This window comes from Haliotis cracherodii, unplaced genomic scaffold (assembly GCF_022045235.1).
Source record: "Haliotis cracherodii isolate W230 unplaced genomic scaffold, xgHalCrac1.p SCAF_13, whole genome shotgun sequence".
In the NCBI taxonomy this organism is placed as follows: Eukaryota; Metazoa; Mollusca; class Gastropoda; order Lepetellida; family Haliotidae; genus Haliotis; species Haliotis cracherodii.
The window spans coordinates 27128759-27272937 of NW_027266268.1; the positions used below are offsets into that span (position 1 = coordinate 27128759).

The window sequence follows — 144179 nt, forward strand, 5'->3', positions numbered from 1 at the left end:
AGATATTGGCTATTGAACTATCCCAATCAGCACCCCTTCTGAGTGATCAATGTACACAAGACTTATTTATTCGCGTATAATATGCACTTGTGTGTTTTACGCACCCTTAATTTTGGGCATTTAATTCTGGAAAAATATATCTGTCGTACATAAACATTTCAGGCTGTCAGCATAAACCACGACATTTATCTTTCAACTCTGTTTTTTCCACCAAAATAACATTCTAAAAAGAGCCCCCTATTTCTAATTTTGAGAGCCCCCTGGGCGCTTATTACCTTTGAATACGATATGTCACGTCTGAGATCCAGTCATCAGAAAGACAAGACCTGGATTGGACAAAATATCAGTTGTCATCACTCAATCTGGACCCAGTCTCCATGGTTTGATTTTTTTGTTTGTTGTTTAACGCCACACTCAGCAATATTCCAGCTATATGTAAATGATCAAGTCTAGACCAGGCAATCCAGTGATTGACATCATGAGCATCGATCAACGCAATTGGGACATGATGTGGCATGCATCAACCAAGTCAGCGAGCCTGACCACCCGATCTCGCCTCTTACGACAAACATAGTCGCCTTTTAGGACACACATGGGTAGCTGAAGATCTATTCTACCCCGTATCTTCATGGTCCCATGGTTTGAACCCACTCATCAGAATGGGAAAATCTTCCACCATACTTCCCCCTCCCCCAAAAGTTATATAGATCTATGTATGCATTGTGCGCAATGCTTTTACTTTTCTTTCTGTGGGGGATACGGACGGAAGTCTTACCATTATTATTTTAACCCTTGTGTCCTAAACTGTATTTTCATTTGAGGAACACAAACGCATGTGACAGAATCGTTGGTGTCTTGGCCCCGTAACGATTCATCGATTCATGTAAAATAATACACATTTCATTTACGATAATGCACATTCACTGAAGAGGTCGTACGCACTTTTCTTCTTTGTAGTTGTATTTCTAAAACAAAAGCGGCGACAAAACAGAGCAGCGAGTGGGATCTTTATCTGCAGAGAAAGCACAAGAACGTCACAAAACCCACTGACAAGATCGAAAAAAACAACACGACAGACATGAGCAAAAAACAGTCAGTTTTTTTCAATTAAATTATGTAATGGACATTTTTTATTAGCATTGTTACTGACGACCTTGCTCAAAACATTTTTGATGTCGAATTGTTTACTTGAATAGTTCGCTTAGAACCAGTACAGGAAGGCAGTAGCCGGAAAATTCTGGATCTTACGGACATACTTCATTACAGCGCTTCTAGTTATAAATCTATATGAATGGAGCTCTACTGTCTGTCTCACAGTCCCTGAACCATATGAATTTTCCTTTCGCCCAGTCATTTCTGAAATGCAATATCGTTAATATAGCAAGTCTAGGTTTTCTCAGGTTCAGAGTGACAAAACACTCTCTACAAGACTGCATGACAACTTTTCAATTGCCGTCTTTCCCATCATATCGAACAATATTCCAGCAGCTTCAGCCTTTGGAGTTTACATTTCACAAATTTTGAGATAAAATCGAGCATGCTCTTTCAATCGATATTTCAAAAAGCGTCATACGACTCTTGCTCAGAAATTGTTTTATCAAGGTTACAACATTCAAGGCCTCAGTAAAGCTTTCAAAAAGAATTTTGGTAGACATTTGGAGGACATTTCCAAATTTGACGCATCAGTGACAAAAATGATGTCCGATGCAAATTCCTATTTTGACTTGTACCATATGTTCCCGTGTTTATTTATTCATGTGAACAATTGACTTGCCTTTGCACGTGTTTGTGACGGGTGCCAACGGTGGGACAGGATGCGAACACCTGGTATTGATCATTAGTATTTGATAATGATTCATAAACACATGCTCGTGATAAAGTCGGAATCGTACAATAGACTCTGCTGTATGCAGAGATTTATATTGTGTGTTTGTTTGTTGTTTAACGCCGCACCCAGCAATATTCCAGCTATATGAGGGCGGTTCGTAAATAACTGACTCTGGACCAGACAACCCAGTGATTGACATCATAAGCATCGATCTACGCAATTCATCAACCAATCACGTTAGTTGCCTCTTGCGACAAGCAAAATCGCCTCTTACGACAAGCATCAGTTTCTGAAGACTAATTCTAACCCGAATCCTCACGGGTCGTATGTTAAGTTTTGTTTGATTATTGTTTTTTCCGCACTCAGCAATATGACGGCGGTCTCTAAATAATCATGTCTGGACCAGACAGTCCAGTGATTGACATCATGAGCATCAATCTACCCAACATGCATCAACATCAGCGTTCCTGGCCACCCGATCCTGTTAGTCGCCTCTGACGGCAAGCATGGGTTGCTGAAGACCAATTCTAACCCGCGTACTTATTTACAATATATAAGATAATTAATAATTAATAATTAATGTTCATCATATCTATCTGACCTTCTTCCCTACAGTAAATGAATGTATTTTGTGGAAATACTACTTTCTTAGAGTGAACGTCTTTGAGGTTTCAATCCTCTTTCGTTGTCCTGGCTTTCGGGCTGTCTGTGGTGTCTTGGAAATGTTGAGGCGACCATCTGACGAAACAGTATTGCTTTGTTGACATCTAGGGCCAGGCAGGAACTTTCGAAAATGTCTGTCTTTCTCCTGTTGGCTTGTTGATGTCCAGCAGGCATTAGACACTTTAAAGCCTGCCATCCACGGTGTCAGTTGATAGTTGCCTTGGCTAGAGAGGGCACGTCGCATGTCAGCATACTGGATTTGTACAATTGTGTGAAGTTTGTCTATTAAATCCGGAATTTTTAAAGATTTCGAGCTGGTACATAATTTGATGATTTTGTTCATGTTCTCACAGGCATTGTAAGTCCAGTGTAACAGAACTGCTTTTGGTCTTTCTCCTGAAGGCAGGAACATGTCAGTTTTTATAGTTTTAATGACTTTAGAAAGGTAAAAATAGGAATCGGGAAAGTTGTTGAAACAAGGTCTTCTAGTTCCATTTGATTCAGTTCGAACTGATAGGAGTCCTTGTTATTCACCAGTCCGGAGGGTCCAAAAACATTCTGATGAATGAGTCGTATCTGCTAACCTGAAGCGGCAACCTGACGTCGATTGTGTCTTTATATATCTTTATATATTTTGCTCTGTGTGCCGTTCACATAAACTGTGTGTGGAAGTGGGGAAACAGTTTCGGATGGCCTGAATCAAGCCCCTTTCTTCATCAGATTCAATTACCAGTTGGTTTCCTTGTGTTCAACCCCCCCCCCCCCCCCCCCCCACCACCACCACAAGATTTGAATCTAGAAGTGCCTGGGTATATGAAAAGAATCTGTGATATGTTAGGTATGACACATCCCAGTGAAGGTAAAGGGACCTAGCTTTATTGGATGGGCCTCTGTACCTTTTCTGTTTAAGTTTCGGGTGTTGAAACACTTATAAAGTCACAAAACATGCCCCTAAATTGAACGTCAACTGTTTTTTTCTGAGGCACTTGTACAGAACTGTTTTAATTCCTGAATTTGATCCTGTGTGTATAAAATTACTGAAGGCGGTTTTCCTTTACACTGAATAATGAACTCGTTGTTGTGAATCGTGTTAATGAGTGAGTGAGTTGGGTTTAACGCTGCTTTAACATTATTCCAGTTATATCGCGGCATGTCATGGGAGGAAAGCCCGAAGTGATGCAGATCTCAGACGTTAACCACTTCGGTGAGACCTACGAGTACGGGTATGGTTTCTGACAAACCCAGAAACATAATCGGGACGAACCGGGATTCGAACCCACAATCATAGGCTTCGGGAGTGCCCAGGGGACGCAACTCTGCACAGCGAATCGCGGCGCCTCAAACGACTGGGCCACCCGTGCCCCCGAATCGCGTTAATGATGCTGATGAGGTCGTCTGCGGTGTTCTGTCGCTTGGTACCCTTGTCTTTTCTCACTGACTGTTTTATATTTTGTACTTGTTTCAGATCTCTTGCAGCTAATTTTTCTCCCCGCTGCAGGTGCTTATTGTACACATCTCGTGCTGGTTGTGTCTTCACCTCTTCTCTTATCTGCACGATGACAGTGTCGGGCGTCCTCACAAATTCGGCGGTTGACTTTTTTGAATTTCCGTGAATGGCACAGGACTGTCAAAATCGAAATAAAACGATAGGAGCGAACCTGTAATGTTAAATCTCAGCAGCATATGAGTATACAGCTTGGATTCTATGCTTCCCAGGGAGTTCAGAGAGACGACAATGAGCGTATACAGATCGTTTGATCGGGGGGAAACAGAAGCGCCTCTGAGCAGTTACTGACTGGAAGATAAGCTACATGTGTCAATATTTAGATTTAAGAGAGGTTTATGTAATTATTTTCTAGCTATATGTTATTTTTCATAATTATTACAAGCTTGGTTGATTGGTTTGTTGTTTTACGACGCACTCAGCAATATTCCAGCTATATGACGGAGGTCTGTAAAAAATCGAGTCTGGACCAGACAATCCAGTGATTGATATGAGCATCGATCCACGCAATTGGGATGGATGACATGTTTCAACCAAGTTAGCGAGCCTGACCACCCGATCCCGTTATATAGTGGCCTCTTACGACAAGCAGCCGGGCCTCTAATAGACGGCGGGTCGATCAATATATCATACGGATATCTACGAACACAAAATATTTCCATTTCGTGACGATTCGGGACATTCCTGATTCTAGGTTTGTCAGCATGTCCGTACTCGTGGATTTCACTTACCGTTAATGTTAATGTATAAGACCTGCATCACTCCGGGCTTGCCTCCCTAATCAACTGAAATACTGCTCAAAGTGGCGTAAAGCCCAACTCACTCTATTTGTGAGGCCCCAAACACGTTTAGCTTCATTGTTTATGGACGAAAGCATTTCTTGGCCATGTAAAGAAGTACATCCAAGCTGGACGGAAGACGAAGTGCTGTGCAAGCGCTCGTCATTTTCACCGAAAAGTCTAGGATGAGTTGATTTCTGTGAAATTCACGATTCCTAGCACAAATTTATTTCAGACAGCTTCACTTTGGAGACTGTTTGGAAGTATTCGTTCATCGATACGATGAGATTGCAGGCAAGTTGAATATCATTTCGTTTTGCATTTGCACTGATAAGACTTGTTTACTAACTCAAATACTTTGTAACTAACGCTTGGCCTTTTGCTCGTTTTATCGTCTGGCGAAAAAAATGTTATCAGAAATGATTGTCATCATGGTCAGACATGTCTTCCAGTTGCGTTGTTTGATGGAATTGTCATGCTCGAGAAGAATAAGCGTTAGATCCACAAAATGGTTGCTAAAAATACTGAAGGGGTCAGATCCGACTCGTCCGCTGCTCATTAGTTAGGCTTAGTTAGTGGTTATTAGCTGGTTATTAGGGCTGGGACGGGTAACTCGGGTACTTGGGTCGGGTGGGTCCAGAGTAGGACTCGGGTACCCAAAGGACTACCCGGACTCGTGATTAGTCACGTGATATATTGTTTAATGACAAAAATTATCTAAAACTCTATGGTTACACTACAAGTCACTAATGTTCCCATTTCTTTCTGACAATGCACCCATTCCTTCCGACTTTTATATGTTTGAATAAAGATAAAACTCCATGCAGTAAACTTCAGTGTATGCATGACCAGATCGTTTTACACATGGATCTAAATTCATTTTGCCAGGGCTACTGTCAAACTTTTCCAAATTGGACAGTTTGTATCTATCTCTAAATATCTACAACGCGTACCCGGGTAGAGTCGTCAGGTAATAGGGTGAAGGGTACCTGGGTAGTAAATTTGGACTCGTCCCAACCCTACTGGTTATGTTAAGTGACTACATTTTAGGAGGAAACAACTTCCATATTTCACTAGTCTGGCACTAATGGACTAGGCCTAGACCAGTAGATGTGCCTACCGCTGCTAATGGCTTGAATATATAGGATGAGAGAGTAGTGGTGGGCACTTGGATGAACATGTTGTAGTAATGGCTGTTGCAGTTACTGTGACTCATTCTACCAGCAAAATATTTGTTGTCTACAGTGTAGCCTAAGACAAGCGTTTTGATTATAAAGAATGGGAATATTGTAACCTGTTCAGTATTGATGACTATGGCCCGTGAAGATCTGGGTTAGAATTGGTCTCAGCAACCCATGCTTGTCGAAAGATGCGACTAACCATGCTAACAGGATCAGTGGTCAGGCTTGCAGAGTTGGTTGATGCATATCCTTGTGTCACAAATGCATAGGTCGATGCTCATGATGTCAATCACTGGATGGCTTGGTCCAGACTTGATTATTTACAGACCTCCGTCTTAGAGATGGAACAATGAACAAAATGCTGACCGGCAATGATTAAAACGACAATAGCCACCTCTGATTGAAACAACTGGTTTGACATAATGACAGCCGCATCACCACAGAATCTATTACTTTAGGATAAATTCTACTTTAACGGTTATTGTATAGTAGACACTTTGAAATCATGATATGTACATTTAAGGTTACTTATTGCACAGTTGCAGTATGTGTAAATACATTTTGGGCAGAAATCACGATAGAAATTGACAAGGAGAGTGTATTTCAAGCTGCAGGGACAACAGAGTAGGTTGAAGTATTTTGGCTTTTGCTGGTCTTGCTTTATCTACTTTAAGGTGTCCACTTCATGTTGGCTTACAAAGTAGCTGTGTTACACACTTTCTGTGCCTGCCATGTATGCAAGTAAATTATTGTGCAACAAATCTTATATTTGAGAGAACTCTTTCTTAGTGAAATACAGATTCTTGTACTTCCCAATCTGGGATTCGATCAGACACTGCCAGAGTAAGGCACCTATCGCCAGCACACATAGTCAGCAATCTAACCCACTTTGCCGCCAAGGCTTCCACACAAATGAAAGCCCGACAACTGGTAGTTAGACCACAGGCTCTGTAAATTGCCACAGCTTCCATTGCCGAAAGCTTTAAACACAATGCCATTTAGGAAGTGGTAAAATATAATAAATGTTATATTTGTGATAGCCAAAGACCTGGATTCGATTCCCGACATGGGTACAATGTGTGAAGCCCATTTCTGGTGTCCCCCGCCGGATGTTGCTGGAATATTGCTAAAAGTGGCGTAAAACCATACTCACTCACTCACTATATTTGAGATAACACTTTCCAAATGGCATTGTGTGTGTGTTTATATTGTTGTAAACAAATAATATTTGAACATATAAAGTGCCATTCTTTGTGTAAGGGCTGTTATCTGTGCTTCAACCCATTCTGAACAGTGGACTAAACCTAATGCTGCTTTACTCCATATCTTTGGTGGAATGGGGACAATCATACTTTGTAGGGATAGGTTACCTGTAGTTTAACCACTTTAAATATAACATTTAAAACCTCACACACTGCGTTCGATTGCAAATTCAACTGAAATTGAAACCACAGTGTGTTTACTTACGAAAATAATTGATGATAAGGACAAGATCAACTTCCACACTCAGAAGATTGTGACAGACAATAAAATATAATAGAAAGTTTCCTATGTATGGAATCAAAATGCTGTATTCTATATGTGGATGTCATATGCATGTCAAGCTGATCAGTTGACAGGCTGATTGAGTTCGAAATACAAAACAGGTCTTTAAATTTAGTTAGTTTGGGAGTCATACTTTGCGCAGATGTCTCTCTATTGTTTTGTGAAGTTTGGAAGATTTCATTCTATTAGCATCAGTGGGGTGTAACAAACACTGTGCATCATTTGTATTACCTTATCTGTCTTAAGTGAAGCATGGGGGGGGCACGGGTGGCCCAGTCGTCTAAGGCGCCGCGATTCGCTGTGCAGAGTTGCGTCCCTTGGGCATGCCAGAAACCTATGATTGTGGGTTCGACTCCCGGTTCGCCCCAGTTATGTTTCTAGGTTTGTCAGCACCATACCCGTGCTCGTGGGTTTCACCGAAGGGGTAAACGTCTGTGACCTGCATCACTTCGGGCTTTCCTCCCACATTAAGCTGACACGCCGCGATATGACTGGAATACTGTTAAAAGCGGCGTTAAACCCAACTCACTCACTAAGTGAAGCATGACAGTCTCGGCCATTTTGACCCAGATATTTTATGTAGTGTTTGCAGACATCAGTGGTTTACAATGTACACTGTAGTATCCACTTGTCTAACTCGCCCATATCATTTTCTAATTTTAAGACAATTTTGAAGTGCATGTTGTCAATTCAGAAAACACATCCACATGATGTAGGCCAGTTAAAATATTTCATTAACATGTTGCTGAACTAATTGGTAATCATGAGTCATTTTAACTTATTAAATATACTGAACAACAAAAGTTCCTGTGACATTGAATAAGATTGAATGCAAAGTTATGTTTTTTGCCAAATCCGAAACAATTTCGGTTGTAACAGATAAAAGACTCCTGTAAGTGTTCAAATGGTTTAATTTGCCATACTGACTTAAAAAAATGTGTGATTTCATAAAAAAACATGAACATGCCAAAATGTCAATTTACAAATCAATAGCATGTGTGTCCACCTCTGGTTGCGATGCAACAACACATCTTCGTCTCATGGAATGGACCAGGCGTTGCACAAAGTCCTGTAGGATATCTGCTGGAGCATGTTTCTAAGTTCCTGGAGTGTCAGTGGCACATGTGGTTGACGTTCAAGGCGCCAATCCATCTCATCCCACATGTGCTTGATTGGTGAGAGATCAGGGGAGCGAGCCGGCCAGGGGATGACATTCACGTTGTTTTGTTGAAGAGAATCCTGAACAAGTCGAGCAATATGAGGCTAGGCGTTGGCATGTTGAAAGGTAATGCCTGGGCATTGACGATGCAAAAACGGTAGAACAACAGGGCCAATGATCTCGTTGTGGTAGCGCTGTCCATTGAGATTTTCCTCTACCACTATCAAACAGGTCCTTTGTCTTGCTGTAATCCCATCCCATACCATAACGCTGCCACCCCCGAACGATCTTCTTCCATGACGCAGTGATTGATGTAACGTTCACCTCGACATCGGTACACTCGAATCTGTCCATCGCTGCATGGCTGTCCAGCGTAGACGCTGTCTGCACCACTGTAGACGCGCTTGACAGTGGTTTCCTGTCCAAATGGGACGTCTGGCGGGTCTTCTGGCGACAATCCCTGCACATCTGAGGTGACGATGTACAGTTTGTGAAGATATTAGTCGAAGGCCAGGGATGCTTCTTGCAGTCACTGTTGCCGGCTGGAATCGATTTCGTAGGTGTATTGTTCGAATCCAGTTATCTTGTCGATTATTGGTTACGCATGGCCTGCCACTCCGAGGATGGTCTCTGACTGCATTCGTCTGTTGTCAACCAAATGGTGTTTCTGTGGACGCTAAATTGTCTTGAAACATCACGGTGACTCGATCCTGCTTCAAGCAATGGCTCGCAGACGCTCATTTTCGGTCAGGCCTGGCATTTCTTAATGTTGAATAATTGCATAATTTTGTTGTTTTTCTGAGTGGTTGTTGTCAGCACGATGCTAAACATGAATAATAAGGAATCTATAAAACAGTTGATGTTTGGATGTCAATGCTGCCTAGTTTGCCTTGTGGGTAGGACTCTTTGACCCCAGCAGTGATTACTCACCGGATGCCCATTGTTATGACATTGTTATATACTTGTTACAACTACTGCTCAATAAACAGTGTTTGTGTATATATTCAAGTTGGTATTTCCGCGATTCAGAGTGTGATAAATGCAAAGCTTCATTAATGCGAACAAAGACCACTTGCATTTTTCGCATTTAATTCATCAGCATGATACAATTGAATTTATAGTTTCAGTTATTGCTACAATGGAACCTCATTACAATTGAATGTACTGTGGCATGAACATCGTTATATAAACTCGATCAGGTATCAACTTTACTATAATCATGATATTAAAATATGTTTCTTTTAATTCAAAAAGGCCTCATTAAGTTCATTAAGTTAATGAGTGATATATCGTCTATTAAACTCAGAACCTTCTCAATTGTTAGTTTGTCCAACATTATCAAAATGAACATGTTTTGTTCTTAATTTTGAACACTGCCAATATTATGAATTCATCAGTAATTGTGTGTTTACATGAAAAGGTCTTCAGCAACCCATTCTTGCCATAAAGGGTGACTATGTTTGTCGTAAGAGGCTGACTTGGTTGATGCTTGTCATTGTATCCCAATAGCGTGGATCGATGCTCATGATGTCAATCCCTGGATTGTCTGGTCCAGACATGATTATTTACAGACCGCCATCAAATAGCTGGAATATTGCTGAGTGAGGTGTTATACAACAAACATCAAGGAAATGTGATATAGCTGTCATTATTCAGTTTCTATTGTCGGCATATGCTACAATGGGCCATTCAAAAAGGGCATCTCACATGTTCTGAGAAGTTAAAATATTTAAAAAAATATCCATTTATTGGGCATGTTGGGTACTATTTTCTTTTATATAAAATACCTAGTTTGGCACACCCCTTAAATCATACATCACTGAATATAGGTGAGCTTCTCTACTTGTGATACTCTGGTTAACATTAGCATGATTATGGTTCACGTGACAAAGATCTCTTGACAATACTTTTTTTCTGAAAGTCAAACACCACATTCACAAATATTTTTAATCCCTGTACTACGTTACAGGTTATTGGTCAGTTTTGACCTCAACATTCAACACCAACAATAACAACAACAACAACAATGCCAGTACAAGGACCACCATGGACAGAGTTCCTGTCCTGCCATGTCTGCTTCAGCATGTTCGATGAGCGGCTTCACCGCCCCATCAGTATGGGCTGTGGTCACACTGTCTGCAAGACCTGCCTCATCAAACTTCAGCATGGCAAGTGTCCCTTTGACCAGAGTGCCATCACTCGCAATGTGGATGAGTTTCCAGTGAACTATGCGCTACTGCAGCTAGTGGGTGCAGCTATCCCGGAGGAAGTGCGTGATACGGAAGAGAGTCTGATCAACTCGGAAGACCTCCAGTACTATGAATCTGCCCAGAAATGTATTGAAGATCTGGCTGTGTATCTGAAATCAGGTAAGGTTGCTGAATATTGTTGAAATATGTATGATTACCAATAACTGAGAATAGGTATAATAACTGGTCATAACACACCCCAGATAATATATAATATTAGCACACATGTTACAATGCAGAGGTGCTCAAAATATCTTTCCAAATTTATGATTCTTGTTTTGTCAGCACAATACCCATGCTTGTAGGTTTCACAAATGGCAAATTGTCTTTAGCATTGTACATGTTGTATCAGATTAGGCTGATGCAACGTAAAGTCTGCTCATAATGATAGTGAAATATGCTATTGTTAACGTCAAGGTTAAGTAATTGAAGTTTGAAATGAGTGTTATTATAAAGCTGTGTTCTTCCTTTGTTGTTCAAAAAGAAACTTATCAGAACAGGTTGCACTGATTTCCTTTGTTCCTTGTATGTAAATGAAGTACTTAATTTCCAGCAGACTCGGCTGACCTCAAGTGTGATGGCGCCCTGGATGATGAAGATAATGGGAAAGGAGGGCACCTTCTCAGCAGCAGTACTCTGAGTCGACCGATGCAGCGCAAACTGGTGTCCTTGGTCAACTGTCAGCTGATCGAGGAGGAGGGGCGATCCCGTGCTATGCGGGCGGCACGGTCACTAGGGGAGCGCACAGTCACAGAGCTGATCCTGCAGCACCAGAACCCACACCAGCTCTCCGCCAACCTGTGGGCGGCCGTGCGGGCTCGAGGATGTCAGTTCCTCGGACCAGGTAAGTTAAAACATATATTTTAGTGAAAAACAAGGAATTACTTCACCCAGAAGGTCAGTTAGTTATACAGTAAACTACGTTGATAACGAACACTCTTATGAAGAACTGACCAATATAACAAACTTATTTTTTAGTCCCGGCCATTTGTTGTATACAGTCAGGTCTCATTAATCCGACACTCGTTAATCCGACACTAATGATGGGAACCGATTAAATCACCTTAATCCGACAGTCTGGCACTCTGACTCCGAATCAATGAATTTGCAATGAATATCCAAAATCACTCATTAATCAGTCTCGTTAATCCGACAGTGGTCATCTGCCCCGAGTACACAGCCACATGTTTTGATGCGAGATGAGTCGTCGAGTAGCTGCATATTTCAACGACTGCAGAGATAAACTTGCTTAACAATAAACAGTTACTGCTTTAAATAAACAAAACAGGATTAATCACATGTCTTGTAGATTACCTCAATCTCTTAAAATCGGATACAAGTTCTCGCTACCGCTGAGGACATCCCATTACAGGTCACTTCAGAACGACCTTTCACGAACTTTGACCAACCAATGAAATTACTAACAGGAAGTCAACATTAGCCACTAGGAAATCAGCTTTCTTAAGCATTGCGGCACTAGTTTCAAATTGGCGACTTCCATTCCAGACTATGCTTTAAAACGTATTTTGAATCAGTCATATATTGTGTTAAACTTAAGAGGTTGCATGATTAGAAAATATATATATATATATATATAATGCCTTTTTCCTCTCTTTTTATGACAACGTGTTTGAATTGTTATCTATCGTGTAGTTGTCCGATTTTCGATCACGAATGTTGATACTACCTAATTTCGTTTATCCGACATACTCGTTTATCTGACATAATCATATGCAACCAACAGTGTCGGATTAACGGGACTTGACTGTATATGATGTATATACAGCAATAACAAACTACGGTTACTGTATTACCAACTAAAATTAGTGGCCCTTTTGAGTTTGTTATAACCGTAGTTTACTGTACACAGATAATAGGTTGTCCAAGTATACAGGATGTTTGCTAAGTACTATCAGTGTGTTTTGACATGAAGGGTTTGTGTTGTGTTAAGGTCTATGCCTATCACTGATTGATGTAATGATGTCAGTGTAGTTATTCTGGCGTAGCAAGATATGTATCTTATACTGACCAGTGTATTAGGATACATACCATATCTTGGCCTAGTGGTTAAAGCGTTCGCTCTTCACGCCGAAGACCCGGGTTCGATTCCCAACATGGGTACAATGTGTGAAGCCTATTTCTGGTGTCCCCCACCGTGATATTGCTGGAAGGTTGCTAAAAGCGGTGTAAAACCATACTCACTCACTCACTCTGTATCATTACTCCTAATTACTATGGCATACGAAGTTACCCATTTCTTAGCATTAATACCCTCAAATTTAAATACTGGTCCACCGTTGAAACACTTTGGCTTAAAAACAACCTATATTCATGCATACTGCCCTCGTCACGATATGGCTAAAATATTGCCGATGTGACGTTAAATATTAACTCACTCACTCTACATACTGCTTTACAATATGATTATTCTTTTATTACATACACGTGGAATCATTAGATGTTGTTATGCTATGTCATGTATATGTCTGATATATATTGGTTAAAAGGTTCCATGTTTTTTTCTTCAGCTCGTTTTGAAGTAAATGTTGTAGTAATAATTAATGGTCTCTTAATGGGAACTTGATGAGTGATCTTTGTATATAAGGACTTTACCTCCATCGACATAATAAGTTCTAACAGAGAAATTGGGTGTGGGGTAATTATTAATCATACCTCACTTAATCTTTCTGAACCCTAAGTTAATGGGCATGCTTTTGTCAATCGGTTTATTTGACACAAGACCCCAGACTTACCTGTTGTCTGAGTCTCTGCGTGATGTTGTCAGCTATGCAAGAGGAGGTGCTGAAGCTGATCCTGCTGGTGTTGGAGGATGCGTCATCGCTGTCAAGGAAGGTGCTGGTGCTGTTTGTGGTGCAACAGTTAGAAGACAGTTATCCTCAAGCCTCCAAGACTGCTATCGGACATGTTGTACAACTTCTCTACAGAGCTTCCTGTTTTAAGGTAATAATGGTTTCTTGTTTTTGTTTGCACGACTTGGCAAAGTAAAACATCTGCAACCTGTGTTCCCTTTATTTTGTCTCTATTATTTATTTGTACCATCTTTAGGTTACAAAGAGAGAAGAAGAGTCATCGCTGATGCAGCTGAAGGAGGAGTTCCGTACCTATGAGGCACTACGACGGGAACATGACTCACAGATTGTCCAGATTGCTATGGAGGCAGGACTTAGGATTTCCCCGGAACAGTGGTCATCTCTGTTATATGGAGACACAGGCCACAAATCCCACATGCAGTCCATAATTGACAAGGTTAGTCATTCATTCATTCATCTTCCCATCCATCATTCTCGTCCATCCATCCATCATTCTTATCCATCCATCCATTGTTCTCGTCCATCCTTCCTTCATTCTTGTCCATCCATCATTCTCTTTTCATCAATCCTTCCATCATGTCCTGCTTGCCACGCTGAAGACCAGGGTTTTATCCCCACATGGGTACAATGTGTGAAACCCATTTGTGGTGTCCCCTGCCGGGATATTGCTGGAATATTAATGAAAGTGGCGTAAAACCATACTCACTCACTCACTTTATTTGGGATAGCACTTTCTACTTACTCACTCACTCATTTACTCACTCTCTCTTATCAACCCAACTATCCATCCATCATTCTCATCCACTTATCTGGGGGATACGGGTGGCCCAGTCGTCTGAGGTGCCGAAACCTATGATTGTGGGTTCGAATCCTGGTTCGCCCTGATTATGTTTCTAGGTTTGTCATCACCATACCAGTGATTGTGGGTTTCACCGAAGTGGTAAACTTCTAAGACCTGCATCACTTCGGGCATTCCTCACACATTAAGCTGACACGCCGTGATATAACTGGAATGCTGTTGAAAGCGGTGTTAAACCCAACTCGCTCACTCACTCAACTTATCTGTCATTATCGTCTACTCATGTGTAATTATCATCTACCCATGCTTCAATCCATCATTCTCATCTACCCATCCTTCATTCTTATCCACCCATGCATCATTTTTATCCATCGTCATTCTTCCATCTATATATCCATCATCCTTATCCACCATTCCAAATTTTCCAGTTCACGTTATTGTTATGACTAATTTTATGGCTTTGTAGAGGTGACTTGTCTTTCACTGATAATAATGAGGATAGAAGATTCTTTAATGAATAGTTTTACACTATTTCATTGAAAAAAGTCAATGAAACAATAATCCCAACTTTGAAAATAGTCATGATTTGTTCCCTGCCACCATCTTGTATCGACACATTTCAAAATTACATCAAATACAATGGTACTGTATGGGCATTTATAATTGGGTAGTGAGAAATTTTGTAATTTGTCCAAAACATTCAGTGGAATTGACATTTACTTTGAAGATGCTGAAACAGCAGCCAACTTTTATTAGATCAAGATAGTGTTTGTTCTGTATTCTGATTGGATTCTGATTTTTTCTGTGTCCAGCTCCAGACTCCCCAGTCTTTCTCGCAGAGTATCAGTGAACTGGCCATTGCCCTCCAGAGAACCGGTGACCCGTGTAACCTGCAGCGTCTCCGACCTCACCTGGAGTTCCTGGCTAATATTGATCCCAACCCAGGTAATTACTCTCTCTGTACCTGTAAACCCTAACCAAAGCATGTTTCTGCTCTCAGTACCTGTAGTCCCCCATCCAGGTAGGATGTTACGCCCAGTAGCTAAAGTATGTTTTTGTGTGTGATGTACAGAGGCTCCGCCCCCGTCATGGGAGAACCTGGAAGCCGTGTTGAAGGCCCTCCGCACTGTGGTGCAGGCGCTCATCGATTTCTTCACCAACTTCAGCCAGAAGAAGAACGAGCTGCTTCCTCTACAAAATGCTCGCTACAAGACAAGCATGTGCCGTGACCAGACACACAATGGCATGTGTCCACGAGGAAACTCATGCACCTTTGCGCACTCACAGGAGGAACTTGAGAAGTAAGACTTTCCTGGCCCCATCTCACAATGCACCTCGTGCTACTACCTGTCTTTCTTTATTTGTAGATTTGGCAGTAAGCTCCTTTTTCAAATTTGAGTGCCAAATACTGTCTTAAATCATTACGCTTGCTGCAAAGACAAAGTACCCCAATATTCAATCAACTATTATAATATTTAATCATGGCATCTGTCTCAACCCTAACATTCCACTCTTAGTGCAGTGGAAGGCAGGACAAGTAATATTCACAGAGCTCCAGATAAGCTTTTGGTGTTGTGGGTATTTTACCCATGCATTTTAAAATCATTGGGTATCAGTAGTTCTATCTGGGTATTCAAATTTCTGTTAACCACTAGTTTTTACACATGTGGGTATTTAAGTTAAATATTTAAAAACACTTCATCTAGTCCCTGCAAACTGGTGTCGTGTGGGTACGAGAGCTTTATAGGACTCAAAAATACCATGATACTTCCACAAGAAAGTGTGATGGCAAATGAATGGAAGTAACTGTCATCGTGGAGTTTGGCAAGGTTGACGGAATGTCCGTTTATAATTTCAAAATAAGTTGCTGATTTACTAATTGAATACGCAGGGTTACTTCACAATAATTGATGATACCCACAAGTTTTTTTTTTGTAGTTTATCTGTAATGTTTGTTGTGTATGTGATACGCTTGGATTTTATTTTACTGCGTATTTCTGCATTTCTGATGTGTATTTGACGCAGATACGCAGCTTATCTGGAGCTCTGTATTCATCAGTAGGGTAACATTGCTAGTTCGTCAGTCATCAGTGAGAGCTACAAATGATATGATATATGCGAGCTGGAGCATGTTTTATTCGCTGCATAAGTCTCTTATTTCGCTGATAATATTTTCCAACTTGCAGATACCGAGCCCGCAGTAAGAAGCTTGGTGTGAAGGGGACAGGGGTGATGCCCACATTTGCTGCCCTCAGTCCAAAGGAGAAGGCAGAGCTGGACCAGGTGACCAAAGTCACAAACGAGAAACTAGCTTCCTATTCAAAACTTGCGGGAAATGTCAGCATAGGGAAGATCCATAGTGAGAACACGCCTCCCAAGTGAGTCAACGATATCAATATGATTTCCTTTCATTTTAATGCTGTTGCATTTTAAATGTTCTTGAAGCTGCTTCTTCCTGTGGTTATGGAGCACCCTTTTATGTGGAAGGTCATAAGTGAAATTTTCCCTACATGGTTTTCTGTCTAAAATAGAGAAATTTCTCACCTGGTTGAAAAATATAGGAAAAGCTAAAGTATATTCATATTGTGCTGAGGTTTGGTAGAAACATTTCAAACTTTTCCTGTGCATGTTGACATTTAGAGGTCCTCCTGAAAATTCCCTCTTTGGATGAACATGAAGTAAACACAAAGCAAAGCTGCTACTGTGAACTGTTTGAGGCAAGGGATTTTGCTTATTTTGACTTGTCTCAACAGCACTTAAATTTCAGATGCCTCTGCATCATTGATCCACACTAGTATTTAGTGAATATATTATTCCTATTGTCAAATATCTTTTTCTCTTAAGATATTAAATCCCAGACTTCATCCCATTGAAGAGTAAGGTATGAATATCATCTATTTCAGACTCATGTTATCAACAAGTGTGGCCTCCTTGACACAGACTCTCAACACTATGTCAGTGTCCCCCAGACAGCACCCACCTTCGGATCGCTCACCTGCCCCTCTCGGACCTAACAGTGGGATCCCCCGGGGCAACCCCACCCCCAGTGTGGCTACACCGGCCCACTATCGGAAACCCAGTCTAGGAACGGGGCCTGCTGTCAAGGAAACATTTTACCACACACGTATGCCGCAGGGGGCTACTCGAATGTCACCGTATGAAATGCCATCAGCTGAAGGTATGTGGTTTTGTCATTCAGTGGAAGTCATTTATGTAAAGTTCTTTATGATTCAGCCTTGGGTCCTTGGAATGTTCACACATTAAACATACTTTGATCCTTGAATAGGACATGCAATTCTGTTTATGGTACCACTCCAATTGCTGATATGAATGAGCAAAATTAAAGCAGGCGTGTGTGTTTTTTTAGAAGAGTCATTTTAGGCAAGTGTGTTTTTTTAGTGGTTAACAGTTTAATAACAACTATGCTATTTCACAATTCTTGACAGGTCCGATGATAAATCCTCCATATCACGTTGCTCACCGTGGCCACCAGAGAATGAGAGTGCCTCAAGGACAGTATCCCACAATGCACTACTCCCAGCAGGATCCTACAGGCAACCCATACGTCATGTGTGACCATCAGCCTCCCACACCACCACAGCACTACTGCAGCCCGCATGACAACACCTACGGATCACCGGTGCCGTCAATGACGCCCCCGAGCTATTCATCCTTTGACTACCCAGTGTGCTACCAAGGGGTGCCAACGTCACCATACCAGTCACCATCGACAGGAGCTCCATACCAGGTAAGGAGTCACAGTTTCCTATGATTGGTTTGTTCATGGTAAGTATAGGCGTTGATATTGCAATATTTACGGTTTTCTATTCCAACTCGGTTTTTGGATGCTTGAACGCTCTGCAGGACAGTGTTCAAAAACTGAGTGGAATGTTGTGAAACATCTAGCATTATAGCTTTCAACGTGAACTGCTGCTGTTTCCAATTTCACCCTGGATTATGATAATGTACACAGTGGGCTGTATCCCACAGGTCAAAGAAACTTGAGAACCTTTTCCCATGGTTTGGAAGAAACAAAAGCATATTAATGTGAAGTGAATTGGATTCCTGTGGAATTATTTTATTTCTAAACTTGATATCTTAAAGATTTACAAAGGAATATGACCTTATAATCCTGTCTGTGAGCTGTGGGATGACAGCCTATGCTTCATGTAAAGGTGTAATTTTTATCTTCAGCTTACCAATGTTATCTACTTGTTCATTTGTGTATAGTTATCATCATCACCTGCATTCTGTTGGTTCCTTCATTTGATTTTCATATGATACACAACACTGTAGATTCCTAGAAATCCTTGAATAGATCAACATGATAAGGAGTGCATACTAGTTTCTTTCGATTTAGTAAGCTTTGCTTATAAAAGTCCACAAATTAATACTGAGATCTACTGAAAATATCTTGTTAACACACAGGATCGGGTTAGTAGACTCAAAAGTTTTGGCACAGACTGTGTCAGTGTCCTCATTGTTAATAGTTTTGTCAAATCCTGTTTTATTGCTCAGAAAGTTGTGTCATATACAGGATGAAATTAATTTGGTGATGTGACAGCAAATTGTATTAGCTGTCTCCTGTTCAAGGATTTATTTTACAGGAAACCTCATACCAAATTTCTACATACAAGCCCAAAACTTCCTAACATGATTATGTTCAACAGGAACTAGTTCTGATTGAAAATGATATTGACATTCATAGTTGAATTTCTAGTATGTTGAAATATGATTGACTCATACATCTTCATAATTTATTCATTATCATCTCTTGGACTCCAAAACATGGCTTTAGTATTAAAGAATGTCTATCAATGGGTTTTAGTGCCCATGCTGTATCTGTCAGTGGACACTTATGTTGGCTTATTATTGAACAGGTGTTTCTCTACCTATCTTGTATTTGAATGATGATGTTGTCTCAGGACAATTGAATCTTAGCAGGTCTTGATGAATACTTATGTAGTGTGTTCAGAGTTGATGAGTGTCTTCACAGAGATGCTGACATTAATACCTTGACTTGCAGTTGTCAAAGAATGACAGGAAATTTGTCTAATAGTTTGGATCATTGTTTAAAACATGGCAGGATTATTCAGTTTCTGGTATTCAAACATCATGCAACATGTTCCGACTAGTATGTCCTTGATCCATGGCAGAAATTTGTTTCTGTATTGTTGATTGTGGTGGAAATAAACCATCAGGTGCCTTAGTAATTTGACCTGACTCTTGTCCTCATGGAGCCCTGAATTCAGTTGTAAGATCTAAAACAATCATTTAATCAATAGGTGTCTGCAACTTTCTAGGCAGGATTAGAAATGGATTTGAAGTGGGTGTATTTAGTGTCTCTGGCAGAATGAAGTGTTGATGCTCAAACCAAGCTATTTTGAGACTGGACTAGAATGTGGTACCTGTACAAACATGTATATTGCAGCCCTTGAAGGATTCAAACTGATTGATTGTGTTGAGTCAGGCTTCTTAATTTTTAGGCTGAGTTTTGGTATATGTAAGTTTCTTACCACAGTTGACACACATTTATGAAAACTCTCACTTGCTAAATATAATTTTAATGGTAGTGTTTTCAGAAACCAAAATGTGAATGTATATCCTGACTTGCTATAAGACAGTCTTTGTCAATTTCTTTCCATTTGGCAGTAACATTTATCTTTGAGACAACTGAAGGCGTACTGATGGTCAAAATGGCTGCTGATTATGGATGAATAGTACTTGGCATTGCAACCACCAGGAGAGATGTGTGTCTTTGTACCCCTAGAATGAAATCTTTGCCCCCACTGTTATCCACTCTCTGGTTACTGTGATGTAGCCTAACTTGAAAACAGTGTTCAACCCAAGTCCCTCAATAAACTTACACTGTATGAAGTGAACAGTGTGTAACAGTAGTGGATCAGATTCATCCTTCAAGGGCTGTTGGTGTAAGGACAGACAGGCATAGAGTTGGTCAGGAATCATAAATTGATGTTGGAACTGTAGCGAAGGATGTTCATTTTGTTGGATGATGTTCTCTGTGTAGGGCCATGGCTCACCATGTGTCATTTCTTTCAGAATTACGACAGTTACTTTGTCCAGCGTGGGCCAACTGCGGTTCACGGCTTAAATGTTGTATATTACCCCCCACAATCCCACTATCCGACTCAAGGGTCAAGGGTCATGACCCACATGCCCCCCGACCCTGCCTCCTATCCACTACAAAACTTGCATGTTCAGTATAGCCAGGAGGGTGTCAACGGTGACAAGTACAGCGACTTAGACGAATCAGGGGATGCCACGCTCTAACAGATATCAGCGTCGCCATGTCCAGTTATTTCATAAGTGCATTTTTATGCTGGAAAAGACAGATGCTTAAGTAATGATTATCTCATTGAAACTCATTTCCATTGTGGAATATTTTACCTGATGGAAGGTGGTACAGCATATTAGTGCTGTATGACATACAACAACTGGCTTTAGTTATTAGAACAAGTCAATTCCTTTAAGATTTGTCATGAATTTGCGATAACTTCACAGACATTTGCCCCCCAAGCGACAGAAATATGACCATGTGATAGATATTCTTTGATGCATTGAGATATTGTTTAGGATGTTTGTGATGCTTAACCTAGGGAGCAAACAATAACTTCTTGTCTAGCCTGTTTCTTTGTACATTACATGTATGTTTATATGTTTATATGCTTGTTTAGTTTCTTAAAACCATAGGTTGATCATGTATCAACAAATTCTCAACTCCATTCACTCAACAGTATTCAACATACTTGGTCGTATCAAATATTTTCCTAGTTCAATGAGAGCTCTCTTGAAAAATGAATACTTGTGAAAATGATTTGTGAAAGTTAAAGAAATACTTTATTTGTGATAAATATATTTCACCTGCAAAGTGTGGCAGTGATAAAAAAGAAAACATATTGGTATGAATAAGCATAAATGCATGTTTCATAGTTTTTTTTTGAGGTATGAACATGATGAAGTTTTGCATCAAAACACTATTTCTAGTTCATATTGAGACTTCCTGATCACTTTTGAGGGATTTGATAACGGAGACACTCTTTTCTATTGTCTCACATAGAGTGAGTTTCAGACATGTACTGTGTTTGAAACTCGAGTAATATTTCATCAGTTTTCTGGTGGAGACACTATATGTTGTTTCATGAAACACTACGTTCCCATACTGGGACACAAAAGAGCAAGTAATTCAGTAAGGGAGTTGGGCAACTAACAGACTGGAGGCATGTTCTTCCCTTGGAAGGCAATGGTTCTTCTATTTGAAGAAAATTTAGAAGTTGATAATTTTATACACATAGACATTAGGTTTCAAGTTTGTTTTCTTGATTGTCCAGATTATTGCTTATATAACTTTCCATAATATTCAGAAGATAATTTTCCATCAGCAGTATAGGTTGTACATAGCATGTGATTTTTTAAATTAAATCATAAATGAATAAACATTGAACTTGTACAGAGAATTTTTTAATGAAAACTATTTTATTCCCAAAAAATTATCACAATATTAGATATATCTACTTGCATGCTTTTGATTCATTTTGTAATAAAATGTGTAAAGGATCAAATAAATGTGGCTATTTTTTTGTGCAGTCGTTTTGCCCTGTTTTGATAATACACAGCCTTGAAAGGTCGTTCACACCATTCCATTTTTCCAATCTGCCCCGCATAAGGACCACAACAAGAATCTTGACTTCATGAGGCAAGATACGAAGCAGTTGAACTCTAAATGTCGACATGTCTACGTAGCACAGTTATAGTCAGCAGAAAACATGTTAAGCTGATCATTTGGGAGTGTGAACAGTTTGTCAGATGCCTTGCGACAAGCACTCTAACCTACTTTGACAAAGCATTTCTACTAGCTTACTACTACAGAATATAACCTTCAAAGTCGACTAGACCGCAAAGCCTACTGGCCTGAAGAATTATATCATGAAAGGACATCTTTCATCTTATAGTGCACACTCGTGTATAATCCACACCCCCTCTAGGTGATTCAGTATTTTGGAACCAACATTTGAGTATTATTTATACACGAAAAAAAGGCATCACATCCCTTCTGCCAATTCAGGTAAACGAACAGGTGTTAAAGCACTTGGAATGCAAATTTGAAATATAACATCACTAGACATTATGATTTCAATTTAAATTGTATTTCTTGTTCTGCTAGGCATTGCTTTACATACAGGGATTAAGATTACTATGTGTATTGTCTCGTGAACTATAAGCCGGAATCCGCAATAGGCTGTACACATGTTTTCTCCCAATCTACTAGTGATTCCATCATCCTACTAGACCTACTACATGCATGTACACAGGGATTGGACCTTATTGAAAACCTGCTTCTCAGATAATACCACTCTATCAGAGTACATTACACACAGTATATCATGCTTAACAATTTCCAATAGTAGACAGATGACAAACAACACAGGTGTTTATGTCATGATGCAGATGTGAAATATGGCATGTGTAAACGAACCTTTACAGCTAAATGAAAAACAGGAAAACAATTGTTATTATCAAGGAAAGGAAAGAAAATGCAATAAGCAGATTGACGACCAAGGATCGTATGTTATTGTATTTAGACATCAAGAGGATCAGAATAGGGAATGTATGAATGTGAGGCATGCTGTCTCCATGCCCTTTTCAAACCTCATAGTGTTCCAGTATCCTGACAAATCGTGAGTATTGGTAGTAATGCCTGTCTGGAATGACCTTCCTGATGCGTACAACCCAATGTGCGAAAACATAAACCATAGTTACTATCTGTGGTTAGTTTTGCTAGTTGTCATTAGCAAGCAGGTAGCGTCTCAGGTTGGTGGTCATGGGCGGGTTTTGCTAACTCAAATGTCTAGGAGTATGTGGTCAATCAGCTAGTCTCAAACGTTGAGATGAGAAGTACATGCATCTTTACATCATCCAACAACTGTTGATCTGGCAAATATTGTTGATTGTGAGGTATTATGAGCAGCCGAAATGAGAACGTTTTATAGCAGGATAGGATGTATGACAGTGTCACTAACAGACTGCTCCCTGTTGCCTTCGTGTTCAGGTCCCCATTTAGGATAAATTGTTCGCTCCTGTATTACATGATGATGCCCCAACCCAAAACTTGGAATTGAAAAAAAGGATAAAAGGTCTTTTGATTTTTTTAAGCCTAAATAAATCATATCCTACATTTTCCTGCTCTCTTCCTTTTCTCAAATGGTGAATGAGTATTTGTGTGCTCGTGTGTGTGCCTGTGTGCAAGACTTCATGTGTGAACATGTAAGATTACATATTTTTATGAATGTCGATGTACCTGGAAAGTTAGGAATGATTTATTTGAGCCTAAATCTATTTTAGCTTTGTTCATTTTTGAGAAAAAGATTTGTGATTTGTTTCACAACAATATTTACTGCTCATTCTAATTGCAACATTTCCTAAAGAATTCCATGTTTTTTGTTGGGAAGAAAAAGATCTCTTCATTATTGGCTTTCTGAGTGAAAATATGATGTCCATCAAAGTTAGCACAGAGAACATTGCTGATAAGGGAAGTTTGTTCACATTCAGAATGAATTTAAAAATTTGATCAAAGTCTAATCAACAATTTTGAAACTTTATTAAAAAACTTTTTAAGTGTATGTATTTTATGAGTGTTGAAGTAATGGGAGGTAATGAAAAATGTAATTAAGATGTCCTCTACAATCCATGAATCCACAGCCAAGTTAAATTGTACAACTACAAATTGTAGTCTGTCCATGACCCTACAATTCTGAAGTAAAGGATCTTGAAACATCTTCTATGCTGCAATGTTTCTCAGAGCAAAATGGCAGTCTCTGGTTGCCTGAACACAGGGGTAGCAGTGGCCGATGAGCGGTCGTATCTAGAACTCTTTCAGTGTCAAGGATGATTGGTCAGCGAATTATTATCCAGCGAATGCGGCCGGGTGACAGCAAGTGAAATGACCATCCTGTCAGGTCAATGGTTAATGCCTGAACGTGAGGTATTTTCTTCAAGCAGTTTCTATCCTATCACAGTAAATATTCAACATGATGATGCATGCCTAAAACATCCTAAATGAGTGTACTCAAGTACATTGATGTAGTTTAGTGGGTATCAGTACACCGTAGTCCTGGAAAGTGGAATCATCAAGCGACGGGTTTCCACTCTATGCTTGATGCGTCCTGCTTCCCTGACAACTAATTAAACCTTTTGATTGTTTGGCTTTGCTTTTATTTGAAATTGCCATTAAATTCTGCTCTTCCCTTGTGCCTCTTGAGTGACTTTTTAAAAGGATTTCATTAACATATATTCTTGCTTTTTAGCAAGCTTTTTATAATTTTATTTGTTAATATGTGTATGATAAATCATATGTCCAAAATCAATGTTTAGTAAATGTGAATATAGTACCATCTTTTTGATGGATGAAGGAAGATGGCTTGGAATGTTGGCGCTATTTGCGAAAAAATGTTAAAATGTGATAAAAGTGATAACTTTCAAGAAGAAAAATGAAACATATCTAAGCCCTCCCCATTTGGCAACACTCTTTACTCCACGAAAATGTATTCACTCCCATAGAAAACAGCCTGTAGTCGGTTGCTCATGGTGTTTTTGGGAAGCAGAGTTGTCAGGCTTGGCGTCTCTGAAAGTTCTGTATCATATACCTGGGTTGTTCTGTTCATTGCATCAACACATATGTTGTTGAGTGAACTTCAAAACGTTATTGTGAGTCCCAAAAACACCATGTTGTGGCAACTATAGTCTGTTTTGGTTCTAAGTCCCACCCTTTCAAGCTGCCTGGAGTTAGGGATATATCACAAGGCAAGATCTTGTTTCAGCTCCCAAAACTTGAGGAAGGTTTTTTCAGAACTCTGTGTGCTTTCTTCTTCTACCAGGGTATGCAGTCACTGACTGATCTCCACAGACGCAGGAACAACATCATTGCACAGCTACATCCGAATAAACCATGTGCTCCTGCCAAAGTGCAATCATCGGGTAATCAACAGACCTCAGCCAGCCCAGTTTTGAAGAAGCAGAAATTCATTGAGGACCTGCCTAGAATCTCATCGTCGGATCTGGTCAAGTCTGTGGCGGACACCTACGTCGCGGCCAGAACTATGTTCTCATTGGCCAACTCAGGTTAGGATAAAACAGGAATGATTTGTTGTGAGAACCTGACTGGTTCATCAAGTTGCATGCAACCCTGACATCTTCATCACATCTTCATCACAACTTCACCTCAACTTCACCTCATCTTCCAGAAACCCAGATTTAAAAAAAATAACCACATTACCCAACTACAAACCCTTAGGGTCCAACCATTTGGGTGGGTGTTTGAGATCTTGTATGGAGACTAGATATTTTTGGATCTACAGCTGAAAAACAAGATATTGTATTAATTAAAACTATGAGCTTTCATAAAAAAAGCCTCATGCAGCCATGAATTTATCGTGTCAGAAATGTTTTTCTATTTTTCAACAGTTTGAAGCATGAGTATTTTTTTTATGCATTTTCGGGGACAAGTTATTTAGCTTTTTTAAGACTTATCCTATCTCACAGTGTGCATTTCCCTTCCTTTCTCATTTCCTATGTAGAAACGATCCTTGAACATGTTTCCAGCTTAAAATAACGCACCCCAACACATCCCAGCCATCTCCATGGCTACCATTACCCACAATAAGCTGTGCTCTAGCTAGCTTCCCGCCTAATTGATCACATGATGTTCCCAGCTTACTCAATCTCTTTCAAATTGCCTTTGAGTGGGAAGGTTTGTTTTTCACTTTGAAGAGAATATATTGTGTTTTGGTTTTTTTAATCTGTGAATTCAGTCCTTGCATCATCATGGAAGTCACAGAAACGCAATTTTTGTGATAATTGCAAGACAATGCATGATCCTCATCTGAGATGTTGTGATTGTCGGGGATGTTGCTCTGACAACAAGAAATGTAATAAATGATCAAGATCTCTCAGGCTGAATCAAGACATTTGAGCAAATGCAGTAGATGGGACAATGACAGATCTGAATCCTCTTCCGTTTACCTTCTGGTGTGAAGAAAGCCACGAAGTTACACTGAAAGCAGTCTGTTCCCAGTCTCCCAAGTCGGCAACTGTCAGCAAACCAACCACCTATCCAGCGCTCTCCTTACTAGACAACGAAACATTAGATTTAAGAAATACTAAGGAATTAGAGACCTCATCACAAAGATCACAAGAGTGCCAACGTTCATCTGTAGAATCATCCAACAGCGAAGACAGGCGCAGTCACGAGCAAGCAGATCGTACTAGAGATCACAGTTCACCTTGATGATCGGCCAGTTTGGAGGATCAGAGTGTATGCCTTTACAGAAGTTCATTGGATAACTCAGTCGTATGGTCCTTCCCAAGTGGACTTTCAAGCCTTGGTTCACGCTATGCCTGCAGTGCTTGATGAGCAACAGTCGAAAAAGGATAAAACGCTCCCACCACAGAACACATCTCCATCACTTACAACCGAACCTCAGAGCATTGAACCCACTTTAACTCTACATTCACGTAAACTGGAAGAGAACTTAGGTCAACTTCCACTGGGACCGGAGACGAGAGATTCTTCCATCTCCCACTCAGACATTTTACGATGTGGTCGATCAAGCAGACACTTATGTGGATTGCAGACATGCTGGCATTTCAGCAGGGACATTCGGATGAGAGCCATGGAACTTGTTTCTTAACATCCAGTCGCAATTTGGATACGCTCACCCTACCGCCTAAGTCCGCCATCTTTAATTTCTTGAAGGACTTGAATACGTCCTTCTCACTATTTAGAAGAATTAACAACTGAATCCAATCTCCTAAGTTTAACCTTCAAGTTTGCGATACTCATTGACTCAAAAGCCACAGCTCCAGATATTCACACCCTCAATCTGAAGACATCATCTCTTACGTCCATCATAGACAATCGAGAGCTTTGATTGTAGCTCACGCTTGTACATTAGAAGAGCCCTCATGCATAAACATTTTCTAGCAATGATGGGCTCGATCTCTTATCAGCTGGGTTACATGACTTCGCTTCCCAGATGAGGTTTTCTACAGGCCTGTCTGTGAAGACCATTTCAAGTTTCAGCTGTACCAGCAGTCTTGGTCGTCTCTCTACCTATTTCTTGACAGTATCCAGTAGTGGTGGGACGATACACCGATGCACCAGTAGATTGCGATTTTTTACTTCTCTCAATCACAGTCAGACACTGTCAACTGTCAATCATCAGTGAACCATTTGGACATCCTGTCTATGAAAAAGATGGCTTATGCACCACAGATAAGAGCACATGCAAGTATCGTGATACATATCGGATCGTGAGTAAGGTATGATGATCGTATCAGATCGTACAGTTGGTGTATCGTCCCAGCCCTAGTATCCAGCACGTAGTATATCAAATTAAGAAACATACTGCAGACATGAGTTGAACTCCTGACACTACAGAGGCAACAGCTGGCAGATGTGCAGCCACTCAGAGATCACCTTACATTCCTTGCCAGCCTCCGTGGTCTAGTGGTAGAGCCTATGCCCAGAGAGTGGAAGGTCGAGGGTTCGATCCCAAGCTGTGTCATACCAAAAGACGTTAAAAGATGGTACTTGTTGTTACCCTGTTTGGCGCTCGGCATTTAGGGGATAAAACAAGTACTGGTCGGCTCGGAGTCAGTATACTGTGTCTGTTTCTATGTTGTTTAACACCGCACTCAGCAGTATTCCAGCAGTAAATAGGGCAGTAAATAATCAATTATGGACCAGACAATCCAGTGATTGACATCATAAGCATCGCAATTGGGAAACAATGACATGCATCAACCACTTCAGCGAGCCTGACCACCAGATCACCTTAGTCGCCTTTTACCACAAGCATAGTCGCCTGTTGCGGCAAGCATGGGTTGCTAAAGACCTATTCTATCCCGGATCTTCATCGGTAGTATATTGTGTCTGAGTGGGGTATTCATGTTAAACTGCGGCATGGTATCTCAGTAAGCTAGCACTAAAAATCGTCATCAGTCCGGACTAGTGCATGCACGCAGGCAGGCAGGCAGGCAGGCAGGCAGGCAGGCAGGCACGCACGCACGCATGCATGCAAGTTTCCATTTAAGTGCAATAATCTTGGACGTGATGTTGATCCTAATTTCACCTCACCTCACCTCACCTTACATTTAACAGTAAATTGTGTATTTATAAATACTTATCCTATCTCGCACAATAAATACCAACCCATCCCAACCATCCCAGCAGTACAGTTACAAAAGCCTCTATGATTCGAACAAGAATGAGTAAGCTGGGGATGTCATGTGATCAATTAGGTGGGAAGCTAGCTTGAGCACAGCCTGATATGTGTTGGGGTACATTGTATTTCTAAGCTAGAAACGTGTTCAAGGATTGTTTCCAGATAGGGATTGAGAAAGAATACATATTTATATATGTACAATTTTTTGTAAAATTTACAATTTTGATAATATCCCAGATTGAAATTGGTCAGTACACATCCCGTTTTAACGAAAGAAACAATGACAATACAAAGAGTGGGGTTTATTGTAAAATTTAAAATTCTGATAAAATTCCAGATTGAAATTGGTCAATACACATCTGGTTTTAACATCAACAAAATGACAATACCGAAAGTGGGGTATAATATTGTGATGACCATGTTTGTTTCAGGTTTGCTGACTGAACCCCAGTACAGTTTAAGCAGCAACTATGTGCCCTGGTCGAGCGAGGACAGCTATGATGGTAGTGAGAAGTCTGTGACAAAGGCAGACTCGAAGACTGACTGGTATACTAATGAGACAGTAAGTACCAAAACTGCTGAAGAAGCATTATTTACTCGCTCATTAGACTAAGAAACGGCTTGAAGAGGATTTCATACCCATGCATGTTCTAAGCTGACAATAATATGATAAGGCTGTTTAACATGATTGATTGTGTATCAGAACTTTGTTGTGTAGATTGATGCTCATATCATTCTTTGCTCTGATACAAATTCTGTGACTTACATGTATTAACTGCAGTCTTTTATTTGATTTTGTTTAATACGAGTTCTGTTTGATATTGGACAACTTGGGTTTTTTTTATCACAAGGGCCCACTTGCACAAATCAAACGTTGTGTACGACTACCGTAAGCCTATGTTAAAGTATGGGTGATATGATCATCGTAGTGCTAAGATTGCTTTGTGCAAGTGGACCCATTAGTGCAGATTTGTGCACTGTATATTCCAAGAACCTTACGTCATGTGTTTTGTGACCAGCAGGTCTCGGACTTGGAGGTAGATGGGGATGGTGAGGATGCTACAAAATCCCTGTTCAGCTGGTTTGAAGAGGAAACGGCCAAGAGAGTCACAATGGTGGATGAAGTATGGTAGGTCACTGAATTCTGTCCGGAATATTCTCATACATTGATTGATGGGTTTTTGACAAATGTTGTTTGTTCGTGTAATGCTGCATTCAGCAATATTCCAGCAATATGACAGCGGTCTGTAAATAATCGAGTCTGGACCAGACAGTCCAGTGATTGATATGATGAGCATCAATCTACACAATTGGGATACAATGACGTGCATACCCCAAGTCAGTGAGCCTGTCTACCTGATCCTGTTAGTCGCCTCTCACAACAAGCATAGGTTGCTTAAAAACTATTTAAGACCAGATTTTCATGGGGTATTGACCACTGAAGGATCTTAACATATTGCTTTGTTGAAAGGGACCAGGGCCCTGTTCCACAAAGCGATCTTAGCGCTAAGACGATTGGTACTCACATTCTATAATATAGGCTTACAACAATCATAGCACTACGATTGTTTTGTGGAAAGGGTTCCTGGGCATCATTACATAGATACTTCCATCCACCACTACCATTGTGACCAGCCAATCCTCATATTCCATCTCGTATGAACACATTGGAGCTTAATCTGTAGTCACTATGCTATATCTTTGAGAAAGTGATTTTGAATATGATTGATAGTATTACATCTTTTAGGTCTTGAGAATCAAAGGATGTGTTTATCAAAGACAGCTTGACATTATTCCTTTGATGAAACCTAACAGGTGTATATGTCAGTGATTTACAATGACATTTTAGAATCCAGCATTCTGATTGGTCAGTCAGCAGTATTAAATATATATATACTTATATATTAGTCTATCATTTTGTAGATTGCTGCATCACCAAGGAAAGAAATTTTACTTTTGTCATTACTGGTTTTCTATTTAGAGGTTTCTTGTGTAGATTTACAAAACCAGAGATAATTCTGGGGTGGGGCCTTGTGCTTTTAGCCCCTATATTTGAAAAAAGGCCCACATTTTCAAATACATTTTTAACATTGTGCTGTATGGGCGTACCTCTGGAACATTTAAAATTGTCAGAAAAAAGGGTCCATGTGAGAAGATTCCTAGTGTGAACCCTGCAAAACAATACATTTTATTCGAAACTGAATATGTTGGCTTGTTGTGGATGTTTCAGTGAGGTTTCAAGGAGTCAGCTTCAGTTGGGGGACTACAGCTCCATTGAAGAGCAGACCTTCATTCCGTTCGATCCACCACTGGTATCAAGGTTTGGACCAATCTCACGATTGTCACGCGCAAAGTTCAAGAACACAGATCCAGTTCAGGTCACAGCTGATGAGGTGAGAATGACATGATAACAATTCAGCTACTCGGAAACAGTTATTACTAAATCTATTAAAAAGCACCTTTATGAAATTGTATTTGCAACAGATGCATGTATGCTCCTTGGTTTCACTTCAATACACATCTGTCACTTGGGGTTGCCTCTAAAATTAGTATTTTTGGGGAATGCACATTAGGTGGTGATAGCTTGTACCTGATCCATTTTACTACGAATAAGCAAATTTTAATAACAAATTTTGAGCTATTATCAATGATAGAAGTATTATAGAAAGTGTCAGTTGTTTGAGCCCCATTGTTGATTTTTGACTATGATATCACAGACTATCAAGAGGATGACCCCTGTGACTGCGGTGACAGCTATGGAGTGCCCCCTGCCAGTCGCTGCCCCAGTCCCCAGCAGGTTCAGCCTGTGGAAACAGCCGTCAGAGGGGACCAGGACATTGGAACATCCCAGCAGTGTCCTGGGCCATCAGATGATGCCAGCACATCGCACCAAGAGATGTCTACAGCAGGAAGTGACACGCCTAGAGAACCGTGCCCACGATGCTAATTCCAAGAAGGAAAGTCTGACATATGAGCTACAGGCCATAGATATTAAAATATCAATGGTAAGTGTAGTCATTGAATTTTAAGGGCCTTTGCGGTGGGTATACGAGGGGCGTTCAATGCGTTTTGCAACTTCAATATAAGACCAAGTCGCAGAATATCTTTTGCACTTATATTTTTTAATATAATCTTCATTCACCTCAATACACTTATTCCATTTGTCCTTCAAGATTTTAATACCACTTTTATAGAAATACGCAGATTGGCCCTCTAACCAAGCCTCTGTGGCAGCCTTTATGTCCTCGTCATCCTGGAAGTGTCTTCCTCGTAGGGCAGATTTCATTTGCCGGAACAGGAAATAGTCACTGGGTGCTAAGTCTGGGCTGTACAGTTAAATCACCCACCCTACCATGATGGGGGCACTAGGATTGCTCATGCAACTCACAGCCATGTATGTGTTGGAGACGTACAAAACAGTTTTTTAGTACATTGGCCAAGGAACTAAGATTGCGCTGTACAAGTAAGAACTTGTGAACTTGTTTACAGTCATATGTGAGGAATTTGAATGATATCAATTGACCGATATCGTCTCATATTGTGTAACCTTAATTCAGCTCTGATTTTCTCCGCACTTTCCCATGAAATTTGAAAAATAAGATATTTTCATTTGTTAAGAGGACAAATTTTACATGGGACAGATGTCTTTCGGACAGGTGCCTAATATATTCTTTCACGTTTGTAAAGATACTCGTTAATGTAGATTTCATCTGTAGTTGGAGAGGATATTGATGAAAGACACGCAAGCTCTACACTGACTCGCATTTATGCTGAGAATCTAAGAACGATCTAATGAGGATTGGATGACCTTTCTGGCTCAACGTGTGTCATCAAGCCTCTGTGGCTGGACCATTGCTAACCCTGTCAAGCACAGGTTTGCCTGGCCCAGATTGTTTACAAGCTGTGGTGAAAATGTTCACACCATTCAGATATCATGACCAGCAAGCAAGCCACCTGATCCAACTTAGTCACATCTTGCAATCAGGATGCCATAGCTGGAATATTGCTGACTGCAGCGTTTAACAAGTCAGTCAGTCATTGACTGTAATGGGTTTGTTTTGGTTTGTTTCTTGTTTCCTAATCCTTTCTTCCTCTTTCAGCAAACTGGGCAGAAGCCAGACCCACATGGAAGTGGAACAGATGCCTCCCAACTTAGCCAACTGATGCTACCCATCTTTCAGTCCACCCCTAGAGATCAAATTGCTGGCTCCCCAAGTGTACGGGCCTCAGACCCCACCCTCACAGCCAGTGAGCAGAAGGTTGTTAGTCCATTGAAAAGGACATTATAGCTATTTGTATACAGTAGCAGTTCTAATATTTACATTCCGTCCTCTTTTTGTGTGATATGATGGACAGTATCTGCTCGATATCATGTACTGTCCAAGCTTGCCTCAAAATCTGTTCATTGATGGCTTTTTATGAAAGGTCCATGTCATCTAAAGACTGGTATCATGTCATGAAAATATGTTTTCGCTCCCTGAAAGATCTGTCCTGTTTGAGAATAGTAGTCGCCTTTGTTGCATTTCTGACTCTGAAATTTGAAATGTGTTTGAGCATGTTAATATACTTGTCTGGGCCAAGTCCTAGGTAATGTATATAATTGTCACTATATCTTGTGAGTACTGTCACTCTATGAAGAAAATGTTTTGTTTTCAGAAACTGCATGAGTTGACTGCTACATTTTGTAGCGTCAATCAGAAATGTTCTGAGCAGCAGGAGAGAATCCTGTCCCAACTGTTAAAGCTGCAGGACCTTGGCAGCCAGGGAACTTGCTTCCACTAGTGCAGGTCAACGCTCCACTAGGGTAGGTCAACTCTCCACTAGGGTAGGTCAAAACTCCACTAGGATAGGTCAAAACTCCACCAGGATAGGTCAAAACTCCATGAAAATGGGTCAGTGCTGAACTAGGGTAGGTCAACTCCCCACTAGGGTAGGTCGACTCCCCAATAGGATAGGTCAAAACTCCATCGGAATGGGTCAGTGCTCCACTAGGGTAGGTCAACTCTCCACTAGGGTAGGTCAAAACTCCATTAGGATAGGTCAAAACTCCACTAGGATAGGTCAAAACTCCATTAAAATGGGTCAGTGCTGAACTAGGGTAGGTCAACTCTCCACTAGGATATGTCAAAATTCCATTAAAATGGGTCAGTGCTGAACTAGGGTAGGTCAACTCTCCACTAGGGTAGGACAACTCTCCACTAGGATAGGTCAAAACTCCATTAAAATGGGTCAGTGCTCCACTAGTGCAGGTCAACTCTCCACTAGGGTAGGACAACACTCCACTAGGGTAGGTCAACACTCCACTAGAATAGGTCAAAATTCCGTTACATTAAAATGGGTCAGTGCTCTACTAGGGTAGGTTGACTCTCCACTTGAATAGGTCAAAACTCCATTAGAATGGGTCAGTGCTCCACTAGGGTAGGTCAACTCTCCACAAGGGTAGGTCAACTCTCCACTGGGGTAGGTCAACTCTCCACTAGGGTAGGTCAACTCTCCACTTGGGTAGGTCAACTCTCCACTAGGGTAGGTCAACTCTCCACTAGGGTAGGTCAACTCTCCACTGGGGTAGGTCAACTCTCCACTAGGGTAGGTCAACTCTCCACTAGGGTAGGTCAGCACACCACAAGAGTATGTTTATATGGCTGCTTAAAAGATTTTCATGGGATGAATCCAGTTCATACTGTTTCATTCCATGTCAGTGTAGTCCTGACCATTGCTTATTCTATGAGCCACTGGTTAATTACAGGTCACCTGGTAATATTGCTGACTGCTGCTTTATCTCCTTTCATTCACTTGCTCACTCATATTGGTATGCCTTTATGATATTTAAGACAGTAGTGTAGTCAGAAGTCAAGTTGACTGAATACCAGGCAAGCTTAACTCAAGATATGTCTGCTTTTCGTTTCAGACATGAAAGCCGTGAACTTATATGTGATATATTCAGGCTTGGGAGGTTGTGACAACCCAGCAGAAGAGCTTGCCAGACAAGTGGAAGACGGAAGACTTGGACCCCATTTGTCCTTGTCAGCCCCGGAAGGGTGGGGGGGGGGGGGAGTCCATTTCACTGTCTGTGCACAGACATTATTGTGATGGCATTATTTACTATACACTACAAGGAGTGTGAAATCCTGTCATATTTGTTTGACTTTGGTCAAATTACCCCTCTATGTGTCACATTGATAATGTGTGTTCCTGCTAGGGCGTGATTAGGAAGGGTGTTTATGACTCTTATTGCCAACTACATTCATTATTCTCCTTGATCATTGGCTGCTCGGTGGAACTTATTTTATTATTGTGTTGGGCATACATTATGGCATGTGTTAACAACTGTTCTAGCCAGTTGGTGACTGACTTGACAGTTTGTACATTGTGATCACTCTGTAGGGTGTATCGTTAGTTGTTGGGGTATTACACTCATATTAACAATCTTTTCAAAATATGAATTTGATAATTAGGTCTATTTTGACATTTTGCTGTGAACTATTTATCTATAGTTCTAGAGCATGTACTTTTTCATGACAAGTAATTACTATGTAATTATGAAGTATTTTATGAATACTTTTGTGTAAAAGATATATGAAATATGTATTCTCATATATTCATGAAACTCATGTATGTTACGAAATGGCTTTCCTTCTAATGACACCTTTACGTTAGAATTAAGCTTTGCCATTACCTTATAAAGGTTTTATGAGACAATATTTTTCATTGTTTATAACTTTGTGGTACTTTACCCAAAACCCTTCTATTGCTCTGCTCAAGGATTGAACATATTGCTACTGAAGTGTGTTAAGAAAAGATTACTGACCAGGTATATGAAAACTTGTAAGACAAGCAGATTTCTACTAACATTGTAATATATATTATGTATACGAACAAAAATTTGTTCATTTTTTTAAGGGAATATCAGCATGATCAGGAAATAAAAAATATAGTGTATAAAATTTTTTACCATAGTAACAGATATTAGAATTCACTGGCCATTCGAAACTTCCATTTTAATCAAGTAAAACTGACACCAGAGGTCATTATACAGAATTATAGAGATTTTATACATTAACCATAATGTGGTTCAAGTCAAGAGAAAACACTAAAACCTGTTGATTTCGAAAGTAGAAATCAACAGATTTGTGTGATTTCTCCTTTACATGATCCACACAGAGAGATGTGAGTAATAGGCATGGTCTTGTTTCAGAAAGCAATTGTAGCATTGTGATGGTTGTAAGTCTCATTGTTTAACATATACCCCATTCACATGCCCCTCTATACATACGTGTGTATATTTTCACCTGTGTGTTAATGTCATGTGAACGTGTTGACTCACGTATGTATATTTACACCAGGAGCAAATTTGCTCCATGTCTGGAGCAGGTGCAAATGTAACTTTACACAAGTGCAAATTTGCGCTGGATGTATATGTTGTAATGGGAAGGTTTACGCCAATGCCAGAGGATGATCTAATTAATATATCTGTTGATTTGCCAACACCAAACAAATCAGCCGCACTTATGTATTTTGAAGTTGACGGTGTTCAGTTTTCTTTGGGTTTCAAGGAGTGTAAAAATTTATGTAAAGATTAAATCAAACACATGTTGCTTCATGCAAAGATGTCTGTGACGTAACTCTCTTCTCATTTGACTTTTTGGGAAAACAACCTTTTCATGTTGAACGTCATGAAAAGACTGATGACTATGTACTTCATTTACACACATTAATTAATTTTCATGTGAACGCATAGTAAATTTACATATACACGTGTGTATAGTTACACATGTGCAAAATTACTTATGTGAGTAAATGTTCTGCATGTGAACGGGGTAATAGACTATCATCACTCTGTGATCGCTTCATGAAATAATGGGCCCTGGTATGTAGTTATTGATATCCTGTAGACACAATCACATGTCCAGTAGGCCATCTCCTTTTTATGAATAGGAAAATCTGGATGTTCCTTGGATGACTTGATTTGTAGTTCTGCAAGACAGGAAGTAAGTTTATAGTAAGGTAATAAGGCATGGGTCACCGATGCAGATCAGTCAAGCGGATCTGCCAAACCCTCAGAGTCTGGACGATCATTTGTAAGTCGTGGCTAACGACTTTCACTTGGTTGATATACAATGAGGATTTGCAGATTTTATTGTTTTCAGTAGCTAGTCGTATATTGAATCTTGTTTGACCACCATTTTGCTTTCTGTGACGATCGATACCATTTTTTTTATGGTCAATAATTAAGTAAAAAAGTATTCAAATAACTATTGCTATCAACGATATTTTAGTATTTGTGATTATATTATCTGTCTTGTTTTTAAAAATTCTTTAGTTTAAAAAAACACTTTTCCCGTGAGGTCACGTGATAACCAAATATGGGATAATAGTCTCGATCATAAAGTTACAACGCGTACACTTGAGCAGACTCATGAATATAACTCATGAATATTAATTGGACCATTCACTACGTTAACAGATCGTTATTATAACAGAAACAAACGTATGTTTTCCATGTATATCTAAAATGATATTATTTGTTATTAATTGTCCGGTGAATTAACAATTTAAATTGAAACAATTCATAATTCATCATATTATGAATACGTAACAACTTGTAATGTGTGTGAAAAGTCGTCCTAAAATACACTATTTGAAGGGGGCGTGGCCTAAATGCAAATGTCCAATTGGGATTTTAAATTTTCCGGACCCCTGCATGGGTGGCATCTTACAAGTGACTTCAGAAAGTACCGGTAGATAACTGGAAGTTATCTAAGTATGTGTAAAGGATACATTCAACCCTTAAAAATGTGCTTCATGCTTTCATTTTGTACACTGGTCAAAAGTACATTGTACTGTGTGTATTGTCTTATGGTTGCTAAGTTATTCTGATTAGTACTGAGATTCTTTAGATCATGTACTTCTTATCTGTAATGATTGGTGTAACTGATCTTGGTTTGACACTATACTTACTGTATTCAATGTAATAAACGCCCAGCGCTCCCAAAATTAGAAATAGGGGGCTCTTATTAGAATATTATTTTGGTGAAAAAAGCAGAGTTGAAAGATAAATTTTGTGGTTTAGGCTGACAGCCTGAAATGTTTATGTACGACAGATATATTTTTCCAGAATTTGATTGCCCATAATTAAGGGTGCATATAACACACGAGTGTGTATTATACGCGAATAAATAAGTCTTGTGTACATTGATCAATCGGAAGGGGTGCTAATTAGGATTGTTCACTAGCAAATATCGATGTGGGTGCTTATTACGTCGAATACGGTAACTAGAATGTCTGTACAATTAGATATTTTTTATCAATGTTTTGATTGTTATTTCATTTTTCTTTTTACTCCTCATGAAATGTTAATAATAAATTTTCATATTTGAGTTATATGATTGTAAGCATAATAGTGGTTACTTTGGATGTTAATTGAAAATCTGTTGTTTTTGTTTCAATTTGAAGTCAAGTTTTCGGGAGGTATTTACCCTATATGTTTATTCCTTCATATCAAGATGAAACAGGTGAATAAAGGTTGGTTGTGCTACTTGTCAACAAGGAACTCTACCTTCCTTTGCATTTGAGTTGATCAACTTGATCAAGGGGTAAGGAAGTTGTACTTTTCTTTTTGTGTTTTAATTGGTTACGTTATACTTTAATTTCTTGATTTATGATGACGAAAAATATCCATTATTGCCTTTGTATCAGACTTTATCAAAGTCAAGCTGTTTTAAACTTGACAGCTTGGATTGTATTTCATTTGTCAAAGGGTGTTAATATATTATATTTGTTTTATGTAATACTTAGAAGGCGGTCAAGATGTATCATAAGTGAAAAGAAATGGCTCAACAAAGACATTCCCTATTAATGAGTATTGAGGGGAAACGTGGCACCCTCTGAGAAGAAAATGTCTGAAAGTCTTGTCTGAAGTTAACTTTTGGAATGAAAACTACAATATCTTTTGACAAGAGAAGATACAGGGTTTGACAACTGAAGAAAGTGGTTTTAGCAGTTGACTATTGTACATGTTAAAGAATCATGCGCAAAGATTGCTCTGTGGAATGGGGCCCAGGTACACACAGGGCCACAGAAAACATCACTGGTTCCACAGAAAATTGGTCAAAAATTTACATTTGGTATTTTCTACTAGCCAGTCATGTTTTTTTTACTACTGGCCTAGAATGTTTACAGTCGTTTGTGGAACCATGTGAGTGATGTCTTGACAGTCTTTAAGATTTGCTTTGCTTGAATTGGGTTATGCATTTAGCCTTGAAATTGTGATGGAATTCTTATCATATAAGATATATGCCATGCTTGTCTCAAGCATCTTGTACACTAAGTGTATTTCTTTTTAAGGTGTCCATAGTTTGTAATGAGTGTTTTATCTTGCCCATAATCAACTGACATGGCACAGCTATTGCAGATTAGTCAATTTATGATTATTATCAGAGTACACATTATCCATAAATTGATATGGGTCGTACATCATTGCTCCCTGTGTGAACATATCTTTTTCCAAAGACATTTTCAGTGAAATTATGTGGTTTGTATTAGAAAAACTGTTAAGAGTTTTCTAGTTCTGAACATGTTATTTCTCAATTTCAGATAAAAGTATCAATCTTTCATATGTTCACACGAGCGATCCCAAAGCCAATATTTGGCTATTGTTTTTGTCTGATTTTTGCTAATAGAGGTTTGAATTGTATTTCTTTATAAGGAGGAATGAATTTTGGATTTTTTGTGAGGTATCTATGAAGGAACATTGATACTTATGAAGTGGAGTATTTGAAAGTGTCAGTATGACAAGGCGAGGGTTAAAATTCCTTTTGAAATTGGTGAATTCATTGTTCAATAGCGTGTTTTTTGTCAGTCTTGATATTTGATTATAACGGGATGTGCAAGGATACCATCGGACACCATTACAGGGCATCAGTAACATCAGCTTACGTCACTTCCTGCCGATATGGTTATATCAATATCTATGGCTTATCGAATGACTTGATCATGTTGAAATGTTGAGGTAACATGTCCTCAGGTCTTGCAGGCTCTTCAGGGACGTTTGCACAGTTGAAAATCAATTTTGCTGTTATATTGTGCAGGAGAAATGTTTCATAAGGAGTGATTGTAATCAGATATGATGGAGAATTGCTCTAAATATTTGCAGTTTACTTTCCACAATAAAACTGATACAACCAAATATTTGACTTGTGTGTCTGTAGTTTCCCTTCTGGAAGTTTGCCGTGAATATATATCTAGGGTAGAATAGGTCTTCTGCAACCCATGCTTGTCGTAAGATCATAACGGGATCGGGTGGTCAGGCTCGCTGACTTGGTTGATGCATGTAATCGATCCCAATTGCGTGGATCGATGTTCATGATGTAAATCACTGGATTGTCTGGAATATTGCTGAATGCAGCGTAAAACAACAAACCAAACCATAAACCTTCTGGAAGTGGATCTTGGAGTTTCGTCATGTAGCATATCAGTATCCATCTGGGCCCCATTACGAGATTGAAGTAAGAGTTGACTAACAGGAGCATTGGATTGTCACCATGTGTGACATGGGTGATTGTGTATCATCGTACTGTGACGTGTATTGTTGCTTTAACATGCTGTCAAATCTTTAGTTTAAAAAAAACAACTTTTCCCGTGAGGTCACGTGATAACCAAATATGGGATAATAGTCTCGATCCAAATGTTACAACGCGTACACTTGAGCAGACTCATGAATATTAATTAGACCGTTCACAACGTTGACAGATCGTTATTATAACAGAAACAAACGTATGTTTTCCATATATATCTAAAATGATATTATTTGTTATTAATTGTCCGGTGAATTAAACAATTTAAATTGAAACAATTCATAATTCATCATATTATGAATACGTAACAACTTGTAATTTGTGTGTAAAAAGTCGTACTAAAACACGCTGTTTGAAGGGGGCGTGGCATAAATGTAAATGTCCGATTGGGATTTTAAATTTTCCGGACCCCTGCTGTCAACCCATGCCCAGCCCATCACTATAAAGCTGAGTGATGCAGAACATTCACAGACACAACATCATCATCATCATCATCAATATTTCAGGAGCCTGTAATCAGATATAGCTCAGATTGACAACCCATGTCATCAAGATACATCGAACAGATTAGAGCTGTACTGTTGCATTTATTAAATTAATTAAAAATTAGAAACATGAATATTCCAATGGCAGGTAGTCTTGTACAAAGACTGATAAGCTTGAACCAGATACTAAGCAGCTCCTGTGGGAATCCTTTTAGGTTTTGGCTGAAATCGAAACCCCTTTTTATATTTAAAACCTCTTGGCACTTGGAATATCTCAGGGATATATCATCTGAAAGTTCAAATATTGGTTTCAGAGAGACTAGCTCAACCTCTTAACCTTGCCTCCATGCAAATTTGCAAGCATCAATTCCCACCTTCAGTTTTCAATATTATCCAAATAACTAAAGACACTTCCTGCTTGAACCAAAAGACCAGTGAAGCAAAGGCCCCGAGCACCAACTACCTTGAATATAGTATTCAAACTCAAACTAAGATTTGAATGTTTAATTTACACACATATACATATATACAGCAAGGCAACATGGGATATGTACAAGAATAGTATGGTATGTACATAATGATTTTTCATAGTACTTTGTACACCTAAAACATGTGTTTCTTAACAATCAGGGATTGTGTAGTAGGTTTGAAGAGGCTTTTGCCACTAGTCGGAAGACAGAGTCTACTACAATTCTGTTGGGTCTAGTGAGTTCAGCTAATAGTCCATAAATAACAAATAAATCTGCTAAAAATTATGTTCAGAGCCTTGTTGGGGCTAGTAGACTCACAATGTTTTTGCATAGACTGGAGATGTGTTCTACTAAAACTGAGTAGGGTTTGAGGAAGTAATTTGATCTGGAATAAAAATCTTCAGACTTTATCATTCTGCTTTCAATATTCAATATGGATAAAAAATATATATTGTTGAACGTAAATGTGCACATATCTCTGAACCATGCTAAACCTCTCCCATTTTAAAGACCCCCGTGTCAGTTTCTCTATTATATGTTCACGCAATGACTTTGGTTGTGTCCCCCTCTCCTTTATGAAAATCCTGAATCTGACTCTGCTCACTGAATACATGTCTCCATCTGCTTGCTCAACTCATTGGTGCTTTTTAGACCTGAGCCTAACACTTCCATGCAAACAAATACATTTCTTCATCTGCTTTCTCAACTCATTGTTGCTTATAGACGTCTGACACTACCAGTGGCAAAATATCATCAAGAAATCCATCACATCTGATTCCACATAACTGTTGTTTTAGTGAGTGAGTGAGTTGGGTTTAACGCCGCTTTGAACAGTATTCCAGTCATATCGCGGCATGTCAGCTTAATGTGGGAGGAAAGCCTGAAGTGATGCAGGTCTCAGACCTTTACCACTTAGGTGAAACCCACGAGCACGGGTATGGTGCTGACAAAACTAGAAAAACCGGGATTCAACCCACAATCATAGGCTTCTGGCGTGCCCTAAGGACGCAACTCTGCACAGCGAATCACGGCACCTTAGACGACTGGGCCAACCGTGCCCCCAACTGTTGTTTTAATTCCTCAACACTTGGCATTAGGGTTGAGAAAGTCAAAGATTATCTTGCAAGTCTTTTAATACACTCTGTTCAAGTCATCCTTGGCTTTTCCTGCTTTCTTTGGCATCTTCTTATTGGCACCTGACTCCAGGTCCTTGGCACGGTAGTAATGTGGCGCCACTTCCAGAAGCCAGCCATTCTCTATCTCAATCACCTGTAACACCAAGTCAGGATACTGAGATCAAGACAAACATGTTCATCAATAACAACAGAATCTATAGAAGTCGGGATTAGATAAAACATGTTTCAAACCTGCCTCTCTTGAATTCTTCTCTGTTAATAATTCTTAACCGTTAATTAAAAAAATTGGTCTAATTCTACTACCTGTTTGTGTTCTTCTACCACTTATGACCGATTTCAAGGTGAACACAAGATCACATTCTCACTCACGTCCCATGAACTCTACGAGGTAAACACAAGATCACATTCTCACTCACTTATGTCTCATGAACTCTTTCAAGGTGAACACGAGATCACATTCTCACTTACATACGTCTCAGGAACTCTTTCAAGGTGAACACAATATCACATTCTCACTCACTTACGTCTCAGGAACTATTTCAAGGTGAACACATGATCACATTCTCACTCTCTTGTCTCAGGAGCTCTTTCAAGGTGAACACAAGATCACATTCTCACTTACATACGTCTAAGGAACTCTTTCAAGGTGAACGCAAGATCACATTCTCACTCACATTTCAGGAGCTCTTTCAAGGTGAACACAAGATCACATTCTCACTCACTTGTCTCAAGAACTCACTCATTCAGGAACACAAGATCACATTCTCACTCACTTACGTCTCAGGAACTCATTCATTCAGGAACACAAGATCACATTCTCACTCACATCTCATGAACTCTTCTAAGGTGAACACAAGATCACATTCTCACTTACATACGTCTCAGGAGCTCTTTCAAGGTGAACACATGATCACATTCTCACTAACATACGTCACAGGAACTCTTTCAAGGTGAACACAAGATCACATTCTCACTTACATACGTCTCAGGAACTCTTTCAAAGTGAACACAAGATCACATTCTCTCTCACTTGTCTCAGGAACTCCCTCATTCAGGAACACAAGATCACATTCTCACTTACATCTCAGGAACTCTTTCAAAGTGAACACAAGATCACATTCTCACTCACTTGTCTCAGTAACTCACTCATTCAGGAACACAAGATCACATTCTCACTTACGTCTCAGGAACTCTTTCAAGGTGAACACAAGATCACATTCTCACTCACTTGTCTCATGAACTCTTTCGAGGTGAACACCAGTTCGTGGTAGATGAGCCATCGTGGCAGCTCCTCAAACAGTGAGCTGTTTGGGTGGATCATGACTGTCTGATGGTGCTTGACTGTCTTGTACTGTCCGCCCTTGTCCATCCTGGATGTGTGGTAGAAGTAGCCTGCTGTCACGGCCTATAGGAACACAATAACACAACCACTTCAGAAACACAATAACACAAACACTTCAGAAACACAATAACAAAATCACTTCAGAAACACAATAACAAAATCACTTCAGAGATGAACTGACACAATAGTCTACACAAACATGATGTGGTGGTGGAAATAGCCTGCTGTCACAGCCTATAGGAACACAATAACACAACCACTTCAGAGGTGAGGTGAAATGGGGTTTAACGTTGCACTTACATAGCAATCTATGTGTATGTGCGTGTGCGTGTGTGTACAGTGCTACATTTCCCGTACAAATGTGTTACACAACATTATTACCATTTGATTGTAGACAGTCCTGATATTAAGACAGTCTGCCAGGGATACTCACATCTGTCTCGTTTGTAGCATTGTGAAACATTGTAACCATCTGATTGTAGAAACTCCTGGTATAAAGACGGTATGCCATGGACACGTACCTTTCTAATATTGACAGTCTCTCCAGGGTTGGAAACAATCTCTATTTCCACTCTGTCCAGGAGTCCCTCAAGTTGATCACGGACATCGCGAGCTCGCTTCATGGACCGGTGCTGTATGAAGTTCTCATAACACCACTGTGTGGAGTAGTCGGTGTCCTCCCATTGGGTGTATACATTCAGCAGGGTCAGATGGTCTCCTCCAGGGACAAAGAAATTCACACGAGCCGTATCAGCATGGACAATCTTATCTTTGGGACGGTAGAATACAGCATTGTTCACAGACAACATGGCAGCTATTGTGATCACTTCCTTTGAGCACTTGTATCTGCGGGTAAAAAACGTCATTGTTCTAGTGACAGAAAATGATTGTCTTTCAGGCAAAGAATTAATAAGGTGAGGTGAGGTGAAATGGGGTTTAACTTTCGTGTACAGGATTATTGTACTTATATAGCGACGTGTATGTGTTTGTGTGTGTGCATGCGTGTGTGCGTGTGTCTCTCTGCTTGTACGAGTCCAGACTGATGCCGATTTTATAGTGATAGACCAGTGTTTGTTTTATCCCCTAAATGCCGAGTTACCAGGGTAACAACAAGTACATCTTTAAATGTCTTTTGGTATGACACGGCCAGGGATCACACCCCGGACCTTCCGCTCTCCAGACGCTCTACCACTAGACCACGAAGGCAGTCCAAAGACTTAATAAGGATACATAATGTTGACTGTGTTTCAATGTCCCATTCATCGTGGGGTCCTCGATATTCCAATGCCTGAGTACATGTTATTTGAGGGTATTTAGCCTTATGAAGAAACGTGGGTTTAATATCAAGGTTATCTTTTTCTTAAATCCAAAGCAAAAACAAGGCGGTCCCATGCAATAAAAGGGCATACAAGTAACAATGAACATATATCACAGGGGTGTATAAATATGGTCATCGCTTTTTCATGCATTATCTTACGTGTGCAATAATCGTAAATGTTGTACACATATGACACAGAAAAGGTTTAGATTTATCCTGTTTCATACGCTCATAAATTTCGGTAATAGGTAAATGGAAGATTACCATATTAACAAAATTAGCATTTATTTCTATGGTTATGTTGTCTGCGTTATATTGTCAGCATTGGGTCGTTAGTGTGCAGCAACCACGTCATTGACGTAATATAACATGAATACCCCACTCAGGCACAGTATACTGACTCCGAGCCGACCAGTCCTAGTTTTAGCCCCTTAATGCCGAGCGCCAGACAGGGTAACAACAAGAACCATCTTTTAACGTCTTTTGGTATGACGCGGCCGGGGATCGAACCCCAGACCTTCCGCTCTCCGGGCGGACGCGCTACCACAAGACTACGGAGGCGGTCTAAAGACATAATGTTTCAATGTGTTTCATCGTGGGGTCCTCGATATTCCAATGCCTGAGTGCATGTTATTTGAGGGTATTTAGCCTTATGAAGAAACATGGGTTTAATATCAAGGTTATCTTTTTCTTAAATCCAAAGCAAAAACAAAAGAAGGTATATATGTCCAAAACGCTGATTTTTTAATAATAATTTATTTAATTTTCATCGACTATTAATTAACGGTGATAAAATGAAATATAAACATTCGAACATTACAAGTTTATGTTGTTGATAGTTATTTATGCCACACTCAGCAATATTCCAGTTACATGACAGCAGTCTGTAAACAATGAAGGCAATCCAGTGATTGACATCATGAACATCGATCCATGCAATTCGGATACAATGAAACAGTCAACCAACTCACAGAACCTGACAATCTAATCCATTTAGTCGCCTCTTATCATTACCTATCTAAGGATAGGTCGCTGGGGACATATATTCTTTTCCCAGAATGGGTCACAAGGATCATGATAATGCTGATAATAAAATCCATCTTACTTTTCGGAAGCAAGGATCATCTTGGACATCATGGGATCGACGGGAAACTCGGCCATGCGTCTCCCTAGCTTAGTGAGCTCCCCCATGTGGTTCAGTGCCCCGAGAGCATACAGTTGCTCCAGGGCTAGCACCAGTGTCTCGTGGGGCGGCGCGTCCATGAAATCAAAGTTGATGAGGTCGTTGATACCCAGACTCTTCAACAACAGCACGACGTTGCCAAGGTTGGTGCGCTGGATCTCGGGGATGGTGTTGTCCTCCAGTTCGTTCTTGTACGCCCACGCCGTGTACAACCGGAAACACTTCCCTGCAGCAACACGCCCTGCCCGACCCGCCCGCTGATTGGCCGACGCCTGGAAGAGGTGAGAATAAATCATACACTCTTGTCATCATTCTACTGTCCTGACTGGTTGAAGAGGTAAGAAACGAGGACAAAAGTGAGCGTGGCTCAATAATACTCCTGACCCGCCTAGTGTGTCAGTAGTTTCAAATTAAATAGCTAGGATAGGGTTAGGGTTTGAAAAATTCATTAAAAAATGGAAAATTCATAAAAACAATTTTGTTTTGGACTGCATCCCTCCATATGACACAGATTATATGTACTAAGTTTGAGATGAATCCACTGAATAGTTTAAGAGAAATCGTGTGGACAAAGTTTTCGGACGGACAGACAGAGTGAGTGAATGTTCTTTTATGCCAATTTTTAAGCAATATTCCTGCAGTATCGTGGATGGAACCTCACAAATTTGCTCCACACATTGTATGCATGTGGGAAATCAAACCCGGGCCTTGGTCATAGAAAGTGAACACCTTTACCAATAGGCTAGATGGAAACAAGGCCAATATCAGTGACTGATGCCTGTATAAGAAAGATGAAATAGAGTACATATGTATTAATCCAAGTATTGCTGACACTACACACTGAAGGCATGATTGTCACTGTGTCCGTGGGGGGCAGTGACATAGGCTAGTGGTTAAAGAGTTCACCCTAAATGGGTACAATGTGTGAAGCCTATTTCTGGTGTCCCCCGCCGTGATATTGCTGGCATATTTCTAAAAGCAGCATAAAAAACATACTCACTCACTCACTCACTATGTGTGTGTGTTGCTGCTTTCACTATTCTGGACTGATGCAGGTTTTATGGTGCTAGCCATGCCACAGTTAAACACGGAAACCCCACTCAGACACAGCATACAGACTACGAGCCGACCAGTCTTTGTGTTATGCCCTTTTTAATACTAAGCACCAGGCAATAAGTACAATCTTTTAACATCTTTTGGTATGATCATGATGAGGCAGCTGGGGATCTAACCACTGACATTCCGTTCTCAAGCAGATGCTCTTTCTACTTTCTGGAAGTGGTAGATGGTAATATAAATAAATCATAAAAAACAAATGTATTGCAAAAAACTGGTGAATTATAGTGTGTCTATCCCTATTATTAGCTGAACATACCCTCGATATAGGACTGACAACCAGTGACTCCATGCCTGTGCGGGCGTTGTAGCTCTTCATTTTACAGAAACCAGGATCAATCACATAGATGATGCCATCTATTGTCAGGGACGTCTCTGCGATATTTGTTGCCAGAATAACCTTGAAAAAGTCAGAAGAACATCGTATGAGGAACATTATGAGGTACTATGTTTGAAGAAGAAATTTAAGATTTAACTACCAAAACAGTCATCTGAGATTTATAGACGTACTATGAAAATTGTTACCTTAAGTAGTAAATTATCTGTTCCAATTACTAGGCATCATGTTAATAAATCCAGACACTGATCAATTCTACAACTCCTTACTTCATGCAACCTGGTTATGTGGGGTCAAATATCTTGACATGCACCATGGAGGGTGCTGACTGACTGACCGTTATTATATTTTACAAACAAGTGATGACAGCCGTGACCCTGAATACTTGTACCCTATCTTAATTATTTCTCTTTTTGTCAATTTCTATTTCATTTCAACTATCATGTAATTAGTACAGTAAGAATGTAACGGGGAAGTGATTTTCCGTTCATCTGTAATCTCAAACCAATCTGATAAAAAAAACAAAAAGGTAATTTCACATGGGAAATATGGTCAGTCATAAACCTTTTTCAAAATTCACTATGATGGCATTCTCAAAGACATAAACTTAAGTATAAACGTTACTACATTTGGGATTAGAGGGAAAATTGCAAGATTTTTGTAATGACGGCCCACACTGATGGCAACAAGGAGACAACTCCCGCAAGCACTACCACCTACCTTCCTACCCCCTTGTGGCATGGGTTCAAATATCTTGGCCTGCATCATGGAGCGTATAAACTACAGCAGGGAGACAACTCTGGAGAGCACTGCCACCTACCTTCCTGCCCCCTGGTGGCGTAGGTTCAAATATCTTGGCCTGCATCATGGAGGGTATAAACTACAGCAGGGAGACAACTCTGGCAAGCACTACAACCTACCTTCCTGCCCCCTGGTGGCGTAGGTTCAAATATCTTAGCCTGCATCGTGGAAGGTATATACTACAGCAGGGAGACAACTCTGGCAAATTCTGCCACCTACCTTCCTGCCCCCTGGTGGTGTTGGTTCAAATATCTTAGCCTGCATCTCAGAAGGTAGATTGGAGTAGATTGGAAGAATCACCAACTCCTTGATCTTTGACCCCAACTTCCTTGTTCTTTCCTGAAGTTATAAGTTGCAGACCATGAAAGGGGGGAATCCTGCTTGTGTGTTGATACCATGTGACCTAAACTATTTTTTTCTTTTGTCAAAATTCATGTTTAACATTAAATTATTGATGATCTCTTCGAAGGCCTCACTTGAGAATCTACCCTACTCTATCCAAACTTTTCATCATAAGTCATTGCTACCTAACAACAGAAGCAAAATATTTCATCCTATCCTGCATGTTACACTTGAAAATGGATGCAACAATAAAGTGACTTCCAGCTTCTATGGACAAAAAAAAGTATTTCTGATACTTAACACCATGGCACACATGCCTACTGATACTTAACAACATGGTACACGTGCCTACTGATACTGAACAACATGGTACACATGCCTACTGATACTTAACACCATGGCACACATGCCTACTGATACTTAACATGGTACACGTGCCTACTGATACTGAACAACATGTTACACATGCCCACTGATACTTAACAACATGGTACACGTGCCTACTGATACTGAACAACATGGTACATGTGCCTACTGATACTGAACAACATGGTACACGTGCCTACTTATACTGAACAACATGGTACACGTGCCTACTGATAGTGAACAACATGGTACATGTGCCTACTGATACTGAACAACATGTTACACATGCCTACTGATACTGAACAACATGGTACACGTGCCTACTGATACTGAATAACATGTTACACATGCCTACTGATACTGAACAACATGGTACACGTGCCTACTGATACTGAACAACATGGTACACATGCCTACTGACAGTGAACAACATGGTACATGTGCCTACTGATACTGAACAACATGGTACACATGCCTACTGATACTGAACAACATGGTACACGTGCCTACTGATACTGAACAACATGTTACACATGCCTACTGATACTTAAGAAGAATGTAATCATCCCCACGTACTGTCAACATTTCCTGCGCTGTCTCGATCTCCTCCTGACCCGTGAGGAAGACGAGGATGTCTCCGGGAGCCTGGGTGACATGTATCTGCAGCACCGACACCACCACCGCGTCCAGGTAGTCCGCCTCCGGGGCCTGCAGCAGATCAGGGGAGATGACTCATACAACCAGTGACAAATAGATTTGTTGTTTTACGCCAGTCAGCAATATTGTACCTGTATCATGGCAGCCTGAGTGAGTGAGTGAGTGAGTGAGTGAGTGAGTGAGTGAGTGAGTGAGTGAGTGAGTGAGTTGTACACCACTTTTAGCATATTCCAGCCAGTCCCACCAGAAATGGGATTCACACATTGTACCCACGTGGGGAATAGAGCCGGGGGCTTTGGTGTCATGAGCTTATGACAGCAAAATGTTGTGAGTAAAAGGACCACTTTGTGCCAGTAGGTTCTGTTGGCACTGACTGCTACTGGCATACATGTAAGGGAGGACACTGAACACTAAACAGAAGCTGATGCTTCCTGTAACAAGGCAGAGTCTCTTACGCACAACAGATGATGCCTCGACACTGTTTTTCCTATAAGATGTTGTCAGAACCATACAGCAACATCTAAAAACACTATCAAGTCAGTGACATGGCAAGTACTGTAAATCTGGAACGTTTTGCAAGCAGGAATGTACTGCAAAAACTGCGAGTGACACAGACTCGCAATAGTTTCACAGAGTCACAGTTAATTTTGCAGACCAACAACAAACAAAAGATGTATGGAGGCATATTTCTTGAATTCACTTCTACATGCTGTCACACCAGCCAGAACATGTTTAAACACATCCCGTGTTTCCATAATTACATACTGTCACTTATTGTCCAGAGCATCAGATAAGCTTTTGGTGTTGTTGGTATTTTACCCATGCATTTTAAAATCATTGGGTATCAGTAATTCTATCTGGGTATTCAAATTTCTGTTACCCACTAGTTTTTACACATGTGGGTATTTAAGTTAAATGTTTAAAAACACTAATCATCTAGTCCCTGCAAACTTGTGTCGTGTGGTTTTGAGAGCTTTATAGGACTCAAAAATACCACGATACCTCCACAAGAAAGTGAGATGGCAAATGATCATGATGTAACTGTCATCGTTGAGTTTGGCAAGGTTGACGGAATACCCGTTTATAATTTCAAAATAAGTTGCTGATTTGCTAATCGAATATGCAGGGTTACTTCACAATATTTTGATGATACCCACAAGTTTTATTTTTGTAGCGTATCTGTAACGTTCGTTGCGTATTTGATACGCTTCGATTTTATTTTACTGCGTATTTCTGCATTTCTGATGCTTATTTCACGCAGATACGCAGCTTATCTGGAGCTCTGGTGTCAATAGTCTAATTAGTCTAAGTTCACTAAACTGCCACATCAAATCACAAAGAAATACAGACATATGCCAGCATCTATTCTGTTAAACATGTTAATCCAACCTCCCTTGTCAACTACAACTACACATGCATCTATAGTTTAAAATTCACTGACTGACACAGAGTTACCATTTCATCTACCAGAATCTCACCTTAGTGTAGAAGATATGCACAGGAAACCTCCTTCCAGGAATCCGGAATATTGGAGCATCATCAAAGAACTGAAATACAAATTAAAACCTTTTACCATTACAATAATGGTCCAGACCCCTGATGACAGTGCATTTCAATTCTTATTCTTATTAAATAAAATAGGAAATACCCACAAATATTTCAATATTTAACATGCTTAAGAGACAATAGAATATCAGAATATATTCTCCAATAATACTTAGCCTGCATTACATTATGCACCAGACTACCCCTGCCACCCTGTTGTGACGTGGATTGAGTATTGGAGAATACATTGTTTTTTAAAGTTTTGTTCTGTTTTGTTGTTTGAATATTTATCACAACCATCCTCGCATCACAGCTCCTCTAGCCTGTCAGCTCTAAGAGAGAGAATGAAGTGGCAGGGGCAGTCAGTTGATTTGATTGTCTGTTGTTTAACACCACACTCAGCAATATTTCAGCTATATGACGTCAGTCTGTAAATTATCAAATCTGGACCAAACAATCCAGTGATTGACATCATGAGCATCAATCCGCCTATTTGGAATACGATGACATGCATCAACCAAGTCAGCGAGCCTGACCACCCAATCCCGTTAGTCGCCTCTTATGACAAGCATAGTCGCCTTTGACGACAAGCATGGGTTGCTGAAGTCCTAATCCAACTCAGATCTTCATGGGTCAGTCAGGTATATCAAAGTCACAACACACGAGATTACAGTGTGTGACCTATTTGTTTGGTTCATGACCATGGCGATGCTTGGATGTGCCTGCCTGAATCATTTTTAGAAGCTGGAAACTTTGTTCAAGCATGTTTCCACATACAGACATAAGGATCGAAAGAATAAGGAAGAAATCCATAGTATGAGATAGGATAAGTTATAAAATTGACAGTTTGAAGAGAGTGAATTAAATTTGTGTTTCCGAATTATTTTCAACCTTACTCAAAAGGAATACCTAAAACCTTTAGACAAATATATGTCTGGTTCGACTTTAAATGAAACAGTTGTCAGGACATGGTGACAAACCTCTGAGAACTTCTGGGCATCAAGAGTCGCGCTTGAAATGAGAAGTTTGAGATCAGGGCGAAACCTTGCTATGTCCTTGACCAAACCGAAGAGGACATCCGTGTGAAGCGTCCGCTCATGGGCCTCATCAATGATCAACACACTGCAAAACAATAATAATCATAAATTGTAACACTAGCAACAGACCAAGTCTGACTAGTAGTCGTCAATCGGGATCGAACCCCGGACCTTACCCGCTCTCCGGGCGGATGCTCTTCCATTAGACCACGGACGCAGTCTGCGTCCTTCAGTGTGGGCAGGACCAAAGCCCAAGAAACTGCAGAACACGGTCATTACCCCATCTACTCCCTGCAACCAACGTTGCTTCACTTCGCCTGATTTGTGACCTGACCATCACAACACGAGAAACTAACATATTTAGTCCACTAGTCCTCATAATGATAACATATAGCAAAATCCTTAATAAAGGAAAATTTCTACCAGTCCTTATGGCACCTTAACTATTGGTCGGTTTGGCAAGGACAATAGGACTAGTGCTAATTTCTAACGCTGGTCACTTCGTCTATACAGCAGCTTGCAGCACCTTAGTCAACATGGACACACAGAGCCCTACCTGTAACTGGCCAGATCTGGTTCTGACAGGAACTCCCGGAGCAGCATGCCGTCTGTCATGTACTTGAGGATAGTTCTCTCTGAGGTGCAGTCCTCAAACCTGATGCTGTAGCCCACCTGCAATAGACACCAGACTTTCTGGACTACATAGACATGATACAATCACAGATGATTCTTCTTTTTACATGTCCATAAAAACAGGTATTGAGCTCATATATAGTCCATACCGTATATGATCACAGATAAGCTGACCCCGTAGATAAGCTGAGGTATTAACTTGACCATCGAAATATGAAAGAACAATACCAATCGGCCCTGTTATTATCACAACAGGAAGCAATCACAGTGTTCACCGTTTGTGACGTCACAGGAAACAGGAAACAGCTGATCACTTGTTTTTGCAAATGGCGAATGGAATAACTAGCCGTTTCAGTTGTTTATTTGCCTCTTTCAATAAAGGTAGATACTTGTTCACTATCAATTTATGAACTTTGCAAAATGTACGTAATAGCTATTAGCGATTTCATCTGTGGATTATATATTATATCTGTGGATATTATTGTTATATATAAAGATCATGCAGTTTATGAAGAATGATAAACCTTGAACATTCATTTGGAAACTTATCATCAGAAATAGTAACATGCATAATTTATTTGAATGACGACAAAATTGGTGTATAATGATAATTTTATTGATCATTTATAACAATAATGGCTGTAGTCATGGCAACTTCCAAACTTTCGGTAAGTTTTAACCTATCAGACCGTCATTCAGGCGATGTTTCTGACAGATCATGATCTGAAAGATACAACCATTAAAGTAAATCCCGTGATATCCCGTAAGCTGACCCCTTTCTAAAGAATCTTTTTTCTGGTCCTCAAAATTCGGCTTATCTGCGGACATATACGGTAATTGTTTTGTTATATAATAAAGAGACAAAAGCAGATTCAACATATCAAACTATGTTAGCTACAACAATGTGAGGAGGTTCCAAAAAACTGAGACACCTGATTGGCTCAGGTTTGAGGGATACCTCTTCCGGGGAAATCCCCATTCTATTTTTAGTAACTCTAGTCAATACAGTCAATCATGAGCTGTAGTCAACATGTGTCTCTGTCGAATGACATGTGACCGCTTCTCAGCCAATGACTACGGGGGAAATGTTCATAAATGTTAATGACTATATATCCAGCAGGCAGGCCAAAGTTTATTTATTACCAGTTCTACAAACCTTTCTTCTCCAAGTCCAAATATATGTGATTAGTTTTTTGAAAGAAACTTGTTTTATCAAATGGACCTCTTTAAAGTTGTATTGGCAGGGTGAAACAAGAAAATTTGAGGTGATAAATCTGTTTTTTAAGTGGACCATGGGTAACTGCCATTTCCTTACTAGCAAACTCAAAGTTTTTCATTTCTATAATTCATTACAAAAATGACATGCAACGGTAATTTTATTCCACTTTTTCTGACATTTCGGGTTGTAAAATTCTAAAATACGCTTTATATCCATGTCAACTCCACAAAGTACAGGCTATTGTTACAATGGTGGCCCTGAGGAAGAGTGCCACTGATCTCACCTCATTCCCAAGTTTGTATCCCATCTCTTGTGCCACTCTGGATGCTACTGACATGGCCGCCACTCGGCGAGGTTGGGTGCATCCGACCTTCATGCCATTTTCGTTAAAACCCTGAAACATTAATCTCAATGTACGTACAAGAACAAAACTATCACTTTCCATTTTAGAATGAGTGTAATGTTGCACTCAGAAATATTCCAGCTACTTGACGATGGTCTGTAAATAATTGAGCCTGGACCAGACAATCCAGTGATGGTTATAGTGAGCAATGATCCACACCATAGGGGTACAGTCACATGATGAACCAAGTCACTGAGCCATTTGCTCACCTCTTACGACTTGTACATGTTGCTCTGGACCTATTCTAAAGCGCAATCCCCAAGGTCTAAACTTTATGTAACCAAAATAAAACATATGTTTCTAGAAGCTAAAGGGTTACACACTAAAGAGACCAAAAAGTAGATTGTTGGCTTATTACATTTAAAGACCGCCCTTGGGGTCTAGAGGATAGAGTGTCTTCGCGTAGAGTAGAAGGTTGAGGGTTCGATCCCCAGCCTTGTCAAACAAAAAGATGTTAAAAGATGGTACTTGTTGTTTCCCTGCCAGGCCCTCGGCATTGAGCCAATAAAACAAGGACTGGTCAGCACATCGCCTGTACTGTACTGTGTGGGGTATCCATCTTAAACTATGGCATGGTATCCCAGTGGGCAAGCACAATAAAATCTGACTTGAACAAGCAGTCACACACGCAGCCACGCATGTACGTACACACGCACACACACACACACACACACACACACACACACACACACACACACACACACACACACACACACACACACACACACACACACACACACACACACACACACACACACACACACACACACACACACACACACACACACACACACACACACACACACACATGCATGTCGTCATATAAGTGCTTTATCTTGAATATAACACTCAACTCCATTTCACCTCACCTACTATTACCATTGATTACATTTAAAAACATTTCAGGAAAATTACAATAATATCACAACTGAATAAAACAGCTGTCTAGACACCCTGTCCCCATCATGCCATAGCTTTCAAGGTTATTTCTGTGAACCAACCAATTTTCCCACATTGTTTTCCGCTTCAAAATTAACAATAATAGTGCCAAGGCAACTTAGCTTAATGGCATATGTATTCAACAGTCCTAAGTGCCAACTTTTTACATGGTTTAAGCTGGCATCATTGATCATGTTTATATTCAAATATTTCCTGCCAAAATACTAAAACCTAACTCTAAAATCTAATCATTGGAACAAAATATGTAAGCTTAAGTTAATCTTCTTCAACCTTGCTATTTAAGAGTAGAAGAATTTTACAGAGGCAATTATGCACTTTCAGAGAAATTAAGAGCTTAGTCACTAGGTCAAAATGTAAAATATTGCCAAAAAGACAAGAATATATTTTAAGCTACACTTTATAAGTACCACATTTGATTTTATTGTGTACATACATGGCTGAGTTATGGCAATAAATAGTTCCTTCAATATGGCCGCCATGGCAGCCATTTTGAAAATTAGATTCAAACAAATTCAGGTGTCATCCTTAGTGGGAACATACATCTGAATGTCAGCTTCGCTGTTCGAATGGTTCCTGACGACATGATATTTACGCGGCAAAAAACCTGAAGCATAAATGTTGATCCCAAGTACTAACTACACACATACCAAATTTCATAACATTTTGAACGTAAACGACCATAAGGAGCTTTTTTCAATATGGTGAGATGAGGTGAAATGGGGTTTAACGTTATGTCCAAGATTATTGCACTTGTAAAGCAACATGCATGCACATGTGTGTGTGTTGCTGCTTGTACTAGTCCGGACTGATGCCGATTTATAGTGCTAGCCCACAGAGATACCATAATGCAGTTTAACATGAATACCCCACTCAGACACAGTATACTGACTCCGAGCTGACCAGTCCTTGTTTTAGCCCCTTAATGCCGATGGCCAGGCAGGGTAACAACAAGTACCATCTGTTAACATCTTTTGGCATGATGCGGCGGGGGTCGAACCCTAGACCTCTCCCGGCTGATGCTTTACCACTAGACCACTGAGATGGTCTTTTTCAACATGGCTTCCGTGGCATGCACAAGATGAAGTACTGACCGCGTCATTGAGGTACTGTGGTATCTGTGTGGTCTTGCCCGACCCCGTCTCGCCCTCGATGATCAGGACCTGGTGGGTGTGAATGGCATCGATCAGGTCCTGCTTGAAGGGAAAGATGGGCAGGCTCTTCTTCGTCTCCTCAATGGTCATTTTCTGTTTCTCCCCCTCTGACATTTGGGGCATTTGGTCCTAGTAAAGTCAAAGAGTTTGCATTCCTGAATAACGTGATAATCCCAACACTTTCAAATAAACTTTGCACAAGATCACTTCTTTATTATCTTGATTGTTTGGTCGTACCATTACATTCGTTTGTATTTTCGTTCGTCTGTTTCTTGTTTAACGCAGCATATGACGGCGGAGTACAATTAATCGAGTCTGGACCAACCAATCCAGTGATTGACATCAAGAGCATCGATCCACGCAACTGGGATACAATGACATGCATCAACCAAGTCAGTGAGCCTGACCACAAGATCCCATTAGTTGCTTCTTACGACAAGCATAGTCGCCTTTCACAGCAAGCATGGGTTGCTGAAGACCTATTCTACCCCGGATCTTCACGGGTCTCTTAACATTATATAATACAGAATCTGATATTTCTTATTTCTGTAAATAACATGTAATGGAGCTGACCATGGTTGCAGTGGCTGTTATAATTAGTGGAGCTTCATAGACCTTGTGACTTCAGAAGCTATGTCTGTCATAACATATCACCAGGCTGAAGCGGCTAATAAAAGTAAATTGTCAAAATGAAAAATCTTTTTACACAGCTATTTAATTTGTCTATGCTCTGCATGCCAATTTTGCCCACTGATGCATACACGGTTGTATATTTAGAGAATCCAGAGCCTTTGATGAAGGACTTACAGCATTCATTCATGAGGGACTGATACTCCGTAATTCCGAGATTCGAGTCGGTTATTCGACATATTACTCATTGACATTTACGAGAGAAAATGAAGAAAGAATGCTTATGAAATGTCAACCCCACAGAGGGTCTTCACTGAAGGCAGTTTATTGTTCAGATGTTGTAATGTAATCAGTTTGTGACATCATGAACAAAGGATGACAACATTCATAACAATGAAGCAAAGTGACGTTGTCATGCTTCAACTGACCAATCAGCATTGAGAATCTCTAAAACGTGTAAATATCAGAAAGTTATCACACACGATCATTCTACCCTTTTGGGTAATATGGTAAGTCATGTGTAACGTGACTGGTGATCCACTGACTTACATTCGACTAGTCCTTATAATGATAACATATAGCAAAAATGGCAAATTTCTACTAGTCCTTATGATACTTTAACTGTTGGGCAGTTTGGCAAGGACTATAGGACTAGAGCCAATTTCTAATGTTGATTGGTCTAGTTGACAGTGCTGATTCTTTGGAATATGTGAAAAAAACCATGAAAGCCAGATATTTTTACCAGTACACAAGAATGGTACCATGACAAACACCATGTGCTCACCTTGTCCTTGATGGAGCCTGGCAACTGGAGAGCTTGCACAAACTCGATCTCATCGTCCATGATGACCTCATACTCCGGAGCCTTCTTCTTGGACTTTGCATCTTTGGCTCCGAACTTGAGGAGAGCCGTGGACAGATGGTCCTCCTCCCAGCGACTCTGTTCATAGTTGGGTCCGCGCTCCGTCACGTCCTCCACATACTTGTCCTGGGGCTTCACATCGTCCTTGGGCATGTAGTAGCGGTTCACCTTCTCGATGTCCCCAGCTTTGCGATGGTCCTTGGCCAGTTTCAGCACCTTCTTCTTGTAGTTGAGTTCAGCTTGTTCCCGCCTGGTGAGACTGATGACAGACAACAGGATGTCAGGAACAAGCCCATGTACTAGGGTGGGGTGGGCAACTCGGGTACTTGGGTCGGGTGGGTCCTGAGTAGGATCCGGGTACCCACACGACTACCCTGACCCGTCATAAGTCATGTGATATACTGTTTAATGACATTAACAATAAAGCTCTATGGTTACACTACAAGTATAGCTGATGTTCACATTTCTTACTGACTAAGCAAGCATCCGTTCTGACTTTTATATGTTTGAATAAGGGTAAAGCGCCTATCACCTTCAGATGTTTGAGTGAATGAGTGAGTGAGTTGGTTTTACGACACTTTTCGCAATATTCCAACAATATCACGGCGGGGAACACCAGAAATGGGCTTCACACATTGTATCCAAGTTAGGAATCAAAACCTGGGTCTTCAGCGTGACGAGCGAATGCTTTAACCACAAGGCTACCCGACCGCCCCTCAGATGTTTGAATAAGGATAAAGCCCCTATCAACTTCAGTGTATGCATGATCTGATCGTTTGACACATGTGTCTAAATAGTTTTTGCCAGCAATTCCCATTCAGACATATCGTACCCAACAGGTGGTGGGTGTGGGTGTGGGGGTGGTGTTTGGGATGAGTGAGTAAGTATGGTTTTACACCACTTTTAGCAATATTCCAGCAATATCACAGGGGAGAATACCAGAAACTGGCTTCATACATTGTAATCATGTGGGGGTCTTTGGCATGACACGCAAATGCTTTATCCACAAGGCTACCCCGACACCACATTCGGGCTGTGATTGGTCACCGGACTGCATCATATTTTGCTTTCACCCCTATGTTATATAACATTTTTTAATGTTCAAATACATTTAACAGTTTTTCATGACCCGTGACCCCACCCCTCAATTACAAAAATAAACAACTATCGGCAGTCTTGACACTGTAGTGGGATGACCCATAAGTGTGTGAGGTAAATGCTGAGTCCAGCTTATCACATAGGCTTGTGTATCATACAATCATATCATAGTGCAATAACGCAAATTTGTAGAAAATATTGTCAAATATAGCATGCTAAAGAGGGACCTGGTATCTTCTTCTGACTATGTGAAAGAAATCTAGACTATATACACCACAACTCACCTCTTGCCATCAAACAGATATTCATCATCAATGATCTCAGCTTCCAGGTCCTCTAGCTTGTCATGACCTCGCTTCTTGAGGTAGTCGCGACGGGACTGTTTCCGCAAATCTGGGATGATGCGCTTCCTGTCCTCCGTCTCCAGCTGCAGGCGCTTCTTGGCTTCTTCATATGCCTGCAATACAGACACCAAGTTGGGGGACTGTCAACATTTCACTTTCAACAAATAAACAGGTTTACACCACAACAAACACATCATTTGGTTATCATTTAAAGTTTTTATTTGTTTATTTGAGGTTTAACACCGCAGTCAGCAATATTCCAGATATATGACGGCGGTCTGTATATAATAGAGTCTGGACCAGAAAATCCAGTGATTGATATCATGAGCATGCAATTGGGATACAATTACATACATCAACCAAGTCAGCGAGCCTGACCACCCCATCGTCTCTTAGTCACCTCTTACAACAAGCATAGTCACCTTTTACAGGAAGCATGGGTTGCTGAAGAACTATTCTAGCCTGGATCTCCCTGGGTCTCCGCTAATCATAGTCCATATTATAACACTTAAATGTACTAAGGGGCCAAGTTCGGGGTAGCAGACGCAAACGTTTCTGGGACAGGCTGTTGTCTATTTCATACCACCAGAGACAATGTCAGGTTTTACCCTCTGTAAACATGGGAAGTCAGTGAGACTTTTGAGTCACGACAACTTTAAACTGAAGTGAAAAGAGCTCATATATATCTCAGATAAAGAAGCATCTTGTTATCAACTTCTGCTCTCACTAGACATTAGATGTCACATACATACATGTCAATGTCAGCATTTGAAATTCCTTGGATTAGCTCGACAATGGTACTGATAAAATCATAACAGAATTAAAAAAACTGTCAGGAAGACATAGTTTGAAACGCCGTTCTTTACCCGAAAAAAGGTGTCAATGTTTTTTAGGTTAACCAGAGATAAATGTACTTTTGCGTAAGTAAACTGGACGAACACAAGGAAAATTAACCACATGAATGTGCTTGAAGACATTATGATTTACACTAGTCAGAGGGGTACACAAAGTACGTGATCTAGACTACCAGTTGTTGGACTTTCATTTTGTATAAGCCCCGGTGGCTGAGTGGGTTAGATTGCTGACTTTGTGTGCTTGCGATTTGGTTCCTTACTCTGGCAGTGTGGGTTAGTATTCCGGATGGGACTCAACTCCCAAAAGTACGAGAATCTGTACTTTACGAAATAAGGATTCACAAAATATGATTCACATTTTGGAAATTGAATATAGTTTATCCATCTCAAAGGAACTGAAGGGGGCAACACTTTCCAAAATACAACTGCTTATCATTAAGCTCATGGTGAAATGGTATCAAGCAAGGTCGAAGTGGATCAAAAGCCTTCTTTTTGTTGGCACACTTAAATTCAAATTAAATTCACCTTAACATTTCCAAAAGTGCCCAGTGGCCCACTTGTAAAAAGAATACATTTCTATTCATGCATATATGGTTGTATAATAGAGCAAAATGATGTTATCAGTATCATGTGATCATATGCAAGCAATTATGAGCATCATTGACTTTGTGATGTCAAAGATGCATTTATAAGCTAGAAATCTAGAAAAGGGCACATGGCTGTCAAAGACAGGAGCAAAGATAAGTAAGTTTGCATTTACCAATTACTTGCAGCATATCAAATGTCCCGACTTTTGTTCAGGTGTGTTAAAATCTTTGAAGAATGAAACAACAAATAAATGACAAAGAAACATGATAAAAAGTGTGCCTAAGAACCCCCAACACGAGTAACAACAAACTGCTACCTTCTTGTCACTTTTAGACGTAACAGTTCGTGTTTTCTCCTTGTCTTTGTCCTTCAGTCTCTTGGCAAACTCATCTCGCTCCTTTAGGTCAAGCTGCCGCTCAGCCTCGTCTGGGTCTGACTCCGAGTCCATGTCCAGATCTGCATCAAGGTCATCAGCATCATTCCTGGAACAAGATATAAATACTTGTACCAGCATCGGTCCTGGAAGATGCTATAAATACTTGTATCAGTATCAACATTATTCCTGGAAGATGGTATAAATAGTCGTATCAGCATCATTCCTGGAAGATGATATAAATACTCGTATCTGCATCAGCATCAGCATCATTCCTGGAAGATGATACAAACACTCATATTGGCAAAATTTCTGTACAAGATATAAACACTCATATCAGCATCATTTCTGGAACAACCAATAAATTCTTGAATGAGCTTCAGCATAATTCCTGGAAGATTATATAAACACTCATATCTGCATCATGGTCATCAGCATCACTCCTGGAACATGACATGGCATCTATGACTTAATTGCATGGACTAATTACATTGATGAATGAAGTTGTCTGTAAATATTTCTGACCCTTGAACTAGTACTACCAGCCCTACTGGAATCTCATTGAAATCAGATCTTAGTTCTCGCTACCGCTGAACAAAGACCTGAGGAACCCCATTACGGGTCACGTCAGAACGACCTTACGCGAACTTTGACAGACCAATTGAATGACTAACAAAAAGTCTAAATTAGCCAATCAAAAGGCAGCTTTCACTTGCTTTATGGCACTAATTTAAAATTAGCAAATACGCTTCAAAAACATATTTTGATAATTTCTCAATTAAAATTTGAAACCTGAACAAAAGAACATTCTGGAATGGCTAATAGATGGTGTAGATTGTATGGATTCAGTCGTTAAGCCCCGTACCTATCGTTTGGAATACCCCGTGTTAAAGTTTTTGAGGTTGCATGATTAGGAATCACATTCAGACTGTCACTTTCATGATGTGGTAAGCCACGCTCAGATTGGTCGGATGAAAGGTCGTTCTGACATGACCCCTAATGGGATGTCCTCAAATCTTTGTTTAGTGGTAGCGAGAACTAAGATCTGATTTTAAAGAGATTGACTGGATGGCCTGATGCCCACTGTGGACCTACTGAGACAAATACCTTTCACTCTCGCTACTGCTCTCAGACGATTCTTGCTTCTTGCGAATATTTCTTTTTTTCTCCTTTGAACTTCTCTTTGGCATCTGTAACACAAAAAAAGTTTAACTTTAAGTGAATTAGTCATACCACTTTGAAAGTTCTGAATGCAAGAGTGTGCTAACCACTAAGGGAAGTCATGAAGCCATATACTCGGACTGGAAGACTTACCATGCTAAATATGTTACAATGGAAGTCCCTTTTAGGACATGACGCCTGCTATTGGCTACACAACACCACTGGCTCAATTACTAGATTCCGCTATTTAGTGGAGTATGATGCAGTTGCTGAGTACAGAAATTCAAATCATAAAAGCACATGTATTAAAGATAATAGGGTATTTCTTTTTAAGGCTTTTTCTCATCTGAATAAAGTGTCTCATATTGGTGTTAGTAGTTAATTGTTGACATCACATTAATCATTTGTTTTTTTATAGTGACTGAGCATTGCTAATGATAGCTGCTAACATTGTTATGATCGTGATAACTTCTAGTACAATATCTTGGTTGAAGGTATCTCACTAAACAAACCAGTTATTCAAACAAACATTGGAGCATCCTGTGTTTTGTTACATGAAACCCAAACCCAAACAAACTATGTAGCTAGTCTAACAATAGATGTGCCGACAATGAGCTTGATAGAGCATATGCCTGGAGAGCGGAAGGTTGGGGGTTCGATCCCCAGCCACACCATACCAAAAGATGATGCTTGGCATTAAGGGGCTAAGACAAGGACTGGTTGATTCGGAGTCAGTATACTGTGTCTAAGATAGGTATTCATGTAAACTGTGGCATGGTACCTCAGTGGATTAGCACCATAAAATAGGCATTAGTCCAGACTAGTATAACACAAACACACACACACACACACACACACACACACACACACACACACACACACACACACACACGGTATTCCTAGTAGTTCTTCTGTCACTTCATCATGTTAATGACTTACTGTTGCTGCAGGCACAGCGTCCTCCTCATCGTCAGACAACAGAGTATACGTCTTGTTCTTGTGTTCTAATTCCTTTTGACGATGTTGATCTGTTGTCAAGGTTCTCTCTATTTTCCTTTTATGAGGTACCTGCAGAAACAGACCAAAACAATATATGGCTAATGTAACAAATTATACACATGATACATGCCCAAGAACCTTTCCGTTTGTCTGCTTGGTCACATGTGCTAGGTTCAATCTATGCTTTGAAGATATTCAGGCAAAGTATTAACCATATAAAGTCACGCTGACATTATGTGTACTTCTATTCTTTGTGACATACAATTATACAACAGAACACAAAACTCATGACACATTCATCAGCTGTTCCATGTTGCTTGTTTAATACTACCTGCTGCACAAACCCTGTCACCGTTGGTCATGGGCGCTGGCTATACTGAATATTATCTTCACTCTTGTAATGGGTTGACTTAGCTCTCATACTCACCCGATTAAATAATTCTTTTGCAAACTGTGTCACTTGCTCATCGACATCAACTGCTCCCGTGTCGCGAAGTTTGTCAACGAACTCGTCATGGCTTTCAGACTTCGCAGCAAGTCCAACGAAATACTGGCCGATGTATTTGTCAGATATGCCTAGAAGATCGTGGAGCTTGTCATTAACCCATGTTTCTATAGAAGCCATTGTCTTAGCGAAACGCTTTGTTGATATTATCTCAAGAAAGTTAAGAAAAACACTTCTGTGTTGACTTGATCTCAATGGGCGCAGCCATTTTCTCAAAACGCACAGTAGTCGTTCTTGTGTACACACATACTGATGACGTAGTATGTTCGTACTCGGACGACAGCCTTGCTCACCACCCTAGATAGATGCGACCCAACTCCTACAGACGAGAGATTTTTGCAAGGACAGCTACACATTTGTAAATTCTAATGTGGTCAATGAAAACCTAAGAGCTAACGCAGCATGATATTGTGTACTGCAAGTGTAAAAGAACAATTTAAGATATGATTTCGGCCTATTTGAGCTCACGTGCAACCAAAGACGTATAGGCCTAAACATACGTCCTTGCTTTAACAAAAACATTCGGAAATCATTCTGAAAGTTATATATGTTCATTTGAACGAGAACAACACTGTTTTTTTTATTCAAGGATAAGGTTATTTACTGACATTGTATGTTATGAATATGTATGTATTCACAACAACAGAGCAATAGTTAGAAATATATTCTAACATTGATCAAGTGTTTGACCCAAACTGATTAGCTTTGGAAATGTAAGTGAAGGTCATCTTGGGTCACGGACTTGTTTGTGGTTAGGTTTTCTTTTAAAATCTGCCTTGTGGTCATTTTAGCCACCCTTGCGTACTTTTGTTTGTTTGTTGTTTAACGCCACACTCAGGAATATTCCAGCTATATGACGACGGTCTGTAAGTAATCGAGTGTGGACCAGACAATCCAGTCATTGATATCATGAGCATCGATCCACGCAATTGGGATACGATGACATGCATCAACCAAGTCAGCGAGCCTGACCACCCGATCCCGTTAGTCACCTCTTACGGCAAGCACAGTCGCCCTTTACAGCAAGCATGGGTTGTTGAAGAACTTTTCTACCCCGGATCTTCACGGGTCCCTTGCGTACTTGAACATGCCAGAAGCAAACGCTGTGCAAGTTCAAGAAAGCAGAAGAAGGGCTAGTTTTTAACAATTTCATGTGCGATGAAAACAAATTTTAAAATGAAACTGAACTGTCAAGTGTGCAGTGGGGCAGGTCTTAGATGTCTCCGTGTGTGTCTGTTTGCTGATTTTACACCATTGGTACAAGTTTGCAGTAACTACAAAATCTGACATTTCCAGTGGACAAAAAAGGGCCCTTATCTTACCCTCCCATTTCTTGTACTTAATAGGCAAGGTATGCCTACGAATTTATCATTATCGATTCGTGCCGTTCGAAAAAAAACGTCGTTGTGTGACAAAACTAGCGAAAACAGTTCAATGCGTGTCTATTTTGGGGTTGTTATTTTCAAGTGTAATGTACCCCACCGGTGTGTCAGAAATATATAAATAGTGTGAGTGAATATGTGGGTTGGTGGGTGGGTGGTTGGAGGTGAGTGAGTATTCAGTGACTGACTGATATAGGAGATTTAAGGCGCGCTTTCCGACTTTAGCGTATTTCGCACACGGGCGTATTCAGTCAGCAATATCCCAGTTATATCGCGGTGATATCAAGTGCTGTGGGTGGCACCGAGTGATTAGAGTTATGGGCCCTTGGTTGTTTCCAAACATGGCAGGCTTGACCAGGCAATCAGTAATCCTGAAACACAAAAATAATAATTTGAATCATTGTTCCGATATTTCTTAGGCTTTCGGAACACACCAGGACGAGGGGAACGTATAGCACGGATATAATTTTAAAATTCATTTCGGAAATAGCAACTGCTTCCAGGCAGAGACCATATACTATACTGAGTCAAATTAAAAACTTCACATTTTTGAAAGTAATCCCATATATGATATACAACGGACACATGTATCACAGAAGGTAATTTTTAATCATTAATGTCCAAAGAAGGATTTTAATTAACGGTGGTAACCATAATTTGTTCCAAGCACCTACGGTATTCGGTAATAACATCAACAGTTTAAATCATAAGTCCCAAGCACGAGAATCTGATGGCACACAAGTTCAGTAGCGTGTATGGCCACCATGTGCGTTGACAACTGCCACACAACGCCTCCGCATGGACCTTGTGATGCTTGTGAACACATGATTGGGAAGACGACGCCATTGTTGCTGCAAAATGGTTCCAAGATCTTGAAAAGTCTGTGGTTGGGATTGAGGTCGGGAGACCTTGACGGCCAGTCCATGACGTTGGCTCCCGCATTCTGAAGGAAATTCCTCGTCAAAATTGCTGTGTGGGGTCTGGCAGTGTCGTGTTGGAAGATCAAACCGGGCCCATGGGCTGCGATAAAAGGCAGAAGTTCTGGTGCCAGTACCTGGTCGCGGTAAGCAGCAGCGTTGAGGTTGCCACGGATGACAAGAAGTCTGGAACGTGCATTGCCACAGAAAGCACCCCACACCATGACACTTCCGCCTCGAAATCTGTCAACTTCCTGTACACAACACTGGGCGTAACGTTCATGACGGCGCCTCCACACCCTCGCCCTACCATCAGCAATTCGAAGATTAAATCGGGATTCATCACTGAAGACGACTTGATTCCAATTCCTCTGAGTCCATCGTAAGTGTCGCTGTGCCCACAATTGACGTTGACGTCTGTGTAATTGAGTCAGAATCGGCCCGCAGTATGGCCGTCGTGCTTGAAGGTGAGCAGTTCTCAGACGGTTTCGAACAGTATGCGCACTCAGTCTACCTCTAAACAGTCTATTTCTGGTTGATGTAGCCGTCAAAAATCGGTTACGGAGGTGACGTTAGACAATCTGACGATCCTCTGCATGTGACGTCACACGTGGTCGACCTGGCCGAGGGCAATCAGCGGTGGTACCCGTTTGCTGTAGACGCGTCTATAAATCATAAACAGTCCATCGACTACAACCCATCGTCCTTGCGACTTCAGCTACGGACGTTTTCGTCTGCAACATGCCGATGGCACGTTCACGTTGCACATTTGAAAGGCGTGGCATGACAAATGGCCGTAAAGACTTTTGTTTTCTTGTGTTTTTCTTTTTTTGCTAATGAATGCTAACAAGTATAGCTGAAAACACGTGCGGTATTATGGCCACGTGACCAGTTGCACGTTAAAAACCACTTTTGCCACTATAGTGCTGTACACATGATTTTGATAGATTCACCTGCACAAAAAAGGATGTTATCCGAAGACAATACGTGGCCATTACTGTTTAAATACACAATAAGGGCCCACATTGATAACTGGTCAAAATGTTAATTTTAGGATTGTGTAGTTTTTAATTTGGTTCCTTATATCATATGGTCTCTGTTCCAGGTCACAATGTCATGCAGTCAGCTAATCACCTGGCCTGGCTCTGATTCATCGGCTTTTGTTTACTGCGAAGAATGAAACACTAGAGATCTATACTCCACGGAACTTGGGCGGTCGGGTAGCCTTGTGGATAAAGCGTTCGCTAGTCTAACCGAAGACCCGGGTTTGATTCCCGACATTGGCACAATGTGTGAAGCCCATTTCTGGTGATATTGCTGGAATATTTCGAAAAGCGGCGGCGTAAAACAATACTCACTCACTCACTCACTCACTCACTCACTCACACACCCACCCACCCACCCACTCACTCACTCACTCACTACCACCCACCCACCCACCCACTCACTCACTCACCCATCCACCCACCCACTCACTCACTCACTCCCTCCCTAAGAAGGCGTGAACAGATGTCCTTGCGCTGTGTAGAGCACTACACAAATTAATAGGAATACAACAATTATTTAACCGTTAGTCTGCTAATTGGTGTGCATGTTCAATAGTTGAAGGGAGAGCTTAAGATAAAGAAATCCCCGCGTTTATATAGTATGTACAGCTATATGGAGACATTTGAGATAGTAATACATTTCAAACATTGTTCTAATGAATGTGGGGCGGTCGGGTAGCCTAGTGGTTAAAGCGTCCGCTGGTCACGCCGAAGACCCGGGTTCGATTCCCGACATGGGTACAATGTGTGAAGCCCATTTCTGGTGTCCCCCCCGCCGTGATATTGCTGGAATATTGCTAAAAGCGGCGTAAAACCAAACTCACTCACTCACTCTAATGAATGTTTGAAAGATTCCCTTTGAAGGACAATATTAAAAAAAAATCCATCACCTAAATTTGTATAACAGCCCACCGCATAAAGGTTCAAAGGTTGTCAATTCTATCTTCCATATGTAAAATTCACGTCCAACTAGGGACATATTTTTCAACATACGAAGCCTTTCTAATCTCTGCCGATAGCCGATGTCTTTTTTTGGAACAATCAGATGACATTAATGATTGTTTAATACCATATTTCCTATAATAAGTGCCGTAATCAAGTATGCACATGGTTGAAGCAACTTTAACCAAAACATCCACCGAGCTACCAGGGAAGTTTGTCAATAATTTAGAATCGTGAATTCTTTTCTACATCTGTATCAATGAATACAGTGATGCTATGTTTAATACGGTAATCTTTAAAGTTAAATGTTCTGGGCTTATTAGATAAAATACGATAATTGTCGCTTGAATATTTTGACCGGCCAGGATTGACTATAAAGAGTTTGGTATAACCACGGACGTATATTTACGTCTGTGGTATAACGATTAACGAATTAACACACGCTGTTGAAGAAGAGGCCAGTAACCTAGATTAAATCGCTATATATAAGACTTGCACTCGTATAACGCTCCTTCACATTAATCCGTTCCTGTACTTGTCAAGGGATCAATACTGAACCAAAGATTCCTGGATGTCCACGATATGTTGGTCACGTGGATGATATAGATTATTTACCACCCGTGAAGATCCGGGGTGGAATTTGTCTTCAACAACCCATGCTTGCCGTAAACGCGAATATGCTTGTCGTAAGAGGCGACTAACGGAATCGGGTGGTCAGGCTCACTGACTTGGTTGATGCATGTCACCGTCTCCCAATTGCGTGGATCGATGCTCATGATGTCAATGACTGGATTGTCTGGTCCAGACTCGATTATTTACAGACCGCCGTCATATAGCTGGAATATTGCTGAGTGTGGCGTTAAACAACACACAAAGAAAGAACGAAGATTATTTACACGGGTCCGTGGACCATGCTGGGTTCTGGTAATCGAGTGTCAGAATGTCTTTGTTAGTCCGGTCGAGAGCGAGGCAAGTACACTGATTCATTCAGATGATTTGTATAATTAGAATTTATGACATGTACTGTTGTATCATTTGCTTTATTGTACACACTCGCTTTGATTGCTTTGGAATAACTAACTATACTTAGAGCGTTCCTGCAGCACGGCACGCCACTGCTTCCGGCAGTTTGTAGATGTTATTCATGTTAAAGCCCATCGCTCATCTCGCACGTCGGCGTTTCATCCAGATATTAAAACAATCAAACTGATGCTGATGCAATATGGAGGTTACTCGAACATACGTTTAAACAGGGCAAAATCAGTTATAACCATGTCGAAACTACTGCCGAGCGCACTGAGTAAACAGAGTTGGAAGAGTGAGTGAGGAGAATGGGAGAAAGGTGGGATGAGTGAGTAAGGAGAATGGGAGGAATGAGTGAGAAATACGGGAGGAGTGAGTGAGGAGAGTGAGTGAGGAGTTTGGGAGGAGTGAGTGAGGAGACTGGGAGGAGTGAGTGAGAGGAGTGAGTGAGGTGAGGAGTTTGGGAGGAGTGAGTGAGGAGAGTGTGGGAGGAGTGAGTGAGGAGAGTGTGGGAGGAGTGAGTGAGGTGAGGAGTTTGGGAGGAGTGAGTGAGGAGAGTGTGGGAGGTGAGTGAGGTGAGGAGTTTGGGAGGAGTGAGTGAGGAGAGTGTGGGAGGAGTGAGTGAGGAAAGTGAGAGGAGTGAGTGAGGAGAGTGTGGGAGGAGTGAGTGAGGTGAGGAGTTTGGGAGGAGTGAGTGAGGTGAGGAGTTTGGGAGGAGTGAGTGAGGAGAGAGTGGAGGAGTGAGTGAGGAAAGTGAGAGGAGTGAGTGAGGAGAGTAGGAGTGAGTGAGGAGAAAAGGAAGAGTGAGTGTGTGTGGAGAGTGGGAGGAGTGAGGAGAGTGGGAGGAGTGAGTGAGGAAAGTGAGAGGAGTGAGTGAGGTGAGGTGGGAGGAGTGAGTGAGGTGAGTGAGAGGAGTGAGGTGAGTGAGAGGAGTAAGGTGAGTGAGAGGAGTAAGGTGAGGTGGGAGGAGTGAGTAAGGAGAGTGAGAGGAGTGAGTGAGAGTGAGGTGTGAGGAGTGAGTAAGGAGAGTGGGAGGAGTGAGTGAGGAGAGTGAGAGGAGTGAGTAAGGAGAGTGGGAGGAGTGAGGAGACTGGGAGGAGTGAGTGAGGTGAGGTGTGAGGAGTGAGTGAGGAGAGTGAGAGGAGTGAGTGAGGTGAGGTGTGAGGAGTGAGTGAGGTGAGGTGGGAGGAGTGAGAGGAGTGAGTAAGGAGAGTGAGAGGAGTGAGTGAGGTGAGGTGTGAGGAGTGAGTAAGGAGAGTGAGAGGAGTGAGTAAGGAGAGTGAGAGGAGTGAGTGAGGTGAGGTGTGAGGAGTGAGTGAGGAGAGTGAGAGGAGTGAGTGAGGTGAGGTGTGAGGAGTGAGTAAGGAGAGTGAGAGGAGTAAGGAGAGTGAGAGGAGTGAGTAAGGAGAGTGAGAGGAGTGAGTGAGGTGAGGTGGGAGGAGTGAGTAAGGAGAGTGAGAGGAGTGAGTGAGGTGAGTGAGAGGAGTGAGTGAGGTGAGTGAGAGGAGTGAGTAAGGAGAGTGGGAGGAGTAAGGAGAGTGAGAGGAGTGAGTGAGGTGAGTGAGAGGAGTGAGTAAGGAGACTGGGAGGAGTGAGGAGACTGGGAGGAGTGAGTGAGGAGAGTGAGAGGAGTGAGTGAGGTGAGTGAGAGGAGTGAGTGAGGTTAGGTGGGAGGAGTGAGTAAGGAGAGTGAGAGGAGTGAGTGAGGTGAGTGAGGAGTGAGTGAGGTGAGGTGTGAGGAGTGAGTAAGGAGAGTGGGAGGAGTGAGGAGACTGGGAGGAGTGAGTGAGGTGAGGTGTGAGGAGTGAGTGAGGAGAGTGAGAGGAGTGAGTGAGGAGAGGTGTGAGGAGTGAGTAAGGAGAGTGAGAGGAGTGAGGAGACTGGGAGGAGTGAGTGAGGTGAGGTGTGAGGAGTGAGTAAGGAGAGTGAGAGGGGAGAGTGAGAGGAGTGAGGTGAGTGAGAGGAGTGAGTGAGGTGAGGTGTGAGGAGTGAGTAAGGAGAGTGAGAGGAGTGAGTGAGGTGAGTGAGAGGAGTGAGTAAGGAGAGTGGGAGGAGTAAGGAGAGTGAGAGGAGTGAGTGAGGTGAGGTGTGAGGAGTGAGTAAGGAGAGTGGGAGGAGTGAGTGAGGTGAGGTGTGAGGAGTGAGTAAGGAGAGTGGGAGGAGTGAGTGAGGTGAGGTGTGAGGAGTGAGTAAGGAGACTGGGAGGAGTGAGTGAGGTGAGGTGTGAGGAGTGAGTGAGGAGAGGTGTGAGGAGTGAGTGAGTGAGTAGAGGAGTGAGTGAGTAGAGGAGTGAGTGAGTAGAGGAGTGAGTGAGGAGAGGTGTGAGGAGTGAGTGAGGAGAGGAGTGAGTGAGTAGAGGAGTGAGTGAGTAGAGGAGTGAGTGAGTAGAGGAGTGAGTGAGTGAGTAGAGGAGTGAGTGAGTAGAGGAGTGAGTGAGTAGAGGAGAGGAGTGAGTGAGTAGAGGAGTGAGTGAGTAGAGGAGTGAGTGAGTGAGTAGAGGAGTGAGTGAGTAGAGGAGTGAGTGAGTGAGTAGAGGAGTGAGTGAGTAGAGGAGAGGAGTGAGTGAGTAGAGGAGTGAGTGAGTAGAGGAGAGGAGTGAGTGAGTAGAGGAGTGAGTGAGTAGAGGAGTGAGTGAGTGAGGAGAGGAGTGAGTGAGTAGAGGAGTGAGTGAGCAGAGGAGTGAGTGAGCAGAGGAGTGAGTGAGTGAGTGAGTAGAGGAGTGAGTGAGTGAGTGAGTAGAGGAGTGATTGAGGTGAGTGAGAGGAGTGAGTAAGGAGAGTGAGAGGAGTGAGTGAGGTGAGGTGTGAGGAGTGAGTAAGGAGAGTGGGAGGAGTGAGTGAGGTGAGGTGTGAGGAGTGAGTAAGGAGACTGGGAGGAGTGAGTGAGGTGAGGTGTGAGGAGTGAGTGAGTGAGTAGAGGAGTGAGTGAATAGAGGAGTGAGTGAGTAGAGGAGTGAGTGAGGAGAGGTGTGAGGAGTGAGTGAGGAGAGGTGTGAGGAGTGAGTGAGTGAGTAGAGGAGTGAGTGAGTAGAGGAGTGAGTGAGTAGAGGAGTGAGTGAGTAGAGGAGTGAGGTGAGGTGTGAGGAGTGAGTGAGGAGAGGTGTGAGGAGTGAGTGAGTGAGTAGAGGAGTGAGTGAGTAGAGGAGTGAGTGAGTAGAGGAGTGAGTGAGGAGAGGTGTGAGGAGTGAGTGAGGAGAGGAGTGAGTGAGTAGAGGAGTGAGTGAGTAGAGGAGTGAGTGAGTGAGTAGAGGAGTGAGTGAGTAGAGGAGTGAGTGAGTAGAGGAGAGGAGTGAGTGAGTAGAGGAGTGAGTGAGTAGAGGAGTGAGTGAGTAGAGGAGTGAGTGAGTAGAGGAGTGAGTGAGTGAGTAGAGGAGTGAGTGAGTAGAGGAGTGAGTGAGTAGAGGAGAGGAGTGAGTGAGTAGAGGAGTGAGTGAGTAGAGGAGAGGAGTGAGTGAGTAGAGGAGTGAGTGAGTAGAGGAGTGAGTGAGTGAGGAGAGGAGTGAGTGAGTAGAGGAGTGAGTGAGCAGAGGAGTGAGTGAGCAGAGGAGTGAGTGAGTGAGTGAGTAGAGGAGTGAGTGAGTAGAGGAGTGAGTGAGCAGAGGAGTGAGTGAGTAGAGGAGTGAGTGAGTGAGGAGAGGAGTGAGTGAGTAGAGTGAGTGAGTAGAGGAGTGAGTGAGTGAGTAGAGGAGTGAGTGAGTAGAGGAGCGGAGTGAGTGAGTAGAGGAGTGAGTGAGGAGAGGAGTGAGTGAGTAGAGGAGTGAGTGAGTGAGTAGAGGAGTGAGTGAGTAGAGGAGTGAGTGAGTAGAGGAGTGAGTGAGTGAGGAGAGGAGTGAGTGAGTAGAGGAGTGAGTGAGTAGAGGAGTGAGTGAGTAGAGGAGAGGAGTGAGTGAGTAGAGGAGTGAGTGAGTGAGTAGAGGAGTGAGTGAGTAGAGGAGTGAGTGAGTAGAGGAGTGAGTGAGTAGAGGAGTGAGTGAGTGAGAGAGGAGTGAGTGAGTAGAGGAGAGTGGGAGGAGTGAGTGAGGTGAGGTGTGAGGAGTGAGTAAGGAGACTGGGAGGAGTGAGTGAGGTGAGGTGTGAGGAGTGAGTAGAGGAGTGAGTGAGTGAGTAGAGGAGAGGAGTGAGTGAGGAGAGGAGTGAGTGAGTAGAGGAGTGAGTGAGTGAGTAGAGGAGTGAGTGAGTAAGGAGAGTGGGAGGAGTGAGTGAGGTGAGGTGTGAGGAGTGAGTAAGGAGACTGGGAGGAGTGAGTGAGGTGAGGAGTGAGTGAGGAGAGTGAGAGGAGTGAGTGAGGAGAGGTGTGAGGAGTGAGTGAGGTGAGGTGTGAGGAGTGAGTGAGGTGAGGTGTGAGGAGTGAGTAAGGAGAGTGGGAGGAGTGAGGAGACTGGGAGGAGTGAGTGAGGTGAGGTGTGAGGAGTGAGTGAGGAGAGTGAGAGGAATGAGTAAGGAGAGTGAGAGGAGTGAGTGAAGAGAGGTGTGAGGAGTGAGTGAGGTGAGGTGGGAGGAGTGAGTAAGGAGAGTGGGAGGAGTGAGGAGACTGGGAGGAGTGAGTGAGGTGAGGAGTGAGTGAGGAGAGGTGTGAGGAGTGAGTAAGGAGAGTGAGTGAGGAGAGTGAGAGGAGTGAGTAAGGAGAGTGAGAGGAGTGAGGAGACTGGGAGGAGTGAGTGAGGTGAGGTGTGAGGAGTGAGTAAGGAGAGTGAGAGGAGTGAGGAGACTGGGAGGAGTGAGTGAGGTGAGGTGTGAGGAGTGAGTGAGGTGAGGTGTGAGGAGTGAGTAAGGAGAGTGAGTGAGGAGAGTGAGAGGAGTGAGGAGACTGGGAGGAGTGAGTGAGGTGAGGTGTGAGGAGTGAGTAAGGAGAGTGAGAGGAGTAAGGAGACTGGGAGGAGTGAGTGAGGTGAGGTGTGAGGAGTGAGTGAGGAGAGTGAGAGGAGTGAGTGAGGAGAGTGAGTGAGGAGAGGTGTGAGGAGTGAGTAAGGAGAGTGAGTGAGGAGAGTGAGAGGAGTGAGTAAGGAGAGTGAGAGGAGTGAGGAGACTGGGAGGAGTGAGTGAGGTGAGGTGTGAGGAGTGAGTAAGGAGAGTGAGAGGAGTGAGGAGACTGGGAGGAGTGAGTGAGGTGAGGTGTGAGGAGTGAGTGAGGAGAGTGAGAGGAGTGAGTAAGGAGAGTGAGAGGAGTGAGTAAGGAGAGTGTGAGGAGTGAGTAAGGAGAGTGAGAGGAGTGAGTAAGGAGAGTGAGAGGAGTGAGTGAGGTGAGGTGTGAGGAGTGAGTAAGGAGAGTGAGAGGAGTGAGTGTGGATAGTGTGAGGTGTGGGAGGAGTGAGGAAGGAAAACGGGAGGAGTGAGTGAGGAGAAAAGGAAGAGTGAGTGTGTGTGGAGAGTGGGAGGAGTGAGTAAGGAAAGTGGGAGGAGTGGGTGAGGAGAGTGGGAGGAGTGAGTGAGGAGAGTGGGAGGAGTGAGTGTGTGTTGATAGTTGGAGGGGTGTGGGAGAGGTAAGGAGAGCAGGAAGAGTGAGTGTGTGTGGAGAGTGGGAGGAGTGAGTGAGGAGAGTGGGAGGAGTGAGTGAGGAGAGTGGGAGGAGTGAGTGTGTGTGGAGAGTGGGAGGAGTGTGTGTTGATAGTTGGAGGAGTGTGGGAGAGGTGAGGAGAGCAGGAAGAGTGAGTGTGTGTGGAGAGTGGGAGGAGTGAGTAAGGAATGTGGGAGGAGTGAGTGAGGAAAGTGAGAGGAGAGTGGGAGGAGTGAGTGAGGAGAGCGTGAGGTGTGAGTGAGAAGTGTTGGAGGAGTGAGTGAGAATGTGAGATTTGAGAGAGGAGATCAGGAATTCGTATATTGTTCCATGAGCTCCTTCTCAAAATAACTGAAGTTTGAGCCCTATTTCCACCCCTAAAGAAACTTTAGGAATACGTTGCCTGAGTGAACCGCTCTATGTATTATGTCGTACAACGTGTTTGATTACATGAACTCTTACAATTCGGGAAGGTCCTATTACGTAACTGGGAAACGTTACTCAAAGTAGCAGTAATGGAATTTATTAAAGGAAGTTCGTTAACCTCATCTGCATATTTATCGCATGGTGATACAAAATATATCCGCTTGGTTTATCGGATCGATATCACTCTCCATAATATGATATATTTTCGAGGGGGCCCTCGAATGCAAAGAACTGTTTTCATTCTTGTTGCTTTTACGCATGAATTAATATAAAGACGTCATTGAACAAACGGGCTGAGAGAAAAATGACAAGAGAGTTAAGTGTTTGTGCATGTTTTTCAAAATACGAGCTGAAAATAATTATATTTTGTTAACCTAGTTAAATGCCAGGCCTGTTGTTTTCGTGGTCCGTGATCATATTTTCTTTCCAGATAAGTCGATGAAATAAATTTGTTATTTGACAAGATAATCTAAATAACCTCAATATATGCGCTGTATTCTGAGAAATCATACACACGGAACACATACAAGCACTTTTAACACCACACAAGACGTGAACAAAGAAGGCACGTTGCCTAGATACATTGTTTTACAATAAGTGATCGTCGAAAGTAATATTTAACAACTATTCATCGCTAATGTTATTTCCCTTTAATTCTATTTGCTTAGAGGCAAGTACCACACACGTCTTACCATTGAAGTGTCTACGGAAGCAGAGAGAAGATTAAAACAGACAATACCAAGCTTTGCTGAAATAGCCCCGTTTGTTTTGTTTGCTGAAATATTGAACGAATCGTTGTATCAGATCAGTCAAGAGTATTCGCTGGAACAGAAGCCGCGACGTTCATGTTTATTTCCCATTGACGTGAATCTGCGTGTGTGTTTGTCAGCAAATGTTTTGAAGTGGTCCAGGTAGTGATTTATCAGCAGTTTGATATAGTCTACATTGTACTGAATGTTGTTTGTGATCAGAGGAGCGATCAATAAGACGACGCGATGCTGTCGATCTGTTTGATTGTCAGGAGTTGCAGTTGTTGAACATTGGAGACATGTTGTCATGGCGGTCAAGACGTCACTGTAAAGGTAAGACGATAAACACACTGAAAACGTGGGAAGAGATAGTATTCACAGTAGTATTCACTTATGCATATCGGTCAGACAGAAATCATGAGTTTGAAACAAGTCCGTTTGAAAAGATGTTTTTATCAGATGTTGGGTTATGTAGGCACCTATTTGCAGGTGTGTGTTGTGCAAGTTCGTAGATACATGATTGTGTTGTGCAAGTTCGTAGATTCATGTGTGTGTGGTTTAAGTTCGTAGATACACGTGTGTGTTGTGCAAGTTCGTAGATACACATGTGTGGGCTGCGCAAGTTCGTTGATACACATGTGTGGGTTGTGCAAGTTTGTAGCCACGTGTGTGTTGTGCAAGTTCGTAGATACACATGCGTGGGTTGTGCTAGTTCATAGACGCATTGTGTGAATTAAATATTTCGTAGATACACATGTATGGGTTGTGCAAGTTCGTAGATGCATTGTGTATTTTGTGCGTTTTCGTTGATACATATGTGTGGGTTACGCAAATTCGTAGATGCATTATATATGTTGAGAAAGTTCTTTGGTACGCATGTGTGGGTTGTGCAAGTTCGTTGATACATGTGTGGGTTGTGCAAGTTCGTTGATACACATATGTGTGGGTTGTGCAAGCTCGTAGATGTGTGGGTTGTGCAGGCTCGTAGAGACATGTTTGTATGTTGGGGGGGGGGGGGGGGGCAAGTTCGTTGATACACATGTGTGGGCTGTGTTATGTAAGTACGCACATGCGAAGATACATATAAACTGCGCTGATGGAGTTGACTGCTAACTATGTTTAAAATAATCACCTCAGAGATTCGGACATTTCTGCCAACGACGCTGGAGTGCCTGGCTCCCACTGGTGTAGACGGCTTCCTCCTGGCTGTGTATAAAGTCTCCCACAGCAGACACGACGACATCATCATTTTCGTTGTGCTTGCCCGGCAGTTCTTTCTTCAAGTAGAAGACCCGGGTTCGATTCCCGACATGGGTACAATGTGTGAAGCCCATTTCTGGTGTCCCCCGCCGTGATATTGCTGGAATATTGCTAAAAGCGGCGTAAAACCATACTCACTCAATTACTTTCTTCAAGTTTGGGAAGAGGTGGAATTTGACGATGCCAGTTCTGGTGAATACGGAGGATGTTCAATGAGTTCAAAGCAACAGCCATGCATTTCAGTCATGGCGACAACAGACTCGGGCATAGGTGCACTGTCCTGGGGGAACAACATACCTTTTGCGAGTTTTCCACGACGGTTAGCCTGGATATTATCAGCAAGTTGCCAGAGCAGATTAACATAATATTGGCCATTAATGGTCTAAACTTTCGGGAGGTAGCCCACCAATGGGATTCCTTTGGAATCCCTTAAAACCAAAGCCACCCCTTTCGAGCTGATGGGACAGACTTCACCTTCTTCGGGGGAGGAGATGTTAGATGTTTCTACAGCTTTGACTGTTGTTTAGTCTCTGCCTGATAGTGCATGGTGAACCTAAGACTCATCCATGGTTACAATTCGCTCAACAAAACGACGTACTTTCTCACGAGAGATGATGAACCTGGAGTTTCTCTGATCCGGAATCAGAAGCCTTGGAACCTAGCGTGCTGAAACCTTTGTCATGTCCAGTTCATGTCTGTATTGGCTATGTGACGTGTGGAGAGTCGTCAATCATCCACAATCACATCATATATTTTTATCAACATTTTCCTTTTTGGTAGCAGTTGAAGATCTTTCTGATCTTGGATCGTCTTCAAGGCTCTCTCTTTCCCTCTTTAACCCCGCTACCCACTTCTTAACAATGGCAAAGGATGGAGGTTGACGCTGTGTGTTGGAGCTCGTCCTTTCAGTTGGCGATACTTGATGACAGAACAGCAGCCAGTTTTATCCATTTTCATCAACAGAGAATACCTAGTCATTTGGATGCCTGCAGAATTATGCTGTCTGGTTGTGTATGTGGTTTAAGTGAAGCCCGTAGGCACGGGAGGCTTTATACTTGATACATGCAAACTGTTAAGGGTGTACTGTACGTCCTTTGTAGCTTTTCAGCCACCTCCGTACAATCGTCAGGTGTTTGTCTTGTCCCAACACCGATCGATCAAGTCGCACTTGTAACAAATAATTTTAACCTAATGGTAATACTGGTAAGATGGAATAACAAACATCATCTGTTATTGTAGTTTGTAATTCATGAATAGAACACGCGTCTTTCTCAGACACCTGCAGTCTGACAAAACAACTTACCTTTAGAGTTAACAACATCTTTCACAGTCGTGTTTCTTATTAGTCTGCACAACACAGTTTAACTGTCACCCACAAATACATCTCCAGAATAATAAAATGTCAACATTACATGACGCAGTCTTTTTAATCCTAACAGTTTTATTCTACAGACAGTTAACTTGCATGCAACTGTGACCCTTTTGTGGCAAGTTTTGGAAATACTGATCGCTTGTCTTCCGAATAGCAACCAAATAGATCGGATGGTCGGGCTCGACCACTTGGTTGATTGCATGTCATTGTATCCCGATGTATCGGGTGTATTCACGCGGATTAACACGACACGGAGGGACAGTATTTTCCAAAGTTATGCTTGCTGGGAAATGAACGTGTAGTCCAATGACCAAATGACAAACGTGTGAAATGTACACATCATGTGGCCGCCAAGTTTGCATTTATTACGCAGGTCATGAAATAAAGGTGAGGTGATGTGAAATTGGGTTTAAAGTCGCGTCCAAGATTATTGATTGCACTTATATAGCGACGTGCATGCACGTGTGTGCCGAATGATACCGAGATACCATGCCGCAGTTTAACATGAATACCCGACTCAGGCACAGTATACTGACTCCGAGCCGACCAGTCCTAGTTTTAGCCCCTTAATGCCGAGCACCAGACAGGGTAACAACAAGAACCATCTTTTAACGTCTTTTGGTATGACGCGGCCGGGGATCGAACCCCAGACCTTCCGCTCTCCGGGCGGACGCGCTACCACAAGACTACGGAGGCGGTCCAAAGACCTAATTAGGATACATAATGTTTCAATGTGTTTCATCGTGGGGTCCTCGATATTCCAATGCCCGAGTACATGTTATTTGAGGGTATTTAGCCTTATGAAGAAACATGGGTTTAATATCAAGGTTATCTTTTTCTTAAATCCAAAGCAAAAACAAGGCGGCCCCATGCAATAAAAGGGCATACAAGTAACAATGAACATATATCACAGGGGTGTATAAATATGGTCATCGCTTTTTCATGCATTATCTTACGTGTGCAATAATCGTAAATGCTGTACACATATGACACAGAAAAAGGTTTAGATTTATTCTGTTTCATACGCTCATAAATTTCGGTAATAGGTAAATGGAAGATTACCATATTAACAAAATTAGCATTTATTTCTATGGTTATGTTGTCTGCGTTATATTGTCAGCATTGGGTCGTTAGTGTGCAGCAACCACGTCATTGACGTAATACAGTAATAAGTAACATAGGGCAAGGTGATCCACTTTGCTGTGCAGTTAACGTTACCACAGACTATTGAAGTGAGTGAGTGAGTTGACTTTAACGCCGCTTTTAAAAGTATTCAAGTTATACCACGGCGTATCGGCTTTATGCAGGAGGAAAGCCCGAAGTGAAACCCACGAGCACGGGTATGGTTCTGACAAACTAGAAACATAATCGGGACAAACAGGGATTCGTACCCACAATCATAGGTTTCTTGCGCAAGCGCCTTCCCAGCGATAGCCGGGGCGGCCGGGTAGCCTAGTGGTTAAAGCGTTCGCTCTTCACGCCGAAGACCCGGGTTCGATTCCCGACATGGGCACAATGTGTGATGCCCATTTCTGGTGTCCCCGGCCGTGATATTGCTGGAATATTGCTAAAAGCGGCGTAAAACCATAATCACTCACTCAACCCCAGCGATAGCCCGTTCGCGGAGCTGTCTATACCGAGAGTGTAACGAAGGTGTCACGCGCTGGGAAGGAGCTTGGTTTCTGGAGTGCCCAAGGGACGCAACTCTGCACAGACCATTGAAACTTCCCGTGTACGTTAAGTAGTTGTTAACCCAGACTTCATCGACGCACTGCATTGCATTGCTATCAGGTTTAAAATTAACAATGGATTATATGGATGATAGTGTGAAGGTTGGGAATATGACGTGAAGCTTTAATAATACTAAAGGTGCGGGTACACTCCCCTACGTTTATGTGGATGGGGATTATGTTTAGAAACTTTTTATATAATGACTGCCTATGCTGTTGCATTGTGAACACATATGTGTATATTCAAGGCAATGATTCATATAAGTAGTGATACAAAAATATAATAATCCTAGCCACGACATCCTCTACCCCGAGAATAATAAATAGTCATTTCGTAAGTAAATTCAGGCCTGTCATTATAAGTTTTGGTGAACAGTTTGTTTTAGTTCTAGTGTGTGTTTACATATGAAGTTCATAGCCATACACAATCTGCTGGTATAATGATATGCAACCTTTTTAAAGGTTGTGTGATGATTAGAATTAATATCTATGTAAACGTCAATCCTCATATTCAGTTGAATACTCTAACAAGCTTATAGGTTTCATCTTTGACTTTTCTTGAGTTTTTACAGTATAACAGCCCTTGTAAAACTTTCTATCAACATGCAGAGTGAGTGAGTTGTGTTTAGCGCCGCTTTTAATAGTATTCCAGTTGTATCGCGGCGTGTCAGCTTAAAGTGGGAGGAAAGCCTGAAGTGGTGCAGGTCTCAGACGTTTACCACTTTGGTGAAATCCACGAGCAAGGGTATGGTGCTGACAAACCGGGATTCGAACCCACAATCATAGGTTTCTGGCGTGTCCACGGGACACAACTCTGCACAGCGAATCGCGGCGCCTTAGACAACTGGGCCACCCGTGCTCCCCAACAACATGTAGAAACGTTCAACCCAATTATGTATGGTAATATCCGGGGAACTGCATGGATTCTTAAAAGAGGTATATGTCCTTATAGGTGAATTTGTATCCTGAACCCCGCCGTAAGAATCTCACAAAAGCAGTTGTCGTTCCTGTTTCACCTTCAAACTCAGCTCGGTACAATTGAGGATCCTATTCAATAATATATATGCGAATGTATTTATTCAGTCCGGACTAGTACAAGCAGACACACACACACACACACACACACACACACACACACACACACACACTCGTGCATGCTCATCGCTAAGCTATATAAGTGCAATAATCTTAGAAGTGACGTTAAACTCGATTTCACCTCACCACGTCAAACAATTCAATAAAAAAAGTTCCGAAGCCAGTGGTAGGCAAGAAACAACAATATTACAAGTCGTAAGGAAACCTTTCTGCCAAACAAGTGCAACGTGTAGTTCGTTAATAGGCCTAACAACTGCACCATTCCAACAGAGATTAGAAAGTCACCAGCTGTGATTTCAATGACGGAAATATATTCTTTGTCTGTCCAGATCTTTCCTGAGTGAATAAACACATTGACTAGGGTTCAGTGATATAAATGATTAAAATAATGAAGATACATGGCCGCCCATGGCTTCGAGGAAATGCCCGGGCTACGCTCCATTTTTTGTGCTTAACAAATAAGTACCGTATTCGACGTAATAAGCGCCTAGGGCGCTCTCAAAATTAGAAATAGGGGGCTCTTATTAGAATATTATTTTGGTGAGAAAAAAAAACAGAGTTGAAAGATAAATTTCATGGTTTATGCAGACAGCCTGAAATGTTTATGTACGACAGATATATTTTTCCAGAATTTAATTGCCCATAATTAAGGGTGCATATAACACACGAGTGCGTATTATACGCGAATAAATTAGTCTTGTGTACATTGATCAATTGGAAAGGGTGCTAATTGGGATTGTTCACCAGCCAATATATCAGCAAATGTCACCGTGGGTGCTTATTAGAGTGGGCGCTTATTACGTATATACACTTGTATGCTGCCGCATCTTTAATAATGCGCTTGGGTAAACTGGATGTCCGTATAATGCGTGATCCATGACTAAACAGATAAATAAGGACCTGATTGACACTTGCTGATAATAAACCCAAGATACATTCTGTTTCTTCTATGTGTCCCGCCGTGATATTGCTGGAATATTGCTAAAAGCGGCGTAAAACCATACTCACCCACTCTTCTATGTGTGCGTACTTGTGATATTAAGTTATTTACGTATTTAACAATTTCATTGAAAGATTAGTAGCCTTTCCTTTCTAGAAATATCGCGGAATGGTAATACAGATGTACTTGTTTCCCAAGGGATGTGGTTGACTGAAAATCTGCTGAAAATGAAAACTGAAAATACGGATACTGATATGACAAGGAATTTGTGGTTTTGAAATTGTACGTTGTACACCTCCTGTTTCACGCCATATAAGAAATGGTAACAATTAAATAGTGACTGTTTATGCTGTATTAACAATTAAATTGTTCAATCCGTCAATACGCCATGCCAACTTTTAAATTAAAACTAAATATGAATATGACCTCCTGTTTCGCCCCGTATAAGAAATGGTATGTATTTGTAGAGAATATTGACCATGATTTGCCAGTGTGGCGTCAGTCGTACAGATATAGTTTATGCATGTTTGAAATGATGTGTTGATCTGTAACTCGAGGACATCCAGTATTGCCACATGCCTGTGTTTATTGTGTTGTTTGAACAAGACACAAATAACGCAGCACATCGATAGTCGAAATTGGACCGATTAACGCAGTAGCTGTACGTGTCGGTCGATATGCCCCAAACAGATTACATTTACATCTTACCTGAGCCTTTATGTCTGGAGCTGGCATTCAGGTAGACAGTGATGCCGGCGGGCAGATCAAAGCACTCCATGCAGACCACCTCGTATTTATATGGCAGCCTTGATCCTTTGTCAAAGAACTTCTTACATTTTGTTTTGCACAAACATCTGTATTTATAGAATGATGGAAATATTCAAGGTATTCACAGATGAGAACAAAGATCGATTTGTATACCTGGTAAACGTTTCATCTGCACGAGCTATTGAAGTCACATGAAAACAACCTTGCTTCATTTTATATGTCAATTATGTATTAAGATTTCCACGTTTCAGATATTAACAAACTCTGAAAAAAACCCACCAAGTAATACACTATTTATTTCATCATAAACTCCATTGCACAAACCAGCAAGTGATTCAGGGACAGGGTCCTTGACAGATCCTTCGCCCCCTCACTCATACCAACATAAACACACGCATGTAAACATAGCTACACACCCACACACCAATTACAAGACGACCAAGAAACAACAAAAGTCTCCTCGTGGGGATTCCGGCTTAGAGTGTTGTCATACAGCTACTTTTACGAGTATACGCTTACTAAATGTACAAACAATTCTTTGAATGGCATCTAGAAGTGATACACACAAGGAAGAGAATGTATGGATGTCAGCTTCATATTTCAGCAATATCACGGCGGGGGACACCAGAAATGGGCTTCACACATTGTAGCCATGTCGGGAATCGAACCCGGGTCTTCGGCGTGACGAGCGAACGCTTTAACCACTTGACTACCCGACCGCCTCATATACACTCCGAAACGTTGTTCCACATAATAAAGACGTTGACATTCCTCTCTTCCTTATGTACATACAGCTTTTCATAATTTATAAGCATAAAGAAATATAAAGTTAGAAGTTGAATCATGACAGTAAACGTTATCGTGTAGCACAGTTGGTGCACTGACGTCACACTATAACGGTACCATTAGATAATTAAAGGTCACAGCTTTTCCTGTCCGCCCTTTGTGACGGTGTCCGTCATTTGTAATTAAGGATTGCTGATTGACGCCCCGAGTGACTTGCCACCTGTTATACATGTTTAGTCTCAGCTTCATTATAAATAGATAAGCATAAATGTGAATCAGGTAAAGTCAATTTACTCACGTCCATTCAAATGAAATTGTATAATAGTCATTGCATTCACTATCATATATAAAACTGTATACTTGTACTTATGTAAAAGGGGCGGTCGGGTAGCCTAATAGGTAAAGGGTTCGCTCCTCACGCCGAAGACCCGGGTTCGATTCCCGACATGGGTACATTGTGTGAAGCCCATTTCTGGTGTCCCCCGCCGTGATGTTGCTGGAAAATTGCTAAAAGCGGCGTAAAACAATACTCACTCACTCACTTATGTAAAGGAAGAGACACGACCGGGCCGGGAGTCGACAAGCGGGACTCGGGACACGGGCCTGGGGTCTCCGGTCACACTCTTGGTCGACGCCTGCCAATGTCCGATCATAAAGATCCTTCATACAATAAGTCTTATGTTCGACCCAATATGGCCAGTTTGTGACCCGTGAAGATCCGGAGTAGAACAGGTCTTCAGCAACCCCCGCTTGCCGTAAAAGGCGACTAACGGGATCGGGTGGTCAGGCTCGTTGACTTGGTTGATGCATGCCATCGATCTCAATTGCGTGGATCGATGCTCATGTTGCCCATCACTTGATTGTCTGGTCCAGACTCGATTATTTACAGACCGCAGTCATATAGCTGGATTATTGCTGAATGCGGCGTCAAACAACAAACAATCAAACACGTGTGTGACCTAGTTACGCCATTACGTCCTTAACTATACTGAGGATAAGTACGTGGCATAAGAAACAGTTGGGGGTGAATTCGGGTACGACATTTGCATCATCATCAGCGTCCGTTAATACCAGATGTCGCCACCTGTCAGAACAACGTCGTGATATGTATCGCTTATGTGCTGTGCATCTACAGAGTATTATTCATCGGACCTCAAATCAGCGCTTATGCAAGAGGTAAGATGCAATGCACAGACGACAGCCACAGCCACAGCCTAAATAACGACGACAAATCTCCTTTTTATCTGAAATCTCAATAACCCTGGCTGCAGATCGATGTACCGTATTCGACGTAATAATATATTTTCCAGAATTTAATTGCCCTTAATTAAGGGTGTATATAACACAGGAATGCGTATTATACTCAAATAAATAAGTCTTGTGAACATTGATCAATCGGAAGGGGTGCTAATTGGGATTGTTCATTAGCCAATATATTAGCAAATACCGCCGTGGGCGCTTATTAGAGCGGGGCGCTTATTCCGTCGAATACGGTATTTCTTCAGAAAACGCCACAATGTCGCTGAACCATAGCCTCCAACAAGACTTAACAATGTACACTACTCGCTGATCGACCAGCTGATGAACGTTTCCCTTCGCTGCCATCACAAGACCGAGACTGTTGGAACAACCTCGATCCAAGGATGTGGATCTTCTCGCTGATGTACGATATATAGGTAACAGTGTGGACGGTCATTAGGTACCAATGATCAAACTGCGTCCGACGTCCACTGTTCTGTGAACAGTACAGGACTCCACTTTCGACTGCAGCATCGTCTACAGTAGACCTACCATGAAACATGGCTGCAATTATGAGTGTAAAAGGGACATTGAGCACACTGTGACACTTGTTTTAATCACGAAAATTGTTTCGAGAGTATATCACTTGGAATGTAAGTAAGTATAATATTCGAACCTTGTAAACAAAATGTAAAATGTTTAATCTGTTTGCTTAGCAATAGTCAAAGTAATTTTGTTTTCAAGACACTGTCGTAATACTATTTTTGTGACTCTCAGCTACGTTAAGTACAAAGCCATGCAAGACGAGTAAGGCGTCTTTCTCGAGTCTTTTCATTCGTCAAAAAATAATTATTGTTGCAATTTCGTGATTTAGAATCATGTCTTGACTATTCTTGAAAAGTGTGTGTGTGTACGCGTGCATGTGTGTGTGCGTGTGTGTGTGCGTGCGTGCGTGCGTGCGTGCGTGTGTGTGTGCGTACATGTGTGTGCGTGCGGTTGTGTGCGTGCGTGTGTGTACGCGTGCGTGTGTGGTTGTGTGTGTGTGCGCGTGCGTGAGTGTGTGTGCGTGCGTGTGTGTGTGTGTGTGCGTGTGTGTGTGTGTATTTGCAAGCTATACCAATATGTAAGAAATGTTAACCCATGACAATAACGTGCAATACCTAATGTTTCACTTTTAGCTGAGTAACTTTCGCTATCCACGTGTTATTTAGGATTGTGCCAAGAGAACCTAAAATGTATTAAATGTATTATACGCCTGAGACTGGTAGGGATGTGCAAGTAAATCAAGAAAATCAAAATACAGACATGAGCTATATGTATGCCTGTGACTGGCATTTACGTGCATGGCGTCATCCTTACTATTGTCTTTTAGTATTATTCACTAAGTATACTGAACAACAAAAGTTCCTGTGACATTGAATAAGATTTAATGCAAAGTTATGTTTTTTACCAAATCTGAAACAATTTCGATTTGCAACAGATAAAAGACTCCTGTAAGTGTTCAAATGGTTTAATTTGCCATACTGAAAAATAGAAAATGCGTGATTTCATTAAAAAAAACCATGAACATGCCAAAATGTCAATTTACAAATCAATAGCATGTGTTCACACCTCTGGTTGCGATGCAAGCAACACATCTTCGTCTCATGGAATGGACCAGGCGTCGGGCAATGTCCTGTGGGATATCTGTTCATATCTGCTGGAGCATGTTTCGAAGTTCCTGGAGTGTCTGTGGAACACGTGGTTGACGTCGAAGGCCCCGATCCATCTCATCCTGAGAATCCTGAACAAGTCGACCAATATGAAGCCGAGCGTTGGCATGTTGAAAGGTAATGCCTGGGCCATGACTACGCAAAAACGGTAGAACAACAGGGCTGATGATCTCATCGCGGTAGCGCTGTCCATTGAGATTTCCCTCCTACCACTATCAAACGGGTCCTCTGTCTTGCTGTAATCCCACCCCATACCATAACGTTGTCGTCCCCGAACCGATCTTCTTCCTTGACACAATGATTGACGTAAGGTTCACCTCGATGTCGGTATACTCGAATCCGTCCATCGCTGTGGCTGAGGTGAAAACGAGACTCGTCAGTGAATAGAACTTGTCCCCACTGCATGGCCGTCCAGCGTAGACGCTGTCTGCACCACTGTAGACGTGCTTGACGGTGGTTTCCTGTCAAAATGGGACGTCTGGCGGGTCTTCTGGCGACAATCACTGCACATCTGAGGCGACGACGTACGGTTTGTGAAGATATTCGTCGAAGGCCAGGGATGCTTCTTGCAGTCACTGTTGCTGGCTGAGGTGAAAACGAGACTCGTCAGTGAATAGAACTTGTCCCCACTGCATGGCCGTCCAGCGTAGACGCTGTCTGCACCACTGTAGACGTGCTTGACGGTGGTTTCCTGTCAAAATGGGACGTCTGGCGGGTCTTCTGGCGACAGTCACTGCACATCTGAGGCGACGACGTACGGTTTGTGAAGATATTCGTCGAAGGCCCGGGATGCTTCTTGCAGTCACTGTTGCTGGCTTGAATCGATTTCGTAGGTGTGTTGTTCGAATCCAGTTGTCTTGTCTTGCCACTCCGAGGATGGTCTCTGACTGCATTCGTCTGTTGTCAACCAAATGGTGTTTCTGTGGACGTTAAATTGTCTTGCAACATCACGTTGACTCGATCCTACTTCAAGCATACCAATGCCTCGCAGACGCTCATTTTCGGACGGGCGTGGCATTTCTTAATGTTGAATAATTGCGTAATTTTGTTGTCTTTCTTAGTGGTTGTTGTCAGCACGATGCTAAACAATGCATATGGAATCCAGTTAACGCACATGTTTTTATACCCATTCTTGGGTAGTGAAGTGCAGGGGGCTTGCGTAAAAGTCAACTTTTGCATGGAATGCATGCTTTTCTGTAGCAGTTGCGTTTTTGTGACTTGATTCCATACATGTACTACAGTATTGAAAACCAAACTTTACTTGTTAGAAAAATACACTAAAATATTGGTGTCACAGGAACTTTTGTTGTTGAGTATATATTTCGCACTAGAAACTATACGTTTCCAATATCCTAGCAATGGTTAGTAACAATGATACAGATAGGCTAGATACAGTTAACATCGTTTGCTAAAGTCAGATAGTTTACACTGTCCAAAGAGCGTTATTTGGATAAAATTAGCAAGCTTCTGTCTTTAGTAAAGCATTCCGTTTACCAAATCGTACACTGGCAAATGTGACATATATTACCACGTCCCAAGTGCACCTTGCTTATCTCCTTGCGGACAAGGCCCCCAGTACCCCGTGCTAGTTTCCTCGTGGTATTTCCGGGGTAGGGTAGACGTCTTTATACGTGTCTCCTCTGGGGAATCCCAGGTAGGATAGGCCCCCAGTACCCCGTGCTAGTTTCCTCGTGGTATTTCCGGGGTAGGGTAGACGTCTTAATACGTGTCTCCTCTGGGGAATCCCGGGTAGAATAGGCCCCCAGTACCCCGTGCTAGTTTCCTCGTGGTATTTCCGGGGTAGGGTAGACGTCTTAATACGTGTCTCCTCTGGGGAATCCCGGGTAGAATAGACCCCCAGTACCCCGTGCTTGTTTCCTCGTGGTATTTCCGGGGTAGGGTAGACGTCTTTATACGTGTATCCTCGTGGGGAATCCCAGGTAAGATAGGTTTCCAGTACCCCGTGCTAGTTTACTCGTGGTAATCCGGGGTAGAGTAGATGTCTTTATACGTGTCTCCTCTGGGGATTCCCGGGTAAGATAGGTTCCTAGTACCCCGTGCTTGTTTCCTCGTGGGATTTCCGGGGTAGGGTAGATGTCTTTATACGTGTATCCTCGTGTGGATTCCCGGGTAGGATAGGCCCCCAGTACCCCGTGCTTGTTTCCTCGTGGTATTTCCAGGGTACAGTAGGTGCCCTCATACTTTTGTCCTCATGGGGATTTCGGGGTAAGACAGATCCTTATTGCGCCAAGATCGTGGTCAGAGCTGACTCGTAATGATTCGGTGACTGTGACGATTGTTGTTCCTCATGCTTGATTGTTTACAGGCTGGTGCCTGAATATGCTTTGTAAACCAACATTCACTCATATCAGCTTCATCTTGTACTGTTACGAAATGAAATGAAAAGATGACATATTTGATAGAGATAGTGATGATAAACTGATATTCAACTGAATAGCTCCTCAAGTTGTTTCAGGCATCACTATTCGCTTTGCATAATTGTCGCCCTTAGCCGTGCCAGGATCTGCTGGTATCATGACATTCATCTGGATTATGATTATGTTGAGCCTTGATCTCTGCACGCGAGATTCGCCACGGATTTATAAATAGATGTATCCATGGATTCACCAAAGGTGGTATACGTGTCTGACCTTCATCCCTCACCCTTTCCCCCTCCCTCTCGCACTCATACACTCACCCATTCGCTCACTCACTCGAAAATGGAAGCGAATGAGTGGTTGCTCAGTCGTCAAGGGCGCTGGAGTTCGCTTTGCATTATTGCGTCCATTATGCTTTCCAGAATCCCATGATCGTGGGTCGGAATACCTGATTAACGATGCATATGAATTAGAATATCTGCTCGGATCATCTTCCCGAGGCAAGAGAGTTAACTGACTTTAAATGTCCAGTTTCCACCCTTGCCGACCTAGGATGGAATTACTGGGCTCGATCGTAGCGCTACCAGTGGCTATTACCAATTACGACAGTTTACGAACCGGATTTCAATTTCAGTGCGCGATTTTGATTGGACTATGCATAGACTCGTTAGTCCAGCCAAAATGTAACTCCATAATACCAGCCTAGTTCGGCAAGGGTGGAAACTGGACTTTTATAGTCAGTTAAATCTCTTGCCTCTGCAAGATGGCTCGGATTGGCAAAGTCAAAACAAGCTAATTTGGGCAAGAAATTTAACTTTAGCTTAAGGTATATCGATCTTATCCCATACAGTGACTACAAACCTGTAATTAGATGTTACATCAGAAACCTAATGCAGAAGAAGTGGAACATCCAAGTAGGTATAAATAAATTACATGCAATAAGACCAAATGTCGGTTACACCCACTTGGGGTTGTCAGTCCAGATTTGAAGACGTCATATTAAGACGATGTCGTGTTGTCCATTCATAATATATTCATGAATATTTATTGATAGGTGAAGATCCTTCATTCTATATCCCTTGTGATGAAAGTGAGTGAGTGAGTGAGTATGGTGCGTCGATTAAGTCTGGGTTAACAAGGGAAGTTTCAATGATCTGTACAGAGTTGCGTCCCTTGGGCACTCCAGAAACCAAGCTCCTTCCCAGCGCATGACACCTTCGTTACACTCTCGGTATAGACAGCTCCGCGAACGGGCTATCGCTGGGGCTGAGTGAGTGATTATGGTTTACGCCGCTTTTAGCAACCTTCGGCGTGATGAGCGAACGCTTTAACCACTAGGCTACCCTACCGCCCCTTGTGATGAAATAATCACGGTCAAGCATGTCCTGCTTGACTGCGTTAATTTTTCCATCACAAGGGTTAACTATTTCAAGGTTTTATCCATAAAGGATCTTTTTAATCAGATAAGTGCTCCTATAATTTTTTATATGTATAAAAATGAATTTATTGAAATATTTTGATGTAGAAAGTTATGTATTGTATTAATTTGTAGTATTTGATTAGTAACTGTGATCGTTAGTGGCTATGCTTTTTATTGGGGTTGAAGTAGCGTAAAATTATTGTCCCCCAGAAAGGGTACGTAAGCCCACGTCATTCAAAGTATTTTTTATATCTACCAGTGGTTTAATTGAAGATTTTTTTTTATATCTAATCCATGGCTAAACCTTGTCTATAATCACAAGTGACTAACAGGTACCATGCAGAGGTACTGTAAGCCCCCATGGTCGCAAGTATGGTGGCCTAACTTTGGTTTCTGGTGATCTGTAGCCCAGTCGTCTAAAGCGCCGCGATTCGCTGTGCAGAGTTGCGTCCCTTGGACACGCTAGAAACCTATGATCGTGGGTTCGAATCCTAGTTCGCCCCGATTATGTTTCTAGGTTTGTCAGCACCATACCCGTGCTCGTGGGTTTCACCGAAGTGGTAAACGTCTGATATCTGTATCACTTCGGGCTTTCCTCCCACATTTAGCTGACACGCCGTGATATAACTGGAATACTGTTAAAGCGGCGTTAAACCCAATTCGCTCAGTCACTATGGTAATATGGTAGTTTCAATATAAATCTGTGATATTCTGGTTGTTTTACTGTCCTTTGTTGGCATTTTTTTTATGATCTGAATGTAAATATTATTCATGTATAAATTGTTTTTGTCACGATATGGCTGAAATATTGCCGATGTGACGTAAAATATTAACTCACTCATAAACACATGCTCATGATATAGTCGGAATCGTAAATAGTATCTGCTTTAGTCAGATATTTGGAAAGGGTTTTGTTTCTTGTATTTAATAACAACACTATTCATGTATGTACTGACAGCCTCCCTACACTCGATTCATGCTCAAATCGCTAACAGTACTACCCTGGCCAATAGATTACTGTACATTTGAATATCATTCTCAGCTCCCTGGGGGGTATACAACCAAAGACATAAACGTCTAGGACCTGCATCGGGTTCCCCTCCCACATTAAGCTGATTCGCTATCTAAAATAATGTTGAGAATGACGTAAAGCCATCTCACTTACTCATTGAACAGGTTGTGACCAGTTGTATTCCTGAGTTTACTGTTGGACCCGTGAAGATCCGGGGTGGAATAGGTCTTCAGCAACCCATGCCTGCGCAAAAGGCGACTTGCTTGTTGTAAGAGACGACTAACGGGATCGAGTGGTCAGACTCGCTGACTTGGCTGATACATGTCATCGTATCCCAGTTGCGTAGATCGATGCTCATGATGTCAATCACTTTATTGTCTGATCCAGACTCAATTATTGACAGACCGCCCTCATATAGATGGAATATTGCTGAGTGTGGCGTTATACAACAAAGAAAACAAACACAGGTTACTGTTGACTGTTTACTGTCTATCATGACTTCCCATACTCTCTACTTCCCCTCCTTATAATTCATGACCATTAATTAAACACGGAAACGTCATTCACAGTTTTCGTTCTATCTTCATCGTCTCCATGCATCTTCTGCACTTACAAGGATTCAGTCAGTGACAACAGGTCACCCCAGTCAAGACGCAAACTATTTTGTAAAGTTCATGTTTTGAAATACCATCTAGTGCGATGAAGTATTAAAGACGCAAACCATTTTGTAAAGTTCATGCATGTTTTGAAATACCACCACCTAGTGCGATGAAGTATTAAAGACGCAAACCATTTTGTTAAGTTCATGCATGTTTTGAAATACCACCTGGTCCGATGAAGTATTAAAGATGCAAACCATTTTGTAAAGTTCATGTTTTGAAATACCACCTAGTGCGATGAATTATTTAAGATGCAAACCATTTTGTAAAGTTCATGTTTTGAAATACCACCAAGTGCGATGAAGTATTAAAGACGCAAACCATTTTGTAAAGTTCATGTTTTTAAATACCACCAAGTGCGATGAAGTATTAAAGACTCAAACCATTTTGTAAAGTTCATGCATGTTTTGAAATACCACCTAGTGCGCTGAAGTATTTAAGACGCAAACCATTTTGTAAAGTTCATGTTTTGAAATACCGCCAAGTGCGATGAAGTATTAAACACTAGAGGCAGTACCCATCCGTGACGCGCAACAAGGCAGACTCAAGAACCATTTTGGCTATTGATCCTAACAATAAGCAACACGGCTCGTACAGGAAACTCGTGCGGCTGACCTTTATTGAAGAGACGTAGACCGCTGAACAGATCCAATAATCTAATAGCATAGATAGTTACGTCTTAAGCCATACGGCTCAAGTTAGCGCACTTCAATCAACGCCAGCGGACTGTACATTGGAAGCGTGCGTCAGTAAAACTGTTGATCTGCTCAAGTATTCATGATCAATCGACAAGACGAGTGCAGTTTCAAACAGAGTTTACAGGGTATGGTAATGTTCTTTATTTTGAAAAAAAGAAAGAACGGTTTCATATTTGAAGGATACAAATGATTAATTTCCTTATTGATCGCAAAGCGTCGACAAATAGTAAGAGCAAAAAGCGGAGAGGGAGAGGGAGGAGAGGAGTGAGGGAGAGAGTGATGAGAGAGAGAGGTTAGAGCTAGGGAGAGAGAGAGCGAGAGAGAGAGAGGGAAGAGAGAGCGAGAGAGATAGAGAGAGGCGAGAGGGAGAGGGAAGAGAGAGCGAGAGAGATAGAGAGAGGAGAGAGCAAGGGAGTGAGGGCGAGAGAGAGAGGAGAGAGGGGGCGAGAGAGAGAGAGGGAGAGGGAGGAGGTATGCAAGGATGGCCCTTATACGTTAATGTTTGTCATTGTTGTTATAAATTTCATATTTCACGTGATTTTGAGCAAGGTCAGTTCTTTGTATATATCTTAAATTACAAGTAGCTTTGTGATTACTGATATTTCTGTCGAAATACACATTATTATCCCCAAGAACATTCGGAATAGCCGGGAAAAAAGCAACACTTGGGTCACTTAAGAATTTTCATTATTTGAATATTTCAGGTCACAAAGGAGAATATTATGAAGTACGTTAGCGACTGCATGAACTGGTGCCAAGAAATTTGACCCAAACAAACGCCATGAGGCGTGACGCTTATGAGCTAATTCCAAGTCTATGCTATTACGCCCAGTATAGCAGTATAACTATTACACGTTTTGAGTGTACACAATGACTGACTGATCTGTCGTGCCGAGATACCGTCAGCCATTGCGTGTGGAGTTCCCCCTTCTATTGAAGTGCAAATTAGAGTCAACATGACTGGTGTAGCGGCTGGAGTTACGTATGTGATAGGTGTTGAAGCAACAATCGGTGATTGTATCTGAACCTGAGCTTGTCACGGTTTGAAGAAATACCCACTTGGCCGTATGGAGTCGTATAGTCATTGTTCAAAGGGAGGTAACTGACGGAGGCGTGGCACGAACGGCACGGTGATCAGTTCTGTCTGATCTTAATCAAGTCATTACCTTTGGGCCGTTAGTCTTTGATTAAGGCCAACGGCGATCTCGGCATTCGCTAAACATGATTCGTTGCGGGAACAAGAAAGTACGAGCTCTCCTCTCAGGGAGTCTCTGTGTGTCGTCGCTCTATACTATACAGACCCTCCTTCAGCTAAACGTATTTCACCTGGAGACATTTAGAAGTAATTCTTTAGTCTCATCGCCTGCGAGTTTTATTGCGGTTGTTAAAAACAGTACGAGAACTTTCAACGGAATTGTGAGAAATAATTCGGAGGCCAATGTATATCGCTGGAAGAACAGCAAATGGGAGCGAATTCCAGGATTTTGTTCCAAGCCGGAGAAATTTTTGGCAACGACTCTGAAAACTTCAATTGGAAAAATGAAAATGTACATTCACGATGTGGCCAAAGACATCCACGTGTCTGGTTCCATCAAACGGACAGGTCTGTGGGACTCCCCCGGGGTATACAGTATGATTTCCCGCCTGAAACGCCAACCGGGCATGGGGCTAATAGACATCGGGGCACAACTCGGGACATTTTCCTTGGTTGCCGCCATGATGGGCAGAGATGTGGTTTCAGTTGACCCGCTGGTGGAGAACGTTTTAAGATTGTGCAAAACTGTCCAGGAAGGACACATAACGTCCAGGGTAACAATTCTATTCTCAGCGCTCTCCGCAAAACGAAAAATCGTAACGTTCCAAAGACTACCGAACAATATCGGGGGCACACACATATCCGACGTACTCAGACCAAACATTGATGTCAATATGGATGATGACTACAACAAAAATTATGTCAACACCGTCCTGTTCGATGACATTCTTCCATTCGTCAACTTCTCCAAAGCTTTTATAAAAATTGACGTTGAGGGTCATGAGTATGAAGCCTTGAAAGAAGCGAGAAAGTTTTTCGCGAATATTGACGTTTTCGGAATTCTGATGGAATGGTTTCAAATCCGGACAAATAAGCGAGGCTTCCAGGTGAAAGATCTGATGTCTAGTTTAAACTTCAGAGCCGAAGACCCAATGCTCAGAGGGCGTCTTGACCAGTCTAAGCCAGCGTCATGGCCGAGTGATATTCTGTGGTTGAAAAAGGATGCATTTGCTGCACGGCCAACAATATAACAACATTTGCGCGTGTGGTTCTTATGCATGTGTTATATTCGGGTCGATTCGGCTTATTCCGTGACCAACACAATACGTTTGGATGCAATCAGGGTGACATTTCATGAATTCACTGAAATCCGCGTAGCGCCATTTCCCGCTGCGTAAAGTACGCATAACAAGACGACCGATCCTGAGACATTCGTGTAAAGGTCACAAGGGTGTGGTTGCTACATGAACTAGTAAATCCATTTCCAATATGGATTCCTTCTAATGCTGTCCGAGATGATCTATTTGGTGGAGATGATCCGAATGACGTTCGTATACGGTACAATGCTTTCATCAATCTAAACAGGGAAATAGCACCGACTGTGTAAGATTAATCCTTACAGACACTACAAAGGTAGCCAATGAGAATTATGTAGTTTAGTGGCTGTCTGCTCGCAGATTCCCGGATGTTTGAAGAAAAGGAATTGGTTTGGGATGTCATAAAACATCAGGAAAATAAAAACGAACAGAAGATGTACGGGTGTGGGAACGATTGGCGTTCTTCACCGCAAATTACGTTTTCAGATTTTGTAAAGGAGGTACTGAATATGTGAGATGGATTCTTCTTTCAACCAAAGTACTGTGTGATGTTTGTGTGAGAATTTTCTACTGATTCCCGAGGGCGCTAGAACGACGTTTGAAACAACTTCTGGTCTGTTTTCCCGTCCAATTGATATTTCAACGAACCAATTTTCTTTAAAAGTTTTCTATTCAATGTGTTTTATATATTACAAGGTGTAAACATTGCTAAAGCAATAAAACATAAAACGATAACTGTATGTATTCATATATTCAAGTGGACAACATTGTCCATATATTACGAATTTTAATTTTCATCATTGCTAGTCAGATATTTCTGCTACGGGATGCTATTATTGAAGAGAGTTTTGTTGTTGTTTGTTGTTTAGCGCCGCACTCAGCAGTATTCCAGCTACATGACGGCGGTCTGTAAATAGACTAGTCTGGACCAGACAATCCAGTGAGGGACATCATGAGCATCGATCTACGTATTTGGGATACGATGACATGTATCAGCCAAGTCAGCGAGCCTGACCACCTGATCCCGTTAGTCGTCTCTCACGATAAAGCATGGGTTGCGGAATTCTAACCCGGATCTCCATGGGTCTATTGAAGGAAATGAATTGTTTTAACGTCCATTCGAATAGTATACTATACAACTTTTTAATAAGCTATGCCATTCTATTTAAATATGTACTTGACATAAATTGACGGCCAAAGGAAGGTATACACCCACATTTGATGGTAGCTAAATTGAAACAAAACAAGAAATGTTTTTGCCCATGGAGATGTGTTTAATACGGGTATCATAGTTATGTTTTGGACCATACGTTTACGGTGTTTCGGAGATTGTTGTCAGCCTAGTTACGTTTTGATAACGTTTGTAATGTTTTGGTCACATCCAATTGTCAAGTGTATACTATAAGTTGTAGGGGACGAGGGGAACATGGGGTTGTATGGGTCCCGCGTTAGGTTTACACGAGCCGGAGGCGAATGGTATAAAACCTAACGAGGGATTTATAAAAAAAACCCATGTTCCCAGGGTGATCCTGCTACAACGAATTTAACTTTCCGACATGTTTTCGTATGACATTGCCCTCCATTGGCTCGGAAAAAGCGTGAGGCTTTTTGCTTTAAAGCAGGATATAAAGGATTTATTCTGTCTCTAAGAAATGCAGTGTAGTGCTCGTGGCGGGGTATAAGAGATTTATTCACCCCCTGAGAAATTAATTACCCCTCAAGGCGGGTTACGCAGTATTTTATCAAGATCACGTGGACTAATCAGATCTCATCATTCTGACAACGAGGTGTGATAAAGTATTTTATCAAGATCACGTGGACCAATCAGATCTCATCATTCTTACATGGATGTATGATAATTTCTTTTGTACGGCAGTTTATGATGAGAATCTTTTTTTGTGTATCATGGAGAGATACAAATATCCAAAATGGAGTCGTATATTTCAGTTATATCACGGTGAGTCAGCTTAATGTGGAAACAATGCCCCAAAAGCAGGCTGCAGCAGATATTTGGCAAAGTGGATTGACGGGTATGTTTCATTTTAGAAAAACGATGTTACAGAGACCCCACTTTACACTGATCTCTAATCTTACAGCGCCCTCTCACTTTACATTGATCCCGACGTTACAGTGACCCCACTTTACACTGATCTCTAATCTTAAAGCGCCCACTCATTTTACATTCATTCCGACGTTACAGAGATCCCGCTTTACACTGATCTCTAATCTTACAGCGCCCTCTAACTTTACACTGATCCCCGACGTTACAGAGCCCCCACTTTACACTGATCTCTAATCTTACAGCGCCATCTCATTGTACAGTGATCCCCGTCGTTACAGAGACCCCGCTTTACACTGATCTCTAATCTGACAGCGTCCACTCATTTTACAGTGATCCCCGACGTTACAGTGACCCCGCTTCAACTGATCTCTTATCTTACAGCGCCCTCTCACTTTACATTGATCCCCGACGTTAAAGAGACCCCGTTTTACACTGATCTCTAATCTTACAGCGCCCTCTAACTTTACAGTGACCCCTAACGTTACAAAGACCCCGCTTTACACTGATCTCTAATCTGACAGCGTCCACTCATTTTACAGTGATCCCCGTCGTTACAGAGACCCCGCTTTACACTGATCTCTAATCTGACAGCGTCCACTCATTTCACAGTGATCCCCGTCGTTACAGAGACCCCACTTTACACTGATCTCATATCTTACAGCGCCCTCTCACTTTACATTGATCCCCGACGTTACAGAGACCCCGCTTTACACTGATCTCTTATCTTACAGCGCCCTCTCACTTTACATTGATCCCCGACGTTACAGTGACCCCGCTTTACACTGATCTCATATCTTACATCGCCCTCTCACTTTACATTGATCCCGACGTTACAGTGACCCCGCTTTACACTGATCTCTTATCTTACAGCGCCCTCTCACTTTACATTGATCCCGACGTTACAGAGACCCCACTTTACACTGATCTCTAATCTTACAGCGCCCTCTCACTTTACATTGATCCCGACGTTACAGAGACCCCACTTTACACTTATCTCTAATCTTAAAGCGCCCACTCATTTTATATTCATGCCGACGTTACAGAGATCCCGCTTTACACTGATCTCTAATCTTACAGCGCCCTCTAACTTTACAGTGATCCCTAACGTTACAAAGACCCCGCATTACACTGATCTCTAATCTTACAGCACCCTCTCATTTTACAATGATTCTCGACGTTACAGAGACACCACTTTACACTGATCTCTCACCCTTGTTCAATTTGGCATCAACCAATTACTGTAATCGATCGGAGACAGTGCCTCAATTACACACAGGACATAAAATAGTATGCCTTATTATACGATGAGTACTACATAACCGATGTTAATTACACCTAATTGCATTGATGACATTTTTACGTTAAGATGATGACTGAATTATTTGACATCGGATGTTTCAGGATGCTTTTTCCTATTGCAAATGTACCATGACGCGTACACACGGGAAGAATGACCTTATTGCCAACAGTCTAACATTGAACATACAAGGACCCTTGGGGATTCTTGGGCAAGAAATGCCCCCATTACCTATATTTGTTATCAGAACCATTTAATGGGAACGGACGGTTTACACTGCGTGACCTGGCAGATTCTGTCATCGTAACCCACCAGGGAGTATTGTTCATGCTGCCACTAACTGTTTTGGTTGGCCCAAACTCCATATACCTAGAGTGAGTAAGAATGGTTTTACGCCGCTTTTACCAATATTCCTGCAATATTGCGGCGGGGACCACCACAAATGGGCTTCACGAATTGTTCCCACGCCGGGAATCGAACCTGTATCTTCGGATTGACGAGCGAACACTTTTACCACTAGGCTACCCGACCGCCATCCCTATTACCTAGAAGTCGCCGTGATGTAGCTATTATGTTATATAAAACAACATGCACTCATTGAACACACATGGTACCATGCCAAGATCGACTCTTGTGTCGCAAAAGTCCCCTTTAAAATAAACCCAGTATGACAGTAGCTCCGGAGAACTTCATATGTATACCCACCGACAAAAGAAACGTGAATACCATACATGTTGGTTAATATATGAAGAATTACTCATATTTAAGAAGTTTTAGATTGGTTCGACGCACAAACGAACACACTGGTATGTTGTCTGAATCGACGCTCATGAACGCATCACAATTGACGTCATAGGTCCTGTTTCGTGCAGGATTAGCGTGAAAAGTTTGGAAATCACGTGCAGCATATGGTGATAAGAATAAAGACACGCTGTGGCAACACTTGACTGACTTTTAGTTACGTCATAAAGTGGTACACATTGAAAATGTCTCTTCTTAACGTACATACTTCTCTATATGTTTCTATGGTTCGCGTTTCTTTTGGTGGTGAGTATATTTTCTGATAAATAGACACAAATAGTGGGATATGGAAGGTTGCAGATTAAAATTTGGCTTTGGAAGGTGACAGATTGCAGCTTGGCTTTGGAAGGTGACAGATTGCGACTTGGCTTTGGAAGGTGACAGATTGCGACTTGGCAATGGTAGGTGACAGATTGCGACTTAGCAATGGAAGGTGACAGATTGCGACTTGGCTTTGGAAGGTGACAGATTGCGACTTGGCTTTGGAAGGTGACAGATTGCGACTTGGCTTTGGAACGTGACAGATTGCGACTTGGCTTTGGAAGGTGACAGATGGAGACTGGGCAATGGAAGGTGACAGATCGTGACTGGGCAACGTGAGGTGACATATCGAGACTTGGCAGCTTATGATCAATTATGGAGACTGGGCAGTGGACGGTATCAGATCGAGACCTGACAGTGGACGGTGACGGATCGAGACCTGACAGTGGACGGTGACGGATTGAGACTGGACAGTGGACGGTGACGGATTGAGACTGGACAGTGGACAGTGACAGATCGAGACTGGACAGTGGACGGGAACAGATTGAGAATGGACAGTGGAGGGTGACATATCGAGACTTGGCAGCTTATGATCAATTATGGCGACTGGGCAGTGGATGGTAACAGATCGAGACCTGACAGTGGACGGTGACGGATCGAGACCTGACAGTGGACGGTGACGGATCGAGACCGGACAGTGGACGGTGACGGATTGAGACTGGACAGTGGACAGTGACAGATCGAGACTGGACAGTGGACAGTGACAGATTGAGACTGGACAGTGGATGGTGACAGATCGAGACTGGGCAGTGGACGGTGACAGATTGGGACTGGACAGTGGATGGTGACAGATTGAGACTGGACAGTGGACAGTGACAAATCGAGACTGGACAGTGGACGGTGACAGATTGAGACTTGACAGTGGCTGGTGACAGATTGAGACAGGACAGTGGACAGTGACGGATTGATACTGGACAGTGGACAGTGACAGATCGAGACTGGACAGTGGACGGTGACAGATCGAGACTGGACAGTGGACAGTGACGGATTGAGACTGGACAGTGGACAGTGACGGATTGAGAGTGGACAGTGGACAGTGACAGATCGAGACAGGACAGTGGACAGTGACGGATTGAGACTGGACAGTGGACAGTGACAGATCGAGACTGGACAGTGGACGGTGACAGATTGAGACTGGACAGTGGATGGTGACGGATTGAGACTGGACAGTGGATGGTGACAGATCGAGACAGGACAGTGGACAGTGACGGATTGAGACTGGACAGTGGACAGTGACGGATTGAGATTGGACAGTGGACAGTGACGGATTGAGACTGGACAGTGGACAGTGACAGATCGAGACTGGACAGTGGACAGTGACGGATTGAGACTGGACAGTGGATGGTGACAAATCGAGACTGGACGGTGGACGGTGACAGATCAAGACTGGGCAAATGGTCACCATGATTGTGCTGTAGGCCACAGAACGAGGCAATGTATATATCGAGTATATACAGAGAGTAGTCGATGGTAGTAATCACGTGGAATCGGGGATACAATGTCCGTTGTGTATACAGATAGTGATCGTAGTAGTAACCCAATGGGAATTCGACCCACTCACTATGCACTAATACACCCACCAGAACCCATTCACTCACTCACTCACCTAGTCACTTACTCCTCTATCTTGATGAAGCAGTAGAGAGTTAACGAGCTATGGCAGCTATTGCTGGAAAGTTAATCAACGACCAAATTCCCTCAGGGCGTCACGGCTCCCTCTTGTTAGCGCTGTAGCCCCTATCTACACCTGCTGTATCAAATATTTATCCGACATGTAAGGTCGTATCTTTCATATCCAGCGTATAATGTTTTTTTCAAAAAATGCATACCTGTGTTAATCAACTGCGGAACTTTTCTTCAGAATGATTGTTTACCTGAATAATCAATCAGATTGCCTGTTATATTTGATCACGACTACCATGTGAATATTGCTTCATTGCCCCGGAGGAACAGATAGCTTCGGGGACGTACCCTGTAAAGCAATGAAACCTAATTCGGTTCCTAAACATTGATTTCAAATATTTATGAAACAACTCCTGATGAATTTCTGATTAAAATTAAATATTGAAACCTACATTTAATACCAATAAACATTTCTCCTGAATAGTCCTGTTTTCATCGTATATATATGTATGCTCATGACAATGAGTAATATGCACGTGTTGATGCTGATGCTCGTTAACGTGAGTGATTTGCTTTTCAAATTTGACGTATCAGTGACAAAATGATGTCCGATACAATTCCCTAATTCCATATTTTGACTTGCCTTTGCATGCATTCATGGCGGGTGCCAACAGTGAGGCATGATTTGCTCACCCTTATATTTCGCGAACATCTATTATCATCACAATTTCAAAGTGATTCCTGAACACATGCTTACGCTACAGTCGGAATCGTATAATCGGCTCTGTTTTAGCAGAGATATCTCGTGGCTATGGAAGGGGTTTTGTCCCTACTTGAATAAACTGACGACCAAAAGAAACTTTACCATCGTTTTAAATCACTCTAGTTTAAAAACACACAAAATAGATGCATATTATAAAATGGAGAGACAAGGTCTAATTTTAAACGGAATCAGTTATTCAGTATCCGATATTGGCATGACACTTGCCCGAATTGAGGTGGGGTAGCCAAAACAAGCTTCCGACGTAATGGACAAAGAGCAGACAATCTAAACTCGCTCAAGTTCAATGAGAAGTCACATTAATAGCGTGCATGACCACTCCTGCTACAAGACAAGCAAAAGCTCACAGAAAAAGTTAGTCGACTGATGACGTCGCCTTGGATACGTCGCCATTCTTCCTGGATCAGTTTTTGTCCGTTGGCTTGAGGATGTGGTCGCTGTCGAAAACGACGATCCATGACATCCCAGAGGTTATCTATGGGGGACATGTTTGAGGAGCGTACAGGCCACGGCAACACTTTAACGTTGTTGGCCGCAAGGAAGTTCTGTACGATTCGGGCTGTATGGGGTCTGGCGTTGTCATGCTCATAAAGGACACCACGTGGCAGCTGTTGTTGAAACGATAGGACAATCGGACGAAGAATGTCATCCATATAACGCTGAGATGTCAAATTTCCGTTAACGATTGCCAGTGATGTTCCCTCCTGCCCACAAATTCCTCCACACACCATAACACCCATCCAGTATACGACACGACCTCCTGAACGCAACATGCCGCCGTCTTCCATCAGCCCCTCTGCCAGTCACGTCGCTGCCAAGGACGAACGTACAGCCCGGGCCCGTCACAATCTCTGAGGACGATGTTGCGCTGTCAATAATTGTCCTCTGTAAGGTCTAGAGCCCTAAGTCGTATGGCCACTGTCCACCGAGGTACCATATGCCCTAAGACATTCGTTGCTGATGACATCACTGTCAGGAATCTATTCCGAATATGCAAAGTAGGCAAGTATCGGTCTTCATTGGGCGGAGTTACCCTGGGTCTATTTGTCCTTGGCCTGTCTGATGTCTTCCCGGGCTGTCTGTAACTTTGCATCAGGTTAGTTACAGCAACACGGAGCAACCAATAGTTCTAGCAGTGTGGACATGGGTGGCTTCCATCTGTATTTTACCCAGGGCCTACTCGTGTTGTTCTGGTGTCAGTCGTGGCATTTCTGTGGTGTGTTTTTTTATCAGTGTGAGCGTCTGACATGCCGTGCGTATCACTTACATGTATATACCCTTATTGCACTAATAGTTTCGGCTGCCCAAGCGGCACATGTTTTTCACATTTTCTACGAAAAGAAAAAAAGAACATGCCATGGATGTGTATCACTTTACCCATAGAGCATTTTTGTGTTTGGATGATGTGTTTTGCATTGGTTTATTTTGAACTTGTGTTTATAAAATCTTTCCAATTTCATTTGTAAAGTGGTCAAGCCTCTTTTGGCCGTCAGTTTAGTATTTAAGAAAATCAAATATCATCCTGTAGATCCGTTTTTAAAAGGTTGAATAAATATGAAAAAGACACAACTTGTACACATTTACCACTGAGGATCCTGGTAAAGCTAAGGAAGACAACTCTACACACACACAATATACCGATATTGTGCCAGCTATGCAAGGCCAAGTAGGTACTGGTATATAAATAGCTAATTATGGTAATGTGTTCCTGATGAGAAAATCATAATAACAGTTATTGATTGAAAAAAATAGGCGTCGATCCCATCCAAAAATTAATCAATTTTCCTGCGACTTTAAAGAAATATTATTTCTGTTGCCCGAGACACTAAAATCTTTGATTGATTGTGAAAGAATATTCGTTGATGCAATCGAATTTAGATGCTTGTTTTTATGTATACGGCAGCTTGTTTAGAAGTGAACAGACATTTGTTAAGTGTGGAGAGCTGAAGTCTTTTTGGTTGACACATTCTTCCTGCAAATATTTTCTTTAGGAGAAGCCAAAGATCGGTCCCGATGTTTAATACAAATGCAAATCGGCTTGTCGACTGTCTACATTTTTTGAAGGTCTGATTATCGACAACGAACATGATTACTACTCAAAACGATGATTTTTCGATCGGAATAAAGATTAATACCAATTTCGCTTTCGAGACGGTTAGGTAATCTTAAAAAAAGTTGAATGACACGGTGCATCGTCATGAAGTGATCAGATCGTTAACTTTGTACTATTGGATATAAAAATATACGACTTGAACGGCCCATAAGAAATGATTCTAGATCCGTTATATTAACCACCAGATGCCACGAGATATAAAGCCATCAACTCGGACTGCGGACAATAATGAACTCAATTCTAATCCCGGAACATAAATAATTCATGTCAAATTTCCGCTATAACAACCCGACACTGATGGCACATTGTAGTTCGAGTTTATTTATGTTGTGTTATGTCAGTAGAAGCTAAGTTGGCTGTATATAGTTCCATTGTGTAAACATCGATCCCTGAAATGTCACAGTGCAATTCTTCGTTAATATATTATTATCGTGTAAAAATTATTTCCAGAACATCCATATCAAATTGTATTTGATTTTACTACTTCATAGACCTGGTATCATATACAGTTGGTAACCGACAGGCATTTTAAAGTCATAACTTATGTACAACCATTTATACACTTTAAGACACATATAAGAGTACACAAGCCGTTTCCAATGGAACTACGAGAAAATATTTATACATATTAAATATTTATGTACAGGCATTAAAATACGACAATGCTATATAGGGTGTGGCAGTTTTAACAGTTATGTCCCTGTTAGACATATCTGGTAAAACACCATATTCGTTATTAAAATATATTGCAAAACAATCTATGTTCGACCATTGATCACAATACATAGGGTAGTTAAGAAAAAACACGTAGCTATCATCACAGGTATTGCAGCCCACCGAGGAACTCTCTCTTCAAATGGTAGGTTTGTGTGTTTGTTGTTCAACGCCGCACTCAGCAATAGTCTGAATTTGGGCCAGACAATCCAGTGATTGAACTCATGAGCATCGATCTACTCTATTGGGATACGATAACAGCATCAACCAGGTGAGCGAGCCGGACCACCCGATCCTCTTAGTTGCCTCTTACGACAAGCATTGGTTGCTTAAAATCTATTCTAACCCATTAACTGGTAGTTTTGTTTGTTTATTTTGTTTTTTTGTTTATCGCTGCACTCAGCAATTTTCCAGCTAAATGACGGCGGTCTGTAAATAATCGAGTCTGGATCAGACAATCCAGTGATTGACATCATGAGCATCGATCCACGCAATTAGGATACTGATCTATGAAATACTGGAAAAATAGGTTACTTTGCTTTAGGTTGTACACTGGACGACCAAAAATGTGTTGAGTCATTCTTTCAAGGAAGAGCAGTGACCGTTAAAAGCATTTCCCAACAAAAATCAAAAGAACCTGGTTGTAAAATTGTCAGTCCCATCCTCTGAACGACGATTGACACTCGGGTCCATATTTGATAGTGATTCATGAACCCATGCTCTTGATATAGTCGGAATCGTACAATCGACTCTCCTTTTTGCAGAGATTTCTTATGAATATGGAAAGGGTTTTGTGGCTTGTATTTGGTATAACGGATACAAGACTTGGACTGAGTAATGAAGCAATGAGCAGTACTGTATTTCAGGGCTTGAACAGGTTGCTACCTCAGATTTTGCAGCTTTATTGAAAATGCCACATCCCGGCATCTGATCACATGATCAGGATCACATGTTGACAGTAGGGCAGAAGGCGTCCATTTTTGGACCAGGGCTCACGGTTTACGTCTTAAGGCAGAACACAGAGGTGAGAAGTATTCTTTACATCTATAATGTTTCTACACATGTTCTAACCCATGCTTGCCGTAAAAGGCGACTCTGCGTGTCGTAAAAAGCGATTAACGGGATCGGGTAGTCAGGCTCGCTGAATTTGTTGATGCATGTCATCGATCCCATTTGCGTGGATCGGTGCTCATGATGTCAATCACTGGATTGTCTGATCAAGACTCGATTATTAACAGACCGCCGTCATATAGCTGGAATTTTGCTGAGTGCGGCGTTTAACAACAAACAAACAAACAACACAAACAAAACTTAATTGAGGGGAACTTTGGCTTGACGTTTTACATTGTGTTAAGGTGTTAAGGTGTTACTCAAAGGTTTAACTTTCTTTTCAAGCAGTATTAGAAATATTGTCATTGTTCACATATTCGCTTGCCTTGTGTTTTATCTGGAACTCCTCCTAAATGGTTGGCTTTGCTCTAATGGCTATTGACCAGATCTCGTGATTTCGCGAAAATTGAAACTGCTAACGGCTGGTAACTCCGCATAGTGGATGGACATAGCCCTGCGGGGATCTGAAAAACAACTAGTGGCATTGGACTCTCTCAAAATGGATAATTTCACCCTAATATAACCAAGTATGGAATGAGTCTCAGTGGTGGAAAGATTGGCATGCGCCCGACACGAAATGTACCCTAGACCTCGATCAGTGCAACCTTGTATCTTAGAAGATGCACCTCCTACAAGGAGTAGAGTTTAGGGGGTCCATTTGAACTGATTATATACTTCTATAGAGTGAGTGAGTGAGTATGGTTTTACGCCACTTTTAGCAATCTTCCAGCAATATCACGGCGGGGGGACACCGTAAATGGGTTTCACAGATTGTACCAATGTCGGGAATCGAACCCGGGTCTTCGGCGTGACGAGCGAACGCTTTAACCACTAGGCTACCCGACTGCCCCTACCTCTATAGAGACGTATGTATCAATGCAACCAAAGCTCAACCAATACCCAACCAAAAGTCATAATTAATACCTGATGTTAATTCTACGTTGACATTTCAACTTTCAAATCCAACCAAAAATCAATGTCATTTCTGCACTAAAGGACGACATCGTTTCAACATTGATATCTGATGTTGATTCAACGTCCACACATCAACATCATCACAATTTTCAAATCCAACCAAAGACCAATGTCATTTCAATGCTGAAGCACAACATTGTTTCAACATTGATTCAAATGTTGTGCCGGGTGGGTAAGTTTTATTCAATGTGATAGATGTGAAGTACTCCCGCCAAATTAGTTAAAAAATTACGATTACCCAGGGTATTGTCATGACAAACACAATGTTCTATCAGATACCCTGGACACAAGCAGAAAGGTGCTATCTTGACGGCGCCTTGCTTTCCTCTGTGTCCATCTTTAGATTGTTGTTATCCTGTCTGGCACACGGCATTAAAGGGCTTAAACAAGGACTGGTCGGCCCGGAGTCAGTATACTGTGTCTGAGTGGGATATTCATGTTAAACTGCGGCATGGTATCTCAGTGAGCTAGCACTATAAATCGGCATCAGTCCGGACTAGTACAAGCAGCCACACAAACACACACACGTACATGCACGTCGCTATATAAGTGCAATAATCTTGGACGCGACGTTAAACCCAATTTCACCTCACCTCACCTTCTTTAGATGTAGTGTATATAATGGACACCGGACAACACTGGGGCACTAATGCATCATCCTCTAATATGGATTCCTCTCCGTCATGGCCGAGATAAGCTATAGGATAGAGGTGATCTGAGTGCAAGGCTCTCTGGTGAGAGCGGAGGCGAAGCTCGATGAACCAAACATAAATAGTAATGCTAAGATGGATGTATAATGACATTTCTGTTTAAAAACGTCTTAAAACATATTCAAACTTTATTGATCCAAGAAATATGCTCTCCTCCATATAAACGTCCAAGAGTGACAAAAGATCGATTGTTGCTGTACCGAGATTCAACAAACTGACAACAGTGTTACAAACAGATACATTTCTTGTACATACGTTATACACACCATACACATAAAAGGTATTTAACAGACACAGACAAATTGCTCAGATAGATATGATTGACGTAAAACAAGAATGAAAATTGGCACAATAAAGAAGACAGAAAATGCATAAAGTCTTTGACAGGCATGTAGAAGTTGGAAGAACGTGGACGTGACGGGCGAATGATAAAGGGACAAGACGTAGATCTGAAACGTCGTTACGAAAAAAAGAATAAAAGAAGTTTTTATCCATAACAAATGTGAAATATTAACAAAATACACAGTTATTCAGCAAACATATCACAACAGGTAAAAGGCTAGATCTGGGTTTGAGACATATACATCTTTTCTTGGTTTGGCATACTAATAAATGTAGCGGACTTTTTAAAACATATACAGAACTAGATAAAACACTTCTTACATCGTCGTAAAAAGGACATGTATTCCGACCGTTGTCATAGAGACAAAGTGTCTATAAGCAGAGGCGCAACACCACAACTGAATTTGATTACTTTTATTTTCCCGTGTTTCCAAATGTCTCCAAATGTGTTTTTCGGATGTCTATGTTCCCGGTCTTGGGACGGACTGACCTCTATCATGTGTTATGATAATGTTGTCATGTTAATTTAAACAGTTTTTTCGTACATTTAAACAGCTTTTTCATACATTTTACCTGGTGGGATTTCGGGGCGAACTACCTTGTCTTGCCTCTAGGTACGTTGTGTTGACGTGTCTGACGTCTCCCATTGGAATACCCCCCCCCCCCCCCCCCCCTCCCCCTCCCAAACGAAATAAGCAGCTTTGCCTCAGTACACGAACACACACTAAGACACACACACAAACACACACACACACGCACACAAACACAAACACGCACACACGCACGCACACACAAACACTAACACACACTCACACACACGCACGCACGCACACACACGCATGCACGCACACGCACGCACACTCACACACACACGCACGCACGCACACACACAAACACTAACACGCACGCACGCACGCACGCACGCGCACGCACGCACGCACACACACACGCACGCACACACACACACACACTAACAGTCACTAACACACAGACATACACATTTAATTGAAAGTATCTCTTGTATTGATTTTATTGTCGACAAAGTAAACAATCCTTTGTGCATTCTTACAACGCTCTTGTGTCTTTTAATTACCATCTCGCGCATATACTTACAAAAATGTTTTGTGCGTCTTTGTTCAAATCCCTTTGTCTATCTGCGGCACATTGGACCCCTCAAGGATGCGCCTCCGGATCCTTGATGTCAGGAACACAGAAACGCTATCAATGTCCCCCTTGGCATTGCTTCATCTGACACCTGCTGATTAATTCATGCCAGAGAGTACAGGCCGAGCAGACAGAAATAACTCAAGCTCTGCTGTAATTAACCGCCGTAAAAATCTGAGATATGTGGTGTATAATGTATGAAGTATGTCACAGCTGCTTTGTATAGAACTGCATAACACGAACTCAACCCGGGGCCACGACAACATACTGTCACGCCGTAGACACCTCTACAACATACACTATCACGTCATCGACATCTCCAGGACAACATACTATCCCGTAATCGACGTCTCCACAGCAGCATACACTATCACGTCATCGACATCTCCAAGACAACATACACTATCATGTTATCGACATCTCCACGACAACATACACTATTACGTCATCGACATCTCCATGACAACAAATTATCACGTCATCAACATCTCCATTACAACATCTTATCACGTCATCAACATCTCCATGACAACGTACACTATCATGACATCGACATCTCCACGACAACATACACTATCCCGACATCGACATCTCCAGGAAAACATACACTATCACGTCATCGACATCTCCATGACAACATACAGTATCACGTCATCAATATCTCCAGGAAAACATACACTATCATGTCATCAACATCTCCACGACAACATACACTATCATGTCATCGACATGTCAATGATAATATACACTATCATGTCATCGACATATCTAAGACAACATACACTATCACGTCATGAACATCTCCACGACAACATACACTATCACGACATCAACATCTCCACGACAACATACTGTCACGTCATCGACACCTCTGCTACACTATCACATCATCGACATGGCAGCATACACTATCACATCATCGACATGACAGCATACACTATCACGTTATCGACATCTCCACGACAACATACACTATCACGTCATCTCTACGACAACATTCACTATCACGCCATCGACATCTCCACAACAACATACACTATCACGACATCGACACCACCTCCAAATGTTTCTAGTATCCAACAAATTACTTGAACATTTTTCTTTCAAGTTACTATATCCAACAAGTAAGTTATACCTGTATGGAGCAGCTTACTAGTATCTATATTGAGCAAGTAACTTGCAAATTTATCCAGAAAGTTACAAGCATCTACATTGAACAGGTTTCTAGTACCATTAACCAGGAGGTTTCTAATGCCAGCAAGTTTCAAGACATTTTATCCAGCATGTTTCTAATATTTTTATAAAACGTGTTTCTAGAAACTCTATCCGGCAAGTTTCTTGTACTTTAATGATGTTGTTGTTTGTTGTTTAACGCCGCAATGTTCCAGCTAGGTGACGGCGGTCTGTAAGTAATTGAGTCTGGACCAGGCAATCCAATGGTTGACGTCATGAGCATCGATCCACGCAATTGGGATACGATGACATGCATCATCCAAGTCAGCAAGCCAGACCACCCGATGCCGTTAGTTGCATCTTACGAGAAGCATAATTGTCTTTTACGGCAAGCATGGGTTGCTGAAGACCTATTCTAACCCGCATAGACACAGGTTTGTACATTAATGCTTGACTGAGGGACAGAGGTATAAATCGTAGCATGCTCCCATTACCTCAGAGGAACCGTTGGTACGTATTCTTAATAGTTTCGGGAGTATAATAATTAAAGTTTCACATGTTATATTGTTTACCATTTTGTGTTGTATTATGATTATGATAGTAAACAACATACAATTTCTGTTTGTTTTTGTATAATTATGCTTAAGTATTTGATCGAAAGAAGATATTGCGTAACAGGTGCGTGTTTGGGCAAGTTAAAACAAACCCGAAAAACTCTTTCTTGCCTGTTAAGGTAGGTTTCTCAGTGAAACGTAATGTCATGTTGCACATAGACATTGTGAAACATGAGAGTCCTTCTATGCATTTAGATGCTGGATGTATTCATGACAAGATTTGCCTGATGAAGGGGCGAGAAGTTGCCCTGAAACGCCATATAAGTATAACACAGAAGTTCTTAATCATAAGATCCGGGTAGAGAATAGGTCTTCAGCAACCCATTGCTTCCCGTCAGAGGCGACTATGCTTGTCGTAAGAGGCGATTAACGGGCTCGGGTGGTCAGGCTCGTTGACTTGATTCATGCATGTAATTATTTCCTAGTTGCGTGGATCGATGGTCATGATGTCAAATTGGATTGTCTGGTCCAGATTCGATTATTTACAGACCGCCTTCATATAGCTGTCACATAAATATGTGTGTGTGTGTGTGTGTGTATGTGTGTGTGTATGTATGTGTGTGTGTTAGGCATTACGGCCCATTTTCTTTCCGTGTGTATGCTGTGATCCACCGTCATAATATCGTCATATCATCGTGTGCCCACATGGGTACAATGTGTGTAGCCCATTTCTGGTGCTCCCCGCATTGATATTGCTGGATTATTGCTAAAAGCGGCGTAAAACAATACTCAGCCACTAACTCATAGCATCGTGTGGGAAACACTACCCATGACCGCGCGACATGCAATGGATAATTAACCGGTACATGCATTGTACCATGGGATATGTTTTAGACGACTTTGGGGCGATGGAAGATAGGACTAGAGGATCTGGAGAACAAGGGGACGATGAGATATGATTAAAATTTAATCTCCTGACGGCGAGGGAGTGACGATATGACGACTTGAAACAATGAAATGATATGAGGACTTGACTTGGACAGTTGAGATCAGATGTTTAACCTTTCAGACGATAACAGAGAATGATTTGACGACTTAAAGACGATGAGGGGTGACTATAAGGAGACGATGAGGAGAGATTATAAGAAACGACCTGGAGACGACGAGGAGACATTAAAAGAAACGACCTGAAGACGATGAGGAGAGATTATAGAGACGACCTGGAGACGATGAGGAGAGATTATAAGAAACGACCTGGAGACGATGAGGAGAGATTATAAGAAACGACCAGGAGACGATGAGGAGAGATTATAAGAAACGACTTGGAGACGATGAGGAGAGATTATAAGAAACGACCTGGAGACGATGAGGAGAGATTATAAGAAACGACCTGGAGACGATGAGGAGAGATTATAAGAAACGACCTGGAGACGATGAGGAGAGATTATAAGAAACGACCTGGAGACGATGAGGAGAGATTATAAGAAACGACCTGGAGACGATGAGGAGAGATTATAAGAAACGACCTGGAGACGACGAGGAGAGATTATAAGAAACGACCTGGAGACGACGAGGAGACATTAAAAGAAACGACCTGGAGACTGAGATGGGAAAGTATTAGAGACCACTTGAGTTCGATGAGGGATTGAAAGAGACGACTTGTGAACGAACGGGTTTTGCTTTGATTTACAATCGGCTGATCAAATACCTTTTATCGTAACATTTAGCAACACTAATATTTACACATTTTCCTCAACACGTGATATCAAATTTTTGAGAATTGTTTGACGCGTGATAATGCATTGGAAGTAGTTGATAAGAAATATTTCCTCAATATGGAGTTTTAACTCAACTGAACTTTGCACTTGTTTGTTTATGACCGAAACGCCCATAAGGAAATGACTACTACCACAGCAGGCTGAACCCAATGCAGATGTCCCACCTGACACAGTTATTAATATCAGTGAAAAGAGACGGAGATCCTTATGAATACAAGGTGAGTGTTATTATAGAATTTGTAATTATAGATATTAATGACCCTTTGTGTACATCTGGATATCCTGGTCTCCAACAAAAGCTACTGGCAACAACAAAGATGAGATAAAACAAAATGGCGGAACGAGTGAGTGGTTGGTTGGTTTGTTGTTTAACGCCGCACTCAGCAATATTCCAGCTATATGACGGCGGTCTGTCAATAATCGAGTCTGGACCAGACCATCCAGTGATTGATATCATGAGCATCGATCCACGCAATTGGGGTTGATGACATGCATCAACCAAGTCAGCGAGCCTGACCACCCGATCCCGTTAGTCGCCTTTTACGACAAGCATAGACACCTTTTACGGCAAGCATGGGTTGCTGAAGTGCTATTCTACCCCGGATCTTCACGGGTCACGAGTGAGTGGAGTGAGTGACTGTGGTTTTACGCCGCTTTTAGCAATATAACGGCTACCTGACCGAGGTGAGGTGAAACTGGGTTTAACGTCGCGACTTATATAGCGACGTGCATGCACGTGTGTGTGTGTGTGTGTGTGTGTGTGTGTGTGTGTGTGTGTGTGTGTGTGTGTGTGTGTGTGTGTGTGTGTGTGTGTGTGTGTCTATTATCCGGAATGATGCCGATTTATAGTGCTAGCCTACTGAGATACCATGCCGCAGTTTAACCCCACTCAGACACAGTATACTTACTTCGAGCCGACCAAGTCCGTGTTTTATCCCCTAAGTGCTGACCACCAGACAGGGTAACAACAAGTACCATCTTTTAACGTCTTTCGTTAAGACTCTCTAACTCCTGTACTTAAACATAGAATTGCTATGGTTTCAGCGCTTGAATTGCTTTGTGCAAGATGGCTCTTCACTATATTACATGCCGTGAGAATCGAACAAATTTGGATCGGACGGACAGACTCGCGACTTAGCTGGTTGCGTCATCGTACCCCAATACCACGTACCTCGAACTTGTATACGTGTATTTATGTGTCCCTGTGTGAAACCTAACGCGGGACGCATAAGACCACATGACCCCTAGTGATACTGCTACAAGGAAATTATCAAGGAAATAATTGAAAATTGATAAAAAACAGTTGTTCGATTGAGCTTGTTTGTGCTTGGGCTGTGACTTTTGTTGACTCGTAATCAACGTGCACCTTTTTCCTAAAATTCATGGAAAGTGCTTTCTGACACTTGCTGAGTTAAGTTGTTTGCATGCTGAACGCGGTCTTTCTCTCGCCTGTTGTCATCCAATTTGTTTTATACCGCGGCCTCGCTATTGATTCGCGATATTTTCTGGTATTTCTTGCCTGTAGACGGTTTATGAGTTGGATAAAACACTTCCCGGGTGAAAATGTGTATTTAAACTGAAACCGGTTGCAAATCTGGTTGCGCATAAATATTGATATATGCCCAAATATGGGCATTGTTGACATTTTTATCCATTTGCATTAACAGCATGTTCCTGCGTATCAATCATGTTTATCCTTTTATGTTAAATCAAATTGAAAGTCGACAAAGTGATTGGGTGCGTCACGCTCATCGGCACGTGTTATATCAAGCTGGATACTGTCTCAGGGTAGGGTAATACAAACGTTATATTAGCCTGAATACATGTGTCTCCCGACCCGTGAAGATCCGGGGGGTAGAATAGATCTTCAGCAACCCATGCTTGCCGTAAAAGGCGACTATGCTTATCGTAAGAGGCGACTAACGGGATCGGGTGGTCAGGCTCGCTGACTTGGTTGATGCATGTCATCGATTCAAACTGCGTGGATCGATGCTCATGATGTCAATCACTGGATTGTCTGGTCCAGACTCGATTATTTACAGACCGCCGTCATATAATTGGAATAGTCCCGAGTGCGGCGTTAAACAAACAATAAAAACAAACAACAATACACCATTATTATTATTATTATTATCTTTCAGACAATGACAGCGAACATATTACTGAGGATCCTGATTCAGTGGATCAGCGCTGGCAGTTTGCTGTGCAGCACTTCAAGATCTGACATTAAGAATTGCCAGATTGTAGAAACAGGTCACGAGGTACTTGTTAACTGTTCAGGAATGACCTTTGGCGATGTTCCCAAAGGTTTTCCAAACAATGTGTCAGTTATTGATCTGACACGGAACAGCATAACAAGCATCGGAAACATGTCCTTTCCTATTCTCCCGGAACTGCACACACTCAGCATGTACAATAATAAAATCACTCATCTTGAAGAAGGATCTCTCAAGAGTCTACCATCTCTGACTAAACTTGATCTTGGAAAAAACAAGCTAAACCTTACTTCCCTAGCTCTTCCACCAGGTATGTTCGAAAATGTTCCACTAAAACTGCTATTCTTGACTGATATGGACATTCGGGAGAGCAATTGGTGCTTCGCAGAAGACACATTCGCACAGTTGCATGAGTTGGAAGAACTCGCCATCGATTCTCCGCTTAACCCACATTTCGGTGTTGGATTTAGTAACATGACAAATTTACAGAGTTTGACAGTAAGGTTCTGCCAAAACGGCTCACTAAACGAAAGTGCACTGGATGTCTTCACGAAAGTAAATCTTACAAAACTTCAGATATACGCATGTAATAAAGGAAAGATAGATAGTAAATTGGTTGCCAAGTTCCCAGGACTGGACATCTTAGACATCAGAAATGCAGTCAATTATGACCTATCAGTACGTTTGCTTAATCTGGAAAAATATTCAAATCGTTCCATGACCAGAATTTCATTCATAGCAAACTTTATTATAGGTGCTGGCCATGAGTGTAATATGCTATCAGCCAGTATGACACGTTATCTTGTCACTATGTGTGTTTCAGAGGTTTTTCTTGCAAGCAACAGAATTAAGACGATTCAAAAGGGAGCCTTGACTAAGGAACCATTTTCCCTGTGTCTTCATAGTTTAGATCTTAGCCACAATATGATACTTAACGAGTATCCACTACTACAAACACTTTATATGTACCCGAATTTGAATTCTTTTACATTTGCACAAACAGATCAAGATTATAAATTGATCAATGTCAAATACCCGTTTTTTAACTCACACTCAGTGTTTCATTCATCTGATGAAAAGATGGTATTACCAAGAGGAAACCCTGAACAGTGTGTCTTCTCTGCAAGTTCGGTATTGAAAAGCAAAGGACAGAATTCACACATGGACGCGGCTGTAAAAGACCCTATACCTACACAGTTGCCTTTCCCCCAAAATCTTTCCTCACTTTACTTTGCACCAGTACTGACACCATTTGATAATTTTTTGGATACCTTGAATTTCTCTGGAACTCAGGGATGGAAAGCATTGGTGTTTGCTAATTGTTCTGTACAAGCAAATGACGTTCGCATCATGGGTCTAGAAAACCTCCAAGAGTTGCATATTTCCGGAAATGGTTTCACTGAACCACCAAAGGCTTTACTGAAATCATTTCACAACCTTAACGTCCTTTCACTGAATCATATTACTGTTGGTTTTAATTTAATTATTCATAACATGAAAGGAATATTTGCGAATTTGCAACATCTTGAAAAATTGCATTTGTTAAATAACGGGCTCACAGACCTTCCTCCCGATGTAGAGAATATACCAAATATATCAATGATAGATGTCTCCTACAATTTAATACACCAACTTAGTGTAGATACAAGGCAGAGGCTGGATATCGTGTCTCAACAGAGGAACCTCTCTGTCAATCTTCGAGGAAATCCTCTGTTATGTGGCTGTGCGTATTTGGACTTCATCGTATGGTTAACTGAGACAGATGTAAGGTTTGTTGAAAGTAGTCACTACATGTGCAGAAACGATGAAGGACAAATGGTAAATATGACGGATATTGCAAATGCTTCTTTAAACCTTTGGAGAGAATGTATTTCCATTGTTTGTCTTTCCTTTGCTGTGTGTCTTTTGTTTCTGTTTTTCTTGGTACTTTCCCTTAGTTCACATATCGCAAGAAATGTCCATCTGTTAAAACGGTGGAGTGTGAAACGACTGGGCTTCAATTTCCACAGATATTTTACGTATGATGTATTAGTCTATTACTCAACAAAAGACAACTACCAGTGGGTGCTTAATGCATTCACACAGGAGATAGAAATCAGCAGAGATCTCACTCTATGTATTCCCGAAAGAGACTTCGAGCCTGGGGTATACACATGTGCAGAGGTCCTCGACGCCATCAACAACAGTTGGAAGACTGTCATCATTCTCACGGAAGCTTTTCTTGAAGACGAGCTGTGTTATTTCAGGCTTTCCTCTGCTGTCGATGCTAGTGAGAATATGAAACCAGATAGGTTCATCATCCTCTACACAAATGCAATCCTTCGTCATCCAATGCCACCGATCATCAACCAACTGCTGAATGAGGACAACATGCTTTCCTTGGAAAGTACAGATCAGGAGGAGCTATGGGAACAGCTGTACAACAGGATCGTGAGTAAGGATTAATGTTTTGCAGAACTTCATCCTCATTCAGATGGTGCTCTCAACGTGTTGCCTTGTGCTCTGAATGTATTCCAGCAGTGTCTGAGTGAACACCATTAGGTCAAAGTGAGTGAGTGAGTGAATATGGTTTTACGCCGCTTTTAGCAATATTCCAGCAATATCACGGCGGGGGACACCAGAAATGGGCTTCACACATTGTACCCATGTCGGGAATCGAACCCGGGTCTTCGGCGTGACGAGCGACCGCTTTAACCACTAGGCTACCCGACCGCCCCCCATAAGGTCAAAACTAGTGAAGCCTGTTTATGTTTTACATAAATAAGGTGACCCTGTTTATGTCTAGTTGAAATTGTATCTATTGCCTAGTCAGGATGCAGATGTTACTTGAATGTTAGAAGATCATTTCGATAGACCCATACTATCATATTGTATTTGTCATCATTATAACCAAATTCATGTTGTCATACTTCCTTCTTAATGACCCGGTATCATTTGATAGTGATTCATTTCCCCTTTTTACGGAAATATTTCTGTCATAGGCCTCGCATTGTAAGCCCTACTCTTGCACACTGATTAAAGTGTCCGAGAATACAGATCGTTATTATTATTTATTTTAGATAAAACACTAGATAACTGAGCAACTGTAATAATATATAATAATTGAGCTGATCTCCATCCTAGCCCCCTTCTCCACCTGATGATTCTGGAAAGGTTGTGTCTCATATTTATTTGCATAGCTGTCCTTCTCTGTATTGTGTTTTTTATAGGGTTTAGAAACTTCTTTGTTTAATTTCAATTTTCTTCTGTTTTTTATTTCTCAGAAAATATGTGTATATTTGTTTATTTGCCATGTGTGTTCTGATGCTGAATTAAGGCTTCTCTTAGCTTTCCTAAACTTAGACCTAATCTAGTATGGCATGCGGCTTGAATGACGTATGTTATTTTTTATATTTATAATACATAATACATGATGTAATTGCCGTAATAGGCGACAATAATTGTCGTAAGAGGCGACTAACGGAGGTTTGATTGGAGCTAGTTTACACTGCTGATTGGTGTCCTGGATTAGAAGGTGAAGGTGAGGGTGAAGGTGGAGGAGTGAGCGTTGATGTATTGGATGGCGATAAAGTAACTTTACAAGTTATGCCTTGTGTGAGTTGTAGAATTTACGGCAACTATTTTCATAACAGTATCTATAGCACAACATCCATAAGAGAAAGAACACATGGTATCATCACTATTTGAAAGGACCCATGAAGATCTGGGTCGAGAATAGGTCTTCCAAAACTGGTACCTATGCTTGTCGTAAGAGGCGGCTAACGGGATCGGGTGGTCGGGCTCGCTGACTTGGTTCGTGCATGTCATCGTATTCCAATTGCGTAGATCGATGATCATAATATCAATCACTGAATTGTCTGGTACAGATTCGATAATTTACAGACCGCCGTCACATAGCAGGAATATTGTTGAGTGTGGCACTATTTGAAAAAGTGATTCATAAAGAACTCATGCATGATATGGTCAGAACCGTACAATGGGTATTTTTATGATTATGGAAATGTTTTGCGTCGCGTGTATTTATCTTTGCTTTAAACACTGTATGTAATGTTGAAGGTGAGACTTAAATAAAATATATGTATGTCTGTCTGCCTATCATTGCTGAAATCTTTTGCTAGTTTGAGATTCACCTTGCTCAATATATAAAAGCGACACTACCCTTTCAACGATTCCGACTGTATCATGAGTATGTGTTTATGGATCACTATCAAATAGTGATGTTACCTGGTGTTCGTGCTTAGGTACAAGGGAACAAAAGCATGTCAAGTGTCCACCTAAAGTGTCCTCAAGCAATGCAAAGTGACCCCTACAGCGACTCAAGGCAAATCTGTGTGGAGTGACTCATTAAATAGACATAATAGCAATGATGACACGATACCAGGACATACATAATTTACACAACTCAAGCCATACTCATACAGGATTCGGGGAACAGAAATACATGAAATACAGGAAGTCATCTTAATATATACAAATTATGTTCGAAACTTAACAATGTACACGTTTTTTGGTAGTAAAATGCACATTTTTGTGTCAAAATTAAGTAAATCAAATAAATGGCTCTAAAAACGTCAGTTTGCATATTGGAATGCTTATTTTATCACAAAAGCAATGTGTTGACATACGAAACCTACAATAGAATAAACAAAAAAAAGCGGAATGGTTTTAATAGAGTAATGAGCCAAAATTTGTAAAAAGCATGAAAAAATCACTCTATTTTCCTTTTCAAATTATTACAGAACTGAAGATAAAGTAACCGCTATATTGACAATCATGTCGTTTTATATCTCAAAGTCTGCCTGAATGCTTTAGAAGCTTATAATTAATAAATCACAATTAATGTAGGTAAAATGTCCAAGGGAACAAAGGCATGTCAAGTGTCCACCTAAAGTGTCCTCAAGCAATGCAAAGTGACCCCTACAGCGACTCAAGGCAAATCTGTGTGGAGTGACTCTTTAAATAGACACAATAGCAATGATGACATTTACACAACTCAAGCCATACCCATACAGGATACGGGGAACAGAAATACAGGAAATACAAGTCATCTATATAATTATATTTACTTTTCTGATCAGTCAATACAAATACTGTTCGAAACTTAACAATGTATTTGTATCATGTCATGTCAATCAGAAATTAATCCGTGTGTACAGCCTCTCTGCATATATACGATGTCTGTGTGTTTCAGTATTGAGAGACCCGTAAAGATCCGGGGTAGAATATGTCTTCAGCAACCCGCGCTTGCCGTAATAGGCGACAATGCTTGTCGTAAGAGGCGACTAACGGAGGTTTGATTGGAGCTAGTTTACACTGCTGATTGGTGTCCTGGATTAGAAGGTGAAGGTGAGGGTGAAGGTGGGGGAGTGAGCGTTGATACTAGGGATCCGTGACTCACATCTCTTCGTATGTTGCTGTCTTTTGTTCCACACGTTTTCAACCCGTGAAGATCCGGGGTAGAATAGGTCTTCAGCAACCCATGCTTGCCGTAAAAGGCGAGTATGCTTGTCATAAAAGGCGATTCACCGGATCGGGTGGTCAGGCTCGCTGACTTGGTTGATGCATGTCATTGATCCCAAATGCGTGGATTGATGCTCATATCAATCACTGGATTGTCTGGTCCAGACTCGATTATTTACAGACCGCCGCCATTTGGCTGGAATATTGCTGAGTGCGGTGAATAAAGAAATCTAATCTTTCCCATACTCATTGATGCAGTGTTTGCTTCGTGGTCTTTCACTATTTTTCTGAAATGCATTTCCACCCATCAGTTCTTTCTTAATTTTGGTTGGTGAAACAACAAACCAACCAACCAAACAAACAAACAAAAGTAATAAAGATCTAATGGGTGAAAATCCATTTCAGAAAAATAGCGAAAGACCACGAAGCAAACACTGCATCAATGAGTATGTATGAAATACGTTTGAAGTATGAAGAAGATATAATTACATTATAAATGCAAATAATAATTACAAAAAAAATAAAAAAATAATGACATTATAAATGCAAATACGCATGACAAATGTATATGATTTGAAATAGGATTGTGGCAGATACATTATACTGTACTATTCACTCATTTAATGCAATGTGTTAGTTTTCAGTCTAGATGAGACATTAACATTTATGATTGATTATACAATTGCCGGTATACTATTTCCCCTCGAACTAATGAACGCCTTTTCATTAACTTTTTCCTTAATAATGTTTGGTTCATAGCCTTTTCTCAATAGCATTGGCTAATATTCAACAAACTTTTAATAACAGCAACAAAACCCTTTCCATAATCGTGAGGAAGCTATATTGAAAGCAGAGTCAGATGTACGTTTCTGATTCTGATCATGGGTTTATAAATCACTCTCAAATAGTTATGATATCGGGATTTTCGTGAAAAGATGAGCATATGCTGCCCCACCGGTGCAGTTTGGCCAAATGAGATTGTCATTAACCTTCCAAAGTATATAGACCCGTGAAGATTCCGGGGTAGAATAGGTCTTCAGCAGCCCATTCTTGTCCTAAAAGGTGACTATGCTTGTCGTAAAAGGCGACTAACGGGATCGGGTGGTCAGGTTCGCTGACTTGGTTGATGCATGTCATCGATCCAACTTGCGTGGATCGATGCTCATGATATTAATCACTGGATTGTCTTGTCCAGACTCGATTATTGACAGACCGCCGTCATATAGCTGGAATATTGCTGCGTGCGGCGTAACACAACAAACAAACAACCAAATCCAAAATATAGATTTGTCGTTAATTAAGTAAAGTGAAGGACAACGAAACCAGTTAACCAGTTAACAGAGCAGGACAGTGTTCTGTACGTGGCAGTCTAGCTGCCTTGTCAGTGTTGGACATAGCCTAGGTCATCCAGGGAGACTGATGTTTTTCACTTGTAGAGATGGTGGACGAATGCTGTAGCAGAGTTTAGGGACACTTCTTTGGGGCTCAATCCAAACTGACAACTTCTTCAACATTCCCATATGTGTCGGGCAATGTGGAGAAAACTGTCTTCAATGAATTTATAACCAGACATCACCCTAAGAATACCATTGTTTCACAACGTTCTTCTACAATTACCAGGATGCAACTACCTTTCACTTACAGCTATATATCATAAAATAACCAGTCTCGATTATCTCAGCTTTTACAATTACGCCATTGAAGCTTGGGTCCAAAACAGTGTATCGTTAAGTGAGTGCAAGTAATTTGCATAAGATCTTATCCTTATCATTATCTCAGCAAATAATTAGACATCTAATATTATCTCTGTCTATATATTAGTAGTGGGCTCTCTCAACCCACCCACCCCGCCCTCTAACCCTCTAAACCGTATAAACAGTTGTAGTACTTGGTGTATCTTGCTCTGCGATGTTTACAATATAACACCAAGCAAGAGCTAAAACATATCTGTTCAAATATGTACATTTCTACAATCCTTGCTCGACTCTTGCTTGCTGCTGTATTTATCAAAACAAAGTGATGTTATATTCAGATAATCAAGTATTTAATGTCTAATAGTGTTTCGATTGGACAGAACACAACGGGTGCCATTTTTCTTCTGAATCTTATGAACTCATTGTGAGTTTGATATAACGATTGTAACTATTTTTTATATGTGAACGTCCCTCGTGCTGACTTGCGAACTGGAGGAGGCAATTAATGAATGAAACCAATAACGATATTCCACACTTTTCATGAACATGTTATGTTCAAAGCTTGTTGATATTTTGGGATATTGAGCCCCTGGTATGTGTTACATATCATTAACGTGTTGAGATGAAACACCCAAAGTCCTAAACATTAATCCTAAGCACGTTTAGAGCTGAGAATGTTAGCACCTGTTATGTACCTCAACACATGTTTACAGGCTATAAATGTAGTAACATAATAAGGACACGACCCTTACAAATCAGTATTTTGCAGCCGATAACCGAACAACATATTTTATATATTATAGAATATACAAGATTTGAAGGTGATAGGAATAATTATAAAGTTAATGTAAATCTGGAGAGTATTACATGAAAGTGATTGATTCTTTTCATGTGTGTACGTGTAGAACGCAAAACACAGATAATGTTGATACCGGGAACATGTACCCTTGCGAGTAATGTCAACCCAAAATATACACACTAGAAGGGTGACATATATTCAGAGCTCCAGATAACTTTTTGAGCATTTGAGTTTTTACTCGAAGGTTTCTATTTTAATTGAGTTATTACATTTTCATTGGGTAACCAATATGTTTTCACTCAACTATTCATTACTGTATTGGGTTTTCCCAAAATGAGTAAGCATTTAGAGATTTATAAAAAAAATGAAATAATGTTTTAGATGTATATAACGGTTCTAGTTATAGGCTTGACTCGGAACGTAAATTAGCTCGTAATTGCGTTTCGGAAATTAGCTCCTTTGTACGCATGCTGAAAAAGCTTCATTGGATATTTACGCGTGCTGGTTTCAAACAATTGCGTTTTCTTTCATTTTATGCATGCGTTTCTGTACGCAAGTTAATGGAAGGTAATTTTGAATAGTTTTGGGGGGTATTTTTGCCTGACCACCCGATCCCGTTAGTCGCCTTTTACGACAAGCATGGGTAGCTGAAGATCTATTCTACCCCGGATCTTCACGGGTCTTTCTCTGACGAAGAATCAATGTAATTACAAATATTATGATAATACTGCACGCCTTGGGTATTGATAGCAATTGTGTCTTCATAAATATTCTGATTTAAATATCGGATTCTGAGGTTAACACACCTTTATCTGTCTTGAGATTGAGTCCACAATATCATATGCTTGTCCATTTGAGAGAGCGAGTAGTTATTCTTTCGTTGTGCTAATTTCATACCAGTAATGGCAGTTGTATGTGCATTTGTTGCATATATTATATTTGATACTGTTTATGTATTAATTTAGATCTTGACCTTCAAAGTGACACTGACCTTCAAACCTTTAATACCATCCTATATAGAAATGGGATGTGCAAACGGCTATATGTATGTGCTGTATGAAGTTATTTTTTTATGAAATTAACAATGGGAATAAGAAAGGGCACATTTTACAAACATATTACCCTTTTCTAAAATAATCATAGATATCTGGAATATGAACATTGCCATCTCAACATAAGACGTGTCGGCTAATTTTGATATAATCAAATGGCTGGGTTGATAATTAAAAAAAGAATGAAAATAAAGCGAAAATTTACCATGTTTGGCTTGCTTTTACTAATAACTAAATTTCTGCTAGGCTATAGTTTAAAAAATAACAATAACTCAAGTCTACAATGTGCGAACTATCACATAAATGATAAAAAAGAAGGCTCAATGTACACACTACATTTTTAGGGGATTTTATTTCATTTTCTCTATTTTTACAACAGAAATGTGCATTTCTCAACCCCAGAACAATATCTGACTCCAAAAAAATTGACCACAATCATCATTTTCTAGTCTGCTGGATACAAAAACATAAAGAAAATGTAAGTTTGCTTTGTTCTACCATGGGGAGGGGTATGTCGGCAGTTTGGGGCTATGGCCACTACTCTAATACGACTGGTACTCAATATTTGTTTCATTAAATTTACAACATTCAAGCCTCAGTAAAGCTTTCCAAAAGGTTTTATGGTAGACATGTACATGTGGAGGGCATTTATTTGACGCATCAGTGACCAAAATTATTTGCTATTTTGACTTTGTCGTATGTTCAAGTGTTTTCTCAGGTTAACAATTGACTTGTGTTTGCATGTGTTAGTGACGTGTGCTACCAGTGGGGCGGCTTACGTTCACCTTTTTCCCGAAAACCTGTTATCATCACCATGTCGTAGTGATTTAAACACATGATCAGGATCAGAATCGTACAATGAACTCTTACAATTTGGGAAAAGGTTTTTGTTGCTTGTATTTAAAAAGAGTGTTAAAAAAAGCTTGTTGAATATAACCAAGATCTATTGAGAAAAAGCTAGGAACCAAACATCAAGAAGGAAATACCTAAGTTCGAAAATGAAACTGTATACCATGTTTGTGTCTGTATTAAGCAAGCTATAGATGTTTTTTGCACCGTTATGCAAACCAACTTAGATAATGTTGTTATCTCAGGCTATCAAAAATATTCTTAAAATTGATTTTGACATTGTTCTAGTTTGTGTATATATTCCTCCACAAGGATCTACTTATTATATATAAGTCATCAACGTGTGCTGTAGACCAGCTGGAGTTATTTTTATCTGATTTATTACCCGATGTATCAGATTGTCATATTGTGTTGTGTGGAGACAATAAGTCATCAACGTGTGCTATAGACCAGCTGCAGCTGTTTTTATCTGATTTATTACCCGATGTATCAGATTGTCATATTGTGTTGTGTGGAGACATTAAGTCATCAACGTGTGCTGTAGACCAGCTGGAGTTATTTTTATCTGATTTATTACCCGATGTATCAGATTGTCATATTGTGTTGTGTGGAGACAATAAGTCATCAACGTGTGCTATAGACCAGCTGCAGCTGTTTTTATCTGATTTATTACCCGATGTATCAGATTGTCATATTGTGTTGTGTGGAGACATTAAGTCATCAACATGTGCTATAGACCAGCTGGAGTTATTTTTATCTGATTTATTACCCGATGTATCAGATTGTTATACTGTGTTGTGTGGAGACAATAAGTCATCAACGTGTGCTATAGACCAGCTGGAGTTGTTTTTATCTGATTTATTACCCGATGTATCAGATTGTTATACTGTGTTGTGTGGAGACAATAAGTCATCAACATGTGCTATAGACCAGCTGGAGTTGTTTTTATCTGATTTATTACCCGATGTATCAGATTGTCATATTGTGTTGTGTGGAGACAATAAGTCATCAACGTGTGCTATAGACCAGCTGCAGCTGTTTTTATCTGATTTATTACCCGATGTATCAGATTGTCATATTGTGTTGTGTGGAGACATTAAGTCATCAACATGTGCTATAGACCAGCTGGAGTTATTTTTATCTGATTTATTACCCGATGTATCAGATTGTTATACTGTGTTGTGTGGAGACAATAAGTCATCAACGTGTGCTATAGACCAGCTGGAGTTGTTTTTATCTGATTTATTACCCGATGTATCAGATTGTTATACTGTGTTGTGTGGAGACAATAAGTCATCAACATGTGCTATAGACCAGCTGGAGTTGTTTTTATCTGATTTATTACCCGATGTATCAGATTGTTATACTGTGTTGTGTGGAGACAATAAGTCATCAACATGTGCTATAGACCAGCTGGAGTTATTTTTATCTGATTTATTACCCGATGTATCAGATTGTTATACTGTGTTGTGTGGAGACAATAAGTCATCAACGTGTGCTATAGACCAGCTGGAGTTATTTTTATCTGATTTATTACCCGATGTATCAGATTGTTATACTGTGTTGTGTGGAGACAATAAGTCATCAACGTGTGCTATAGACCAGCTGGAGTTGTTTTTATCTGATTTATTACCCGATGTATCAGATTGTTATACTGTGTTGTGTGGAGACAATAAGTCATCAACATGTGCTATAGACCAGCTGGAGTTGTTTTTATCTGATTTATTACCCGATGTATCAGATTGTCATATTGTGTTGTGTGAAGACATGAAGGCTCGTTGTGGTAATAAGAAAAACTATAGAGACTTTAACCCAGACAGCATACAGAATAGAAGTGATCATTTTCCCGAGGATACTATCCCGCCATTTGAGGATGAACAGATTCGGCCGCACGCTGTTAAACTTATGTGATGTTTTTGACGTTTGTATCGTGAACGGTCGAATGGAGGGTGACACTAATGGTGAATATACGTACGTCAGTAGCAAGGGCAGCAGTGTTAATGATTACTTCATCTGCTCTATGAATTCTTTTCACACATATCTATGTTGAATGTTGGTGAAAGATTAGACTCTGATAATTTTCCTCCGGAACTCAGATGTAAATATGGCGATGACGTATAAGACCAGCAGCGGTGAATTAGTTATATACATTATGATAAGTACATCTGGAATGATAACTTCAGTGTTCAGTTTTTAGATAAGTTACGATCTACTACGTTATTAGATCGTCTGTTGTTAGATGTTGATGAAAATGAAGATAAAGCTATACGAATTTGTAAAATTATTTTTAGAATAAGCTGATTGTAATGCACAAATATCCACAATACACTCAATAGAATAATATTAAATTGTGAATGTAGATCTGCTTAACGTGCCTGCAGCAGAGCACTTCGACAATTCCGACGACATATAAATGAACATTCCAGAAAACAATATTGTGCTGTTAGGAATAAATATAAGCAAACATGTCGGGGGTATAAATGTCAAGTTCGACAACATAAAGCAGATAAATTATACAAATCTCTCGGTAACCCTACACAAGTTTGGAAAGAGATTCGAAATATTAACTCAAAGGCATATATTAATCCAACCGAATGGTTATATCATTTCAAAGATGTTTTCCATACTGCTGAGAACTTATGTTTGAGAACTTAACCAGTTCTGATACAGACACAGATATATGTTATCATACTGATATTGATCGATGTATTCTTGATGCCAATATCACTGTTGAGGAAATTATTGATGCAATGTATTCTCTGAAGAATGGAAAGTCCCCTGGACTAGATAATCTTCTTGTTGAAATGCTCAAATGTTCTAAGGAAATAATACTGCCGTTTTTGGCGAAATAGTTTAATAAGATATATTCAAGTAGCCGTTTTCCTAATATGTGGTCGAAAGCTATATTTGTACCTCTCCACAAAAAAGGTGATCGTAATAATCTAGATAACTATAGAGGAATCTCCCTTAATAGTACACTTAGTAAAGTCTTTACATGTATTTTAAACAAGAAACTTACGCTTTGGGCAAATATGAGAGACAAAATTCCGGAAACGCAAGCTGGTTTTCGAAAACATTATTCTACTAATGACCACGTGTTTACACTTCATGCCATTGTTCAGAAATATCTATTAAGGCGTAAGAAGATGCTGTATGTAGCATTCGTTAACTTTAAGAAATCGTTTGATTCTGTTAATCGACATAAATTATGGCTTTGTTTGAAAAATACAGACATGAATGGTAAAATGCTACATATGTTAAAAAGTATGTACACAAATGTGAGAGCATGTATATGGATTGATCGTCAGTGAACAGACTTTTTCGATTGTTCTCTTGGTTTGAAACAAGGCTGCTTATTAAGTCCTATGCTGTTCTCATTTTTCATTTACGAACAATATGCTATTGTTTGCTGATGATGTTATACTTGTATCAGATACTGTGATAGGGCTTCAAAACCAGCTGAATATCTTAAAAAAGTTAACAGATGAATGGAAACTTACAGTAAACCTAGATAAAACAAATGTGGTTGTGTTTAGGAGAGTTGGTTCGAATCTGGATCTGTCTCTAAGGTTACGTTAGCCGTTGATATTTATTCCTGAACCATTTATATCTATTCTCACCAACAAGGGACACGCCAATAGCCGAGTGCGGCGTTAAACAATAAACCAAACAACCAACCATCGAACCAATCGAATAGCTCTTGAATATGAGTAATTCTTCATATATTAACCAACATGCATGTTATTGGCAAGTTGATGCATCATTAAAATTTGATTCAACCGGATCTTGGTTTAGAAATAAATATCAAGGGTTGTATCAAATTTTAATGATGCATTAACGTGTCATTAAACCTTCATTAACTTATGTATCATTAAATCCAGTTGTACTAACGTTTTAATGACGCCGTGCTGTCATTAGCGCGTCATTAACTTAACGAAGGTTCTGGGGCATCATTAGCGTGTCATTAAAAAACAAAGATGGCAGCGAACATATTGTTGGAACGCTTAGGACGCACAAGGAAAGACCGTGTTTTCAGAAAACGAACTCATCACCGTTTTGGGAAGGCAAGCATCAGATATATCTGCGATCTTGTGAGAGATGAATTACAGCCCAAATCTGCAGGATCGCACGCACTAAGTGTTGAACTACAGGTAAATGTTTGTTAATTAACACGTCGTTACTAGAGAGAAACTCAGCAAGTTTGAAATAAATCAATAATTATAGCGCCACATCGGACAAATTTAAAGCGGCAATCTTTACAATGAATGATACGCAGTTCTGCCTTGGTCTGCTCACTAACACGTGTGTTGGTATAGTCATATATGCAGCCTAATGATACCAACCTAGTAAATATTTTTCACAATTGGTAGTAATGTAAATTCATTGATCCTTCCCACTTCACTCCAGAACGATACGTTTTCAACTTGGCGTTGTCAGCCATGATCAATTTCATAATGGGGAGTTACTCTTATGACTTAAAACTAAATGTGTCGTGCACACTGAAGAGAACAGTTTTGCGTGTTCGATTCCGGCCAAAAGAACCTTTTGATTAATTAAAGCATGCACATCTTATAACAATAATTAACACTTTACTTAGTGAGACATAATGAAAACGCAGCCAAATAAATAACAAAGTGGATATAAGTATTATGGAAATATTTGAAAATTTGTCAAACCTATCATTTGCCTCTGTATAATCATTTTATCAGGTTCTGGTAGCCCTACGTTTCTTTGCAAGTGGAAGTTTCCTACAAATCACTGGCGACACAATAGGGATAGACAAATCAACAGCCTCACGAGTTGTGAGGAAAGTTTCCCTTGCCATTGCGTCTCTTGTGCCCTGGCCGTCCGAGAGGGATATAGGCGACATTAGAAAGGAATTCTACAATATATCTCGATTTCCTGGAGTGATCGGATGTATCGATGGGACACATGTACGGATACAAGCACCATCAGACAACGAACCTGCCTTTGTCAATAGGAAAGGCTACCATTCGATCAACGTTCAAGCAGTGTGTGACTGCCAAGGTGTGTTAATTAATTTTTTATAATAACAAATCAAATGTCACTGTTAAACCTGTGCATGGAGCATAAACGTCCTCCCTTCAAAGTCACAAGGTCAATATGTTTACGACCCTGACACGTTGTTAAACGAAATAGCTATCAGACAAATCTTTAATGTATGATATGATTTCAGCATTTGTTGTTTAACGCCGCGATCAGCAATGTTTCAGCTATATTGCAGTGGCTGCATTATGAACCAAGTTCGATGGTAATATTGACTTATATTAACATTGACCACATTTGTCTCGTTCTGTAGGTAAATTTACTAACTTAGTGGCGAGATGGCCAGGCAGTACGCATGACAGCCACGTGTTCAAGATGAGTAACGTGCGGCAACACCTGGAAACACACCATACGACTCTACAAGACGGCGTTATTCTCGGTGACAGTGGATACGCATGTCGTCCGTATTTGATGACTCCGTATCTAAAGCCATCTAGCCCCGAGCAAGAGCGATTCAACTCTTCCCATAAAAGAACAAGGTCAACCATAGAAAGAGCATTTGGGTGGCTCAAACGGCGTTTCCATGTTCTGCACGGTGAAATCAGGATGAGCCCAGAGAGAGTTTGCACCATCATTGGTTAGTTTACTAAGATAATAATATACACTGTAACTATGAAATACATTTGAAGATAACCGATATATAAGTGCTAACACCAGTGGGAAACACTCATTCATATAACATAAAAATCGAATGATAACAATACTGTAGACCCTTTAAACAATCATACTATATTTCACAGGTGCTTGTGCTGTGTTGCATAATCTGGCGATAATTCTTCGTGAACCCATGCTGGATGTTGATGGAGAGGACGACAGTAACATTGAAGGGCAATATACAGGTCCCAAAGATGGACGGGGCATCCGTGATTATATCACAAGGCACTATTTCACTAACTGAAATGATCAAACTGTCTCTGCTTTAATACAACTATACAGAAGAATGCAGAGATACCATCTGTTGTCACTGAAGAAAATAGTTGATAGTGTTCGCAGTATGTATTTGCCAATGCGTGCAAATATAATTTTTACAAATATTTAACCAAAATCTTTTGCGTGCACTTTTGTCTTTTCGTGTTGAATCAAAGGGATATAGTTTCCGAGCTTTGTTTAACTAAAATTTAGATTACTGCGTAAATATTGTCCAGTGTACACAGTGCACATTTCCCTTCAGAAAAATACACCTAAACGCTACACGGATACAATGAGTTTGAATTTGTTGCACAACGCCAAGACTTCACGGTGAGCATGTAAGGTTCTTTGTGTATCTTTAGCAATGAGTCTATCACATTAATTTTATTGAATATGGTTTACATAAATTTCGTCGAAATCGTGTATTAACTGATCGGCTTATCTCATCAACTCATCGTTATTGACAGCTACATACGTAAAGAGCACCCAGCAATCTACCGAAGTGATACGTTTTTGGTAACTTGTATATAGTATAAAGTAGAAGATGGATAACAATTTATTAGAATTGACATTGTTAGTTATCTCCCGCTCGTTCAACTGAAGCTATACAATATACAACACAACACTGTGTAGCACACTATCAAACTAATTGTATATTTTTTAATGAACTCTTAGTAACATTTCAAACATGAGGATGTCGTTTTCATTCATGGTGCATCAAGCTATCCAACTCCAATCGGAGCTTCTTGTTCATGAGCTCAAAGTAAATGGTTTGCTGAATGACTTTCTTTTTCTGCTCAAGCAAAACCTCATACTGCCGTCTGGTGATGTGTTCTTGTTTGACCTTTCTCTTGGTGACACGATTTGATTTCCCCCCAGTCTGGACCAAAGGCCTGAAAAAATACATTGTTTTTGGATCATGCGAGTTTCCGTGTGTATATACATCTAAGGGATGGGCGAGTAGAGAAAAGGACTTGGCACTACATGTTTGTTAGCATTGCTGCAAGAAGTAAGATTCCAGTATTAATTAACAGGACATACTCTTCGATGGTACTAATGTCGTCATGTAATGCAGATGCGTCGACAGACAGTTCTTCTTCTGGGTAGATCTGTGTGCTGGAACAACTGGGCACAGACGCTTCCTGAGTAGGGACATCGCAAACATTTTCTTCTAAAGCCCGTGCTAACAGGTGTAATGTCGAAGGAGAGCCAATTACATCGGCGACTTCCGTACCTGCACACACATAAAGTTTTTTGCACACTTATTGAACATCAGTTAATAATATAATTAATATTTTTACACTGTTAAAACGGGAGAGGTACGGTACCAGGGTTATTATCATTTGTTTTATTACCAAAGGAAATGATATATTAGAATTGTATGATATATTTGTGTGATGACACGGCCTATTTTATGTCTGCAGCCACCTTCAGAAAAATGACTGCTATAATGTGAAATATTTTTTCAACCAATTTTCGTTGTCATAAGAAAATTCTCTCATGAAAAGTATAAATGCTTCACATAAAATTTGCATTTAGAGACGAAGAATGTCAAGATTTGAACTTAACATCGAAAGACACAACATGAACTTGGTTTGGAATAGGGGTAATGAGAGTTGCCCACCCTTCTCTTTCCACAATGGCTGCCTTTCGGAGAACGGATGAGAAATACCATTACAAATGTAAATATGCACTGTGTATTTTATCACACGCGGCAATTTAATTGAAAGTGTTGTCAAAAAGGTTGGTTAAATGTTCTTTTTTCATTTCCTTTTGATTAATGATCATCAAATCATGTGCAATACCCGATTCCCAATAACCTTGTTCAAGGTGTATGAACAGCTGATTAGGCTACTAGTTCGTTGTATCATGTAAAGTACTTTTTTAACACTTACAACAGTTTGTGTATCGATATTTTATTGAATGCAGGCGACATACCCATTTGCATCACTAGATTGTCCGATTCGATGCCCGTGAGTCGGGTCAACTGCAGTATTTGGGTCCCCACTTCGTGGCTTTCCTTTGGCAGCTTCGCTTATATATAAGCGCGCAGGCGCTAGCGCGCCGAAATCCGTTAGGAGGCATTTTTGTGCAAAAAGGACCCTAAAAATGAGCAGGACGTGAAAAGTATGGTCTAAAACTCCGCCCCTAAGGGGGACGAGAGTTTTACGATAGAAAGTAAAGCCGTATTCTCGTGGTGTCGACTTCGTGTTGTTTGTGGGCGGGACATAAATGACGTAAGACATCATGTGTCTGATCATGTGACATTCCTTATATGGACTCGTTACTACGAACGCCACTACGCTCGTAGTAGCCTGCAACCTCGGGGTATCGCGGTACTTGTCATGTACGCTAAACGGAACCAAATGCACTCACTAACCTTTATGTTTATTCGTGTTCTCTGTATCAGATATCATTCATGTTATCAAACAATGCAAATTTTACTGATAAAAGTTCATTATTTACATCAGTAGCTCCGAGTAAAAGCCGGGCCTCGCGCTCTGTTTGACAAGGGAGAGAACTCCATCGTATCGCGGTACAGAGAAAAGTTGTGTATGGAGGTCCGAATTGGACAAAAAGAGGACATAATTCTACCAACCACTTGATATGATCATGCCAGACATCAGTGATTTGTCCAGACAAGTGCAAAGACAGCACAAGTAAAATTCTAAATGTGTTATCAGCAATAGGTATTCAATGCATATTTACCGAAAAGTAAGAGAAAAATATTTTTATAAGTCAACATCAAAATATCAGAAATGATATTTTAAGATTGTTTAAAAAAAAGTGGATGACAATAATTTGTCACAAAATGGAAAATTGTTAAAAGTCAACAATAAATATATAAAAAGCACTCCTAGTATGCCCAAAGTATGTATTTATCTTTTGGTTAATAGTGAAGAACGTATTCCTAAGTTTGGCATTATGGCCCTTATGATCTCCCAATAGATTCTGGGCACAGAGCGGGAAAAAATGTGCGGACTACGTAACTTCCGTTACCTCAATAGTCGCCATGAATATGCAGATGGTCTAGTTCAGGTCGATAGAGAAAGTTTACTTGGGGAACTGCGGGTTATATAGTTGGCCATTGATAGATGGGGGTAAGGCAATATCACAACAGATGCCAGAAATATGTATCAACTGATTAATAACTCCTTACTTACAGCAGACGGAACATTCCGAGGAAATTGAAATTGTTTACGAAGTGAGCACTTCGTGGTTACTGATTTGCATTAAAAGACAGCCGCTAAGAGGCGTGTCCCGCGTGAACTACCGGAAATCACAAATGCCGCGATACGATGAATGCCGCGGTACCATGGGGTCCGAGTATACATTGCACGGCTGGTAAGTCTTCTATTTTGGTCACTTTGCTCAATTACTTTTCAAGAATGTCTGACAGTAGGATTGTGTATGATGATTTGTATGAATTGTGCAGGGATAAGGGGAGACTTTTGGACTGGTTAGAGGATGTAGGCGTGATAGGACAGTTTGGAGGGCCTTGCTGTAAGTGTGAGAATGGTGTGATTAGCAGGAGGAAGGACAGCAGTAGGAGTGAGGGGCATGTGTGGAGGTGTAGTAACAAGAGGTGTCATCACAAGACTTCTGTGAAGCGTTCTTCCTGGTTTTATAATTCTAATTTGTCCATTCCTGACATTTTGAAAATTACATTTTATTGGGTTTACAGGTCTAGAGAAGATTTTGTTAAAGTTCAGTTGAAACTTGGTTCTGATCACACTTTGGTTGATTGGTATAATTTTTGCAGAGAGGTTTGTTTGGAAATTTTGGAAGGAGAGAATGAGGCTATTGGGGGACCTGGGGTAGAAGTATAGATTGATGAGTCTAAATTTGGGAAAAGAAAGTTTCACAGGGGGAGGAGAGTGGATGGTGTTTGGGTGTTTGGTGGGACTGAAAAGAATTCTAGCAAGATGTTCATCACTGCTGTTGAGAAAAGAAATTGGGAAACATTTATCCCAATTATTAAAAGATTTATTAAACTGGGATCAATCATTCTTTGGACTGTTGGAAAGCTTATGACTGTTTGGAATCTTTGGAGGGGATGGGGTACATACATAAAAAAGTTAACCACAGTGTAGAATTTGTAAATTCAGAAACAGGGGCATGTACAAATAAAATAGAGTCAACTTGGAGAGCGATGAAGGCATCTTTGCCTTGGTACGGTACAAATAAAGGACTGTATGATAGTTATTTTGTTGAGTACATTATCAGAAAGAAATATTTAAGTTGTTCAGTTGATCCTTTCATTCAGTTTCTTAAGTTCATCAGCCGTGTTCATAGTCCAGTGCGGGCACCCGATATCGGAGAAAAAGAAAATGTAAATCAATTTGATGGTTTGGCAGAACTCTTTGACGAAGAGGAAGAATCTAACGCATTCGACGCGTCTGCGGATCTCTTTGATTGAGTGAGTAATGGAACATTCTATGAATATTCATAATATGCATTCATGAATGAACTTACCTAGTTTGAGCTATTTTAGCAAATCCGAACCGATTTACGCCCGTTTTTACTTTAAATTACCCCCCGTCTTTTCTCTTAGAATTTGTAAAAAAGGGGGGTTACACCCCCCTTTACCCCCCTTTTTCATCTAAAACATTCCACAGCGTTCTGTGGGGTACAAAAAATGGCGGCCTATTTTCCTCTCGCTTAAACACGTAAAAACGTTCGTTCCGAAGTGGGGACCCAAATACTGCAGTCTACCCCGTGAGTCCAGTGAAACTGGGACACTCCTTGTAAATGTCCACTATCTTTTCACTCGTCGTGGAAAGTGGGGCAATACAGGGCCCTCCCCCGGTCTTCCTCATGTCCAGCTGTCTGTTACTGAATTCCCTTTTGGCCGTCTGGTGCATGTTCGTCCATTTTGTTTTTATTTCTTTTGTTGTACGCTGACAAACACCGAGAGCGTTAACTTTGGAAGTAATGTCTGCCCAAATAGCCTTCTTTCTTTCGTGGGTGACGGTGCTACACAACTTACTGTTAAGTATGGAGATGTGTTTCTCCACCAACTCGGCAGTAAGCTGAATTTCGGAGCTGTCGAAATTCTTGTTTCTATTCCTAGGTTTAGGTGGATATGATGCCATTTTGACAGACGACCGGAAGTAACGCGTACGTGTTTACGTCAAGGAATTGTGGGAAATATTTAGTGGAAACCCCGAATTTAATGACAGGTTAATGAAGACACTTACATTAAGGCAACATTAGATAATGATATGCTAATAAACGTTTGATACAACCGATTCTAATGATGCCAGTAACTAGTGGTGCATTAAGCATTTAATGTATCATTAGGGTTTAATGTAGCCATTAGTTAATGAGCTTTGTTACAACCGGGTCCAGGTCTTTGGAACCAATAATTACATTATGCCAAGGGAAGGATAGGATTATATCAAATTGATAATGGTACTTCTCAATGAAGTTTTACAATAGATATGCCTAGCCACGATGGTAATTCCTTTACGTAATTTCATAGTTCCATTTCTGTCCAGGTTCCATTAAACATGTTCAAACAATGATTGTAATAAATTCATTAACGTAACATGTTGACGTGAGTGTTAATATCACACAGCTGTTACGTCGTTGCATATACTTCCATCTCTTGTTACAACAATGTTGTGTTGGTAAATGTACTATGCAGAATAACATTTGTATTCAAGGGACTATGAATGAGACATCCTCCGCAAGAATATCACAGAAGGAGTGGGAGAAAGCCAAGACAATGTTTGACTACTTTGTTGGGGATGAGAAAACTAGCAGAGATGAGATCATCGATAGGTTTTCCCAAAACAGCCAGCAATATGAGAAGGTAAGTATTGTTAATATGCAAATATTTATGACACATCTAAAGCATGCTACAAAAGGACTATTGACATTAGATAGATTTCTTCCAAGGATTTCTTCAACATGGCCCAGGGGAATTTATTTGACACATCTCATTGAAAACTTAAAGATCAATGTCACGAGAATATCACAAACACTTTGTGGTAAGACTTAAAATTAAACTTGGTATGAACCTTCTCTAGGATGAATGGTTTACGGTCAAGATTAGACAAAAGCCAAGGTCAGTATTCAGGTTTTGGAAAGACAACAGCGTATCATTATCAAAACTGAAGCATGGTAATTTCTGCAGGCATAAAACTTAAGAACTGCATCCATCTTTAAAATTCTACCCCATGAATTGTCAATCAAGTCCTTTTGGTAATTGTGAAACATATTTGTATATATCATCGCCAGTTACTTATGTGATTCTACTTGTCCTGAGACATGCTGCTTCTTATGACGTCGTCCTACAAGTACTTAGTAGTGTGAGTGTGTTGGGTGTAACGCCGTTTATAACAGAATTCCAGTTATATCACGGCGTGTCAGCTTAATGTGGGAGGAAAGCCCGAAGTGATGCAAGTTTCAGACTTTTACCACTTTGGTGAAACCGACGAGCACGGGTATTGTGCTGACAAACCTAGAAACATAATTGGGGAGAAACGGAATCCGAACCCACAATCATAGGTTTCTGGGTTGTCCAAGGGACGCAACTCGTCTAAGCGAATTGAGGCGCCTTAGACAAATGGGCCACTCATGCCCCAGAAGTACTTAGTAGGTTGAGGTATTTGGATTGTTCTGGTGTTTGCAAGCAAATGCAAAGACCTATAGCATTATATAGCATCTATTACTTTTCTAAAGATTATGGAAGCTGTGAACTACACGAGTCCAATGCATACTGCCCAGGCAACTGCGGAGTTGTTTCCAAGCAACAGAGAAGATGTTTTTATTCTGGATGTGGCTGCTGGAACAGGACTTTGTGGAGAGAAGGTTGGCAGATAACATATGCTTAATGAGTTTAATAAATTAATATCAACTAGTACACCTGTTGGATATGCTGTGGAGAAAATGTTCTACCGTATTCCTTCTATCAGATGCCCTGGAGTCTGTTAGTTAGCGTTTATTGGAGGCCCGGTGTCTGTTCGGTATGATGCTGACACAGTGCAAACGCACTACCTTACCGAATCCCAAATTCTACAGTTTAGAAAAGCATTTGATGCTGTGAGTCGCACTAAGCTTTGACACTGCTCGTATTCTGCGGATTTAGATGGAAACATGTTAAAGGCACTTTATAGCTTATACTAGTTTTCATCAGTAAAAGCAAATATAAGAAGGAATAACAAATGTTGTGCATATTAAGGCAATGCTGCATACTAAGTTCAATGTTATTTTCATTTTTTTCTTATGTGAATTATCAACATAAATCTTAAGAACTGGAAAATCTTGCTACTTACGTTTGCTGATGATATCATTCTGGTATCTGACGCAATACAAGGATTACAGAAGCAACTGCACATTCTTAAATAATATGCAGAGTTGTGAGGTGTCACAGGCAATTTAGGAAGGACAAATATTGTATTTAGAAGAGAGAGACATTTATCAGCAAAAGTAGTGTGGTTTTATAAAGCGAAGCAAATGTTATCTGTAAATGCATATAAATACTGTAAACAGGGAATTTTTTGCGACTGTTTTATTATTGCGAGTTTTGCGAACGAGACTCAATCGCAAAAATTAAAAACGCAAAAATAAGTATAAATAATACATACATACTTTATTCATTGCAACACGTCATCAAATGTTGAAATCATCAACCAGAACCACAAGTTACTCAATAAGTTAAAAACACAAATGAATGCAGAATGGTCACACAATACATCACAAATGACAGTGTAAACAGACCAATTAGTGTCACTGTTGCCTCACAGTAATCCTGCCTTCTTCCAACCTCGCTTGATTGCGTCAGTGTCCTTTGCAATTTTGTCCACACAGGAAACAAGCCATCTTGCGTGAATCGGTTTCATGACACTGGTCAACTTTCCGGCCAACTCAGATAAACTAGCTTCGGAGAGAAGCTGTCTATTGTTTGGTAATCGAGGTGTCATCTCAAAACGGCAACTCGCAAAAATAACTCGTCGCAGTATTGTCTTTGGTGTGGTATTCGCAATATTTTAACGGCGCAGAAATAAAGCTGTTTACAGTATTTAGGAATTATTTTCTCTAGTACACTAAAAATGAATAAATGACTGAAAGACTCAGCCGCAAGAGGTTAACGAGTTGTACAGGAAGAAACTGTCAATTTAAGCAAACTTGGCCTTGTCGAGTGGTATTTTGAAAAAGTATTTGATACACAAATTCAACCAATTCTGTTATGTGTTTCTGCAAAGGTATGACAAGATTGAATATGTACATTTAAAGGCCTGTACGAAATTTCTAAATGTTGGACTCCAGACATCAAATGTCGTGACCTTTTGTATGTGAAGGCACTGTGTAGAGCTGTTAAGTATTTGCTGAAATTGATAGAGATGCAGGATGGTAGGATAGCGAAAAAAGCTTACAATATACTTTAATATTATCATAATTCTGGATATAATAATTATGTGTCATATATTCGATCTTTGATCTTTTCACAAGGATTCAGTCCTGGAACAATAATTCCAGGTAAAGACTGTATAGAGAGTTCACAACTTTATTAGAGGCTGAAAAATATCGTAACATAATAATTAGACTTAAAGCCGGATTGTTGAAATTGAAGGTAAACGAAGGTAGATGTTTGGGAATTTTTTAGAGTTATAACTACCGGCATTTCCTGTTTTTACACCTGGAATATAATTTTGTCCTAATATGTTAACTATCATGATGACCTCAGAGAATATTTTTTACCGAAAATGTTCTGTCAATATCAGACCCTGAATAAGTATCAAATGCTACTTTCTGGAAATTGTGAAACACTGCTGAAGAAGTTATGTACATTTGAGTTGGAAAGCTATGACAAATAAAGAATTGACTTGACTACAGTCATATTCATATGTCTTAGGGAATAGGTCTTCAGCAACCCATGCTTGCCGTAAAAGGCGACTCAGGATTGGGTGGTCAGGCTCGCAGACTTGGTTGATGCACGTCATCATATCCCAATCTTTCTTTTGGAATATCGTCGTTTTGCACGCATGATTCCTAAATAAAGATTCCATTGAAGGCTGCTATTTGTGACGACGGCAGGCTGCTGTGATGGTGCTTTGCGACGTTTAGAGAGATTCTCTGATCTGCGTTGCACACGAGTCTCACAAACCTTGTCACATGGGTCACATACATCAATAAATCTGAAGATCCTCGTAAAGTTTCGGGGCAGAATTGATCTTCAGCAACCCATGCTTGTCGTAAGAGTAAACCAATGGAAGCCGTCATGCTCGCTACATCGATGTTGAAAGTATTGATTACTGGATTGCTTGGTCCAGACACGATGGTATACAAACTGCCTTCATATAGATGTAATATTGCTGAGTGCGGCGTTTAGCAATAAACGAACAATACAAGATATTGCAAAGACATATTCAACTTAGACCATGACCAACTGATTGCTAAAATAGTCATGAAAGTGAAAGTGAATCAATAATATATATGTAGGCAAAATGTTCATCAAAAATAAATAATAGCCTAAAATCATTTGTCTTTTATTCTTGACATTTAGTAATGCATTACGTGTTTTTTTCAGCTTTACTATCATGGCTTTCGAAAAATGGACGCCCTTGAACCGTCGACTAGAATGTTAGATGAGGCAAGGAAGAAAGGCCTATATTCTCGATACTTCATTGAGGCATTAGGAGAAAATGCCCTGGACATAGCAAATGGTAAAAGGTGGTCTAATCTTGACATGTTCAAAACCTATTTACTTCCTGCAGATGATGTTCTAAAGATTGTAATGAAAATATACTCAAATGCACATTTGCAACAGAATGCAGAATAATTACAACAAACCCATTTTCATATCCAATAGAAATCTCTGGATTTGTCGATTGTACGATTCCGTACGATTGTACGATATCATGAGCATACGTTTATGAATCACTATCAAGTAGTAATAATACAAGGTGTTCGCGAAAAGGTGAGCGTATCCTGCCCCAACAGTAGCACCAGTCACAAACACATACAAAGGCAAGTCAATTGTTGACCTAAAAAAAACACGGGAACATTTTTGAAAGCTTTACCGAGGCCTTAAATGTTGTAATTACCTTGTTTTGACTTTGCCAATCCAAACAGATATTCCTATTCATGTGCATAAAGAAACAGATCCGCAAGAAGGGGAGCACAATTGGTGCCCATGGGGATGCCTACTTCTTGCCTAAATGTCTTACCCCTAAATGTTACGTAGATGTTATCAATGAGGAAGTTCACATTTGTTTCTCAGTGAACTTCAGCTGGCATTTGATTTCATTTTTCTGAAATTGTCCGGAACCTCTGAATATATACACAAAGACAAAAACATTATTTACACCCTTATATATTTCATTATTGTTTGGTCCCAATATTTGTAACAATGTATCTTCTTTATTTGTTGTCAAATGTTTGTTCTATCCGAGAACATTGGTATCGCCCAGCTTCTGTGGTCAGTCATCCATCGTATGATTTTTGCCATTGTATCTGTGTTCACCAAGTTTTGTAACAAAAGCCTCATGGGTTAAGCATGAATACCATAATGTACGAAACATTTACATAAGTGATGCTTTCACTTGTACAGAATATACAAGACGAATTGTAGTATAAATGGTTCCCATGTATTTTGATTTGGGAAATACTGTTTCATTCTCTCCGCCATCTCCCCATGTTATAAAAATGTTGTTTGCCTTTTAACACCTGGTGCCATTACTTGTGTTCAGGGACCCTTTGATATTTTGCCTTTGACGGCAAATGAAATCCTTGTCGATGGGTAATCGGGTTATTCTCTGGTGTTAATGATTTGTATATATTGAATGAGTAACTGACTGCTGATTAAATATATTTATGTTAAACTTAAGATGGCATGCTGTGATAATTCATATATTGTTTAAAGTGGCCTTTTACCCTTTCTGATCACCCACACACTGACTTTACCCATACGTAATTGTCATAAGCATGAAGATAAGAATATTTCGGTTCCGAACGAGGGTTACAGTTTTAGAAACACATACCCTAGACTGTCGTAGCACAGCAGTGTTATCACTCACTGTCAAAAGTACTCAAAATAATTCTCCTTTCACACAAAAAAGACTTGAAGTAAATACTTCAGTTATTTCCCATGGTGCGGAGAGTCCGGCCTAATAACCTAACAGTAAACCCTCTGTATGTGTGTCATCTACATTGGCCTATAAATAGTTCAACATTCAGACTCATTAAGGCATTGAGTAATACACAACTTGTCATGATCTAACCTATTATTCTGTTTCAGAAACATATGACGCAGTGACAATATCAGCGATGAGCTCAATGGTTTTGATAAAGCTGCCGTTGGAAGCATTTGGAGAGCTCATCCGCATTGTCAAACCAGGAAAGTATACAACAACGATCACAAACACATGCAAAGGCATGTCAAATGTTCACCTGAAAAAAAAACATCGGAACATATAGTACAAGATTAGATAGAGAATCGCATCGGACATTTTGTCACTGATGCTCAACTGCCTTCCAGATGTATAACATAAAACTTTACTGAGACCCTGAATTTTGTAAACCTTTGAGCAAGAGTATTGTGGCGCTTTTTAAAACCTCCGTAGGAAGAGCATGTTCGATTGTACCTCGAAAAGTTGTGAAATGAAGACTCCAACGGCAGGATCTGCTGGAATATTGTTAATAATATGATTAAAACGAGAAGCGAGAAAACCCTTTACACAATCATAAGAAAAAAGTGTCTATTTGCGCACGCGCGTGGGTGCGTGCGTGCGTGTGTGTTGGGGTGGTGAATGTTATGGGTCTGACGACATCCAAGCTTGACAGATCAGTGAGAGTGTTGTTTAAGTTGACATATGCTTCGATGACCTGTTAAAAACCAAGTCGATATATGAGTCATTATCAAAAAATGACAGAATTTGAAGATTGAAAAAAGATAAAATCCAGTCTCTCAAAATGAAAATTTTATTTTCATATTTGCTTTTAACAACTGCAAAGTGTGAAAATAACAAATTGCAATCTTACAACCCTTTGGCACAATATTTTTAAAATGTTTTATCCTGTAGCAGAGGTGGCAAATGTCTTTCCCGTAACATTTTTAAAATTGGTCAAGATTCAGTTAATGAAGGTTGTTTGATTAGAATAATAACTTTCAGAATCTCTTTAAGTTATCAGTTTTTAGATAAAAATGGAAATAAGAATAGTTCAAATATGTGAAAAAAATCAACTTGTCATACCATTTTACATATTTTGGTTTGGATGTGTAACACATACATCTTAATGGTTACCAGATGAGCCAACAATACATTCGTTCTGAATCAGTTATTTGTTAGAGTGGTATCATAACCTTAAAAGCTACATCCTTTTGAATGCTTGTTTCAGTCAGTTTGTCAACTTGAGCTAAAATAGTGCTGTGTTACGGGAAAGACATCTGTGTTACAGGAAGGACAGAAAGTGTTACAGGAGGGACACTTTGATAAAATAGTTATGATCTCTCCTCAGATACTAATGTAAACAGTCTTTTCCAGTTACTGTTCTAAAAAGAAAAACATACATTTATTCGTCATCTCTTAAAATATACATGAAACTGAATGAGAAAAACTGACATAGCATTTCAAACATGGGAGCTGTTATGGGATAGACAATTTTATTAAAGAACAGACAAAATTTCAAAAGTTCTTAGTGTATGCCCTTCAGCATTTCACAATTTGTAAAACTGAAACATTGTGATGAACAATTAAGCCAACAGTAACAAGAGAGTATAAAGTGAAGCTATTCGTCCAGTGTGAAATGAAATATGTTACAGGATGGACACTCGTGTAAAAAAATAGAAGATAAGCACTGAATTCTCTGTAATATGCCATACTAAAATACTCTCTGAAGGATTTCTCTTCTCCGTGAAGGCATTTGTCAAATAAGAACCGTCACTGTATTACCATTACATGTATGACTGTACTTGTGTTTGTCAGCTATACTCCTTGTCA

The 144179-nt window shown here is 40.9% G+C and overlaps 6 protein-coding genes and 3 pseudogenes across 10 annotated transcripts in view; 6 read left to right on the top strand and 3 right to left on the bottom strand.

The window, feature by feature from the left end:
* Window positions 1-1018: 1018 nt before the first annotated feature.
* Window positions 1019-4035, bottom strand: LOC139459114 (uncharacterized; annotated as a pseudogene).
* An 861-nt stretch (window positions 4036-4896) lies between these two features.
* On the top strand, window positions 4897-39963 carry LOC139459808 (roquin-1-like). Of its 3 annotated transcripts, none has more exons than XM_071241494.1 (18): window positions 4897-5068; window positions 10629-11028; window positions 11462-11752; window positions 13694-13869; window positions 13975-14175; window positions 15351-15483; window positions 15611-15839; window positions 16725-16916; window positions 17442-17716; window positions 17985-18286; window positions 25431-25674; window positions 29210-29340; window positions 29798-29907; window positions 31009-31171; window positions 31496-31783; window positions 32879-33037; window positions 33435-33582; window positions 34687-39963. In XM_071241494.1, exons 2-17 carry the CDS (start codon window positions 10686-10688, stop codon window positions 33558-33560), a joined length of 3363 nt encoding a protein of 1120 aa, XP_071097595.1. In that variant the 5' UTR covers window positions 4897-5068; window positions 10629-10685; the 3' UTR covers window positions 33561-33582; window positions 34687-39963. The 3 variants fall into 3 exon arrangements, with proteins under 3 accessions (XP_071097595.1, XP_071097596.1, XP_071097597.1); XM_071241495.1 differs by having other exon boundaries at window positions 29801-29907; XM_071241496.1 differs by having other exon boundaries at window positions 11465-11752.
* A 1360-nt stretch (window positions 39964-41323) lies between these two features.
* Window positions 41324-64488, bottom strand: LOC139459810 (pre-mRNA-splicing factor ATP-dependent RNA helicase DHX16-like). The gene is made up of 18 exons (XM_071241497.1): window positions 64189-64488; window positions 63702-63830; window positions 62709-62791; window positions 61545-61710; window positions 59727-59899; window positions 58267-58603; window positions 56793-56981; window positions 54622-54732; window positions 53043-53158; window positions 52430-52571; window positions 51383-51451; window positions 49824-49955; window positions 48759-48878; window positions 47661-47801; window positions 46208-46557; window positions 44306-44630; window positions 43671-43847; window positions 41324-42575 (listed from the first exon to the last, which is right to left on the bottom strand). The coding sequence occupies exons 1-18, from the start codon at window positions 64384-64386 to the stop codon at window positions 42438-42440; spliced, it is 3096 nt and encodes a 1031-aa protein (XP_071097598.1). The 5' UTR covers window positions 64387-64488; the 3' UTR covers window positions 41324-42437.
* Window positions 64489-94534: 30046 nt separating this feature from the next.
* On the top strand, window positions 94535-96161 carry LOC139459115 (uncharacterized). The gene has a single exon (XM_071240563.1). The coding sequence runs from the start codon at window positions 94535-94537 to the stop codon at window positions 95597-95599; it is 1065 nt and encodes a 354-aa protein (XP_071096664.1). The 3' UTR covers window positions 95600-96161.
* A 17177-nt stretch (window positions 96162-113338) lies between these two features.
* On the top strand, window positions 113339-117953 carry LOC139459116 (toll-like receptor 4). The gene is made up of 2 exons (XM_071240564.1): window positions 113339-113401; window positions 115325-117953. The coding sequence occupies exons 1-2, from the start codon at window positions 113339-113341 to the stop codon at window positions 117842-117844; spliced, it is 2583 nt and encodes an 860-aa protein (XP_071096665.1). The 3' UTR covers window positions 117845-117953.
* Window positions 117954-129230: 11277 nt separating this feature from the next.
* On the top strand, window positions 129231-131267 carry LOC139458572 (putative nuclease HARBI1). The gene is made up of 4 exons (XM_071239999.1): window positions 129231-129404; window positions 129963-130281; window positions 130574-130897; window positions 131061-131267. The coding sequence occupies exons 1-4, from the start codon at window positions 129231-129233 to the stop codon at window positions 131216-131218; spliced, it is 975 nt and encodes a 324-aa protein (XP_071096100.1). The 3' UTR covers window positions 131219-131267.
* A 665-nt stretch (window positions 131268-131932) lies between these two features.
* LOC139459811 (nuclear apoptosis-inducing factor 1-like) lies at window positions 131933-136325 on the bottom strand (annotated as a pseudogene).
* The window catches only part of LOC139459812 (methyltransferase-like protein 27), a 19419-nt gene continuing 8094 nt past the window's right edge, over window positions 132855-144179 (top strand). Inside the window, exons 1-5 of one of the 3 annotated variants that reach the window (XM_071241499.1) lie at window positions 132855-132911; window positions 136899-137047; window positions 137920-138048; window positions 140768-140903; window positions 142478-142573. In XM_071241499.1, the coding sequence (XP_071097600.1) occupies window positions 132869-132911; window positions 136899-137047; window positions 137920-138048; window positions 140768-140903; window positions 142478-142573 (553 nt within the window). In that variant the 5' untranslated portion in view covers window positions 132855-132868. Of the gene's footprint in view, window positions 132912-135506; window positions 135650-136288; window positions 136351-136898; window positions 137048-137919; window positions 138049-140767; window positions 140904-142477; window positions 142574-144179 lie in introns of those variants that run through there. The other 2 variants (XM_071241500.1, XM_071241501.1) reach the window with 2 other exon arrangements.
* On the top strand, window positions 134619-135649 carry LOC139459384 (uncharacterized; annotated as a pseudogene).

Excerpts from the sequence above, each read along its gene's own strand:
- LOC139459116 (XM_071240564.1), top strand. The coding sequence starts at position 113,339 with ATGTCCCACCTGACACAGTTATTAATATCAGTGAAAAGAGACGGAGAT. Across the intron at positions 113,402-115,324 it reads GAGATCCTTATGAATACAAG|ACAATGACAGCGAACATATT; the intron begins GTGAGTGTTATT and ends ATTATCTTTCAG.
- LOC139458572 (XM_071239999.1), top strand. The coding sequence starts at position 129,231 with ATGGCAGCGAACATATTGTTGGAACGCTTAGGACGCACAAGGAAAGAC. Across the intron at positions 129,405-129,962 it reads CACTAAGTGTTGAACTACAG|GTTCTGGTAGCCCTACGTTT; the intron begins GTAAATGTTTGT and ends TCATTTTATCAG. Across the intron at positions 130,898-131,060 it reads GAGAGTTTGCACCATCATTG|GTGCTTGTGCTGTGTTGCAT; the intron begins GTTAGTTTACTA and ends TATATTTCACAG.
- LOC139459810 (XM_071241497.1), bottom strand. The coding sequence starts at position 64,386 with ATGGCTTCTATAGAAACATGGGTTAATGACAAGCTCCACGATCTTCTA. Across the intron at positions 56,982-58,266 it reads CAGGCTCCATCAAGGACAAG|GACCAAATGCCCCAAATGTC; the intron begins GTGAGCACATGG and ends TGACTTTACTAG. Across the intron at positions 44,631-46,207 it reads ATGATCCTTGCTTCCGAAAA|ATACAAGTGCTCAAAGGAAG; the intron begins GTAAGATGGATT and ends TTTTACCCGCAG.
- LOC139459808 (XM_071241494.1), top strand. The coding sequence starts at position 10,686 with ATGCCAGTACAAGGACCACCATGGACAGAGTTCCTGTCCTGCCATGTC. Across the intron at positions 18,287-25,430 it reads CGACAGGAGCTCCATACCAG|GGTATGCAGTCACTGACTGA; the intron begins GTAAGGAGTCAC and ends TTCTTCTACCAG. Across the intron at positions 33,038-33,434 it reads TCACAGCCAGTGAGCAGAAG|AAACTGCATGAGTTGACTGC; the intron begins GTTGTTAGTCCA and ends TTTTGTTTTCAG.
- LOC139459115 (XM_071240563.1), top strand. The coding sequence starts at position 94,535 with ATGATTCGTTGCGGGAACAAGAAAGTACGAGCTCTCCTCTCAGGGAGT.